The 127,013-nt window shown below is 48.1% G+C and overlaps 1 protein-coding gene across 4 annotated transcripts; it reads right to left on the reverse strand.

The window, feature by feature from the left end:
- Window positions 1-12,858: 12,858 nt before the first annotated feature.
- On the reverse strand, window positions 12,859-74,443 carry LOC135911433 (uncharacterized transporter YutK-like). Of its 4 annotated transcripts, none has more exons than XM_065443721.2 (12): window positions 74,281-74,443; window positions 71,454-71,830; window positions 62,277-62,424; window positions 60,842-61,108; window positions 57,159-57,320; window positions 47,318-47,443; window positions 44,654-44,781; window positions 32,855-33,023; window positions 30,589-30,735; window positions 21,942-22,122; window positions 16,450-16,512; window positions 12,862-12,932 (listed from the first exon to the last, which is right to left on the reverse strand). In XM_065443721.2, the coding sequence occupies exons 1-11, from the start codon at window positions 74,410-74,412 to the stop codon at window positions 16,493-16,495; spliced, it is 1,857 nt and encodes a 618-aa protein (XP_065299793.1). In that variant the 5' UTR covers window positions 74,413-74,443; the 3' UTR covers window positions 12,862-12,932; window positions 16,450-16,492. The 4 variants fall into 4 exon arrangements, with proteins under 4 accessions (XP_065299794.1, XP_065299793.1, XP_065299792.1 ...); XM_065443720.2 differs by having other exon boundaries at window positions 12,863-12,932; window positions 71,454-71,833; XM_065443722.2 differs by lacking the exon at window positions 60,842-61,108 and having other exon boundaries at window positions 12,859-12,932; window positions 71,454-71,833.
- Window positions 74,444-127,013: the final 52,570 nt, after the last annotated feature.

Raw genomic sequence — 127,013 nt, forward strand, 5'->3', positions numbered from 1 at the left:
AACTGGCGGAGTAATATTGCTACATGGGTGTGGTATTTGTTTGAATGAGGCGCGTGGGTGCCATCACTCCAGAAAAGAGGAGGAAGAACGAACTGGGCTCGCGCGGTGAATCTAACCGGTCAGCGCTGCAAGCGTTGTTGTAAATATAACCTATAAATAGTTTCTCGTCTTACTGACTAGTCTTTCGCGTAAGAATATCTACAGAGGCTCTACAGCTACCTTAATTCTACACAAGAAAAGCAGGGAGATACCTATAGAGAAAGGGGTCAGACAGGGAGACACAATTTCTCCAAAGCTATTGACTGCTTGCTTAGAAGAATTCAAGCTATTAAGCTGGCAAGGCTTAGGAGTAAAGATCGACGGCGAATATCTCAGCAACCTTCGGTTTGCCGATGACATTGTTCTATTCAACAACAATTCAGACGAGTTACAACAAATCATTGGAGACCTTAACAGAGAGAGTGTAAGAGTGGGGTTGAATATTAATATGCAGAAGATAAAGATAATGATAAGCAGCCGGGCAAAGGAACAAGAGATCAGGATCACCAGTGGCCCTCTAGAGACTGTGAAGGAGCACGCTTACCTAGGTCAATTAATCTCGGGGAACCCTGATTATGAGAAGGAAATTCACAGAAGAATAAAAATGGGTTGGATCGCATACGGCAGACATTGCCAGCTCCTGACTGGAAGCTTGCCATTATCATAGAAAAGTAAGATGTGCAATCAGTGCATTTCACCAATGCTGACATATGGGGCAGAGAGTCGGAGACTGACAAAGATGTTTGAGAGCAAGGACCACGCAAAGAGCGATGAAACGAAGATTGCTAGGCATAACATTAAGATACAGAAAGACAGTTGTTTGGATGAGAGAGCAAACGGGTATAGACGATATTCTAATTGACATCAAGAGGAAAACATGGAGCTGGGCAGGTCATGTAATGCGCTGGTTAGATAACCGTTGGACCATTAGGGTTGCAGAATGGGTACCAAGAGAAGGAAAACGCAATCGAGGATGACAAAAGACTAGGTGGAGCGATGAAATTAGGAAATTCGCGGGCGCTAGTTGGAATCGGTTGGCGCAGGACAGGGGTAATTGGAGATCGCAGGGAGAGGCCTTCGTTCTGCAGTGGACTTAAAACAGGCTGATGATGATGATGATGATGATGATGATGATGATGATGATGATGATGATGATGAAGGTGGTGGGCCCCCCCCGAAAAAAAATCCTGGGTACGTGCCTGCATTGGTTGGTTATTTTGTGCTAACACCAGTTTATTGCGCTTCGATATCTCGCGTTATTTAACTTGGGGTGTAAGCCTTCAAGCTAGGTTTCAGTCGTGAGCCATGTGGAACATGTCTGCATCGAAATGGGAGCCGGGTCCTGCTGCGACTGGGGACAGCAATACCGGTGAGTCGTTTAACATCACTGCTTCAATCGCTATGTAATTTATTCGTCTCGTTAACTTACAGGCGGAGGTTAGTTAACGAACTAGATGCTGCATTACATAAGGGCAGTCAGGACCCTACGTTGCTGTTTCCGAAATAAACTTTCAGTTGCGAGGCCATCATTATGCACACATTCACGAAAGAGAAAGGATATCGGAATGCGCGTCACATTTTTCATCTCGTTGTAGCCGTAGCCATAAGTGACTGAGTTGCCTTATCAATATATATTTTTTTCGAGTCAGCCGGCAACTTCTTTCGTTCACAGATACGAATAACCTTTTGATAAACTGACGCTAAAGTACTGAATTTAATGTATTAAACAGTTGCACACATGATAATTCACCCATATTTCGTACCTGTTGGTTCCAAATGTTCTTGATGTTCAGTTTGGCTTACCTCAGGACATCTATTTTTGCAGTAGTGAAGCGGTGCATCACGTTCATGCACAAAAAGAATGTATCAATTCGAATAGCTTCATGTCTTTCATCTATTTGCTTGTGAAATCAGCAGTGTGATCTCTTCTAGTGTATAAACGAGCGCACAAATGTTCTTATTTGTGATCTGAATAATACTTAAGCTGTTGACATGCATTGCAGTCACGCAGACATCAATTTTACGGAGAGTAACCATATTTATTTACCACCGCTGCTTAAGCACCCTAGAACAAACAGTGTACATTTGCATGTGTTCTGTAGTCACAAACCATTGCAATGTATGTCGCACCTTTTCGCGTTTTATATTGCAAAATTGTGCCTATTCAATTTCTGACGCAGTCAAAATTTCTGTTCCAGACATGCAGTAATGAGGATGGCACCAGTATAAAGCAACACACTCCATGCACTAAACAGAAGCTGCTGCCTGCTACAACGAGGTCATTGTGTGGACTTTGGCTGCTACTACAAGGTAAACAACACCTGGTTCAGAAATAAATATGCTTGATATATGCTGTATTGGCTTGCTAGTCTTGAGATACATGTCATTTGTTTGTAGCAGATGATATGAACATTTGTTCATGTTTACAGTTCAGCATAATTAGTTCGAACATAAAAGAAAACACTACATGAGTTTGGATAATCTCTGCTGTATCTCATGTGCCATTGTTCTGCCCCAACAGAGTCTGTGCCAAGTACATCTTGGTCATCACGAGAGCTCCCATCTACACCAACAGGAAGGGGCTGGAGCTGAATTCGCAAGACCACGAACAAAGAAGCCATTCCAGAATTATTTGAGTGAGATATCAAGTCTACGGACGACTGTTTCAAGAGTGAAAAGAGCCTACGCCATCATTCCACCAGCACGGATATTGGCCGAGTCATCCAGGTACCTCAACAACAAAAATTATTTGTCTTCAGATGTACCTGCAACCTCTGAACAAGCACAGACGACGCTGGCTAAGAGTGTTCTGTCAGCTTGCCCTTCCTTAGTGAGCTTCCTGGCCTTGCCAATTCTTGCAAGTATAATTTTGTTTCAATGAATGCAAGCTTCTTCATTCCACACTTTTGTTAGAGATCATTCCTATTCCTCATACAAACAATAAAGGTCAACCGATTCTTTGCTCATACTTTATGCCAGTCACTGTCTAGTAGCATAACATATGTGTAGCAGTTCTTTCTAGTGTATGTTGCCATGTGCAATTCCTCTCCTGAAATAGCTGATGCGGCATTGGCGTGTGTCTTGCATTAACCTTTACACTGTGGGCTATGTAGCATTTAACTTCTGTTAATGTTTTTGGCTTTCAGTGCTTGCAAGGTAGAGTGGCTTCTTTCTTGAATGCAAGCTTTCTCAGTCCCATATTGAATTCCTAGTCTCATTCAGGATTGCTATTCTTCCTCGACAGCCTGTGTTTTTGTGCAAGCTACATTGAAGAGATTGATTGCAGAATCTGGTTTCTGCGCTGTGCGACTTGGTACTTGTCACCGTGTTACGTTTCTCATATGTAGGAGCCTGGTCAGTTGCATTGGGAAACAGTCTCTCGAGGCGTGCACCTGCTCCTACAGTCTGCACAGTGACATAGACTGCGAATTTACACGCACCGTGGTTGGTGCTCCCCGTTCCGTCCTTTCCTGCTGCTGCCGTGTGCAAATTTTGCTTGTGGCCTTCCTCAGCCATGATTTGGCGTCAATGGAGACTCTCATACATAATTACATGGTTCTAAGTGTATGAAGTTGATATCCACATGTGTGGAAAGGCCTGCAAAAGTGACTGCAAAATAGTGATGTCCACAAAACCGACCATGTCCATATATAGAGAATGTGGCGGACCAAGTGCGAGTTACATATTAGTGACATGCAAAAGAACAAAAAGAAACATGCAGGTTGGAAAGGCGGTAACGCTAAAATGCCGAGCACTCCATGTCGCTGTTGGCTGTGGCAGCAGGTGCTTGCGTCACCCGATTGCTTCGCAATGCAAGGTGCTCATATTCAACGCCGACTGTCGGTGCAAACACGTGGGACACACTGTCCAATCTGCTTGCGCTGCTGGTTGTTGCTTGTTACCAGACTGCAGTGTGCGACGAAGGCAAGCGCTATGCCTACAGTCGGACGGTTGAATGTGCCGCAAGCAACCCGCGTGCGTGTATGCTCACTGTTGTCATGTAGATCGTAGCCAATGCATAGTGCCAATGTATAGATTGAGCGTTACGTTAGAGTATGCTGAAGTGATTTGATTGCATAATCTTGTTTCAATGTTTTCCCACTTGGTCATGGTTGCCGTGTTACATTTCTGGGATGTGGCAGCCTGTTCAGTTGTATTGGCCAACGGCCTCTCGAGGTAAACACCTGCTCCTGCAGTCCACACAGTGACACAAACTCTCTGTTTACATGTACTGTGATTGGTGCTCCCTGTTTGTCCTTTCCTGCTGCAGCCGTGGGTAAAGTGTGTTTGTGGCCTTCTTTGGCCATGATTTGGAGTGAACAGAGACTATCATACATGATTACATGGTTTGAAGTGTATGAAGTTGATATCCACATGGGTGGAAAGGCCTGTAAAAGTGCCTGCGAATTGGCGATTCCCACAAAACAGACCACATCCATATGGAGAGCAGGTGGGGCACCAAGTGTGAGCGACACATTAATGGCCACCGAAAGAACAAAAAGAAACGTGCATGTAGGAAAGGAGGTAACACTAGGTTGCCGGGTAGTTCATGTCACCGTGTTGGCTATAGCAGCAGGTGCCTGCGTCTCCCGATTGATTAGCAGTGCAAGTTACGGTGACTGTCAGTGCAAACAGGTGGGGCACTGTCCAATCTGCTTGCGTTGCTGGTTGTCACTCGTTACTAGACCACCATGTGTGACGTAGGCAAGCACTGTGCCTGAAGTCGGATAGCTGAATGTGCTGTATGCAACTTGTAGTGTGTGAATGCCCACTGTTGTCATGTGGATCTTAGCCAATGTACAGTGTATTGTCTGAACCTCATGTGGTCATTGAATGCAGTCTAATTTGATAATGGTCGCCGTGTTATGTTTCTTCGATGTGGCGACCTGGTAAGCTGAATGGGCAACAGTCTCCTGAGGTAACCATCTGCTCCTGCAGTCCACACAGCGACAAAGACTCCCAATTTACATGCACCGTAATAGGTGCTCTCCCCATTCGAAATTTCTTGCTGCAGCCGCCGGCAAATTATGCTTGTGGGCCTTCTTCGGCCGTGATGTGGTGTGAGCGGAGACAGCACACGTTATTACATGGTCAGAAGTTGATAGCCACATGGGTGGAAAGGCCTGCAAAAGTGGATGCAAAATGGTGATGCCCACATTGAGAATGTGGGGCACCAACTATGAGTTACACATCAGCGGCCCCCGAAAGAACAAAAAGAAACGTGCAGGTTGGAAAGGCTGGAACGCTAAAATGCCGTTTAGTCCATGTCGCTGTGTTGGTTGCGGCAGCAGATGCCTTGCGTCACCGGATTGCTTCGCAATGCAAGTTACGGCGACTGTCAATGCAAACAGGTGGTGCACCGTCCAATTTGCTTGCGCTACTGGTTGTCGCTCGTTACCAGATCGCCATATGCGGCGACGAAAGTGAGCAGTTTCCGAGCTCGCGTTAATGGTTTCAGCGCATCTCGACATGCAAATTTTATTTCTGATCTTGTATGAGAAGGTGCACTGGTTTTCTTCTGCCAATAAAGTCGCACGTCCTGTTCACTCACTTGTGGCTTGTTTGTATGGGCGTCAGTAGAGGCTCTTTAGTCACCTGGCCATTAAAACGCGGCAGCTGGGGCATGCCGCAAAGCCAGCGAGGCGAGCAGGGTGCGTACGCCACCGGTATAAAGCGGCCATATTGAATAGTGTATTTAAAAAAAAAACATTTCCGCTTCCTGTTCAAGTAGCGCCATCTGTCGGGTCCCCCACTAAGTTCCATGCGCTGCCACTTCTTATTTTCGAACCACTGTGGAAGGTACAGTTTCCCTTCTCTAAAGTTGTTCTTTATTCTATGAGGGTATGGCCACAAGTTCAGTTCATCCGAAGTTTCCTCCCAGTTAGAAGGACTGTCTTGCTGCTATTTCGTCGTGTCGCAGCAGGTAATTAATGTGAACTCATGCCTTGGTCCTATCATTGTGAAAAACGCACACGGGACTTGAACATGAACGGGTGGATTCTGTGGCCGACATCAGCTTCTCACTGCTTTGTCTTGGTGCAGCTCGGTTCGCGACTCATGGTGCCAGTCCAGCCTTAGCGACTCCTTACCGTTTAGTATGCCGTACGGAAAGTCATGACATACAGTAACGTTCGCGCATGCGCACTCCTCGACCGGTACGGTATTACGCACTTACAGCGCCGTATACCGTACTTTCCGTAGCACCGCTAAAGGCCGATCCACACGACGGACCAAATTGCGCTTTTGGACCGCGGTCCGCGCATCACGTGATGGGACGTCACCAGTTCGTGCGTACCGCCGTTGGCCCGCGCAAGACCGCGGCCCTCGCGGTCCAACAAATCGCCGAGGCTTTTCCCGCTTCCGTTTTGGCGGCGGATCGCATGCACACCGCAGCGATTTTGGCGTAGCCAACGAATGTTGTCCGGCAACAGAGTATCTTCAGCCAAATCCAATCTAGTTTTCGGCTCAGCAAAAGCCAGTCAAGCCAGTCATTTCATGTCCACCGTTCCGCCTACACGTGCCTGCAGCAGATATATTTTTTAAACACCGTGTCCTCTTGGAGTGACGAGGAGGTTTTTTTTTTTTTCATTTTGTATACCTCGTTGAGCAGTTCCCGGCTTTGTGGTACTCGATCCGGAATGATAACAATGATAACACTCTGGCCGAGAGTGTAGCTGGTTGGTCTGCTCTGCCGTCTGCTATGGCGGTGCGCCGTGTGGATGTGCTCTGCGCCGGGCCGGACCGCGCCGGGCCGTGACGTCGCATCACGTGACCGAGCGGCCCGCGGACTTGGTCCGTCGTGTGGATCGGCCTTAAAGGATCCTAATCTCGGAGTTCACGTAGCGGCGTGCCCGTTTCCTTGAAACACTTCCAGATTGCACTCGCCTCCGCCGCATCGCGGCCCACGCAACGGGCCGCGTCTCTACCAGAAAGCGCGCCTTCGTGCATAGCGTTCGCCGCGAGCGTTTCCTGGTAAACATTACGGTTACACACGCTGCAGTTGCCGGGGAGCAGCCGGGGATCTTTGAAGGCTATCGCGTTCTGCTCTTAAAGGTGAAGCTTAAGCGGCCTCGAAATTTTTGTTTGACCCTCTAAAATCACGCGCAGCAGACGCTCACCTTGCTTCGTGTTCCCGCAAAGTATACTGCGTTGGACGCTTTCTGGAAAACGGCACTCTAGTCAGCGCATTGCCATTTACCAAGCAGCCCACGCAGTAACGTTCAACATACAGCGCGAGCGCCACCAGTAATGAGAGAGCAACATAGAGCACGCAGCCGCTATGTGATGAAAGCGCCGAAAAAGTGCCGTGTGCGACAGCCGAGGTGATTTTATTTGTAACATTTTTTTTCCTTTTAGCCACAGAGCTTCTCGCAATATCGCCTAGGCAAAAATCTGGCGCCAACATTTATAGGAGTTTCCCAATGGGGGCCGGGCCGTCATGGGAGTGACGGTACATGGGTGTGCGCGGCTTGTGTTGGCTGGTGTTGTCCGAGGCTTCGTCTAAAACGTGGGCACAGATAACGCTTTCTTAAAACGAAATCTTCATACAAGGTTTTCCTTCAGCGGTATTACAACTTTACTAACCTGCAGTGGCTGCTCAAGCGATGAAAAGCAAGTAACAGGCGACAAACTGTATAGTAGGGCGAACGCGGACATTGTCGTCTGTCCTCTAACTTTAGAGGCACGCCAATACCTTCTACGTAGAATAAATTTGTGCTTCCAAGCACAGGTTCTCATGATTGAATAAAACACGTTATTGCGTGACATCTATGTTTGAACTGCTTTTGAGGTGCTGTTTTAACAGATAGCTAACTATAGTGACAGACGGAATGTTGCTATAGCCATGCTCGCCTTCAATGTGCCTTGGCTCTACGAGAACGGTGCCGAATCCAAGCTACCATATTACAGTTTTCGCTTGCATAAAACAGCGCCAGTTCTCCCTCTATAATGTGCGAAAACCTCTACGCTCTTAGCTATAGATTTTCCTGCAATAAACCCGCCGTGGTTGCTCAGTGGCTATGGTGTTGGGCTGCTGAACACGAGGTCGCGGGATCGAATCCCGGCCACGGCGCTCGCATTTCGATGGGGGCGAAACGCGAAAACACCCGTGTGCTTAGATTTAGGTGCACGTTAAAGAACCCCAGGTGGTCAAAATTTCCGGAGTCCTCCATTACGGCGTGCCTCATAATCAGAAAGTGGTTTTGGCACGTAAAACCCCAAATATTATTATTTCCTGCAATAACTACCAGAGGTAACTCGGGCGCTGTAATCTTTCTACCACCATGGGAGTGATGGGTAGTATATGAATTTGTTCGATCTTCGTGCTTGTGGATTCAGATGGTCCTGTGTATTTGTTTATTATGCTTAGCCGGTCTTCAGTGCCTTAAATTTCAAAGCAATCTATATAATTGTATGTGCAGAAGACTGTGTCAACACGCACAATCGCTGCTAATTGTTGTGGTTTAGCCTGTCGAGGTGGCCAAATCGAAACGCGCCAAGCTTCTCAACGCGGCTGGCTTCCCACGAAAAATTCATTAAGGGCGTTGTAGGCCACTTGTTGATACATCCGTCTGCGGGACGTTAGTTTTTAATTCGGGCTGCATTCAGTCTAGCGTAGTCTGTTGGCATATAGACAATACTATGCTAAAGGCCAATCTGTGTGTCACTACTTTGTGGAAATTGTTGTGAAAGTGCGTGATATGTTTAAAACGATTGACTGCGATGAAGATGTGATGTCAGTGTTCGATGCTTTAATCCATATAAAACGAGCGTGATCTGTGATCACAAATACCTATTTTGGTTTGTAGCCAAGCTGCAAATGATGAAGAAAAAGAGTCCGTGACGTAATGGGTACAATATTGTGCTTCTTTGCTAGAAGTGCTGTGTTTGAATGCTGCCGTGGGGCAATTTTAATGTCTATATAATTATTTATTACACTGCATGTTCATGAAAATGACAGATTTACAATCTCAGGAAGTCATTGGAAGCCAAAAGGGTGAAGTTTAAGCAAATCCATCCACTACCCATCATTCTCATGCAGCTGGACCACCTCGCTTATATAGCTGCCGTGTAAATAGCGACAGAGTTATTTTATTAGCACCAGAGTGTACTTACTGCATGTGTACTCATTACTCTTTTATCAAGGCACAGCAGCGTCGCCTGACCGAAGTTGTCTAGTCTACGGCGAAAGGCTAGGCGCCTGAGTTAAGATGCCGCCTTCTTTTACGTGGGGCGCTATACGTAAAGCACCTTTATGCGTTCTCGCTTGCGCAGAGATAGAGTAGGAGCAAAGCAAGTCTTTGGCACGGAATACCGCGCTACAGATGCGCAAAGTGGCTTCTCAATGCATGGATAGGTGTGCTAAATATTCCGCAAATTCGTTAAGGCCGGACACAGGACCGTCACCAGAGTAACGACGTACCGGAAGGCGTAAAAAGTGCTTCAGAGAGGAGGATTCACAAGAAACACCGTTAACTGGAGCACAATCGCGCGAGTGCGTATCCCAGTAGCCGTTGCAGGTGTGACGACGAGAAAACTGAGATAGCATGTCGTAATAGCTCGTTTCCTTCGATTCACTGCCTCGTCAACCACCCTTTCGAGAGATTGACCGCAATAGCAGTCACATGTCCTCGTGACGATCGAGAGGTCGAGTCAGCAGCCTACACCGCTAACCCCATATTTCCGAACCATCCTCCACTCGAAGTTCTTCCTCCACTTTACCGAGGTGGGCGCCGTGCCACTCTCGGCAGCGGAAGACGCTGCACGGCTCAACAACTGGCGCGGAGCGTCATTGAAGTGCAGTGACACTTCCGAAGCTGGGCGGCGGTGCCATCAACTTTCGTGGGTCGAGGTGGAGTGTTGAGTGGAGGGACGTTCTAGAATACGGGATTCATTGAGGCTTACGGAAGTGGTCCTCCCGAGGCACTTGCAATACCAGAAACACACGAGGAGAAGCAGCCCATGCGTTCAGCAGCGCGTCTTCTGCACGTCTGTTCTATTGGTAGACGCACATCTGCTGGTGGTGATCGAGGAGGCATGCAGAAGACGCGCGATCGAACGCATCTGCTGCTTCTCCGTACGGTTCTCGAAAGGAACACTCCCGCCAATAATGTAGTGATTTAGGGGGGCATACAACACGTGCATGCCGTTTTATAAACATTGTTTTAAACATTCATAATTTTCTTTTCACGATCTGCCGTCCAAATAAACTCTTCGGGATTTCTGCCTGCGGAACATCTGTCGAGAAGGCGACGCTAAGGGTCGCCAGTGGCAGCCAAGCACCAAGGCGGTCGTGTGCATGCTCACTTCATCTTACAAGGGACTAGATAGTTGGAATGAAAGTTAAGATCCTGTTACCGGATGAAGTGCGGTCCTGGTTTCTACTGAAGCCGGCTTACAAGCAACGAACCAAAACACCATAGAAGGATTTTTCTTACCCTGCTTGACGATTTTATATGCCCATTGAGGGGCACTGTGCATGAAAGGTCAGCAGATGTAACGAACGAGATGAGCATTTCTGGAAAACGCGACCTTGCAAAAGAAGAGTATGCAAACAGGTGTTGCGAAGGTGAACCGCATATAAAGGGAAATGCAGCTGGTAAATTGACGAATGCAGCCGGACTGCCAATATTGTTCAATAAATTAAGAAGAGTGTGGGTGTAATCCAGTTGGTGAATAATGATTTGGTAAGTTACCACAAATAACATATGGGACGAAGAAGGAGACAATACGAAGCGGTGCTGACATCTGTTGTCAGTAGCGCTTACCGTTGTCTATTTATTCGTCGCGCGTGTTTTTTGCGGTGACTTACTAGTTCAAAACGTCATTCGACTTGGCCCGATTTATAGAAAATGCTAGGAGGCGCTCACGCGGCATTCAATCCCAAGGTAGGAGGCTCAGCAAGGAAATGCAAAGGCTGCAACTAAGCTGCGTCGAACTGTAAGACGGATTACAGAATTATCAAGTTGACAGGGCCAGTGTGGGAAAAGGCAGGGAACGCCTTTGATGATGATTTCTATATCAGCTGCGGAAGGTAAAAAGAACGGCAAGTTCATATTGCAACAAATCGATAATTTGTAAGGCAAATCCTATTTCTCGAGAGTAAATGCCAAGGGAATGTGTACTATAAAAGCGACGTGCTACAGATGAATGATAGACAGGCACCCAGGCGCCAGCACAGGCACCCGTAGCATTGCAGCTAGAGCTTCTTGCTTCTGTGAAATGCCTAGGGAATACTACTGACTAGTGGATAAAACACCGCTCAACTTAAGCGGAATACTCGGCCATGCAATAAAGGTCGTTTGAACTGAAAAGACTGACAATGGTCACCTTGAAGTGCTACCACGCTACAATATATATATACACACTACCTTCGCCACTTTTCTGCTGTATGGAAAAAATCAGTGCCCTTCCACTCTGTGAAGGAGGAGCAGCGAAGCTGTGTACGTGGGCATTCTAATAGGAACTGCACCTACGCCGCGGGTCGGCCCGGCATTGCACTATCTTCGGGATCGGCACACGTATAGGGAGTGCTTAACGCCTGCTTCACGTCCACCGCGGGGCGGCCCTGCATTGCATTATCTTCGGGATTGGCCCACGTATAGGGAGTGCACAAAGGGCCCCTCACCAGGTCTGGCCATTTTGAGCTGACAAGCGCAGAGCATACATTTCGCGATAACGATCGTTCCTGCAAAGTGTTACATCGCTACGCTGCGCGGGAAGATCTGAAATTTCAAACCGAATGCCATTTTTCCTTCTCCTCGCGGCCGCCGCACTCCACGCTGGAGGATGACGTACTCGTGTACCCGCGCCTACATAGTCGTGTCAGCAGTGTGACGTCACTCGTGCGGACACGTGACTTCGATAATTATTCAAGGCATCTGTTATCTGTGCGATCTGTTGCTTGAATTGACGAATCGAAGTTTAGACAAACAATAAAAATCAAACTGAATCTGAAGTTGCCTCATCTGACGCTGTTTTCTATCCACGCCTAGTAAGACCTTGCAGAAATGTGCTAAAACATTTCGTACTGTACTTTTTCGTTGCACGATATGTTGAAACAGGGCATTAATTCATTATTTCAGCAAAACGAAAGCCGTATGTATTTCATAATACTTCTAATTTCAAGAACATTCTGTATCTGCCACTTGGCGAACATAGGCACTTCTGCAGCTGTTCTATGTACAGACGTCTGTTCCACATCGTAACCATTGGGCGAAACGCGGGTGATGTGTTCGTGTGAAGATCTGATACGCGATACACGATGAGCAGTTAGGCGGAAATGAAATTGAGTATGTTCAGCGGGACCTTTATATTCGTTGCTCATAAGTTCTACATAAAAAAGAATATTGAAACCCCAAAAGACTGTCATAAGAATTACTGCAACTTAATTCGCTTTCTCCTATGCATAGATAAATAATAATAATATTTGGGGTTTTACGTGCCAAAACCACTTTCTGATTATGAGGCACGCCGTAGTGGAGGACTCCGGAAATTTTGACCACCTGGGGTTCTTTAACGTGCACCTAAATCTAAGCACACGGGTGTTTTCGCATTTCGCCCCCATCGAAATGCGGCCGCCGTGGCCGGGATTCGATCCCGCGACCTCGTGCTCAGCAGCCCAACACCATAGCCACCATAGATAAATACGGCAACGTCCGCCCGTATAAAACAGCGAGAGAAATCAAGGTGATTTGTTCGAAGTAACGAGTGATAATGTGAATTGCTTTTTCGTACAGAGCACGCAAGAAACAAAGCCTGGGCTAGTTCTTTTATGTTAAGGACAGTGCCTAGTAAAATTCGCAATTAGAAAAAAGAAATGCTCTGGTTGATAATGGTTCAGGATGCAAACGCGGGTTTACTCGTCTCCTTTCCACAATGTAAGGATGGAACATCTGAAAAGAAGAGAAAGAAACATTGAGATATACTGACATTTATTTGCTCTGTCTCTAAGCAGCAACTTCATTTCCTCCAAGCACTCATCCATTCAAAGTTTGGGCTGCTAGACTACAGAAAACGTACCGATACGTTTGTGAATAGGTGTTCTGTTTCCCGTAATAAGTCAGGCTAGAATACAGTTTTACCTAAAAGGTCGCAGTAGTTTCAAAAAAAGAAAGATTAGCTGGCTCTCCAGTAATCCTGAGTTGATGTAAGCATCAAATGGTTACAATATATATGAAGTATTTTGCTGCCTGTGGTGCCGCCGCCTTCAACCACTTTTCATCTTCCAACTGTGCAGCGTGCTCAGCGTCTGTCACTACTTTTTCATGTCGCGTCGAAGGGGTCGGCTGCAAACATGCGGCCTCAGGTGGGTGCCCGCAGAGCGCCGGACGCTACCGGCTTGGTCACGCAGCGTGGCGCCATCTCTCGAGGCGCCGCAGCACCCGCGCCGTGGAACTCGCGGACCACTGGCGTTAAAGAGAGCGCAGACAACCCTGTCTCAGCGCCAAAAGATGACAATCAAGTGTATGGTGCCCTATACCTGCATTTTGAATGCCGCTATGGCAAATGACAGATAAACATTCAGCGTACTGGAAGTTACAGCTTGAGTATTATTTTGAACAAGCATTACGAAGAAATCGGAATCAGCATTTTTCATAACTCGTTTGGGAAGCAAATAGCATGTGCAATGCGGCCGTATACAGAGGTTCGGGGGCCAGAGAACCACATATTCTCAAGTTTTGACTGGTTCCCCGGAAGCTCTCGCTTTGTTCTCCCAACGATGCCGGGATGTTCTCGTTTCGCTCTCGTTTTGAGTGCCCGTATAATGGCTATGGCTTTCGGCTCAATGTCTCTTGAAGGTTGCCGACAACAGGAGCTAAAAGAATTTCATGCTTAAAAGAAAAAAAATGAAACTGGCTGCTACAAAGCCTCGACGCGGTTTGCAGCGATGCAGAGGCCTGTCAATATGCAAGAGCAAGAAAATACCTGCTGAAACCAAACTTCGCACTATCAAAACTGCAGCTGCGAGTTCTATGTGTCTTTTTACTGCAGTAATATGGACTCGGAAACTGGGTAGTTCAGTTTCATGAACGTTTGCAATCTTTGTAAGTTTTAGAAGGAAAACAAATTCGAAGCCTTAAATAATTGATGAACGTCTGAGAGGCAATGTACCTTGACTCCTTCTAAATGCAACAAACTATTAAAATTGTTCCGTCGAATGCTGTATTTCTTTTGCATGTCAACTTAGCTGGCGACTAGCTGACGCTACTTTTTCAAAGGAACCTTTTTTAGTCCTCGTTGGAGATTTCTGTTAGGTAATGAACGTTTGAATACGCCTTCTTGAAGTGCAAAGGTGTTTAAAATTTATTCTCTCAATAAATTATATGGTGATTTTACAAGCGAAAACAAATTAGAACATTACAGTAGAGGAAAGGCGGTTACCACTACAGGCTCGAGGACGGAAAATGGCGCCATCAACCAGAAGCGCCCCGTTGCCGTAGTATGGGAAATAAGGCAAAATAAGACGTTGTGATCCGCATTATTTGGCTGGCGGCACCCAATCGAAACAACGTACGCTTGCCCTCTGTGGCGTTTCTGTAATGGACTTATTTTAGGTTATTTTCCCGACAAATCAAAATTTATACGTTGGTTTCCAAAAGTATTCACTAATAATGCATTTAAAATATTCACTTAATGAATCTGGAAAATCGAAACCGAGAACTGTCGAACTCAATATTGCTAAGCAGGAAACCTGACTCTAGATATTTTGAGTACTCGCGCCCAATGCGTGTTAATGTATGCATTCGCGCCGCAGTAATATTTGAAGACTGCTAATAAAGAAATATTTTAAAGAAAATCTTAGCAGAAGAACCAATACACTTTATACCACGTTTCGAGGATTCATACGATGGAAGCGGCCCTAGTCCTGGAATTTCTGCTAGGCAGACATGGATAAACTTCAGCTCAATTTCTCGATTCCAGCCTGTAGTGTAATGTGGTAAATAAAAGGTAAATTAACGAATATTTTTAGTTGTCTAAATCTACATTTCTATTTTTATCTCAAGTTCGTAATGCCCCCTTCGTCAGATAATCCACCTAGACAGGCTGAGTTAAGCTTTCACAGGCGGTTCTCAATATATATATATATATATATATATATATATATATATATATATATATATATATATATATATATATATATATATATATATATATATATATATATATATATATATATATATATATATATCGAACCAGCAACGCAACCCTAGTACAGCGTCGGCGCGCGCACAGCCAGGCACTGGCTTTGGTTGAACTGGTGCAGCATGCATGAAATTACGTCGGCTATAACGGCAAACAGCAGTCGCATAGGAGCGTAAACAAGCATTTTACAATTTAGTGTTATTTATAGCAGAGCCGTGTGATGTGAAATTTCGTATTCCACATGGTAACTTTGTCTGTAGAATGTCCTTATTGCGTAAGCATTATGTGGCGAATACCCCGGCAAAATGTGTTTGTCAGGCGAAAAGTGTAATGTCTTTTATTTGCAAAAAAAATGCGTAATTTCCAAACGGAAGACATTTAACCGTTACAGTAGTGTACGTGTAGATGACTGGTAGATTTAGAACCGATAATTAACAATTGCAAAAAAAGGATACAATTTGACAGACAGAATACCCATATGATAACATTTATCCATACCCATAGAGATACACAGGACCCCATAGAAAGTGCATGGGCAAGCTTATATATAGTAGGCGTGGGCCAGTTGAAATTTGGGGACGGGCCAAGGCCAACTTCGAATTTGGGGCCGGGCGACTGTACCAGCTAATGTCTGCCGTTCTAAAAAGATATTGAAGAAACCATTATCCCATCGGATAAATCATACTGAACTAAAAAACGTTTCCAGTAGATGTATCACCGGCATAAAACAACGTCAATTTTCTTGAAAAGAATGGCCCGACAAGCCGTAAGATGTCGGCAGACAGGAAAGGACAGCTTATCCACACGTTTATTCAGTTAGTATTTCCTTGTATGTTGCGTAAAATGAGTCTTTCGCATCGGCTACGCCTAGAAAGGCTGCGTTATGTTTATATACTGAGCTGTGGCTTCTCTGAACGGAAAGGCTACTGTTCCTGCTTGCTCAGCTGTTTAAGATGCAGCGCAAAAACTATAGTTCCTTCATAAAAGAACTTTTTTATGTGTGGATATTGAACATCGATTCCCCTTACGTGATTTCAATACAATTGTTTTCGGAGCAAATTTTATGACAGCGAGAAAACTTTGATTTCTGGTAAATTACGCGGTTGGCTATCACAAAGAAAGGCATGTCGTATGAAGCTGGTTGTCGTATGAAGCTCGTATAAAGCACATGAAACGGAAAACGAGGCATGATGAAAAAGTCGGATGTTGGCAACTTCCTTTTTTACGGTGGATTGCAAGAACTATAAAGAACACAGATTTTATTACCTTGCTCAAAAAAGCTCCAAGAAAGGTGATCCGTTTCCTTGCATTACATATTGGTCAGGCTACCTACCACGAGAGAAAGAGAAAAATAAAGGTTTTTCAGATATAACGCAGATGTTAGTGCAAATGCCACGGTAAAATTCAGTCAAGTTAATTATTAAAAGCTGCACAACTGAAAGCGATGTGCACAGTTGTCTTTTTTTTTCATTCTACACAACGTAAAACGTTATGCAATTTTAACTTTTATACATTGGACGATTCACAAGCTATGCTCGGAAGCAAACACCCAGTCCAGCATATGGACGGCGTTGCCGTACATATTTAGGCATCTTTAACGCGGCAGATCAACGCTTCTATGTTGCAGGCCACAGAAAGGACCACGCTTCATTTTTTTATATCTGTGCGGTAAGTGAAACTGCAGTCCATTTTTACCGCGACTTTGACGGCCGCACAATTTTATTCAAGTGGATATGCCTTAAGTCTCTCCCGCTAAAATTCGCAAACTGCAAAATGTGCCATAAGGTTATTGGTTAAAAACTTAATTGTTTATTTTTTTTTAATTAGAACATTATGCATTCAATTTTTTTGCTCTAGTATGTAATATCCGCCTCTGCAAGTAGACCAGCTCATAGACTAGAATTGTGCTATCTGCCACAGTCAATTCTTAAATATTGTTGCTAGACTTCGCTACAACATCTCATATATATAAATGTAGAAAAAAGAGTATGACGTACGTTGAATAAGCATAGTATATTGCACTTACGTTTCGGCTGGTGGACCAGCCTTTGTAAAAGACTTTGACAAAGGCTGGTCCAGCAGCCGAAACGTCAGTACAATATACTGTGCTTATTCAGCATATTTATACGTCGTACTCTTTTTTCTTCATTTTGCTACCGGGGCTAGCGTGATTTCCTCAAGCCATATAGAAGAAAACAAAGGCACCAAGGACAACATAGAGGAAATAACTTGTACTTACTAATTTAATTGAACACATGATAGGTTATTGGAAATGAAAGTGGATGAAAGAACTGGCCTCAGGTGCAATACGAACCCACGTCTTCGCATTAGGCGTGTGATGTTCTTACCAAACGAGCTACCGTGGCACTGTTTTGCCATCTACTTTCTGAGGTATTTATTTTTTACTACTGGAACTAACCCTGGGAGTGTTCGCCAGCGCCACCACTCATAAACCTAGGCGACGGATGTAGAACGTCCTTTCTATCGCAGGCGTCATGGATACGCGATCTGTTTAGGCGACGGCAACTGGTCAACAAACCCACACATGCTACCTGAAGACATCAATGATGCCAGATTCGAGATCCGTTTTATGTAATGAACTAAAAGAAAGGGAACCGAGGGGCCCGATTTTTATTCATCATATCATCAGAAGCGAGCAGACAAAGACACCAAGGACAGCTTAGGGGAAATTCTGTGCGGGCCCTATTTTGGCAGCCATCTGCGATGAGGACTGAGCCTATAGGCGTCTAGGCGCACCGACGGCCGATAGCGTCGTGTGCGCTACGTTCTCGCCGCTTTGTTCGCGTTGAAACGAGAGGCAGCACGAGGGTCAATTCGCTCGCTCCTGCTGCCGTGCTTCCTCACCCGAGCGTTTTGTCGTTGAGTTTCCGCCGTCATCGAGTTTCCGCGATTATCGAGTTAGATGTGTCCATGTTTGATCTTGCGCGCGTGATATCATGTTTTTCAATTTAGTTATTAAGCGAACGTATGCAAGATAATACGGACGATAAAGCTACTACCCTTACTTCGTATAGCTGTCTACTAATTTGCTATCGCAATCGCCGTTTCCGTTTTCGGGCGAAATGGCGACTCTGGTTGAAAGGTTACCAACTATCCTGGTTTCACACACTCTCTATGTAGGGTCATTGACCCTACAGTGACATGGACGCGGTGTTTCCGGCCTCAGCGATGGCGAGTGCGCATGCCTGCAAGAGTCTGGAATTCGCGACACGACGCTCATGGTGTCTTACTGTCATTGTGCGTAGCCACACCCACACTCCTGCGATGGCCCGCACAAAGTTAAGCAATGGGGTCGAGCAACGTGGGGGAGCCAGCAATCGATTGTGTCCGCACTCCAGCTACACCTCTGATTGCCCGAGCAGGGAAGAACAACCGATCATACTACGAATATCGTCTTTTACAAATATTTTATTTTGCAAGGAAAGAATGGAGAGATTTTCTTACATCACTAGCGACCTTGCAGCACCATGACATACCTGTGCATTTCAGAAATCCTGAGCCTTGGCTTGTACCGTGCTTTCGCACCGAGTATAAGTTACAATCTATTAAACACAATTTGCCGAAAATTCTAAATAATCATGTTGACGCGAATAAATTCTCTCGGAAAGAGTTTAAGATGTATTTCGTTAACCTATAACATATATATTCATGTATAACCATGCATATAAATCACCAAGTTTTTCTTTTTTGCCTTTTTGTTTTACTTGTACAAAAATGTCTTGTTGTTTCTTACATATCCTTTCATAAGCATGTAACTGAGTTTTCAATTTTATGTTTAGTTTATGTTTAGTAAGCTTCTGCTTAAGTTTTTTGTGCCAAAAAGGTTACTGTTATCGCGCTGCCATGTATAACGCCTCCTGGGTCCAGTCAAGCTGCTGACGGCAGCTTTTAGCCCGGGAGGACGTTTCTAGTCTGTACTAAAAGAAGAATAAAACTTGAACTTCAACTTGAGTCGAGCAGCATATGGAGAAGCCGAACCTTGACGTCGAGGCCCATCAAAAGGCCGCGCTTATCTTTGATGACCTCTGTCAAATATCCCCGTCACATCATGATGAAACTCCCCTTGGACCGCCTTGGTGATCGACCATACTACGCAAGGGACTCTGTTTAAATCCGCGAAGGTCTGTTAGAGCAGGATGACTGGATACTCTGAGTTGCCCTTACCGTGGAAATAACATGTGAACTTAATTTTTTTGGGTTAGTTGGTTCTTACTTTAGGAATGATGTGTGGCGCAAGGATAAAATTACCGGAAGGAAAAGGAGGAGACGGAAAAAGCGCCCAATTTCCTTTTTTCTGTTTTCATGATACCCGCTTTGATCGTCGTATACTGGATCCAGCGGTGAAACACATCTGAGTCTGTCGTGGTCGCAGTACATCATTGCCCTTGAGAATTCACTGCAATTGCCGTATATTGGAGTTTCATTATTCTTAATGCGGCTGCCGAGAGAATTAAGTAATTTAAACTCAAGTTAATATTTTTTTATAACAAGGAGGGAGCATGCTTATATATGCTTCTATTCCGAGCAGCTCGCGATTTTCACAGAAGTGGACAGTTGTCAACGCTAAGCGTAATGAACCAGTGACTTTGATTCCCACAGCAGAACTCCCTAGAGCGCAGATCTTGGGCGCCCGTTGCTGAGGCGAGCGTCGGCATAGGCGTAACCGAGCGAACATGCACTGCGAAAGATGAAAGCGCACGCGGAGCGGAGAGGGGGATGGCAAGACGCGAGGAGAAAAGTGGAGGAGAAGGGTATGGCGAAAGGGTGAGAACAAAAGTGTAGTGCGGCGACAATGGCTACGAGATGGCGCCAGAGTAGCGCGCATCGTCTGAAAAGGTCTGTCGGCGGCGGCGGCTGCTGTGAATCACGCCCACGCGTCACCCACGCGCTGACTCTCACGATATCGAGATTAGCGAGGCAGTCGCGCCACACTTCACTCCGTTTGCAACGTGCCGCACGAGACAGCCAATATATCGCGATATGAAAACACGTATAGCGTTGCGCTCAAATTTCGCATTAGGGAGTATCGTAATCGTGGGTGAATTATTTTCTTGGCGAATGTTCTGCTTGGCACATAAACGGTGCGCCACGCAAATTAGGCCAGCGCCTTTTGATGTACCACGCGGGTGTGATAATTCTTGTCTGAGTCGCTGTTGGCTGGCACAAATCTAATTATTTTTGTGGCCCGCATATGTGCATAACTGTATTTAATTATTTGTATACATACTCAAGATAATTTCGGTAGCATGTAGACCTTAAAAATTATAGGCATGCTCTAACATTGAACTGAACGGCATTGGAGACGCATTTTTACAGTGAATTTTTTTAGTATATTAGAAAGAACAATGTTTAAAAATTGTTACATATAGGCGATTACTGCAACTATTCAATATTGCATAAATTAAAGATGCAACAGCTGTTTTACGACGCAAAAATACCAGCAGGCCGTTTTGGTGACATGCTTTGTGTGCAAGGCTCAATGTGCTTAAGACGTTTTCTTCCTAAAATCTTCGAGATCCGCAACTGTATATACGCTTGCGAGGAAACCACGGAACTAACATCCCGCAACTCACATTGTGCTATTACGATAACAGGCTTTATGCGTCATTTCGTAGCTCGATAGATAGACAATAATAATTGGTGGTCTGATGTCTGTGACATTCTGTTGTTGAGCGACAGGCCACCGTGTCGGTTTTCCCGGCCGCGCCGACCACCTTGCGATTACACAGCGTTTCAGCAATTCGAGACGGGCACCTCGAGAAGGATATCGGCAATTTAGGCCGAATTCACACGACGAGATGGTTACATACAACCGCATACAACCGTGACATGGCGGAGCTGCAACGAATTGCGCAGCTACAGCAGATCGTATGCTAACAAAATATTTGTTGTTGGGCTAGTTGGTTCATGCTTTTAAGAACTAAATAATGGTAAGCGCAATTCAAAGACGGGACAGAATATAGATACACAAGCGTCTTGTCCTGTTCTCATGTGTCTATCTGGAATTATGTCCCGTCTTGGAATTGCGCTTACCATTATTCAGTTCTTAAGATCATTGCGTCGTCTTTGTGTGCGGCGTGGTTCGGCGGCGCTGATCAACGTCATGCTCATCCGCTTGCTGAATCAGCAATCGGTCATGTCGTGTGAATACTGCTTAGGAGCATATTGCTCTTGCGACGAGGGTCTGGAGCAGCCGCAGACAGACAGATTCAGATTGTCGCCGCTTTTGCTGGAGGACGAGACGCGCCAAACCAGAAGATTTCCCACGTGGATGTTGGCAGCGGCTCTCGCTGTGGGTACGATTATCAACGAACGCGTGCTGCACGCCTGCCTTGGCACCGGTGAATTTGGTGAAACTGAAGGCTGGTCACCGCAAAAGCGCCAAACGCGTTTCGCATGCCCCCCAGTACGGAAGGAATGAAAATGAAGTACTCCTGTAATTAGCGTAAACCGTGCGTAACCACTAAATGATTGACCAAAATCGAAACGAACCTCCAACATCCGCGTGCCTTATTGAAGAAAATACGTCTAATAAACATCAGTTGCAGCGGCCGCGTCAGTGATTCCCTTATACATTACCGGCATGCCGGTATGGGTACGTTATGCGCCGTATGCAGGAGACACGGATGCCTCATAGACGATCGCTGGCAATAACGTTGCCGCGCGGGAGGCGTGCATGGTTGGCGTTCATTTCTTCAGTATACACTCGCCCGTCGTCGTCGTCGAGCCGAACTCACCGGCGACGCAGGCGCTGAGGATGCTCGCCGAGCAGCCAGCCCACAGCGTGCGGAAGGCGATGCTCGAGGCCTCGGCCAGTCTTGTGGGGCACAGGGCAGCCAGGCTGCCCAGCATTACGCCCACCGAGCAGAGGTTGCCGAAGCCCGACAGCGCGTACGTAGCCAGCATCACCGAGCGGGCCTGCGCGAGACCAGCGTCAGTCGAGTTCGAGTGGCTTCGGCATCGCGTCAGTTATTCTTCGTTCGTCTCAAAAAGCCGGCACATTGCAGGCGAAGCTGTGGGATGAGCTGAACATATATAAGGTACACCACGGTTCCGCGTGGGGTATAGAAAAAAACGGTTTCGTTCGGGAGAAACAAGCGGCACGGTGCATATAAATGTGTTACACTAGGTGACGTACACAACGTACGTCGCCACAACGTACACAGCATACATGTCAGATTCCAATCGGAAGCAAAGGTGGCTTGCTAAGAAATGGACGCTACTTTGCCTGACATACTTTGGCGGATGAACGAAGCTCGGTGTTTGCCAGAAGCCTACTGGGCGTCGTGATTGCAATGGCCGAGTCCACGAAACAAGGCCGTCTTTTCCTTTTTTTTTTAAGGAATTCCAAACGAGAGCGCTTTCGGCTAGCGGTAGTGAAATTCTAAAACTAGTTTACATGCATTGCAAGGATGTGCGATCTATTTTAATTCCGCTGATTTGAAAATTTTTTATACATGTTTCTATTTCTATTTATTTCCTTGTGGTCTACATATTCTTCATGATCGAACCAACATGCGACATGCTACCGCGTGAAAACTAAAGCACCGCGAAAGAAGAATCGTTTGCACCATTGGAGAAATCACAACTTGGACAAAAACAATTTTTGCAGAGGAAAGAGAAAAAAGGAAACGCCGCAAGCTGCCTTTTAAGTTCGACGAGCTTCGCTTCTATCTTTCATTTCTTTTGTGTTAAGGTTGGCGACCTTGGCTTGTACCTCTTATTCGTGTACATGTACACGGCCATAGGGAGGCCTTGCAGCAATATTTCCATATGTGTACGGGCCCGGGAAGTGGGTGCGCTATCAGCTAGCAGGATAGGTCGTTTGGAGGTAGTGGCGGGCTTCGCCGAGCCGATGGTTATTGACCACACGTGTGGGATGTTCCGAGCAGGCAAACGAGACAAGTGGGTGCCGACAAACGCTTTACTTGCCGGTGGTCACCGCTGTCACCCCCACAGTGTCGGGGAAGCTGGACAAAGGACAAAAGGGAGCGCGCCGGCGGTGCACTTTGTGAAGCCAATGGACAAATGGGAGTCGCGTGTCCCAGGCGTTCTTCGTCACACAGAGGAGACAAGCGCCCGTCTTCAGGCGATTACACGGCGCGTTTTCCAGTGTGCAGCTTGCTCGAGTGCATGGGCCGGGTAACGAGCGGATTCATAAATGGAAGGGAAATGCTTTTCTGGCTTTTGGTGTTTGTTCCTGTTTCTTTTTGCTGGTTTGTTTGTGTGCGCTTTGAAGTGAGGCCACAATGTAGTGAGTGATCAGAGGAAAACAGGAAAGAGCGAAAGGAACCAATAGAGGTGGCCGAAAGCAACTTTGGGCTGACTTGGGCTAATCATTGGTTCATGACTAGTGTGTGCTTTTAAGACCGCTTGTGATTGGTGGAGTGCGCCGGCCCTACGCTGCCGAGGGCCGGAGAAGTGGAATTCTTGTGTTATTTGAATTGCTTAAAACGGGGAATTCGGATCTTTTTTTGGCGAAAGCGATGGGAGAGCTGGAGTCGATGACTCTGTAAGCTGTTAGTGGAATGTATATACGTAAATAAGCTTGTTCATACGGAGGTGTAGTTGCGAGCCTTGTTTGCAACGTGTGGCCTTATACGAACGGAAATTTGAGTGTACCCGCCGTGGTTGCTCAGTGGCTATGGTGTTAGGCTGCTGAACACAAGGTCGCGGGATCGAATCCCGGCCACGGCGGCCGCATTTCGATGGGGGCGAAATGCGGAAACACCCGTTAAAGAACTCCAGGTGGTTGAAATTTCCGGAATCCACCACTACGGTGTGCCTCATAATTAGAAAAAGGTATTGGCATGTAAAACCTCATAATTTATTTAATCAACTTTTCGAAATTTGGGTGCCAGGAGCCCCGACAAATAAGGGTGCCATCGGGAGCGACGGACAAGCAATGACCTGAACTCGGCGGTGCCAAACTTAGCTCGTCCTCATTTCGTTTTAGTGATAAAGAGGCTCGGAGTGGTCTTTATTCTCTTGTACATTGCTGAGTGAGAAGTACATTCGGCAAATCATGGAAGCTTCACTGCATTGTGTGCCGAGCGAAGCGAAGACTATAATAACGAAGGTGGCCATAGTGTTAAAAAGTTGTTACGAAAGAAAGTATGTGTGTTCAATTGCGAGGTTCGCATCTACAGAACAGTTATTTTGCTACAGAGCTTCGGCAACCTATGTGGAGTGTAAATTCTCGAAAGAAAAGCACCATGGCTTGATTCCATGATTGAGTAGCTCGTATTTAGCACTGTATCAATGTAGAGACAGTTGCACCTAGTGGCTGAACCTACTAGCGGAATTGCTTCATTCACACATTTTTACTCCATTCACCGTTGACCTTGCAATTGCAGCACCTACAGCCTGCATCAGAAGACAATTTCATTCGTTTGTCAACGTAATTTACGTTGCTCCCGGAACTGTTACTCACAATGTGACCTCCAGAAACATCAACACTAAGCCTCACGTGTAGAATACGATAAGGAAACATGGCATCCAAGAATGTTCGCCGCGACCTCATGTGTGTTAGACGATTTCGGATGATACGAAGAAAGCAATTACACATAAAATTAACTGAAGGAATGCAACACTGTAGTCGCACAATGTGAACCGTGGGTAGTAAATCGATTTGCGATTGAGGATTGATTCGTTAATAAGGAGAACTGACTTTTTTTGTCGTCCATTGAAGTTGAGTTGCGACGCGCGCTAACCGCACTACCTTTTTTATTGCTGTTTTGTTTCCGACTGGCCTCTTGAAGCACGCACTTTTCACTACATCAATACGCTCTACATGGGCAATTACACTGCAATCTCACACTTTTAACGCGACAGCGTTAACGAGCTCATGTCGCAGAAAAGCCGGTGTCGTCGGCATCGGCGTTCGCGGCGTTGACCGTGAGCGATAAATCCCGGCAGGCACTTCATGAATAAAAAACAACTTGCAAGATAGGCTGGGCGGGAATCGAACCAGGGTCTCCGGAGTGTGAAACGGACTCTACCACTCAGCCACGACTTCCATGCTTCAAAGCGGTGCAAAAGCGCCTCTAGTGAATGCGGTGTTGCTTTAGAAACGAGCCGTAGAAAGTTATACTGCGGTCTATATATATCGGTAATTATGAACATGTAACTTACAGAAGTTGCAGTTACACGAGTAGGGAAGTACGTTTCCGCTACATTTCTTCAGGGCTTTCTGCACACGCGTAGCCATCTTGCGGCAAACACAGAAGATTCCCTCCTCTCAATGTACGGTGCTGCCCCGACAGGTGGCGCGTCACGCGCGCGTTGGGGTTGTGCGAGGATGGGTGCGAGGCGCGTCGCGTCCCGGACTCCCTCTCCCCTGACGACGTTTCTCCTTGCTTCCACACGGGTTGCAGAATCAAGCGTCCTTCCATTCTTTAGATCACTATCTCTCTATCTCTCTGCCCGTGCCGATCACGACGTTTGGCTGGCGTGCGTTGTTTCCCCGGGGCTCCGAGACACAGAGTTGCTTGGTTCGTTCCGCTTGCTCAGGCGCACGTTTCATTGACACGCCGAACGCTCCGTTGCTCGACGCTCACCGCGTCCGATGCGAGGCGCCTCGTAAGTGATCGCTGCGCCGTAGCCCATTGTCTTACACCCCTTGGCGGGTCGACGGGAACGCTGTCGCATTCCACTCTTGAAGGTGAAGCTTAAGCGTCCTCCAATTTTTATTTGTGTTCGTAATAGAGCGGAAAATGTGTGATAGGAAAAATTAAAGCTAAATAAAGCGAATCATTGTTAAGCGGGGTTGAAGCTGAGGAGACAGCTGAAGCGAGGCAGCGCATGTTATCCTAACCTTAGATCACTTTTGCGTGAAGGGTTGACGATGCTGCTGTTGCTTGCGTTCGTCTTAATATTACAATCACCCACGTCATCCACGAAAAGAAAAAGAAGCCATCCTGGTGACTCAACCAGTTGTGTGAACAATCGGCTCACGATGATACTGGAGGCCATCTATGTGAACAATGTCGCTGCCTTGACAACGTAGGCCAGAAGGTTCGAGGAAGCAATTCGCCTGCGCTTGACAAATTGACAACACATATCGAAACTAGTAAAAATTTCGGAGAGAGGAAAGCATAGTGGTCTGGAACTGACAACCACAATATATCGACGGGTGAGAGAAGAGGTGATACAGCATGGGCGTCATGAAGGCTTTTATGGCAATGTTGCTCAGTGGTTGTGAAAGGATCGCGCTAACTTTCGACATTCTTCGACCTGGCACGCTGATGTAGAAGTGGACACATGTACACTCTGAAAGAACGGGGCGTTGTGTCGTATGGCGTCCACAGTATGAAATGGGTGACGGCCGCAGAGCAGGGACTAAGGGAGAAAACCCGTGGTTGTCTGAGTGACATTGTACGTGAATTGTAAGAAATCGCTGAGTGAGGTGTAATCGGGTGCAATGTACATGGCGGGGATGCCACTTAGGATCCGACTGAAACGCTAAGTCATGACATCGTACTGAGGGTTGTGTGCGATGGTGGTTCGATGAACAGCGCGGCACTGGTCGAGAAGTGCTTCGACAGTCTCATACAAAACCATGATCTTCGAGAGCCTCAGAATACAACTGTTGAAGCCAATTGGCCCCTGGGGCAAGGTCCCAGAGTAGGTCTTTTAAATTCGACACCCAATAGAAGATGTGATGAACCGGGACGACGTCGGAAGGGTGGGCGTACAGCAAAAGGCGAAACTTGTTAGGTGCCCAGATGATGTCAAAGCAGTCTTTCTCAGTTGCACTGTAGTTGACTTTTTTGCTTTGAAAAGTGTACGCTGGCACACGCAACAGCCTATTAAGGATAGCCAGGCTTTCTTCTCGCTATAGGACGGCACCAAAACCGATGCCGCTGGCGTCTATGTGCACCTCCGTAGTAGCTGCATAATCAAAGTTCTAAGATTGAATACGAGGCGAGAATACGTCGATAAGTTGCGTACGCCTGGTCGCAGGCTGAAGGCCATGACGGCATGTCGCCGGAATAGTTGAAAAGCTATGTCGAGGGCGTACAACATAACTTAGAAAAGGGTGGTAGTTTGCGTTAGCTGGTAATCCATAGTCTAGAAGTTTAAAGCGCGAACGAAGATGGAACGACAGGAAGCACAGACAAGCGCTTCCAACAGGTGCTAATTTCTGAATGAAACGTCAACAGTACGAAAATTGAACAGCGAGATTACGAATTTCTTTTCTGTCTGTTTGTCTTGGCAAGTAAGAAACAGCATGTGATGTCGCAAACTCGGGTTATGCTTAAATCGAAATTGGTCGGGGATAGTCAACTGCTGGGTGGCCAAGTGACATTTCCGAAGTTGACCTTCGGCGATGGTTAGACACATGAATACGTGCCTGAGGCGGCTAAGATCCGTCGCAAGAACTGGAGCAAGGATGACGATATCTTCAAAGTAACACAGCCACGTTTCCCAGTTGAATCCACGTGAAACATAGTCCATTCGCTTAACTGCTGAGGGTGCACTAAAGAGCCCAAAACGCATTACATTGAACTCCAAGTTTATCAAGAGTAACAAGCGCAGTATTGGGCCCATAAGCGTCGGTAATAGATCTCTGCCCCTATCCTTAGCGTAAGTCAAATAAAGGGAAGAATTAATCCTGCCGTCAACATTCTCACTAACGACACGGCGCTCCGTGGGAGAAACACGGTATCGCCGTGGCGGCAACAGTGAATGATCGCCAGTGTCCATGTGGTGCCCCAGTTCGTTCAAGAGAGGGCTGAATTGCGACGAAAGAATAACTAAAATTACCCAGGTTGGCGAGAAGCTGAGAATTTCGATGTGCTGTAAAGCCGTCAGTGATGGAAGGGCTAAATATCTCGGCGGGAAATGCGTCGGACGCTGAAAAGGTGCTGATGTCATCAAGGTCGTCGATAGAAGGGTTCCCTGGCCCATCGACGATCTACAGAGATTGAATGACTTCGACACGGCTGAGACATCGGCCCCGCACCTATATGTGAGCGGGGAGAACAGCAACTAGCCTACCAAAATGGTGCTGTAGCCAGCCAGGAGCTCCGGGGCCGCAAAGAGCAGCACTACAGTGTTCCTGTCGAGAAACGTCTGGGAAGGGGCGAAGAACAACGTGGCGTCGAAGAGAGTGCCTCAAGACAGATGTAAAATAACACGTATGGAGGAACGTCAGTCTCTTGCGCTGTGTCCATATATCTATGGAAGGACTAGGGAGAATTGTCAAAAAACAAGTCGCATGAAAGGGAGTGTTGGACGTCTAGACGCGCGCAGTTGGCGACCGCGTTATGCCATGAGAGGAAACTCGGTTCAAGAATGACGTCGTGACAGGAGGATGGCAGTACAATAAACTTAACGAAGTACAAAACGTCCTGAATTGCAATCCGAAGCGTGCAAACTGTCAACGGCTGAACATGCTTAACTGTTCCATGTGCCACAAACTGGCGCCGTCATTATCCGGGATAAACGGACAATTTATTTCATTCGTATGACAAACAGTGGCTCCAGTGAATACAAGTGCAAGATTTGAGGCTCGATCGACAAAACTCGTAGCGACGGAGGAAAGATGACTTGGGCGTTGTGACGGTCACGCAGCTGTTGCCTCAAACTGCGCCTTTCAGTTTTCCGCTTTTGTAGGCATAGGATGGTGGTGCACTGGTGGAGAGATCGGTGATGTGGCGTTGACGAGCGATGACTGAAGAGGGGAGGGCGATCGGAAGGGCTTGTTGATGAAGTTGAAGTGCAGCGGAGCAGCTGCTGATCGGCATAGCAAATCATCGGTAGAGGGGCAGGTGAGACGCGACTATCGAAATGCAGCGGCATCAGTATAGTGGTTGATATGCCCGGGGGGTCACTGGCGAAACAAAATGGTTTGTCATCCAGCGTACGCTAAGCGTTCGCGACAATAGGACCAGCTCACGTGGCGTGTGAAAAAGTCGGTGCTTTTTACATTGGTTGATGGAGTGTGAAAACGGGTTGCATTCGAAGTTTTGCGACGACGTCGGCGGAGGTGAAGTCAGTGTATGCATGATGCGGCTAACATGGCACAGGCGCGGGACAATTGCCTCTTCAATCGATTTGCGAATAGTGGGTGGTAGGTAAGAAGCTGTTCGTGGCCGGGGTTGTGCTTCTGAGCGAAATGCACCAGTGAGGACTGCCGAGCTGCTTCCTCGTATACTGTGTCATAGCTAACGTTAGCCAAGCTGCTCAACCAACAAAATAATTTAGGAAACACAGTGCAAGATGGTTATAAGACGTAAGGTCTTCGGTAGTCAAGCATTGCGACAACTGAACACCGTAGGCCTTAAAATTGCATCTTGTGCCATGTTCCTTTAACCATTATTTCTTCCATTGAGCAACTTGGCTAATGTTAACTGGGACTGCTGCCACGGATGGTCCGAGATGACAGCCAAGTCTACGTATTTCTCATAGTTTGCAATAATATGACTAGTCAAGGCCTGCTGTTTCCGAATCTCGTCGTAGCTCTGACACAGCTTCAGGATCCCTGTGACGCTGCTCGTATTTTTTTATTTTATTTTTCGGATTCTGTAACACGTCAACGTCGACGCATTTCATCAGATTCGGCCATGACAGCTCTAACACACCTGAGAGGTTGAGAACGTTCTCAATATAACGTGTGATTGACTCGTCAGGGTGCTATGCACGCTTGCGTTAACACTGTTCGGTGCGCAACTGCCGCACTGCGGTACGCCGTAACAGTCTTACGAACGCGGCCTTGAATGCGGGCCAGGTTATTATAAAATCATCCTCGTCGTTTTTAAATGAAAGGTTGGCAATCGCCGAGAGAATAAAGATGACATTGTTCAGTTTAATGGCGTCATGCTATCGGTTGTGGACGCTTACTCCCTCGTATGACAAGAGTCAGTCCTCGACATCACAGTGGTCTGTACCATTGAAGAGATACCAGGTCCCGCTCGCGAGGCACCCCGGAGCAGATGACGCATGGCGAGAGAGTCCGGGGCGTGGTTGCGTCCTCGGGCACTGCTGGCCGTAGCGTACACGTGCGGAGTTCAAGGATGGAAGCTTCGCAGTTGACCCCACACCTCCACCAATCTAAAGGAGTTCTATTTACAAAAAATAGACTGCTAGAACTGTCACTTAGTTGCAGCGCGCCGTGTCCTAACTTCAGGGTCATTCATGCAGTTGTTTGTATTCACCTTCATCACAATTACCATAACGAATTTGCGATGAAAAATAACGTTTAAGAAAGAAACTACCGGGCTGTTCTAAGAAAGGTGGTATAGATGTTGAGACTTAAATTCGTGTAATGCTCATCATTCGTATTAGGATGGCGCGCATCTGCTAATGGCGCGCCGATAGGCAAGGCCAATTGTTCATCCAGTATTTCTCGTACGAAATCGTGTAAAACGAAGTACGTACATCCAGCGACTTTGCGAGCAGCGAATGGTAAGCGATGAACTCGTTCGCCACGACCTTGACGCCGATCACCTCACCCACGGCTGCACAGTCCTCCCACGGGACGCCCATGCTCAGCGCCAGAGGAGTGAACGCTCGGCCCAGCATGCTCTGCGGCGTTTCAGTGGAAGACCGCTTGCGCGGATGCAGCGTGGACAAACCTCGCGTTTGTGAAAGAACGTTTCGCGCAAAAATCACTGTCTGGCGTTTTAAATATTTATGCTTGGATAGCGCCGTTATTGCGGGAATTACGCGTGATATATATGCTCGCTTGCGCACGCACTGCCAACCAGACCCGCCGTGGTTGCTCAGTGGCTATGGTGTTGGGCTGCTGAGCACGAGGTCGCGGGATCGAATCCCGGCCACGGCGGCCGCATTTCGATGGGGGCGAAATGCGAAAACACCCGTGTGCTTAGATTTAGGTGCACGTTAAAGAACCCCAGGTGGTCAAAATTTCCGGAGTCCTCCACTACGGCGTGCCTCATAATCAGAAAGTGGTTTTGGCGCGTAAAACCCCAAATATTATAATATATTATTACTGCCAACCAGGAAAGGTGCTGGAAATCTCACCTAAAAAGACAGTGAACAGACTTGTGCCATAGTGTAAAAACACAACAATTTGTGCGCTAGCACACCCAAGAGCGGACTAAACGTTTTCTTTTTTTAACACACACGGCTTCATGTAAGACCTTTGGGCTGCGTGAAGGAAAGATAATAGGAGATAAAGAAGGAAAAAAACAATAGAAATAGCAAGTTTACCTTCTCCTTTTGAATAGCTGAAGGATGCAAGACTACGGAGATGTTTGATGTCCAATTAAATAGGAACAATAATTGCTGCAACATTTGGTTCAAAGTGGATCATAAAATACGGGAATTGACTACAAGTACCTGGTACATTCCAGGTGGGAATGCAAGTTCCTAAGACATTTGCGCGTCCTGGAACTCTATTTGAGCAAATGAAGGACCGGCTAGCTTCCGCTTGAGAAATCGGCTGCAGGCTCTCCGAGGTCTTCCATAACACTTCACTACAGACCAAGCTTTATAGAACTGGCAAGCTGGAATATATATATATCAGGGCTGCATTCCCAATTAGCAACTCGTACTGTGGATAGTTTCTCATGAACAGACACTGCCGAGGAGGGAAGACGGGTGTTAATTCGTGTAGGCGGACCTATAGCGCTGGAAACGTTGGCGGCAATCGCTCCGCCTGAATACGGTCTGACAGACTTCGCAATCCAGTTAACAGCAGCAGGTGTCGAAAACAAGTTGACGCCGAGCCCAATACGTTACGCATTTTCCAAACCACGTCGACCCAACACGGCTAACCATTAACTTTCTAACCCTGTATCACGGAGGAACTTAAGGAGGAGCCCAAGCACCTTCCTAAAAATGCGATGCCTTAGCGGGAACAAAATATTACTTGCATTTGAGTGTGGCGCTGTACCGTTGATGTAGACGTTAACGAAGGAGGCCAGCCAACAGGAAACTTTCTTTTGCTTTGTTGAGTTGGTTTGTTTCAATGTTTGAGACACGTCTTTTGGAGTTACAGGCTTTTTTTGAATTCAGCTATTGAATTCCTTTTGCAGAGAACGCCAGGCTTCGTTGTTCTTTTCACTGCAATCACCCTCTATGCTGTGTTACGTTAAAGGTCAAGGAGGTGAGACAGGTGGTTGGACGTAAATTGATGTTTTGAGTACAATAAACGCAGCAGTGAATTAGTAAACCGGTTTATTATCGGTGTCGCTTGTATTAGCAATAATAATAACGTCTAAGAGGGATATATACGCTGCCTGCATTACACGTATGAAATATCAGTTGAGGGATACGGCGGACAAGCCGGCGTTCAAACCAGAGATGAAATGTTTATTTATTTAGTTTTTTTGGCCTCTAGTTCAAATCGTTACCGAAGGAAGTTACTGCGAGTCAACAGAAACAACTTTATAGCTTGGCGGTAAAAGAGCCTGATAGAAGATGGAAAACATCCTGAGACAATTGCAGGATAACTTTCGTATAGAACAGGGTGCTGGCAATGAAGGCATGAATAGAGTATTTTAATATTAATCGGCCAAACTTTCTTTATCAGTTGCGAACTACGTATCTAAACTTGCACCTTTTGGTCACGGCTACCATGCATAAACTTCGCCTAGTCAGAGCTTGGTCAAAAGTAACATCGCGGTTTAATAGGGCTTCTCAGAAAGCTATTGTTGGAATTCGAGGGAAAGTATCGCACCTCAAAAGTGACGCCCTTGAACATCAGGACATCGGCTGTCCACTCGCACACGCCGTTCAGGAAGTGTATGAACGCCGTGAAGGCGATGATGTTGGCCATGATGCCTCCGACCAGGGCCAGGCACGCCATGGCTCCTTTGGCGCCCGCCTCCAGCGCGCTGCTGTCGGTGCTGGTTAGTGTACAGCAGGCCAAGAGACACCAAGGCGAAGATTATTTTGCATCCTTCGGAGTCACGAGCACAGAGGGTACAATAGACCGAAGTACTGCCGGTGGGACTGATGACGTAGTCTAATTAATGCCCGGCCAAGTGGCTTCCGAAATCTGTCGGCGTTCGCGCCGACCGATTTCGGAGGCCATACCCAGCAGTTTTGGTTTCATGGAGCAATACGCAAGTTACCTAGGAATCTACCATGCCCACTCCTCCGCGCATGGTGTCGGCTCCGTTCTGTCGGCACGCCGAGAATGTCGGGGCCTCGCAATTTGGGCAATGGGCTTATCGACCTTTTTTTTGAAATACTGGTAACGTGTGAAGAACACACTACAGTAACACGCGTTTAATGCCAAGCTCATGCCGCGTTTCGCGATAATGGCATAGCTCAACGTGGGCACCGTTTCCTTTGACTCGGTGGTCATTTTTACTTCCTCAATATTCCACACTGTGGCGCGCACGTTCAGTGCGAACAGCTATGAAGATAACAAACGGCGGGAAGCCCATTACAAATCCACCAGGAAGCGATGAGGTTTGCGGAGCAACAAAACAGTCTGGAAAGCTAGAGGCGATGAGCCGGCTATACACAACACGAAGTTCGAGAAGCCGGGTCCCCAAGGGGCTCAGCGTACACAAAAACTCGAGCTACCGATAGCGGGATTTCATACTCCCTTTGGGTTATTTTCTACGACAGGGTGAAGACGTCCTCAATAACATTTCGTCTTTCCTTTTTCAGGCATCCCATTAGTTAGAGGCATCAAATGCATTGCAGGATAGGCGAGTTGGCGCTCCTGTTAATCATTTATTATGGCCAGATGCAACCCTACCGGCTCCCTTAACGAAATCGACGCCATATTATTTCCGGTAACAGATCAGAATAGTACGAAGCCGTTAACATGCGCTAAGGCCTCATAGGAAACTATTGAACGAAAATTACTTGAGGAATGTCTGTCAACTGCTCTCGTTCAACCACTATAGATGTGATGGGTTTAGTACATCGATTTGGCACGGTTCAGTCCGAAAGGTAGAAGTTAGTGTGTAAATGATGCTGATCATTACCATGTGGTAGGTGTGACATTGTAACTCGGGTAAAAACGAGAAACCAGAACATTTTTCATAGTTAAAGATGTGAAAATAGCACGTCTTCGTATGTACTAAACGCATCACCTGTGAGCGAAATTAAGCGCTTTACTGGCGCCGCAAGTGCACACTAGCACCAGATTTCATTGATGCATTTTAATATTGATATTGTTGTGAGGAGCCAGTTGTCTTCAGGATGTAAAAGAACACATTGAAGTCTGTAGCTAGTAGACAAGAGGAGGTCGAAGGGATGCCTATCGTCCGCGCTCTTCGTCGTTGCGACCATCTTTTAGCCTCCTTGTAAATAGTGTAAATAAACCACCTTTAGTAAAGATCCCCCTGTAACAGCTTCATAGAGGTGCGCGGTAGATCACGAGAATATCACGGAACTTCGCAGCGGACGTCGTGTGGGCCATTCAACCACATTGACTGAGAGGCCGGCTGTTTCGGCTTTGGCTACCACAACGCCGATTGTCTTGACCTAACACCGAGACCCTGGCACCTTCTGCACGGACACCATGGACGCCGAAGACTAGCTAATCGAATACGAACCAGCCAGCAAGAATAACCGGTGGGACCCGATTATCGTGCTGGCTAACGCCATCTATTACCTCAAGGGAACGGCTCGCGTTTGGTTTCAAACAGACGAGAAGCAGTTGACCAATTTGGGACACCTGCAGGCAATACCTCCAGCAATTCTTTGGAAAGCCAGTCGAGCGCCAGCGAGCCTCCAGAAGGAACTTTCGTGCCGGGCCCAAACATGTATACCGAAGCGTACGTTGTGTGCATTCAAGATGTATTAGTAGTCTGCCGGCGGGTCGACGACAAGATGTCCGAAGCTGATGAAGTACACACATTCTTAAAGGTATCACCGATGAAGCCTTTGATTTACTCGTGTAGTAGGGCTGCTCGACCATCAACGGCATCATATACGAGTACGGACGCTTTGAAGAAGCGAAGAGCCGTCGTCACACAATTCGTTCGGCTCCACACCCCGCCGCTATATCTCAACGTAGCAGGCTGCGTCTCCATGTGTTCCCCAGGCCCGTTCTTACGACGAGTCCCACCCGGCAGTATCTTTCATTCAAGATGTCGTGCGCTAAGAATTGGCGAACACAGGCACTCGTCCCATCTGTGCTGCAAGTCGCCCTGCGGTCGGCAATAGTTAGCGACCTCCCCGGCCACAATCTACCTATCGCGGGAACCACGACCCAGATGGATTCAGTCATATCCCGCGTGCACATAAGGCCCGCAAGCCTCGCGGTCCTCGCGGTTTCCCGCCTGCAATGACCCGTCGCATTTTGATGTTCCTGCTACGACTCCACGCTACGACCGCTCACCGTCCCCACAGAATCGACGTTTTCGCTCAGCGATGGCCTGTCAATTGTAGCGCCCACTGACGCCGCAATGCGGGGACGATATATGTTCGCAAAAAAAAAGGAAAAAATAAAGAATGGGCAGCGCGTGCTCGAGGCCCAAGCCTGGCACGTTCGGTGCTGTTCTATAGAAGCCGGCTGCGCTGTTCCTCTTGTGCTGGCGCTCCACTGCGGCACCTCGGTTCCCGACAGTGCACAGTGCCCCGGGAGAACGCGCCTTTCACGGGGAGACACGCTGCCACGGTTAACTTTCAGAGCACCGCACAGTGACCATAAACAGTGATACCATATATAAGCACACTATACGCTAGGGCATGTATGACACATCTGCGGACAGAAAAAAACATAAAATATCTAATGTTTTATAGCACACAAGATACGGCACGAAGTCTTCGGCATGCAAAAGAAAGGTGCAAGTTGCAGGAACGATCACAATCTAAGATCAGGCCAAAATATTCAACCGATTGCGCATGATCCCCTGGCTCACAGTTGCACTGAAAACAAGCGGAAGTATGCAAATAAATAGGGTGACTCAATTCAACTTGTTTTAAAGGGTTATGAAAGCGTATAAGCTGCGTTTTATACATATTAATATTAATAAAGTTAAACTTAAACGAGTCCATGGCTTTAATAGCTGCCTTCGGGAATGCTGTAAGTGCATCTATGTAATTGGTTGCGCGTGAAACACTAACAGTGTCGTCAGCATACTGGAATAATGAAACAGGCACAGCGCTAGGAAGATCATGAACATAAAAGTTAAATACCAAAGGACTCCATATAGAACCTGTGGGACACCAGATTTAATTACAGTGAAATCACAATGAAATCCTGAAATCGGCACATACTGACGCCTATCATGTAAAACGTTACCAAGAAATTGCAAAAATAAACCGCGAAACCCCAGTGCTGCAAGTAGAATAATGTGGCAGATGCCATCAAAGGCCTTGCTTACGTCAAGAAAATGTGAGAACACGACTTGGTTATTATCAAAAGCTAAATTTAGCATATCGGAGAGTTCTTCAAGATGGTCTGTTGTTCCTTTTTCTGGCATGAAGCGTTGCTGACAAAGTGATAACACGCTGTGAATATTTAGAGAAAAGTGTTGTAGTAAGCAGCAAATGCTTTTCGAAAGTTTGACCAATGCATGGCAAGATTGTGATTGGTCCATAGTTAGTCATAGCGTTTCTGGAGCCTCCCGTATATACAAGTGTAACGTTAGCTGTTTTTAGTTATAGTCTCCCTTTTTCCTCTTCTACGCCCCAACCCTATATTACCCATAGACACCCTGGTGCCTTATCAGTGTCCACCCACTGATACGCCAGAGAGACTTGCCCGTGCCGACCATGCACGCCGAGTTGATTGCAATTGGTTTTTAGAGTCCCAGATTCATTAGCAGTCTCGCTAAAACAACCACCACAGGACCACCGAATTCGTCCCTGAATCGCTGGTCCTCCGGTACTCCCCAGCTCGACGTGTCGGGCTTTCCGAAAAACTGCTCTCCCAATGGACCGGCCCATATCGTGTGTGCCGCTAGGTGACTGACATTTCTTATGAAATTGCTCGACTGCTGCCTTCGTAATCACCTGCTAATCCTCACCCGGAAATTTTACATTGTCCATCTCAAGCCGTATTGTGTCCCAGACACCCTTTGATAACTTGTGTGCAACTTTTTTTCGTGTAGCCTCTATTAGCCTGCACCGAGTCGGTGCTTTCACCGCCGGAGGGTGTTATGAGCCAGTTATCATTAGGGTGTAGAATAAGATGCTCAAGTGGATAGCTATAGGGGACAAGAGGAGGACGAAGTGGTGTCCATCGTCCGCCATCTTCATTGTGGCGGCTCCGCTTTTATATAGCCTCCTTGTAAGTAGTGTTAATAAACCCCCTTCACTGCAGATCTCACGGTGAGAATATAACACGGCCGCTGAGTTCGGGTGGTGTGCGCGCCAATCTCCGAGGTAATGATCTTTAACTCTGGAGTCATGACAGGCTTTTCAGACGTATTTTAGGCTTCGGCGTGCGCATTTACCTGCTTATATTAGGGTGCTCCAGTCACGAATAGCTGTTGAGTGAAGTGGAGACGCGGAGAAGTTTGCCAGCGACAGCTAACCGACTTTGCGTTGCAAATTCGTTCTGCGCAGTTATTCCTTTGAACTGGCTTTGTTGGCATGTACACATTTCCCCGCGGATTTGAAGTGTTGTTAGATAATATGTTTGAAACCTTAGGTCCGTGTGTTCAGGCACGTCATGTAAGTGTAGAATGATAGTGTTGGCTCTTTTATTAATGTTGGCGCACTGCATTATCATGTGCTCTGTAGCGTCAGGCATAGTATATGTCTGTATTGCTATGTGCTGCACATGCGCTTTTTTCAAAGGACCTGCAGTGCCGTGAGTATGAGTGCTCATCAGAAAGCAATAATAACGTAGAATGACGTACCTTTTCAACTCGACCACGCTTCAAACAGCGGTTGTGGCGCAGCATGGACCTATTATTGTAATTGGCATTGTCATAATATATGGTACGCGGGAGTGCAAACATAAACATAAGAAGATAGTGCGCCGTGCGGTGGCGAAATGGACCATCATCATCATCGACACCGATTTGGGAGCGCCGGCAGTGGCGCCTCAAAAAGCGTGGCGCGAGAGTGTGGCCCGTGGCTCGTGGCGTGAGCAGTGCGCGAGGCTCGGCGGTCGACGGAAAGCAGCTTCCTCGCTGGGCGTCTGGCCCATAGGAGCTATCGCCGACCGCGCCAATACGCCACGCCCGGCTGTCGCCCGCTGTCGCCCGCTGGGAGGTTACCTCGCCCCACTCTTCCGCTGGGCACTGGTCTAGGAGGGCTGGCGGTCCGAAACCAGGGCACTCGAGCGTTCGGGTGAGCGGCCACAGGGCTACCCCGCCAGCTGTGGACGCGACCCGGTAACTGCGGCCGACTACCTGAGCGCCGCGAGGTGGTCCGACCCGGCCGTCCAACCCTGGGCCGTCCGACCCAGCTGTCCGACCCGGCCGTCCAACCCGGCTGTCCGACCCAGCCGATCGTCCCGGCCGTCCGACCCAGCCGTCCGACCCGGCCGTCCAACCCGGCTGTCCGACCCAGCTGTCCGACCCGACCGTCCTACACTGTTGTCCGACCCCGCTGGCCGGCATCGGTTCAACGAGGTCTAAGACACGGCGACAAAAGCTACCGCCGGAACTGTATGCCTGTCGTAATCCACCGATATATATAGTGCATGTCGCCTATGAGGCATTTTGGGACATTGTGACGCGTGTGTGCCATTATCCGTGTTATGTATGTAAATACATGTCTGATGTGTGTTTTTGCTTTGGCGTACTGCTTCTCCCTTTTTCTGGAGTGATCCGGCCCAATAACATCACAAACTGGCGAGCCTGCCAGGATTCACTCGTGAATACAGTGAAAGGGGGCAGTTTCGCTTGAGCGCAGACACACATTAGTAGACGGCACCATGGATTTAGAGAAAATCACGGCTATAGGACTCCAAATAGGATTGTCAGGCGCAGAACTTCGCGGATGGATTGAGGCCGAACAGGCAAAACAAAGGGACGAGAGAGCTGCGGAGCGAGAGGCAGCGAAAGAAGCTGCTGAATTAGCGCGCTTAGCTGACGAGAGGCAGCGTGAGATCCTCCAGCTGAAGCTGCAGCTTCAGGAAGGAGCTCGCAATGTGCCGGCAGCTGCTTCTGAAATTTTGACTGCGCCCAGCACCTCCTCGTCATCCCTCAACCCACAGAAGTTACTCCCTATGTTCGACGAGAAACGCGATGACTTACACGCGTATATACAGCGATTTGAACGCGTAGCGACAGGGCAGGACTGGCCACAAGAAAAATGGGCTCTTGCTTTGAGCATGTGTCTGTCTGGGGAGGCGCTAACTGTGATTGGTCGGATGACTGCCACCGATTCATTAGATTACCCAAAGGTAAAGAAAGCTTTGCTACAAAGGTTTCAATTCACGGCTCAAGGCTACCAAGAGAAGTTTCGTAAAGCACGAGCAGTAGAGGGCGAAACTGGAAGACAGTTAGCAGCAAGAATTTCAGCCTATTTTGACCACTGGATTGAGATGGCTAATGTGCCTAAAACATATGAAGGTCTACGAGATCACATGATCTCTGAACAGTTTCTGCGTTGTTGTGAGCCAAAGCTAGTCATTTTCTTGAAAGAGCGAGAGTGCAAATCCCTTGACGAATTTGCTAGCTTGACGGATCGCTTTCTTGAAGCACAGAACTGGACAAACCTAGGAAAGGGTCCCGATAACGCAAAGGATTTTGATGGAAAAAACATTGAAGCTCCCAGGAAACCGCAACTTATGTGCACCCTTTGTCATCGGTTTGGACATTTGGCTCCTGACTGCCGTGCCCCACCTAAGCGTATGCTGAAGTGTGAATTGTGCGACAGAACGGGACACACAGCTGAAAATTGCCGAACTGGGTACGGGGACAACAAACCAAGTTCAGCGTGTGCACTCGCCAAATCTCAACCAGTCCCAACTCGTCCAGTGAATGGATCAAAGCGTCCAGGAAAGAAGACTCGCCGATCAAGCGACAGCGATGACAAGAACCCTGGGACTGCTATAACTTTCCTCATTGACGGGATGCCAGTGGTTGAAGGCCGGCTGCTAGGAAGAAGTGTTCGTGTATTACGAGACACCGGTTGTAATACCGCAATTGTAAGACGAGAACTCGTTCCAGAGGTGTATATGACGGCAAGAACGAGCAAAGTTGTTCTTCTGGACGGCTCAACAAGCCACCTACCTGAAGCTGTCGTACAAATGAACACGCCGTACTTTACAGGAGAATTAACCGTGGCATGTATGGACGAGCCCCTCTACGACGTAATTCTGGGAAATCTTCCAGGCGTCAGAGGACCATACGATCCAGACTCTGACTGGAAGCACCCCGCTGCTCCCAACGCTGAGTCGTCGTCGATAGGGATGAAGCGTAATAAGGCGCCTAGGAAGCCTCACCATGTATCGAGCGTGGCTGAAGCAAATATTGAAGAACAAGAACAAGGCAAGATTCGTCCCTTGTGCGTTCCAACGATTGTCTTACGTGACGTAACAAAAGACCAACTCATTGAAGAACAGCGGAAAGACCCGACGCTGAAGCATAGTTTCGCCAAAGTGAGCAAGTCGTTTAATTCTGGGAAGGGGCACAGCTACGAGTTCGTGGAAGAGAAAGGATTGCTATATCGCCTTTACCGCCTGGCCACTGGCAGAACCTTTAAGCAGGTGGTCATACCAAAAGCATTTAGATCTGGCATATTAGAAGGGGCACATGAAAACATCATAGGAGGGCATAAAGGTATCAGGAGAACAACCAATCGTATCCTACAAGAATATTATTGGCCAGATGTACACAGAGACGTAAAACGCTTTGTGAAGTCGTGCGACAAGTGCCAAAAGACAACCGCTAAAGAGAAAGTACAGGCCGCTCCACATCCTCGTCAGTGTGTGCTTGTGTGTGCGTGCAAGAATACAAGTTCGTTCGGTCCTGAAGTCTTAGAAGCGCCGACACAAGACCCTCCGAAGTCGAGAAAGCGCCGAGGACCAGGCCAGCGGAAACAAGCCCACAGAGGAGCACGCCAGGCACGTCAACAGAGTGTTGCCTTGGAGTCTCCTTTTCCAGGAGTATTCTTTTACTGTTAACTACATCAAAGATTGTGACAATGTGGGAGCCGACTACTTGAGTCGAGTCGCGCGTAATCACCTGTTTATATATATCAAAATGTGATTAGACATTGCGACATCTCAAGTGCTTAGTATTTAGTTGAAAGCGAACAGACTTGTGCGTTCGTTCTTTGACTGGGTGCAATGCCATGTGAGCAAGATGTGTCGTGTACCCATATGAACAATCGGACAGACGTACATGACAATTTTCCTTTTTTTTCTGTTCTCATCCCGCGTCCATGTGTTAGAATAGTTGTAAACAACTTTCTCGAAAAGGGGGGTATTGTCATAATATATGGTACGCGGGAGTGCAAACATAAACATAAGAAGATAGTGCGCCGTGCGGTGGCGAAATGGACCATCATCATCATCGACACCGATTTGGGAGCGCCGGCAGTGGCGCCTCAAAAAGCGTGGCGCGAGAGTGTGGCCCGTGGCTCGTGGCGTGAGCAGTGCGCGAGGCTCGGCGGTCGACGGAAAGCAGCTTCCTCGCTGGGCGTCTGGCCCATAGGAGCTATCGCCGACCGCGCCAATACGCCACGCCCGGCTGTCGCCCGCTGTCGCCCGCTGGGAGGTTACCTCGCCCCACTCTTCCGCTGGGCACTGGTCTAGGAGGGCTGGCGGTCCGAAACCAGGGCACTCGAGCGTTCGGGTGAGCGGCCACAGGGCTACCCCGCCAGCTGTGGACGCGACCCGGTAACTGCGGCCGGCTACCTGAGCGCCGCGAGGTGGTCCGACCCGGCCGTCCAACCCTGGGCCGTCCGACCCAGCTGTCCGACCCGGCCGTCCAACCCGGCTGTCCGACCCAGCCGATCGTCCCGGCCGTCCGACCCAGCCGTCCGACCCGGCCGTCCAACCCGGCTGTCCGACCCAGCTGTCCGACCCGACCGTCCTACACTGTTGTCCGACCCCGCTGGCCGGCATCGGTTCAACGAGGTCTAAGACACGGCGACAAAAGCTACCGCCGGAACTGTATGCCTGTCGTAATCCACCGATATATATAGTGCATGTCGCCTATGAGGCATTTTGGGACATTGTGACGCGTGTGTGCCATTATCCGTGTTATGTATGTAAATACATGTCTGATGTGTGTTTTTGCTTTGGCGTACTGCTTCTCCCTTTTTCTGGAGTGATCCGGCCCAATAACATCACAGGCATTCATTGCCTGCTTTAGGCACTTTGAGTATATCTATCCAGCTAGCCCCTACGCCGTCGAGATATGCCGCCACGGTCGCTTCTTTAACTGGATATGCAGGGTGTCCCACGCAACTTGTGACTAAATTTTAAAACTGTATATAGATGCGCGAGTACCACGTAGTTGAACAGTACCAAGCTAATGCTGCTTGCCATTGCTTGGAACAAGTGGTACTATATCTTGTAATTCGTGTAATTACATAATTAACTATATTTATTTAAGAACATCTCAAATGTTATAATATGAGCAAAATTGCCAATCAGAAAATTGTAGGCCATCGTCAAACATTCCCGATCCATCTTTCTGCTGCTTAATACGTGCTACAAAATATTTTTTGCAAGTTAAAGAAAGCCCGCGAAAGCCCGCGATTAATTGCCGCGCAATTAATTGCGCAGAACTTTTTTGTGTTTTGGGGTCTTTCTTGTGTCAACGAGTAGTATAGATCGAGATAATAATGTGTCATGTCATGAGATAACGCGCGTTTCGCCATTGGCAATATGGCGTGTCGATACATTGATTCAATGCTAAATCGATGTACCTCTCTATGGTCAGCGCTGTCTTTGTGGTCTCTTGCATTTTCTTCCGCCGTTTTCCAATCACAGAAGCGCTTGCTTCTACTACCGAACCCTTTTATTATTTTTTGTAATAGAACCCTCCCTGGATTGTGTGTAAGAGCTTCTAGTGCATAACTTAAAGTTCCGACTGGACCCTAGTGAGGGACTCTTTAAAATTACTGACGGGACTGTAAAGCAAACCTTTTTTTTATGAGGCCTCATGGACGTCGAAGGCCCGGGTCTGCAACCCCTTTAGCCCATTCGTTAATCTTGTCTAGAAGATCGACGTGGCATGAATGGCATTGGTGCCTTGACATGTACGACATGAATGATTGGCATACATGATGACATGACAATAATCACACGCATTCATGACATGCATGTTTGACAAGGATGTCATGACAAGAAGACAGGTATTCGTGACATACGTGACATAAGATGCGTTACAGGACGCAAATGACATGACGTGTCATGCCATGAGATAACACGCGTTTCGCCATTGGCAATATGGCGTGTCGATACATTGATTCAATGCTAAATCGCACTAATGTCGATACACTTCATGAAATGGATTCTGCCAGATTTTTTTGAAATATGTGTTGCTTGTTCACATCGCTAAGGAGATCACACTAGAAACAGTTCGAGCACTGCTAAGTTGGGCTTTTTCCGAGGGGTGGCACTGCGGTCAAGCAGTGTGTTGTATTCTCCCTGTCTTCACAGAAGGAATTTTGACACAATTTATAAAAACGTCATATCTTTCTGTGAAGATTACCGATAAACTGTAGGCCATCCTGGTGACCTAAAATTCATTGACTAATGTCTATGACTTTTCTTTATCTAAACTATTCAGCACTTTGTGGGCCACAAATAGAAGTACTTGATGACATTTCCCCATCGATAGTGCGTACGGACACATGAGAAGGCGAAGCAGCCTATGAGAAGTCTGTTGAGACTGTATCAAACTTTAAAAATTTGTTTGTTCGGAGGCTGTGTTGCAAAAAGCGGCCTTAATCAAAAGGGAACCAACGCCAGTACCAAAAAAATAAATGAATCATGCTTAGTTTTGTATGGCTAGATTGGTATTTATCTCAGACTGGAATGTTCTCGCGTCCACTTCTTCGGCTCCGCCTAAGCTCCACTTGTAACATATGAAGTTAAATTGCATATATGTTCTCTACAGACATCTTATATATAGCCTCGCCTTCTTGTAGACTTTGATAGCGTTTCTGCAGATTAAAGCCTCTTACAAATTTCGATCATTTCAATGGCGCACTTCCTAGCACGTTGCTTTTAGTAACTCTGAACAATGCGCGAAAGACCCGCCGTGGTTGCTCATTGGCTATGGTGTTAGGCTGCTGAGCACGAGGTCGCGGGATCGAATCCCGGCCACGGCGGCCGCATTTCAATGGGGGCGAAATACGAAAACACCCGTGTACTTAGATTTAGGTGCACGTTAAAGAATCCCAGGTAGTCGAAATTTCCGGAGTCCTCCACTACGGCGTGCCTCATAATCAGAAAGTGGTTCTGGCACGTAAAACCCCATAATTTAACTTTTTAATGCGCGAAAGAAAGAGTAAGGCCGCAAGTCTGAAGGCTGTTCATAGACTATCTGCATACTTCGCAGCAGAATGTCCCGCAGGGATCCTGCAGGGTGCATTAGTAATTCGTTGTGAGGGATGTCAGGTGGCGGTGATGATGGCGGGTGCGTACCTGCTGTGTTTGTATAGCCGCACTGTGACGATGCGCAGCTCCTCAGTCTCGGGGAAGAGCAGCTTGGAGCAGAGCAGGGACGATGGAGCGGCCAGCACCGCTGCCGTGACCAAGTGTTGAGTCTCCACCTACAAGGGCCACGTGGGCTTCGTGATGAGAATGCCGACAGAAAACTCACGGTAATAGCAAAACTGGGACCAATTAAGTACTAACAGTAAGAGAGAATTATTATTAGCGCGTAAAATTACTGTGGTAAATAAATATCAATATTCTGGACAAACTTATTGTGGCGCACCAGTGTTACTAAAAGGACTGAAGCTAGTCAGTTCTCGAAGCTACGTTAATTCTGATGTTACACCACTTAAAGGTTGGCCGGCGCGAAAGGCGCGCAAATGTCATGCCGCCAAGTTTATTGTTTTCCCTAAAAGAATCCCTTAAGTACGAATGCACAGGGGACGCCGAGGTATTTCGCGGCCCATTGTGGAGTGCTCATCTTAAAAATTGTGTTTTTCTAGCGACGGAAACGGACGTTTCTCGAGCACACCATTACAATTGCAACATGCGCCTTAAACAGATAAATTATTAGATAATTTGTAGAATTTGGCAATTTGCTAATTGCACATAGATATGTTCTTTGTACGCAATATGTGCATTTACATGGATCCTGGGGTTTTGCGTGCCAGAACTGCGATTTGATTATGAGGCACGTCGAAGTGAGGGCCTCCGGATTAATTTTCGCCTCCAAGGGATCTTTAACGTGCCCCCAATGCACCCCCAATGCAGACGACACAGGGCCTTTTTGTATTTCGTCGCATCAAATTGCAGCCGCCGCGGCCGGGAGCTGACCCCACGTGCATTTTCACGACCTCCGGCTTATAAGGAAAGGAATTTGCCTATTTGCTGCATACAGGCGAATATAGGATGCCCCGGTTAACTTTAGCCAGACTGTTCAACGATAAAATAGAAGCTAAAAAACATGGCGAAAGATACGATGTAAAAGACTTACAGTCGTCGGAAGTTTGACGACCAAGTACCGTCGGTCTAGAGGGTCCCTCACTAAGCCACATAGTAAATTTTTTTATACTCTGGAAGTTCTCACATGCCGCCTGAAGAGTGTTATAGCGTACGGATTTTTAAACTTGGCTGATTAACAGCAGAGATAGAAATATTTGAAGAGTCATGAATCCATGATTTCGGGATGCGAGCGTCACCGTCAACATAGGCAGCCTCTCCACGTGCCCCGTCTAGCTTCCCGCATGCGAATTTTCCTTCCCTGCGTTCTCTCACACCAGAACCGGAGGATCGAGAGACGAATACGTCACGGGCCCCACCTGCTTGTTTGTTTGTTTTTTCTCTGTCGCGTTTTTGCTGAGTCGCGGACTTCGGGTGACGGTCTTGTGACGCGCGAGCTGTTTCGTGTGTCTCGTTCCGCGCAGCGGACGATTTCGCACGCTCTGCAAGAGAACACCTGATGAGCGGCACAAGTCAGTGCCACAATCACGAGCACCGAGGCAGACGCTAGAGGATGAAAGAACATGATAGCGACTCTTGAACACAGTAGTTTTGTTCTCTGCCCGCGTGACTGCACGACGTGGGACCAAGCGGACTAAGTGGAAGTGCATACATCTCTATTGCTACGGTAACAAGTAAAACGCACAGACATTCGGTGTGTATATCTTATTTCTATAAAGTTTAATTTGTCTGTTGATGCAAGACATTAAACAAATAATTGATTTTGCTTTGAATAATCCTCGATGTGACGTGTCACTGTGGATGATGTCACAGCACTGCCACGTTCGTAGGCGAACCTCTGCGATTGACGTCGACTCTCGGGCTGGAAGCGCGGCGCCCGCGAGCCGAAGGACAAACGGCGATCGGTTTGAAATTTCAGCTCTTTCCTCGGCACGTGGGGATGTGACACTAGGCAGACACGATCGTCAGCGCGCATCGTATGCCCTGCATTTGTCAGCTCAAGATGGCCAGACCTGGTGAGGGTGCGCTTTAAGGTACAATCTTTCACCGTGTTTTCTCAATCTTTTTTTTATTGAATAGCTTGGCTAACGTTAGCTGGGGCACACAGTATATTGCCAAATATATGTGTATTACTTTTGTGAGATTCGACAAAAATATTCGGCCGTATAGCATTGCAGTCGTTGTTAGAAGCACGCAGATATGCGGGAAACTGTGGCCGTTTTCCCAGAAAGCCAGTTTTGTAGTTGAAGAAAAATTTGTCTTGGCCCGGGGGGATCTAATCTGTGATCTAGTCTCTCCGACGTGGTCTCTCTACCATCTGAGCTGATCCAGTTGATCGCAGAGCGAAGACGAATCAATCTAGAACTCGATGCCCAAGAACATACCTCCGCATTATCGAACGGTTCCCGACTCGAAGCGCTTAAGTTTTTCACTCCACCAATCTCAGCCCAGCGCTACCCGGCTCGATTGAAAAAGGCACTATGTTTCTTAAAAATTTCCGTGGAGAGGGAATAAAGCGCAGTGAGCGCTCTTGTTAGCCGCCATCCACATTATTGAAAAGGAATGCGTAGTGAAGGAACTTTCTAGAATACGGGGGACCGAATAGGGCAAGTCAGTTCTGTGGAAATCCCCGAGGTGGAGTATATGCGTCGTGAAATACATTGCAGTGCTCCAGAAACGATGGACACATACGCCGAGGGCGATGTACGATCCCATCATGACTGCAGACATGCTGGCGAAGCCTGACGTCATGAAGCAGTGCAGCTCGGCTTTGGTCACGTGCTGAAGGTACGGGTGCAGCATCAGTGCAGACTGCTCCTGCGTGGTGAAGTGACAGGGCACTGGTTGTAAAGGAAGCGCTAAAGAGTAGAATTAAAGGAGTGGTAAACTGGCCGAGTTGGTACTGGTTCATGATTAACAGCGCAAAAAACAGGCATACGGAGAAAGGCGACAACGCGGCATCGTGTTCCTGCAGTTCTTGCGTCCTTCTATGTCCAAGACTGTCCTAAATTAGGAACATTAGGCCAAGTGATGTATATGGAAACTGCGGTTCTGCAAAACTTCAGTGGCAATGCTTATCGCGTGAGGGCGCGCTTAGCAAGCAAGACGGAATGGCGAAAGACAGCTGATTGATGGAATTCCTAAGTTCCCGCACCAGCCCACCTCGAACGCCATGAATTTTCACACCTACTCAGGACGACTCTGCATTCAAAAGGAACCGAAGACTTGGCGCGGCAAGTTTCGAGAAGCTGGCCTGCCCCAAAGTAGTCGAAAATACTCTAACATCTGGGACGTCACCGTGACGCATCTGAGCTGAGGTTGAGGGGCGAAATTGAATAAATTGAATTTGGACGTCCATTTTCCCAGTAATAAACATTTCACTAGCAATTCAACAAATACAGGTTTCTATAAAAAAATACTTTCCTCGTATAAAATGATTTACTATTGCTGTTTATTGCGCCATCACGCCTATGAGTACTCGCCAGTACGTCTTACGTAATACCGAACAATGGCGTGCACTGTTGCGATCGGAACGCGCTGGCACACGCTATTTAAGTCTCCGGAAGGCATGCCGTATGGATTTCCGGCGGAATAGAGGTGGTTCTACACATACATTATCCTCCATTATATTGTTACGCGAACGAAGAATTAAGAACTAGAGACTATGTACAAAGTATATTTACAAAGGATACCTGCAGCGCTGGCCAGTTCAGCCGACAGCTCGAGAGCCAGAGAGCGTTCGTCGTCTTCGTCGGGGCGCCCACGTTCATCATCCACAAGAAGCACGCAATATGCATGTATCTTTATCCCCGGTGGCAGAAGCACCGTCCCGGTGCGTCTAAATATCGGTGATAACAGGAGAGTTGTATGGCTTGAGGTGTGCGACATGCACAATGTCAGTGGAATTGGAATTACGGGCAGATGAGGCGCCGGTACTGACTGGGGCGATGTCGTACGTAACTGGAGTCATTGCACGCAGCACTCGATATGGGCCTGTGTACCGAAACAGGAGTTTTTCTGATAGGCCAAAGTGACGAGTCGGGGACCACAGGAGTACCAGAGATCAAGGCGAAAAGTGGACGTCTTTGCATTGGCACTCGTACAAACGCCGTTGCTTCTCTTGCCAGGTCAGGAGGCGAGCGCGGGCAATTTCACGTGCTTTGGTTGCCCTAGTGATGGCGTCAAGTCCATATTCTCTGGTCTCTGCTGCAGCGGATGGAGGGAATGCGTCCAGTGGAAATGTGGGTTCACGGCCAAACAACAGAAAGAACAGGGAATAAGCGATAGTGTCGTAACACAAAGAATTATATGCAAAAGTGACGTAGGGTTGAGCAAGATCCCAATCGGTATGGCCGGACGTGACATACTTCACAAGCATGTCTGTTAGGGTACGATTCAGACGCTCCGTGAGACTATTAGTCTGTGGATGGAAGACGTAGTCAGCTTGTGCTTGGGTAAGCAAGACTGCAGGATGTCGGCGATGACTTTCGAAAGAAATGTCACGGTCAGTGAGCAGTTGGTGTGGAGCGCCATGCTGCAGAATCACGTCACGTAAAAGAAAATCGGCGACATCTGTAGCGCAGCTCGTTGGAAGAGCTCTGGTGATCGTATAGCGCGTGGCATAATCTGTCGCCACAGCAACACACTTGTTGTCAGAAGTGAATAGAGGGAAAGGGGCAAGTAAGTCCAAACCAACGCGACGGCTCTGAAGGAACATCGAGCGGTGCAAGGCACCCGGCAGGGAGCGTCGATGTTGTTCTTCGGCACTGACATTTCTCACACGCCGCAACGTATTTCCGGACGGAGCGGGCAAGGCTTGGCCAAAAGAAACGTCGGAGAATCCGGTCGTAGGTGCGGGAGACGCTAAGGTGACCTGCCGTTGGTAAATCATGAAGTTCTTGGAGAACAACTGAGTGGAGGTGCTTAGGAATAGCGAGGAGTAGGGCAGGACCCTCGGGGCGCACATTGTGGTGGTATAATACACCATCCCAGAGAACAAACAGATGAAGGAACGAATCCGAAGACGAAGATTCCAAGCCATCAATGATGGTGCGCAAGGTGGCATCGCGGCGTTGCTCGTCGGCAACGTGTAGCAGCTGAGAAACGGAGAAAACGCAAGCGTCGGCATCGGGGTCAGGGTCGGCGGGTGGTTCGTCCACTGGATAGCGTGATTAAACAGTCTGCGTCTTGATGCAATCGGCCCGACTTGTACACTACTGCATAAGAATATTCTTGGAGCCGCAGAGCCCAGCGACCAAGCCGGTTGGTAGGATCATTGAGTGAGGAAAGCCAGCAAAGCGCGTGGTGGTCCATGATTACAGAGAAGTGCGTGCCATACAAGTACGAGCGGAATATGGAAACCGCCCCGACGAGAGCCAGGCATTCACGATCTGTAATGGAATAGTTGCGCTCCGCTGCTGTGAGGAGGCGGCTAGCGTAGGCGATAGCACGATCTTGACCCTGTTGGCGATGGGCTAAGACGGCTTGGATAACTTGACCACTGGCATCGGTACGCACCTCTGTAGGAGAGGACGGGTCAAAATGGGTCAGTATAGGTGGTGCGGTTAGAATGTTGGTGAGGTGGGCAAACGCGGCAGTTTGAGCGGGGCGCCACATAAGCGCCACGTCCTTCATCAGAAGATCAGTAAGAGATTGGACAATCGCTGCGAAGTCTTTAACGAAGCGTCGGAAGTAGGAGCAGAGTCCTACAAAACCTCGGACGTCTTTGACAGACTGAGGTACACGGAAAGACGTGACAGCACGAATTTTCTCCGAGTCTGGTAGAATACCGGAAGCGCCAACGAGGTGACTCAGCACTGCAATCTACCGACGACCGAAGTGACACTTCGATTAATTTTGTTGCAGCCCAGCCTCGCGGAAGACTTGAAGAACAGCTGATAAGCGCTCAAGGTGAGTCTCGAATGTTGGTAAAAATATGAGAATGTCGTCTAGGTAGCAGAAGCATGTTGAACAGTTGAACCTTTGAAGCAAAGAGTCCATCATACGCTCGAACGTTGGTGTGGCGTTGCATAGACCGAATGGCGTAACTTTGAATTGATATAGACCATCAGGGGTGACGAACGCGGTCGTCTTTTCTTGGTCCTTTTCATCCACAGAAATTTGCCAATAACCAGACCGAAGGTCTATTGATGAAAAATATTTGGCAGCGTGGAGACAATCGAGGGCGTCGTCAATGCGAGGCAAGGGGTAGACGTCTTTCTTGATAATGCGGTTTAGATTACAATAATCTGCGCAGAAACGCCATGTGCCATCTTTCTTTTTAACAAGTACCACGGGCGACACCCAAGGGCTCGCCGAAGGTTCAACAATGCCTTTGGCAAACATCTTGTTCACTTCACCTTGAATAATCTCATGCTCTGAAGCAGAAACTCGATATGGCCGGTGATCAGTAGGACTGGCACCACCAGTATTTATGTGATGCTTAACAGCTGAAGTCTGGCCCAGTTGGCGATTGTTGAGGTCGAAGATGTCGTGGTTGGAAACCAAAAGGCGACACAGAGCTGCTGCTTCTTCAGGCAATAGGTACGCAGCAATCATAGGACGACATGCTGCGTCTGGGCAAATAGCATCCTGTGGATATGGTGAAGAATCTGAGCAGATGACTACTGAAAATATCGTGACGCGGTCATCTCCCATACCACGCAGCGTTGCAACCGATATGCCTTGGGGTAGAACTGCCTTTGTCAGGCCAAAATTGCCGACGGGGAGGCATGTCCGGTTATCGGCAACGGTGACGACGAAGTGGGGCACAGTGATATTGCGCATCAAAACGACATCAGGAACAGGTGTGGCGGCGTAATCACCATCGGGGACAGGAAAACATTATAGCAAATCGACGAAAGTCAAGGCTTTAGGCGGCAGGCGGTCGTACTAAAGTTGTTCGGCAGTTCGGTACGGATATGCGCGAGTAGAGGAAGTTCGAGGCAAAGGGTACCGCCAGAACAGATGATCAAAGCTGAATGTGCCGTAAGAAAGTCGAGTCTGAGGACTAGGTCATGGGGACAATTGGTCAGCCCTGTACAAAGAACGGGAGCGTGGCGGTTGGCAATACTTATACGGGAAGTACACATTCCAGTGACGTCAACAGTGCTGCCATCTTCCATGCGTGCGGCTCGTGTAGTAGCAGGCCTGAGGACCTTTTTCAGTCGACAACGGAGGTTACAACTGCTTATGGACACCTGGGCTCCAGTATCTATTAATGCCGTCAAGGGGACACCGTCTACGCGAACATCAAGTGAGTTCTGGTTCGTTGGGAGCGTCAATGGAGGATTTCGACACGACGAAGATAATGCAGCACAACTCCCAGGAACTGCATGGTCTAGCTTTCCGTCCGGGAGGGTCCATAATTGGTCGGCGACGAATAGCGACGCGGCTGGGGCGATGGGGACCGACGGCGCTGAGGTGACAGTGAGCGAGCAGGACGACCGTCATTGACGGATACGCCTGGGGTAGGAGGCACATGGCGAGGCGAGTAACGGTGCAGGTGGGCACATGGGCGAGGAGACGAGGAAAAGGAGCTGGAATACGGCGACGTCCTGGAGGTGTGGCAGTGGCGAGCGATAGAAGGCTGAACTCGGGTAGCAAGCTCTTTTCTAGCAGCCAGCTGCCGACCGGTGGGATTTCCAAAGGGTCGCTGAGCTTCTTCTTGAAAGCATCCCAACTAGCGACCTCAACCTCGTGTGTCCGGAATCAGACACGAGGAGTTCCGACCAAGTAGAATAGGACATTCGCTAGCCTAATGGTAGGGTCCCAGTGGTGGTTTTGGCTAACACGCTCATACAGGCTGAGCCAGTCCTCAACGTCGGTATTATCTTGGCCGGAGAATATTCCAGGATCGCGGGGATTGGTAACCGTAATGTACGTTGTTGGCGGGGTCACAGGAGTGCAAGCAGACAAGGTGTCATCGCTGGGAGCCATAGCGGAAAGCAGGATGGTGCGGCCGCTGCGGAGCTCCGTGGCGAGGACGGGGAACGGCACGCTCCACCAAAATGTTACGCGAACAAAGGATTCAAAAGATTAAGAACTGAAGACTATTTACAAAGTATATTTCCAAAGGATAATGCAGCGCTGGCCAGTGCAGCCGACAGCTCGAGAGCCGCAGAGCGTTCGTTGTCTTCGTCGGAGCGCCCGCGTTTATCGTCCACAAGAAACACGCAACATGCATGTATCAATATATTAGATAAGGCCACACCTAGATTGTTGCCTTTAAGAGCAAGAATATTAGGGATACCAAGGAATGTGAGATTCTGGAGGTGTTTTACACCGTGTTTTACAGACGTATATATTAAAAACACGCATGACACGCATATAGTAATGATTTATAAACATGAACCTGTCCCTTATACATAATTTTTGGAGAGCGAGATGAATTTGTTAGCACATTCATTGGTTTGTGTATTTTTTTTTAAGACAACTTATTTTACCTCCGCGAAAAGGGAAGCCGGTACTAAAAGCAATAGCTTAGGCTCGTCTGGGGTCTCGACCCCTTGTTACTTTGCAACACTGCAGCGCGAATACAAATAAGTTGCAGCGGTTGTGTGTGAAATAACTAATGGTAAGTTCAATCAGGCTAAATAATGCTCATAGTAATCCGAACACCTCCGAATGAAAAACGCGAAGTAGATATTGTTTTCACGATAGCACAAAATACTTGCCAGGTGTTTTAAAAGGTCCCTGAAACGATTTTGTCTATTTTGAACGAACGTACAAGACACGTCGCTGATTTGCTTGACTTCCCTTGTCCTAAGGAATTGGAAGCGGTGCACATGAACCAAGGTGCGGGTTACACGGCGAAATTCCTCGCGTTGCCCGTTGGGGTTGGGGGCTGTGCGTCCAGCTCTGAGTTGGTAGTTTTTGTGAGCCCAGAGTTCAAACGATGTGCATTAAGATGCAAAAACGTATTGCATACTGAGTCTTCAGGGTAAGTCCTTCTCATCATTAAGTGACACATTTCGTGATCATCAAGTGGCAAGCATATAATTTATTATGTTTTTAATAATGCGCATCGCTACCTACCGCAGCGGTGCCGCTCCCCGAGTTTTCAGCCAGTCCCTCATAATTGACGCAGTTAACCCCAAGTGACGACAGTTGGGTAAGCTGTCCCAGTTACTATACAGGTGGCGTCATCAATAATTTTTTTTCAATTTTATAATGAACAAATGTGGTTCGTACTATTTGGAATGTTGGTTAACTTGTTTTTATAAAAAAGTCGCAGTTTGGCCAGAAAGGCGAAACATCGGCGGCGACAGCAAATTAGTAGACAGCTATACGAAGTAAGGATAATAGTTCTATCGGTCGTATAATCTTGTAAACATTCGCTTACCAACTAAATTAACACGCCTGCTGTCCCGTGCGCACAATCAATAATGAACACGTACTCGATGACCGCGCGCACTCGCTGTCAAAACGCTGGAGTGGGGTACTGCGGCAGCAGCAGCAAGTGAATTGACCGTCGTGCTGCCTCTCGCTTCAACGCGAACAAATCGGCGAGAACACAGTGCATACAAAGCTATAAGCACTGCGGGCACTGTGTCCTCGCCGCAAATCGCTTTCAAGGCAGGGCCCGCGCGGCCGCGCCATACGCAGCCGCCACCAGAGTAAAACCCCCTCCCCCCCCCCCCAATTGCTTTGTGTGCGGCGGAAGACGGCGCGCTTCCTCTCCGCTTTCCGTCCTTACGCACGGGAGATTGAACCACAACAGTCGGCTCACCTTCGCACTCTTTAACTCGAACATGCAGCATACGGCGCTCGGCGATGATGTTATCACCCTTGGACTTCCTACAAAACATCATGGCGAAGCTGACGGCGTATGCAGAAATGCGCCTGCATTGTCCACTCGCAATAAAAATTAACAGAAAGGGAATACACAAAGACAATTGATCACCGCACTCAAGCGCTTCCGTCGCAGAGCAAGTGTCGTCTGCTTGTGTTACAACGTTCTCCGTGTAAACGCGAGCTACGCGGTCACTATTGGTGTCGAGCTTTCATTTCGCGAGCACTATGGATAGCCCTTGTTACATGATAGGGCTGCAAATACAGTGATCGGGGACATGTCAAGGTGCGACATTGTGTCCCTCTGCACGGCAGCATGCGAGCGGAGTGGATGCAGCGCATCGGCCTGTTGCTATCCGATCGGCGCCAGCATCTACGCGTTTGCAGCCTTCTCTTTACACCAAAGGATTACGACCACACTGTAGCGGAGAGTTTTACGCGTGTCTGTTATTCGGTTAAACGCTACCTCAAGCTGACTAGGCGTTCGGCCGCTTGATTGGAGGCACCAGCGAGAAGTGCCTTCACGGTGCAGAACCTGGTAGCGCCGAGCTCAACCAGAAAAAACACTGCTATATATAGCAGTAACCAAATGTATTCTACATTGCTGCGGGCGTAAATTTTCAGCAGGAGTGTAATCGTGAACACGTTGTCTTTTTAAGTGTTTAAAAGGCTTTACACTTGGTTGCAGCAACAGCAACTCTTTGTTTGGCTGGTTAACCTCTGCGCCACCAGCTGGCTGCACATTGAAAGCCGCTCAGGCCACGTACTCACGCCTTCGCTAATGCCCCTTCATCACAGTCGTAGTAGTATGGGGGGGCTCTAATTTGCGCTAACGCCAATCCGTCAGAATGTCCAGCTCGCCTGAAGTTAGCCGAATACCGGACACGCTCGGCAGAACGCTCGCAGCGCACGCTGATTGGATAGTTCTCGCATCGACGGCCAGTCGGATAGCAGAGAGGTTGGGGAGCCTTCGCGCGCTGGGTCCAAAGACAATTGCAAGTTGACGACACGACGTAACACCATGACGCAGAGCCAATGAAGGTGGAGATTAGCCCCGGTCACTGGACGAACGAGTTAAGGAGAAAAAAATGGCTGTGGCTTAGGTAAGGTTAAGCCCAGGATGCGAAGCATACTAGCCTTTATTTTAGTTGTTGAACCACTGTTTAGCCTGGTGAACTGCTGTTGCTTGGCTATATTTGGTTCGGCTAGACGAAGAAACAACTCATGCATTACTGCTTCGCCTTCAAGAGTGGAACGCGACAGCGTTCCCGTCGACCCGCCAAGGGGTGTAAGACAATGGGCTACGGCGCAGCGACTACGCGCCCCGCATTGGACGCGGTGAGCGTCTCGCAAAGCAGCGTTCGGCGAGGCAACGAAATGTGCGCCTGAGCAAGAGACGCACGCCTTAGAAACAGCTCGTTTCTAAGGCAACACCGCATTCACTAGAGGCGCTTTTGTACCGCTTTGAAGCATCGTACTCGTGGCTCAGTGGTAGCGTCTCCGTCCCACACTCCGGAGACCCTGGTTCGATTCCCACCCAGCCCGTCTTGCAAGAGTTGAGCCAAAGCCACTTCTCCTCTGTCGTGACGTCATGGTGTCACGTGGTTTCATGGCGACACCGCCGCGCCTGAGGAGCTGGGTTGAGCTCTCGTAATATGCTTCGCATAAAAACATCGCTAGAGAGGAGGGTAACTTCTAATCATCCTTAGCTCTGCTAATATGAAAAGCTTCGCATAAATAGTGGTGCTGATGCTTTACTGTAGGTGTACCCTTCGCATCTATACAAACTTTGTTCGAACCGTTTCAGGGAACCCTTAAAGTGCCGTTTCCTTTGCCAATTCCCGCTGCTCGGAGTGGATCGTCGGTTTCTAGCTCGCCGGATATATTTGTGCAGACACATACGTAGCATATAGATGCGCGGAATGCAAGTACCAGTAAATGCGCGTATGTACCACCATACTAGCGAAAGTAAGCAGACCTCCGTTCTACTTAAGTGAATAAACGAATTCCGACATAAAACATGCTCATTCATAATGCCGGCTCATGAGCCACTCTAAAGCCCACCGACCTCTTAATGGAAGGGCGCATTATATTCGACTGCTTCATTGATTTGCTAAATTCCCACTGCTCTAGGCATTCGGCTTGTCCCACTGGGTGTTGCTCCTTCTTGGCTAATCTAGAATGGGTCATGTGCCCCTGCTACACAGGGGCCAGAAAAGTGTTGCAGCGACAGTGCGAACCCGCAGGTCTCAACAGGCCTCCGGAAAGAGTAGACAGGACAGGTCAGTGGTGTCCCGGACTATATCCTTTAATACATGCCGAGCACTAGCCGGTGCTTGTGCGTACCACTAGAGCGTTAAATGTATTGCATACGACAGTATGACACAAGGGATGCAGCAGTTGTGACTGTCGCGGTGTATCAGCGTAACCACTGCACGCAACTACAGGTTGAATATACAGGATGAACGTAGGCACTACCGGAGGCATCGTTGTTAGTTGTGTAGGATACAGCATCTATGTAACTGCTTTATTAAAGGTTAACTTCACATAGACTCCAACATTACCTTAGATGAGCATATCTTTTTGTATTTATTTTTTGTGAGTTCATTTAGTGTGTTGCATTGTTATTGAGCGCTTTTCTTGTGTCAGTCTCTGCTTACGTTAGCGTCGATTTTTTTCTGCTGCAAATAATTGTTTTTTTTCTTTTACGCTACAGTTATTACAGACAGTGCTCCCGTACCAATCCGAACAGCATGTTGCCGGCAGCGCACGTGGACTCGTAGGCGGTGGAGCCAACTACATGGTTGAGGAAGCCTCCGAGACTAGCGACGACGGATTGCATGATGCCCCAGTAGTAGAGCATGTTCACGCAGAAGCCGACGTAGAAGATCACCGGCATAGCCTGCACACAGATTGGGGATATGGAAAGAGAGTGTTCCAGTGAACACCTTCAAAAATTCTTTACAGTTGCCTTACCCACCTATATATACTTTGCCGAGGGGCCACGGCGGCCACATTTCGATGGAGGCGAAATGCGAAAACACCCGTGTATTTAGATTTAGGTGCACGTTAAAGAACCCCAGGTGGTCGAAATTTCCGGAGTCCTCTACTACGGCGTGCCTCATAATCAGAAAGTGGTTTTGGCACGTAAAACCCCATAATATTTTATGTGTACTTTGTCGAGGAAAGCGTATGTCGCCTTGAAAAAAAAAAAAAACTCCGCTTGTCGAAACGTTGGCTCCCGCTTCTACCTTGTTCTAGTTTTGCTCATCATCTTAGATTTCCATTTCCCGCCTTCCCCGTGTTTACCTTAAAGGTTGCCTGTGGCAGAGAGCAAATTCTAGTTCAAAAGGGGGTCTACTACTCGAAGCGGCGGACACTGCTTGCACAAGAAATTGAAACACATAACCGACTAATTCATAAAAAAGCACTAATTAAGTTTTTAACTGATTGCCTTATGGTCCATAGCGCAATTCACAAATTTCAGCGGCGGAGTTCGCAAGGCGGACTCACTTAGAACAAATTCTCAGGATGACACCAGTTTCCAGATCCTAATTCCCGAACTTTGCGGAGAAATGCATTGGTGTTCCAGTTCCTTTTGTGCTTCAATGCACAAAACGACGTTTTGTTAAAAAAGTAACTGGAACACTACCACGTTTCTCCGCAAAGTTCGGGAACTAACATCTCGAAACTGGTGCCATCCTGAGAATTCGTTCCAAGTGGATCCGCCTTGGGAATTCCACGGCTATAATTTGTAAATTGCAATATGCGCCATAAGTTATTAGCTTAAACATTATTAGATACTTTTTGTTAATTAGCCGATTGTGCATTTAAATGTTTCGTTCAAGTAATGCCCACCTCTTCGAGTAGACCAGCTCATGAACAAGATTCGTGCTATCTGTCATAGGTGACCTTTAAAAAATTTTGTAAGTGTTCGCTGAAACACCCGGTATATAACTTAGCAGCCTGTTCAAGAAGTCGTAGTACTTCCGTCCCACATCAAAACCATCCCTATTGCATGGTGTGGCTAACGTACACGCGGGCCCATAGAAGCAGAATTATTAGTTAGTCAAATGCCATCATTTGCAGGTCGCATTCTTACCATCGTTATACTCAGGATTTAGAAGTGCCGGAAACGAACAATTCAAATGCATGTTCTACTAGAAAACGCAACTGGTCGTCTGCCTGCGTGCAGAGAAATGACAGATATTGTCATAGTTGAGTGAAATTTCTAGCACATTCTAACCACAGCACCTGAAGCACCCGTGGGTGTCCTCTATTAGGTGGCAGCCATGCGCTGTCTCTCACCACATTCGTCTTCGACGTGGACCCCACCTTGTGACTTGAGTGAAAGTGAATGTGTCACTCAAGTGCTAGCTAGCTCCTCGAAAAAAAAGGAAAGTAAATGCCGCACCACCGATAAGCTTTATTAGATAGATTTAGATTAGGGGACGGAAGCAGCTTGCGTACGCGAGAACTTGGGGCCACAGTACTGCGCAAGCGCAGACACCTATGTCTGGGTCAGCCCATGCGCAGTACTGTCGCCCTTAGTCCTTGCTCACTCAAGCCGCTTGCGTCCCATAACCTAACAGCAGCACTGCTGCTGCTTCTTCTTCTTGCGGTTCAGAACGTGTACGTTAGGAGTGGGGCAGAGAGGACAGGCAACGTGAGAAACTCGTTTGGACGTTTGGCGATTTGCACCACGCCGAATGGGCACAATACCTCCGCAGCTCCCTGGGCGTCACCACAATACCCTCGCGACGGCTGTAGTTATCCGTGACTCCCCGTAAAAGCATTGCAGAAACTGCAGCGCTTACCCTTCTACTAAGGAGCAACAGTCCAGAGGGGAGGTATATAGAATGGCTAAGAGGAGGAGGGAGAGCAGGCAGATAATGGGTACAACCAACGCAACCACGACCAACGACCAACCAACGCAACCAACGCAACCATTTTTTAAAGCGCACTGCCCATTAGTAAAGACTGCTTATGAGATTGCGGATTATACTAATGGAATCCAAAACGAATATTAGAAATATCCTGCCTTCGAATATCCAATCAAATAACAAACATTTCTTTGCCTCCAATTATGTAAAAGAAGTATATAATATTGTTACGTAGGAAGACGCAGACGAAAAGCTATGTACAAATATATTTACAAGGAAAATACGCTGCGCTTGGCCAAGAGGCGACAGCCCGCGCAAGCTTCTAACCGTCGTCGTCGTCTTCACACTGCTGGCCTTTCGTGATCGCACATATTGTGCCGTAGCACTATCATTGAAAGGCATTTTATTCAGTAGAGATACTAACAGGCATGGAGGTACTGCGTAATCAAGGAGTGCAAGAGTCAAACGAGAATACCTTGCGAAATATCTACAGAGAATACCTTGGTTCTCCAAAAGAAAAGTAGAAATTTGCATATCAAGATAGGGGTCAAGGAAGGAGGCACAATTTCTCAAATGTTATTACCTGCATACTTGGAAGAAATATTCAAGCTATTATACCGGGAAGGCTTAGGAATAAGGATCAACGGCGAATATCTCAGCAGCCTTAGGTTTGCAAATGACGTAGCCTGTTCCGCAACACTAGAGACGAATTGCAACAAATGATTGAGGACCTTCATCGATAAAGTATGACAGTGGGGTCTCGCAAAGGCCTCGCAAAGGAACTAGAATCCATAATCGCCAGTCAGCCTATAGAGTCTGTACAGGTGTACAGTTATCAAAGTCAATTAATCACAGGGGGCCTCGATCATGGAAAGGAAATTCACCGAAGAATAAAAATGATTGAAGTACATAGGAGAGTCATTACCGAATCCTGACAGGGAGTTCACCACTGTCATTGAAAGGAAAAGTGTACAATTATTGCATTCTACCAGTGCTAACATATAGGGTAGAAATTTAGAGTTTAACGAAGGGTCTCCAGAACAAATAAAGGGCCGCGCGAGTTTGATGGGACGAAAAATGTTAGGCGTAACTTTAAGAGACAGGAAAAGAGTGGTGTGGACTAGAGAGTGAACGGGGACAGCCGATATTCTGTTTGACATTAATAGTAAAAAATGGAGTTGTGCAAGCCGTGTAATGCGTAAGGTAGATAACCAGTGAACCATTAGAGTTACAGAATGGGTGTTTAGAGAAGGCAAGCGCAGTCGAGGACGGCAGAAAATTGGTGGGGTGATGAAATTTAAAAAATGTGCAAGCGTAACTTGAATTCAGCTAGCGTAAAACAGTGGTAATTGGAGACCCGCCTGGAGTGTGCCCTTCCTCCGGTGCCAAGTGCGGTGGCGGCGGCAGCAGCAGCAGCAGCAACATGGAATTGACTGCGCGTGCGCGCAGTCAATACCATGCAATACATGACGCCAATGGCGCTAACAAGCCATAAAAACGCTATCGCAGTAAAATAACACTAAACGTTCGGCGGGCTCACGCTGAAGGCCAGTATGGGCAAAAAGGTCATGGAGCTGTTTCGCCCTTCCGGCAGCATTGTCACGCGGGCTCCACTAGGGAAGGAAATGCTGGAGCCGTCGGCCAGGTGCCCGAAGAGGAAACGACTCCCTTCTTGCGCGTGGTCGAAGAAGTGCGCGATGTGCTGGGACAAGCACACGACCACGGTGCGTCCCGCCTGCCAGCGCAGCATCAGCGCACCCGCGGCGTACTGAAGGGTTAGGGCACGTGCCACCACCATCCACTGAACCTGCACGCGCAAGCCGAACTGGTAAACGTGTGCGCCCGTAAACAAATAAAGGCACACTATTTTAACGTTTACGAATTCGGGCTCATTTTGCGATATCGCGGATGTTTTCTCAATTATTACGAAAGACAAATTCTCGTTGCGGAAACATTCTCGTGCTTTCATTTTCTCTGATGAATCTTCTAACGGGAAAGGTCGACATAGGGCACATGCTTTGGGGAAGCTTATGCGGACAAGTGCATGAAGCAGCAAAGTCGGCAGCATAGAAGTCGCAGAAAAAAAGCCGCTTTGACTAAAAATCTTTTCGCGTGTAAGTTTCTGGTGTTGAATGTTTGCGGCTGATTTAGTGCGTATGGACCCCATGAGAACCTCAGGGCAAAATGGAAAACAAAAGGATGCCACTGCCCTCTGTCCCGTGTGGGGTCCTGTCAGCGGGAACTTTACTAATGTAAAGGACACAAGATGGTACGCCTTACGTTCTGTTTCGAATCAAGAAGGTGTCAATGGCAAGAAGACCTTTCAGCACCAAATTATCTGAACCTTTATTTGGCACTGTAGCCAATCTAATGTTGGCGCTGAGCGCGCCTCCAAAGTGCTGATAAAATTATCCCTATAGTCACATTTTTCAAGGTACAGTCGTCTCCAATATAGAACGGAACAACTAATTTTTTTCAAACGCCCTTAGGGGCTAAACACACATGCCCTCCATAAAAGTGTTCAATCAAACCAAAAGTTCAACAAAGAAACGTATTGTTATGCGACCAAATGCCTAGATTTGAACCATGGACCACGAGTTATTGTAGTGCTTTAAAAAAAACGCTGTTCCTTTCACATTTATGATGACTGCACATTCCCAAAATCCAGCCCACGTGTAGTTTTAGGACGACTCGCGCAAAGAAATAGGCCAAGTGTATTGGTCTCGCAGGTGTGCTCCTGCAATAAGGCGAACTTGCTCTGCGGATACGCATGCCCCCGCTCGTCACGTGGGTATAACCCGGAGGTCTTTTGAACTAGCGTGAAGCAAGTTCCCTTTAATTGTTACTGTGCAAAACAAACAACTGTAGTTCCTTCTTTTATTCTTTGCACGCGCAGTATCGAGCTATTTTTTCTGAGCATGGAGAGGCCATAGAGCGTGCTTGCACGCATGAAGCTTTGAGCGTGTGGGACTCACATTCGACCTGTTGCGCGAGAGGAGGTAGTTGATGGCGAGCAGCACCGCGATGCCACACAAGGACGCCAGCCGGGACAGGTGATCACGCGCGTCGTACACTAGCAAGCACAGGCCGACCACTAGAACGCACACCCGTACGGCGGGCATCCTGCGCGCGAGGAAATGACTCGGAATCACCACCCGATCCGCAACTGTTGCAGGCAATAAGAAAGTCGCACAAGACTCTTCGCTTTTGTGAACCAACGACGGACCGAATTCCCGAAACGTTACGTTCGTAACACTGTTTTTCTTGTGCGCTGCCGCCTTCACTGACCTATCTTTCCCCCATGTAAATAGTTGTAAATACATTTCTCCATCCGGCTTCCTCTTCGTAACAATATGTCAAACGTAACAATTGATTGGCAGCTGGTTTTGGAAGCCAGTACATGAGAAGACTCGTTTCCTCTTATAACTACTTTTACACGTAGTACATACAACAAATCTAAACTACATTGCAGTGCGTAGAAACTATACTCAACCACTGACATTTTCTCAGAACTGCCCGGCGCTTATTATTTGTTGCCCAAAGTGCGTGGCTTCATACAGGAAGAAATCAGCATTCTTTATTGTCGCACCAAGTGCTTTCGTGTTTCTAAAGCCAGGCTCAATTCTTTAGCGAAGCTCTGGCAACCTGGCGTGCCTAATATTGTCAGTACAAGATCATCCTGGCGTATGAAATGCTCCTACTCTTTCGTCCCTGCAAAGGAACTGCTGTGGTGCAGTGATTTAAACACCGGCCTCGCAGAAATCCTAAAAAGCAGACCAAGCATTCTGCTTAGTTCAGAAGCAAGTTTTGAGATATATACAGACCAAGAAAGATTTTCATTAAACCACACGCCGACAATTTTTTGTGAAGAACCCTGACTTATTTTAATATTACCATAATGAATCGGTATAAAGTAACATTCCACGGTGTTGATCGGCTTGGAAAGAATATATTTTGTTTTATTTATACTTAAACAAAGCTTATTTGCGTGTAACCAATGAGGAAGCTTCAGTAAATAAGTGTCAACCATACTTTGGAGGGCGGGTAATGAGCGCGACGAAAAGATTTGTGTCGACAGCGTACATTACCAGATCTGGAGAATTATATATATCGGCTAAGTGCAATACGAAACTTATTTTATTTGCCATTATTTCCATACAATTTATGGGGGATTTAAGGAAAAAGTTGCTCGCAGCAACTTGACGGGCCTTAAACCCGGTCTGAGGGCAGCAGCAGAAGGCACAGGCACTGATTCAGGACCGACAAAAAAATACAAGCAAAAAAGATGACAAGTTGGCTTAGACATTATGCCAGCAAACAGAAATGCAATGTAAAAAAAAATTACAAGCCATAAGAAAAGCTGAGCAATTCACAATGTACACTAGAGCAACAAAAGCAGTGATAGAACCATTAACCAAGTAAACATTGTAAGCAAAGAAATAAGACATGATTCAGCCGTTGACAAAGTCTAATATCAAACGGAGATGTCTAACGACAGTCCACCTCAGAAACAGTCACAAACAACAAATTAAGTCGTGTTCAAAAATCACTGAAATACTCATAGAAACGCGGTATAGGACAACAAGTGACATCTATGTTATTACGTTTAATCGTGTTTAACAGGCGTGGCAAGCGATGGTGTAACATTTGAAGAGCATAGTGAGTGCGAGGATGCGGCACATACCAGTGTTCAGGTGACCGTGTACTCTATTCTGTTCTGTTTAAAATTAATTACGTTAACGACGTTATGTATGACTGGCTTTGTTTTGCTTCTTTACGATAGGCTAGTAACAGCGTGAACTCTAACAGAGAATGCAGTGTGAGCAATTTCAACTGTTTGAACAGAGGTGCAGTGTGAGCGTCTACTGGAGCATTACAGATGCTACGTATTACATTTTTTTGAAGCAAGAATAACCGGTTAATATTTGTATCAACCATCGTACTCCACACGAGCCAGCAGTAGTGTACGTGACTCAGGAAGAGAGCGTTGTACAAAATAAGTTTGACCTTGCGTGGCAGCGGTCTCAAACTGAAGAGCGCCCCAGCGACTTGCGCAAGTTTTCCTCCAAGGAAGTCGACGTGATGAGTCCATAACATATGGCTGTCAAAAAACATACCTAGCCTCATCGCAGACCAAACAAGCTCAATTCTCAATGGGTGAAATTGCTGAAGCGAGACAAAGTATGCAAATACTTCATTGCGTACTTGTTTTTCATAGCACAGTTTAGTAGCCCAATGATTGTTTACCAGCTGACCTTTCGAGTTTTCTGTTGAAAATAAGAGCTTTTGTAATATTGCGAGATTAATTTCAAAAGATACTATGAAAGAAAACAGAAAAGAATAGCTTCGCGTCAAGTTCCGCATAAATTGCTACCCAAGGTAGTTCGTTAAGCTATCTATCCGTCATAATTTTAGACTCTGCACGTATAGTGACAGATAGCTGTATGTGCGCTCCTACAGCGATCACTACGATCATCACAACTTTGCTTTGGGCGGGAAGTAGTTCAAGTGCGAGATTTCGGCACAAATGGCGCTTTCTTCTTGCCTCTCACACAACACATCAAGGCGTGAAGCGAACGCTCACTGACAATGGGTGAAACCACTGGAAAGGATGCTTCTCCCTAAGCCGCTGCAATAGAAAGATGCTAAATTAGGGGCTTTTTACTGACCATCAAAGTATATACCATTATTTATGTGGGCTAGCAAAGTAGCTTGTCCCACCTTACATGAACCATAGAAACGGAAGGTTATGCTTATTGGCGTCGCCATATTCGTAATTATTGTCCCACGTTAATTCTATTTTGGAGAAATTTTCAGTCATACTTGTGGCAATTACTAAGCTAACTTGTTGATTCCCCGTACACAAGGACAGACAAAGACGCCAGCCAATGACTGGTCACACTTACTCCAAGAAATCGTCGCCTGAAAGAGTCTCAGTAAATTTCGAGAAATATTATGTTTCAGGGATTACCAGAGTCACCATTTATGGTCTCATCAGGCTTCAAGTCTTGCGTTAGCATCAATCGTCCGACTTGGTTGGCTCAAAAAATAATTATAGTACATTATTTTCATGAAATATTGTCGAATGCTACATTGACACACTTGTCTCTGTAGTGAAAAAAAAAACCCTGAGGTAATCACTTAGCTGCCACATCTTCGTTATCCTTGAGGAATTGAACACGGATTTCGCGAGACACGCTGTATATACACACAGCAAGAACCGGCCGGACAGCTAGAGGATGTCTCCGGTCGTCAACCTTTAATTCAGAAAGCAATAATTGGCTGCAAAGAAAGAAAGAAAGAAAGAAAGAAAGAAAGAAAGAAAGAAAGAAAGAAAGAAAGAAAGAAAGAAAGAAAGAAAGAAAGAAAGAAAGAAAGAAAGAAAGAAAGAAAGAAAGAAAGAAAGAAAGCTATCATCAGATGCGGTACGGCTATCAAGCTATCAGATGCGGTACGGCGCCGCATCTGGGATGGGTGACTTACGTCCACTGCTGTTACAGGCTGCGGTCACCTGGGCCGTTTGCTCCTGGGTCCCCGGATCCTGCGAGCTGACCAACCCTGATCGCCTGCCTCTTCCCTGGCCTACTGCAACCGTTCTGAGACCAAACTTGGATGAAATCGGCGCTTCAATCTGGCAACATGGAACTTCGACATCGACACGTGGCTTCAGCTGCTGTACATATAATCGCCAGCCATCATCCGCCTGCTTTGGGTACGGCGCCGCATCTGGGATGGGTGACTTACGTCCACTGCTGTTACAGGCTGCGGTCACCTGGGCCGTTTGCTCCTGGGTCCCCGGATCCTGCGAGCTGACCAACCCTGATCGCCTGCCTCTTCCCTGGCCTACTGCAACCGTTCTGAGACCAAACTTGGATGAAATCGGCGCTTCAATCTGGCAACATGGAACTTCGACATCGACACGTGGCTTCAGCTGCTGTACATATAATCGCCAGCCATCATCCGCCTGCTTTGGGTACGGCGCCGCATCTGGGATGGGTGACTTACGTCCACTGCTGTTACAGGCTGCGGTCACCTGGGCCGTTTGCTCCTGGGTCCCCGGATCCTGCGAGCTGACCAACCCTGATCGCCTGCCTCTTCCCTGGCCTACTGCAACCGTTCTGAGACCAAACTTGGATGAAATCGGCGCTTCAATCTGGCAACATGGAACTTCGACATCGACACGTGGCTTCAGCTGCTGTACATATAATCGCCAGCCATCATCCGCCTGCTTTGGGTACGGCGCCGCATCTGGGATGGGTGACTTACGTCCACTGCTGTTACAGGTTAGTTATATGAGGGGTGCCTCCTGTACCAAGTGCAGTAATTCCTGTCTTATTGCGGTGTCGTGCCCACCAGAGTTTTACGATGAATTGAGGCGATTGTTGTGTGTTCCGTACAACCTGTGTTCTGACGTCCTAAACATATTGCTTATGCTGTCGGGCGATGTTGAATCGAACCCGGGCCCCATGAGTAAAGCGGAAGCTGATGCCTTTGCTTCGGCCCTAAAAAGCATCGACAAACTAGTAGCTGATCATACCACAATGTTAGCTCATCTGAAAAAAGTAAGTGACGAGCAAGAAACGGCTAAAAATCAGATCAAGTTACTTAACGCTAAAGTCGCTGCCCTCGAGGCAACGATTGCATTGCAGCGAAACACCGAAGGTTCTACTGACGACGGCCTGCGCAAGGTTTCACATCAGTTGGCAGAAATTACGTCTCGTTGCGATGATGCCGAAAACAGGCAACGACGATCAAATCTTCTCTTTTTTGGAATTGAGGATAATGTGGATGAAGAATGGGCCAAGGCCGAGGAAAAAATAATAAGCTTTTGCTCTCAACGATTAGAAATAACGACTACTAGTTCACAATTTGAGCGTGTTCACAGGCTCGGCAAGTTCACCGAAGGAAAGAACAGACCAATTATCGCAAAACTAACCTTCTTCAAAGACAAGCAGCAGATTTTGTCTTCGGCACGAAAATTAAAAGGAACGACCTTTTCCATCAGCGAAGATTTTTCACCAGCGACACGACAAGCAAGGCGAAAATTAGTGGGCTTTGCCAAAGCCCAAAACAAGCCTTTCAAAGTATCAGTCGACCGTCTGCATATAAACAAAAACACCTACATATATGATATCAACACTGACTCAGTTGTTCTAGCTAGCAGATAGCTAAAGTTTAACACGTGCATGCAAGATCTGAATAAAGCTGAGTCATATCAAGCCACTTGCTCATTATCGATATCATCTTGTAATATCCGCAGCCTACTACCGAAACGCGATTTGGTCTGTTCTTTCCTTGACGACAGTGACTGCGACATACTTGCCCTTACCGAAACGTGGCTATACCCTGACATCACCGATAGCGAAATTCTGCCTGATCGTAACAATTTTAATATATACCGAAATGACCGTAAAAATAGGCGAGGCGGAGGTGTTCTTCTCGCAATAAAAAATACTCTACAGTCATACGTAATCAATGCACACTCTAACATAGAAATTATCTGGGTAGCCTGCAAAACCAAGTTTTCCACTCTGCTCATCGGCAATTGTTACCGACCTCCTGACTGTAGCCATTCATTTGTGAACGAACTGCGCAGTAGCATCACTGAGGCTGTCCAGATATGTCGCACCGACGCCATTTACATTTTTGGTGACTTTAATTTTCCTACAATAGACTGGAACCGATTGTCTTCCCCCTGCCGCATGTCCACAGAATTTATCTACCTAACCTTAGATTTTAACTTATTTCAAATAGTGAAACAACCCACACGCGGTTCAAATATCCTCGACCTAATCCTTACGACGGCTCCTGAAAGAGTAGGTGCCCTAGTACACATAGATGGTTTTAGTGATCACAAGCTCCTTCAAGTTTCCCTTATCATTCCGCCACCATTCTCCGGCACCGACAGCAAAAAAATTAGCGATTACAGTAAAGCCAACTATATCAAAATCAACGCCGAACTCGAAACCTTCTACACTGACACATTCCTACCATCCTTCGACAGTCGTCCCATCGAAGACAACTGGGTACTTTACCGAGACAAATTGTGTGCGCTAGCAAATCAGTACGTCCCGCTAATAACAGTCAAAAATGATAAATCAAACCCCTGGTTTACAAAATCCCTCCGGAATCTTAGAAACAAAAAGAAACGTTTATACCGCACAGCTAAACGACATAGCACGCCTTCCGCGTGGAAGGCATACCAAGTATTTTATGATAACTTACTGTTCCGCAGTAGAATCTGCTAAGCATAAATATTTTTCTAGTGATTTACCTTCCCTTCTGAAATCTAACTCAAAGAAGTTTTGGAAACTTGTATCCCCCGAACACGATCCGCAACAGATATCTTTGCTAGACGACAATCATGTTCCACTTTCGGACAGTCATTGCACCTCGGCATTTAACACATTCTTTTCATCTGTTTTCACCCGGGAAGACCACTTTGACGTTCCATACGTACCCGATTTTGATTTCCCATATATGGAACCGATCGAAATAACTGCAGAGGGCATAGTACTTCTAATTAAAAACCTTAAATTATCCACTTCAGCCGGAATTGACAATATTAACTCTAAAATTCTTAAGAACACTGTCTCCGTTTCTGCTAACATTTTATACCACCTTTTCAGGCAATCTTTAGCGACAGGTCAACTTCCCTCCGATTGGAAAATTGGTAAAATAGTGCCTGTGTTCAAAGCCGGTGATAAACATACTCCCGAAAGCTACCGTCCAATTTCTTTAACTTGCATCTGCTGCAAACTTCTCGAACACATAATCGCTTCTCATGTTTACCGACACTTAGAATCTAACAATTTCTTTTTTAACAACCAACACGGATTCAGGAAAGGTTTCTCTTGCGAAACCCAGCTTCTAGAATTAAGTACAGAACTACACTTCAACATGAACAATAACCTCCAGACTGACTGTATTTTTCTTGATTTCTCGAAAGCCTTTGACCGGGTCGCCCATTGCCGTCTGATTTCTAAATTATCTGCCCTTCGATTAGACTCGCTAACCTTATCTTGGCTCCGTAACTTCCTTTCACTCCGCCAGCAGTTCACGGTTATTAACAATTTCCAATCCTCCCTTTCTCACGTAACTTCGGGCGTACCACAGGGGTGCGTTCTCGGCCCCCTATTGTTTTTAATCTACATTAACGACTTGCCAGAAAACATTTCTTCCTGCATGCGAATCTTCGCTGACGATTGCATCATATATCGTCCAATAACCTGTGCCGATGACCACTTAACGCTGCAAAACGACCTTTACCGCATTAACAACTGGTGTAAAAAATGGCTTATGTCGCTGAATACAGAAAAATGCAAAATAATCTCCTTCACACGCAAGCAAAACATTTCCAACTACTACTACACCATTAACAACTACCAACTGTCGCAGGCATCATCTTATAAGTACCTTGGTATTCATTTCACACGCAACCTGTCCTGGTCTCACCATATTACCACCATAAGCGCAAAAGCTTCAAAAACTTTAGGATATTTACGTCGAAATTTACATAACTGTCCCACTCACGTTCGTCATCTAGCTTATCAGACCTTCGTTCGCCCACAGCTTGAATACGCCGCATCTATCTGGTCCCCCTACCAAAATTATTTAATTAACATGCTTGAAGCAGTTCAGAATAGGGCTGCCCGTTTCATTTCACGCAATTATGACAACCATAACAGCATAACGCAAATTAAGCTCAATCTTTCACTTGAACCCCTTAGTGCTCGTCGCGACATTGCCCTTTTATGCCTTTTTCACAAATACGCATGTAGCAACAGACCATTCCCATTTCACCTTGATGCTCCTTCCATCACATCACGTCGGTTGCATAATCACTTAAGTTTCACGCGATTATATGGGTCAACTCACACCTTCAACGCATCTGCTCTTCCACGCGCCATACGTTTGTGGAATGATCTTCCAGACAACATTGCATCCGAACCAGACCACGATCATTTCCGTCAACTCCTGCACTCTTTCTTTTCGCAATAAAAACTTGCCACTAGTATTTCCAGTTTTATTTTACTTCCGGTGCCATGTTCTGTATACTACCCATGTATTTATTTATTTGTTATTTTGACAGCTTTAAGACCAAAGACATCCGTCATTTTTTTGTACCACTGCACGTGTTTTTTTTTTTCTTCAGTATCCCACTTTGTGCCCGACTGCATTCCTTATATTGATAAGTGTTTTTACTGTGCACGCCATTAGTTCCTGCGTTTTTATCATGCCCTACCATTGTGCGTATTTTAAACTTTGCCAACTGCTCATGCGCCTAGATTCCGCATATTTGTCAGTATATCTTTGTTTGTAGTTTCTTTTCTTGTTACTGTTGTCATTGTTATCGGTATACTTTTTAGTTCTTGTATCCAGTTTTTTCATATGTATAATGCCAGCCAATATTTTTTTTTCTCTCTTCGTGTTATCCTTTTTCCCGCCCGACCTTGTACTTGCCGCCATACCACATTATCATCGATTCCTCTCCTTTATGTTAACCTGCAAATTTGAGCCAACGTTGTACACCGACAAGTTACTTTGTACTTTCTTTTTTACCCCCCTTACTCAATGCCCTGTAAAGGGGCCTGTAAGGTATGTTCAATAAATAAATAAATAAATAAATCAGTTGCATGCGAGAGGTGATGTCATGCGGAATGTTCTAATAAGGGAGAAGAGCGAGGGCAACGTAGGAGCTCGATTTCTATTAGCAACCTTGTAAAACTAAGGAGGTTAAATTTACGATAAGCTTTGTATTCTTAATAAAGAATAGGTTCGAGAAAATTTTCATTTTCACAGTGCCAACCATCACTGATCATCCATAATTCATGCTTCGTTTCAATGAAACACTCGGTATCCCCTGTGGAGGAGCCAATAGTGTCCGCCCCCGATGTCGGCTTACGAAGATGGTGACCGGCCGGGTGCGTGCTTATAAGGAAACAACAAGCTGCCAGCGTCAGGAGGACGGCAGGCTGCACCGCTGGCCAGCCGGCAATGGACATAGACGCTCGCGACAAACGTAGACGGCCCGCAACTACACCGGCAGCCTACACACCAATGCTTTCATTGGCCTTCGTTGTTTATTGGCTTCGAGCAGGGTCACAATGGTAGGCAGTCCGTTAGGACAGGCGCCCCGTGGCGCCGCCTACCTTTTGTCGTAGCGCAGCGCGTCCGCTGTGGTGGCCCACATCGTGGGCGCGAAGCGTCGCGCCAGAGCGCGCCCCGCCAAGAAGGCGTGCACGACGAACGTGACGAGCGCCAGGATCCACACGAGGCGGCAAAAGTCGGGACCCCCGTCGGCGTTCCAGTGGCGGACGAGGGCGAACAGCAGGTACGCGTGGTAGAGCACGGCGCACACCGCGGTCGTGTACACCCGGCTCTGGGCCCCCTCGAGCAGCGGCGCGAACAGGGCCGACGCCGTGGTCGGGAACCGTTCCTCGACGACTACCGCATCGCTCCCGCGCGTCGTCGTACCTCCGCTGGGACGGGACGCGTCGACAAGGCCCTGTGCCGCCGCGGTATGCGGCTGCTGGAGAAGAATTTGCGCAGTCGGTCACGAAAGATGGGGGGAGCACAGGGGGCTCCGCGACAAATAGTCGGTTAATTGGCGGCGCTTTAAGTTTAAGTGATCGCAGTGTAGGTGGCGAGATTAGCCACAGGCTGAAACTTCAATTTCGTGGGTATGTTCCAGGCTGCGCGATAAATCAGTTTTTTTTTTTTTTACATCTCGAGTCCCGCTAGCTGTTTTAGGTCATTGTTGTGGTCACACGTGTCATTGCGATGGACCAGCCAATATGGGCAGGTAGCCGTCAAGCAGGTTACTGAAACATTATCGCAGTTCTCAATGGAACAGAAGGACTACAATGTTTCTGCCGAAACATTCTATACTCGTGAAGTGCTCTTCCGAAAATCTAACTAAAAACCTTTTCTGCAGAATCTTTGGTTATTGGCGGTGGAAATGAATACTGAACTTCTTGCAGTAGACTTTTTACGAAAACGCACCGCTCCCAAGGCATTGTGACATTGCGCACTTTCTGCTCACATATGTTGTCATATCTAAGCCCTGTGTGGATCGAACCTACAACGTAGTGTCTGCCATGTGGCTTGCTGCTTCCAGACCTTGTTCACCTCAAAAGTCCCCTTCAAGCGGAAGTGATGCCTGCCTGCCCTCATCGACAATGAGCGTGACGGCTGTAACTGCGAAGGAACTTCAGAGAAATAGGGCATAGGAAGAGATACTTATTTGAGCTCCGGAATCAATCTTAGCCATCACTGATACGCTGTTTATCGTCATTTGCACAAATACTGCCTTTTAATCACTGAACATGCCAACAGAACAACTTTCTTGCTCTGAATTTAGTGCAGAAATTTTTGCCTCATGGTTTTGGGGGCTGTTCCCGCAAACCGCAGCGAAATGTCCTTTCGGTTAGAACTATTACACCGCACTGCCAGAGCAGGCCACTTGGACACCTAGGTTGGTACGAACGGCCACAAAAGTGCCACTGCTGCAAGTCGTTGATTTCCTTGCGCCACGTGTCTAAGAGGTTGGCGAACGTTGTTGTCGCTATAGGTCGAAGCCCTAGGTGTAGTCCGTTGAGCTGCAGCCCCGACTTCCTCTTACGTCATCGGGGGTGAAACGTTGATTCCTCCGTTACTGAACAATCCCCTTCAGTCGAGCCTTCGCCAGCGCTGTTTCTAGGTTGACTCTAATCCATTTGGAGCGACTCCGACAGCGCGGCATCTGTAAGTCTCACGACGAATTTGCTCCGCATAAACCATGTGCGAAACTGACCCGACGTGGTTGCTCAATGGCTTTGGTGTTAGGCTGCTGAGAACGAGGTCGCGGGATCGAATCTCGGCCACGGCAGCCGCATTTCGATGGGGCGAAATGTGAAAACACCTATGTACTTAGATTTAGGTGCTCGTTAAAGAACCCCAGGTGGTGGAAATTTCCAGAGTCCTCCGCTAGGACGTGCCTCATAATCAGAAAGCGGTTTTGGCATGTAAAACCCCATAAATTAATTTTTAAATGTGCGGAACGCAGCACGATTGCAGCAGTCTGCCAGGGCAAGTAGAAGGGTTAGGACGACCGTCTCACCGGGCTCCTATTGCCTGCAGTGGAAACAGGCGCTTTCGTACACCACGTTCTTTGTGGCCACGAAGTGAACAGAGAACTTATTGCAGACAGTATCATAGATATTTTGTATTCTTCTTTCGAGAGACCCAACGTTTGAAAGATATTCCTGGCTTGTCTGCCCATGGCATAAAGCAGCGTCCGGACTGGGACTTATTCTGTTCTTTCGTTGAGGCCTGTGGCGTATCGGTAATCATCGAACTCCTGAGCACATTCAGGCTCCTCCAACGTTCGGTCGAATTTGAAGTTCCCCGGTGGTGGAGTTGCCATTACGGCGGAAAGACGGGCGGGTACTGAGGAGGAGAGTGTCTGTCGTACAAATCACCGTAAATCATGCGCAAGGAGATTAAGCGCCAGAACTAACGCCCCAAAGAGACGCGGACAACGAACACTATCCCACTGCTGACACCATGTCATGTCTAGGATGTGCCACGACCGAGGAGCTGACTGAGACGCGCCATTTGACAGATGCAGGGAAAATAACCCCCGTGTTTATACACATGCTCCTTGCATGTGCTGCGTTACCACGGTTGCGCAAAGCCGCGTGCGCGCAAGTTGGAGGGCCACCACAGTAATCTAACCTTCTATAACTTGGGACAACAGCTGCATGTGTTTCACTAAGGAGGAAAGCATCACCAAGAGCCCGAACTTCATCCCGCATTACGTCCTGTTCTCTGACGGCTCATCTTACGAGATCGTACTCGGCCGAGGCTGCAACGTATGTCGACGGTCCGCAGCGACTCTTACCGTGCATGGCGTCCCAATTTTTCTGTCCCCCCTCCCCCAACCTAAATGGCTGGTGAGGCAGTCCTATGTGGGAAAGACGACAGGACAGAACTCACCGTCGCCTGCTCGCCATGAACTTTGTTTGCCCGAAGTCTCGGAGACGTCGTCAAACCGTGATCGTCCCTCTTTTGTGGTTTGGGATCGTCCTTAGAGGTTACAGCCGCCGGTTGTTCCTTACGGTCCTGCATCGCCGTTCTTGTTCTTGTTCTGGGCGATGACACTTACCCACTACCGTATATTCGCCACGATGTAGCTGAAAGCAACAGAAAACAAGAAAAGGCAGCGAGGTTAACCAGACGTACTTCTGGTTTGCTGCGCTGCACCGAGAAGGCGCATGAGAGAATGAATGAAAGAAAGGAGGAAGAAATTATGCAGACGTAACGCAGCGTTGGCATCAGAAGAAAGCGAAGCTTTTCTTAACGAAAAATGTCGGGTATCAGGACCGTGACGGCGGCCTGGCTATTTTTTTTTTGCCGAATAGGCGAAGCAATCACAACGGAGTTCGCGCTCCGCCCTCGCCTCTGGGCTCCTTGCACTACCTGCAAATGACGCTGGCCTCCCCGCATCAGCAACAGTGTCGGCGGCAGCCGTGTTGGGGAACAAAAAGAAAGAACCAGAAAGCTTGCCTTTGCGCATACGTGGCTGCACTGTAGGGAGGTAGTAAACGCTCCTTGCGGATAGAATGGATTCGAATTGCGGTACGTACGTTAGCGCATGCTGCCTCTAGAACCATAATGCATTGAAGGCGTCCGTCGTACTCGCTATTATCAAACTCCGCTTAACAAAAGTATCCGTTTAATTTGTGTGCGCCCGCGCTAGCGCACGCGAGTTTTGTGTGGGTGCATGTGTGCGTGCGTGCATGCGTGTACTCGTGTTGCGAGTCTCAATGCACTCAAACAAAACTTCTCTCTATATAGATTCCAACTAGTTTAATCTGCTGCATTTTTCTCTTTTTATTTGGGTGGACTTGCCGCACGGTACACGTGCAAAAAAGATTAGCAAAATACGTCAAATAAATGCATGCATCCACTTTTGTGCAGTTACTGCAGCAATGAATTCGCGCAATTGTTCGATATAAACATGTAGTGTCCTCCGGGATATTCAACTTTAGTTTGGCCTCCCTAAGCATCTTTGGCCTAATGTGTTCCATTCCTCATGCAGTGCCGTGCATGAGGAGTGCATGTGCCGTGGTGCATGCCGTGGTGCATGTGCCGTGGTGGTACCAACGCGAGGAATGACACTGCGCTTCAAGACATCGCATGTCACGACCTCAACGGCGGCAGAACTAACGGCCCTGCGTCGAGCACTAGAATTCATCGAATCTGAAAGAGCTAGAAAATGGGCTGTGTTCTGTGATTCAAAACCGGCATTACAGTGCACGCAGTCAGTTCTCCGACACGGACGCCATGACCAACTGACATACGAAATCGCGAAACTTTACCATCATGTCCAACAAAAAGGTCACGAGGTCGTTTTTCAGTGGGTACCTGGCCATTGTGGAATCAGTGGCAATGATTCCGCCGATAACTCTGCTCGTACAGCACATCATGAAGAGAGCGTTCCAATTCCGCTTTCGAGGACAGACGCCGCTAGGCAGCTTCGGCACCTGGCACGCAGTCTCACACTGACCGAGTGGAACTCGCCAAACTTACGACTTAAACGACTGCATCGACTAAACCCCTCCCTGCAACTCCGGCCTCCACTCGGACTTCCTCGGCGTGAAGCTACGCTTCTCTGTCGCCTTTGGTTAGGAGTTGCCTTCACAAAGGCATACTCTACATTAATTGGAGTGACTGACAGTGGAGCATGCGAGGTCTGTGACACGGAAGAAAACATCGACCACCTGCTGTGCCACTGTCCACGATACACCCCTGAGAGAGAAGAACTTGCCAAAGCTTTTCAAAAACTGTACAATCGGCCGCTTTCTGTGCAGGTGCTGCTGGAACACCGCCCCAATCGCCCGTCGGCCCATAAAGTGGTGAAGACACTTTTGTGCTTCTTAAGGACGACGGGCTTGTGCGACCATTTGTGACTCCTAATGCAATTTCTGTAAGGCCACACACGTCATCGAACTCACTGCAATTTCCTTCCCTCCTCTCTCTCCCTGTTATCTTTGTTTTCCCCCTTTCCCATTCCCCCGGTGTAGGGTAGCCAACCGGACGTGATTCTGGTTAACCTCCCTGCCTTCTTCTTATCTCTTCCCCCCTCCTCCCTCATGCACTACTTAGTATTATGAGAAATCAAAAACTAACAAATGCTGGACTAGACAATATTAGTCCAATTCACGTTAAAATGGTAGTGCGTGGAATCTGTGACGTTGTATTCTTCATACTAATTTGTATGTTGAGAACTGGTGCCTTCTCGGAAACTAATGCGTAGAAAAATTTAACTTGTTTTAAATATAGGTGATAGTGCTTTATTATATAACTATCGGCTCATTTGCACACTTCTATCTTTCAGTAATGTAACTGAAAAAAATAATAGAAGGATACATAAGGAAATATTTAACTAAATTTGACATTCTTTATACCCCTTAGTTTCCCGCTAGACCATTCGGCAAACTTAGCGCTGATTTTCACCTCGGAGCAACTTTCTCCTCACGGAGCCACGGACTAGGTGACAGCGACTTCTCATGTCGTGTTGCCAACATGGTAGTGCGATTTGCCGAGGCACGAACATCGGAATCAACAGTGTTGGGATTAGCCCGAAGCTCACTTCGACGGCGCTCTGTCTACACATTGAGTAGCTGTATAATGGGTGTCGGTTGATCTTCATTCACAGTTAAAGATATCGTGTTGTTTGCGAGAACACACTTTAGAGCATGTATTATGTTGGTCGCGAGATGTTTTCGTGCCTTTTTACTTAAGGTCATGCAAGGTCACTTGGGAGGTTGCACGCAGCACCCATGAAGGTTTGAAAATGCATGATCTTCACTGAAAGCAGAAACCATGACTTGAAAGTCAATGTACGCGTTTATATTGTCTTCTGTTTTTTTTTTTACGCAAGTTGGTCTATAAAGAAAGGAGTACACCGTGATATCTTCAAATATAGTATAAGGTGTGTCTTTGTTACAGTTCATGTCAGTGAAATATTTACACATGTAGTATGTCCTCTGGGTACGGAGTTTCTACTCTAGGGGGTGCACCTTCGAAGAAACAGGCGCAGTGGAGGGTGTGATAAAACGACGAATAAACAGCGTACAAACCCTGCATAATTTCCTCCTCGTCTTCGGGCAAAAACGTGTGCGCAGATGGTGGCAAAAAGCTGTAGATGCGCTCGTGCGTCTAGTAGTACGAGAGGTACAAGTTTCAGTTAGCCATAACACGAACAAAGACGTGGTCGACTGCGGGATGACTGCGAGAGGCATAGCAAACTAATTTTAGGAGTGTTAACGAGCAGACATCAACCTGAGGCCGTAAGTGGCCCTCATTAAACTGAGGATGCACCTCTTTTAGGGTTTGTGAAAAACGGCGGCAAAGTCCCCGCTCATCATCACGGCATCTTGTCTTCGTCGTAGCCCTGTTTACACTTACGGCGGGAAGCTAGGCTAAACGTAGAGTCCACTTCGTCATGAGTCTACCTTCGCAGACGACGTAAAGACCGCCTTCGCAGACCACGTAAAGTCTCCATTCGCAGAAAGAAGACCTTTAAAAGGCCTCCACTGCTTCTAAACCAAGCCATCATATGTCACTTTCGGGTCTTCGTGGTCAAGACCTGACAAGTCCTGCGTGCGTGACGAAGGAGCTGCGAACGCCGGAAGCCACCCTGCTGTATCGTCTTCTCCGCGCAGGGCCAGGGCGTGCGACCGCATACTTAAATAAGATCGGGGGTGTTTTGCCGCTCTTATGTGTGGCCTGCAAGACTCAAGGAGATGTTAAACATTAATTATTTGTTTCAGTGTCGCATACCCTCTTCGATTAAAGAGATTCAGTGTAGAGTCGCGCCACATACTAGTGTAGATATGTTTTGGGAAAGGATACCCGACATTCAGATGGTTCGGTTCAGATTTCTATAGCGATTTCGCCGTCGTCATCATCGTCGGCGTCACCGTCGGGCTCGGCATATATTTCGGTATATGTATGCTATATACTTATCTATGCCGTATATGCCAGTTATATTCTTACATATAGCCGTTAAACTTGACCATGCCAGGTCTTCCGTTCTTGACTTTCCCTCGGAATTTTAGAATGGTAGCTGACAAATAAGTGCTATAAAAGACAACGTTCACAACGCACGTTTTTTTTTTATTTTAAAACTTCTGGGACTAAACGAATATTAAATGTCCAAAACAATACCAGTCTTCAAATCTGAAAGCGACTTAACCCTTTGAAAGTTTTCGCCGTACATGTACGGCGGCGGTTTTCTGTCCCGCAAGGTCTTTTCCGTACGGGTACGGTTCCGACCCTCCGTTTGAAATTTCGCGCCATAACGACGATGAGTGCTCATCGGGAGGTGCTGCCACCTCTTAGCACTTACAAGATGCGTGTGAAATTGGTGCTACCTTCTTGGGGACATAAACAGAGCTGATTGCTAGCTTCAGCGCGTCGCTCAGACTGCGGCAACGCCCCCTTGGCGGTTTCGGTTTCGCCGCGTGACCGCAACGGAGGCGCGCGAAACGTCATTTTTTTCTTTGTCGGCACTCTCTTGCAGGGCGGTGGAAGTTGATTTCTATCTTGATTGGCGCTGCTCTTAGCTTGCTTATCAGCGCCGTTCACGAGGTATTCTCGCTCTCAGTGGCAACGCGCTTTCGCGGTTTCGGTTCCGCCGCGTGATCGCAATGGAGGCGCGGGAAACGTGATTTTTCTTTTGGTCGGCACGCTCTCGCTGGGGCGGCGGAAGTTGATTTCTATCTTTATTGGCACTGCTCTTAGCTTGTTTATCACCACTTGCTTATCAGCGCCGTTCGCGAGGTATTCTCGCTCTCCGCGGCAACGCGCTTACGCGAGAGGGTGCCTCAGACCTCTGCCCAAGGCAGCCGCACGCAGAGATGTCATGCGTGCGCCAACACAACTCCTCGCTTCAAGAGAACAGACACGCATTTTAGGTGCGCAGACTGCGATAAGGCGCTGTGCGTAGACCCGTGTTTCAAGGAGTACCACGCCCGGAAATACTATTGAACATTTTGCACTTCTGAATGATGCCGACCCCAAAATACTATTCCTAATTATTTTTTTACTATTTATTCCCGACTTAATACATTTTGTACATTCAAGATCCGCGATAAAGTAATTTGACTACCTGGGAAAGTTTTTTTTCAAAATAATTCCACCCTCAAAGGGTTAACTTCACTGGCGTGACTCTTCACGGACAGCATAGTAGCGCCTGCGTGATGTCACTTCGTGGCCTACACGGCATGTTAAATCCTCAATGCTTGCCAGAATTTTTGCCGCACCGGTGTATATCGCGCCTGTGTTAGTCGGACACGCGTAAGGTTCGAACACCGCCTGAGAAATTCAAGCGCAACGCTAAATATTGCTGTCGCAGTCAGTGATACGTCCTTCGGGCAAAAGAGTAAATCTTTTAAGGGATGTGGACTTATAGTGTGATTGGTTTAGTGCATTCACTGCGGGCGTTGTATCGCGGGGCCGAGCGCGGCGGCTGAACATCGTGCGCTGTATGACTCACAATGTACGGCTCGAGTTCTGTTCCGCATCGCTATACGTGCTGCCTTTTTCGCATGTTTCACGATGCGCTTTGAATGAGGGCGCACCTAATGACTTAGCGATAAGCTCGAGGCACGGTGTCAAGCCGATAAAGATACCGGTTCGGTTTGGGTTCGACCCGCTCCGATATAGTTCCGGTTCAGTCCCTGTTCAGAAAAACAAAACGGCGAAAAAAATTTACCCACGATTACGATACTCCATAATGCGAATTTTGAGCGCAGCTGTAAGGGTGTTTTGAATTGCGATATGCTGTGGCAAAGAATTTTATTCTGAACGACAGGGTCCTATCGGCGGCGGTGCTAGGTCTCTGCTCGAGCAACTCGTTTAGCAGCTGGGGCAGACGAAGCGCTTCCATCGGTTGCATCGTTCATTGTACAGAAAGAAATGGCTCACACTATTCTGTATTGTGATTATAGTGTCATGTCGTAGTGGCAATGAAGAGCGACAGTGTCGCAACTTTGAGTTAAAAATTTAACTCTTTATTGAACGAACTTGTGCCCAGCAAAGCAAGTAACCCTCAAGCACAGCGACAGCGGCGAGCGGAGTCGGCGACCGTTGAAAATCTTATCAGTGTGCCAAGCGCGTCGGCTTTCTTATACATGACTCGTCGGAGGTTTCGGTGTAATCGCTGGTGCCCCCGTGGCTTCCAGAAAGTAATACACAATTTGCGTCGCGCGTACAATCAGATTACAAAAAGCTTTGGTGACAACAGCCAATGAATAGAACTGTCTACAACATTCGAGAAACTTTTCATGCAGGCAGGTGGGTCAAGCGTCGAGTGATAACGTTTGATGTTCGTTAGCTGGTCGAAAGCAGTGTCAGAATAAAGATAAAGGAGTGGACAGACGACACATGGTATTCTGCTTCCAGCTCGTAGCGATCGTTGCAGAACGCGTCTTGCGCGGTACTACGCTTTTTTTGTCACGCTTTCGCCATGCTCTCCTCCTCCGCTTTCCGCATAATGATTCCGCTACGTGCACCTCCTCCGCTTTTTGCCTCGCGCTCTTTGCTATGACCACCTTTCTTTCCCTGCTGCGCTCCACGTTGCTCTTTCATTCTTCGCTATTCTGCTCGTTCGCTTAGTTACGCCAACGCTCGCCGCAGGAACGAGCGCCTAAAAAAAATTAAATTATGGGGTTTTACGTGCCAAAACCACTTTCTGATTATGAGGCACGCCGTAGTGGGGGACTCCGGAAATTTAGACCACCTGGGGTTCTTTAACGTGCACCTAAATCTAAGTACACGGGTGTTTTCGCATTTCACCCCCATCGAAATGCGGCCGCCGTGGCCGGGATACGATCCTGCGACCTCGTGCTCAGCAGCCCAACACCATAGCCACTGAGACACCATGGCGGGTAGGAACGAGCGCCTAAGAGCTGTGCTTTAATATTTATATGGTTCGCTGACCTGTTCGGCTTAATCCATGTTATCTTGTCCCATGGCGATAGGTGCATAGTACTATCGACAAGACGATCCTTTATACTTCACGCTGTACCCACTGTCATGAATAACTAACAAAGCCAACTTTCTACACTTTTGGCACGTGATATCTGGTGCCCCGAAGACAGCGCGAATTCACCTTCCATTACGTAATTTACAGCTACGAGCTTTCATTCTTTAGCAAAGGAAGATGCCAGTATTTAACATTTTGCTCAGTTCTTACAGCGCAGCTGTTTATGACTAGGTTCTGGCGGATCTCGTCTCCGTGGAGATAGACCAACAATTTTTCATACGTGGTCCGATCCCGGTGATAGTGAAATCGCGGGCCGACCCACGGCGGAGGCGAACCAGGTGTTACGCACTCCCCATACGTGGGCCGATCCGGAAAATAGCGCAAAGCCGGGCCTACCCACGGCCGAGGTTGAGCAGGCTTTAAGCACTCCCAATACGTGGGCAGATCCCAAAGATAGTGCAATACCGGGCCGACCCGCGGCGGAGGTTCATGTTCTCCATTAAGGGGCCCACATTCACAGCTCCGCTGGTCATCCGCCTTCACAGTGACTCGGGCACTGAATTTTTTTATAAACAGGTGAGAACATTGATGCATCTGAACGATGAAGCAGGAAGGTTTGTGCTGAATGGCACGTCACTCTTTCTTGCACATCCGCACGCGGCGCGCAGTCTTCCGCTGATTTTGGGCGGACGAAGGAGTCAAAAGCATGCACATTGTGCCCCAATAATAGTTTCTAGAATTCGAAGAGCATTGTACTCCACTTGGAAAAGCAGCAAAACGTGCTTTTTGCAATGGCACGTAACAAAACCCGATTTCTCGTGCCATTTGCAGCTGGGCTTACCACTCACTGAAAAGGCGATGGCTTTCATTAGCAACCTCAGTGTATATGGTTACAATAAATCATGCAGCTCAATTCGCTTATATCCTTCCTCGGTGACATCGTCTCTTCTCCCCGTGTATACCTCGCTTTAGTAACAGATTGACCCAATGGCCGAATTGGGAGTGTCGTCAGAAATGCTGATCCCGCGGAGTCCCTGAAATAACCTGTGGGAGCCGTCTGTCACTTCGCCGTGCCTCGCCGTGGAGGTCGTTGCCTCCTGCTCTTTCTTGAAACTGAAGCGGCTGCCCGACTGGGGCGCCACCACAGACACCAGCAAAACGACCCCGAGCATGTACCAATTGCGGGAAAAAGGCTAGTCGCTCCACGTTGCGGAAGTGCCACTTCCCTACACAATAACATTGGTCACGTGCGACACATCGCAGGCAGCTCCTCGCCCATTTGTGCCCCATCAGTATCGGCGGCCAATATTAGATTCATTACACGGGCTAAGCCATGCCGGCATCGGAGCGACACAGAGGCTTATTACAGACCGCTTCGTCTGGCCAAGGATCAAAAAAGATCTTCGAAGCTGGGCAAGAAGCTGCCAAGCCTGTCAAGCCATGGCAGTGACCCGACACACGCGTTCAGCGGTGCAGCCCTTTCGACCATCAGCGAGCTGTTTCTAGCAAGTGCATTTGGACTTGGTGGGGCCCCTTCCACCCTGCCAAGGTTTCAGCTACCTCTTCACATGTGTCGACTGGCACTCAAAGTGACTTGAGGCGACGCCTCTACAAGACATCACGGCCGAAACAGCGGCGGAAGCATTTGTTGCTACATAAGTGTCGCAGTACGGCTGTCGTTTGCGAATACCTTCTTACCGAAGTCGACAATTCCAAAGCTCGCTTTTTTCTGCCCTGGTGAAACTGCTCGGAACGCGCCTTCATAACACCACGGCTTACCACCCGCAGTGCAAAGGCATGTTCGAGCGTCCACATCGACAAATGGAGACGTCATTATTCACCACGCTCGACAGACAGCACTGGGTTAAAAGGCTATATCTAGTGCTACTGGGGCTGCGAACAACAATCAAGGATGACCTCGGAGTCAGCGTGGCCGAGATGCTCTATAGGTCAGCAATCCGTGTTCCAGGCCAGTTTTTCGTCACCCAGCAACGCACTCTGCCTTGCTGGGTGACGGCAATGTTTCCCGGCAATGGACACAACTGCGCACGTCTTTTTGTGACGCGGCTCTATCAAGCCACCATTGAATCCTTCCTATGAAGGCCACTTTCGTGTGGTTTCGCGTTCAGAGAAAACCTTGCAGATTGACTACGCAGCAAAGAAGAGACAGTGTCGTGCGATCGCGTGAAACCAGCCTATCTTGAACATTAACTCTCCATACCTCCCGCCGTTCACACCTAAGCCTCCGGCATTCTAGGGAGGAATCCCGGTAGTAACCGTCCATCACAATACGTTGTCCTCACTTCCGGTAAATCCATTTTACATCGCCCTGCCTCCATGTGGGGTTCATTGTCTTCTGCTCTTTCTCGGAAGTTAGGTGGCTGCCCGACTAAGGCGCCACCACAGCCACTCGGCAAGGCTGCTTTTACTTAAGTATATAGCTAGTCGACTCTCCGTTCTCCACCTGTTAAAATGTGTATTACTGGCATCCGCTAAACCGAGCTTCCAACACGAGAAAACACAATTCTGTTGCGCCGAAATTCACACACAAACCCCTTTTTGCTTGCGATGGGTCACTGCTTGAAACTTCTGCCTTACGGTGGTATGAGCCATTGCTCTACCCTACACTGCCGCCGGGATCGGCCCACCAGTGTTTTCTCTCGACGTTACGCCACAAAGAAATGCCGGGACCATAGACATCGATAACTACGCTGTAAAAAGAAATAAACTGGACAGGCCACGTAATCGTAATCCGTAGGACAGATAAGCTGTGGACTATTAGAGTTACAGAATGGATGCCAAGGAAAGGGTAGCACAGTCGAGGACGGCAGAAAGCTGGATGAGGGGAGGACATGAGGTAATTTGCAAGCACAAGTTGGAATCAGCTAGCGCAAGACTATGGCACTCCACTCTTAAAAGCGAAGCTCAAGCATCCTGCCAGTATAGTTTTTCGCATTTGAACACTAGAATTAAGTTTTTTAGCTTACGTATGGCAGGACATCACACGTCTTGTGTTCGACGTCGACGTTCATTGCTAGTGCGTTGCATACTGTTTTATTCAGTCGCTCAGTAAGTCGATTCATCTGTGGATGGTGAGCGGTTGTCCTGCGGTGCCTTGCCTGGCTGTATTTCAGAATGGCTTGGGTGGGCTCCGCTGTAAAAACCGTTCCTCTATCGGTGATCAGGACTTCTAGGGCACCATGTCGTAACAGGATGTTCTTGAAGAAAAGTTTTCGACTACAGTGGCAGTACCTTTGGACAAGGCTATCATTTCAGCGTTGCAGAAGAGCCAGCCGATAGCCGCGATGTTGACGCCGCAGACGGCCCCGAGAAGTCCATCTCGATCCGCTGGAATGGTCTGTAATGTTATTCAAGTGATTGTAGCAATGCTGCTTGGCTATGATGGGACGGTTCTATGTCGCTGACAGTGTTCGGCGTGTCTAGAGGTAATGAGCTAGGCTGGCGGTCAGGCGCCGCCAGTAATGGGCCGCAACTCTGACAGCACCAGATTCGGCATTCTGCTTCTGGAGCTAAACGCTTTCGCTCACACTGCAGTGATACAGGGTACGGCCATTATCGGCGTAATCTTCCATGAGGATTTGTCTTCTTGCAACTACCACCAGAGCTTCCTGCGTTAACTGAGTCCACGTCCGAGTGCGTGGTCCGAGTCCGACCCCATGGACTACAGAATTCCTGGCGCGCTTAAATATGTATTTCACCCTGGCGCTACATCACTTGACAGCAGCAGCTTCGGCATTCCGTTTCGGTAGCTAGACGTTTTTTTTGTTTGTTTTTCACCTTGCAGGTTAGTATATTTCCATTTCCTTGTTCACGGATTCGGGGATCTAGTTTTGTCGGGACTGCTACTACAAGTGGTGCATTTCGAAATGTGGATAATATGTCACCGTGCTTACTGTGCTGAAATGAAGAAAAGGATTGCCCAGCTGAAAGCACGGTTCGAAAGCAGGCTAGAGGAGCTTGCAGACAACCTTGATGAAAGGTGCAAGATGAAATTGAACGATTCAGCTTCTGAAGTGCTGGAACTGAAGGCTGACATAGGTGACCTAGCTCAGGTGTCGATGCGTTGAATGCCATTGTGAATGCCGAGTAGAAAATGTAAGTCTGACTTCTACCAACAAGGCTTTCACACAAGAAAAGATTCTCTCACAAAGCGCGTTTCCGAGACGGAACAATACTCCCGGATCAATTACTTAAAACTGAAAGGAGTACCATGCTTGCAAGGTAAAATTTGCACTTTCATTGTGAAAACCGTACCTACTAAAGTAGGATGTCATGTAAGCGATACTGGTTTTGACACCATTATCGGTGTCCGAAGTAAGCAGGAGAGCTGAACCACATAATCTCTCGTTTCTGCTCGCGTCAATAATAATAATAATAATAATAATAATAATAATAATAATAATAATAATAATAATAATAATAATAATAATAATAATAATAATAATAATAATAATAATAATAATAATAATAATAATAATAATAATAATAATAATGTTTATTGTCACACAATATACAAAACAACACAAGCAGGCCTAGCAATAATAATAATAATAATAATACTTTATTGACACAGAAATTCCACCAGCACTAATATATAATGAGACTGCCAAAGCCGCATTGGGCTTGAAGGTCAGAGCCGACAGACAGCGTTTAACACAATGTAATATCGCGGATAATACAAGATATGCAGAAACAATGTTAGCAGGAACGGACACAGAAGAGAAACACAAAGAGCAATGAGGAGACAAAAATAAAACAAACCACGTACCCTACGCTGAAAAGTAGCATAACCCTGCATTCTTAATACAGAGCAAGAAAACATATATCAGACGTTTGTATATTACTTAAAAGCCATAAATTATCCTACTGACAACAGCCAACAAAAAACAATCGAAATAGAAACCAAAAAAAGAGACAGGAATATACATATGAGATCTGCAGGGAGCAGGGCACTGAAATAAAACAAAAGTACTCTTTTCACGTTCTATTCACACACATAAGTAGGTGTATAATGAAACAAATAAATTGATGTATTTGCTCCATTACCATAAAGTCATGTAGGGATTCAATATACATGAAAGAACCAACCGTGTAAGGGATTAGAGGTTAATGCGACGAAGAAGTTGTTTTAATTTATACTTTGATTTCGCGCAAAGGGCACTTGCTCGTAGTTTATTGGGAGCGGAAGGGATGAAGTAATTGTGAGTGCACTGACCGTAGTTGGTAAAGTAGCCAGGCACCCGAAAACGGTCTTTCGGCCGGAGACAACGAGCAGGAACATATTCAACCTTGTATTTGTGCGACCAGAAATGCCTCAGGATGGCCGTTTTCATTAGAAGGGCGTTAAAATCTGGCAACCTTAAGGCTTTAAAAGGGCAATGCCAGTGGTTAAACCTAAATCATAACCAATAATTTTCATAATAGATCGAAGAATAGAGTTGACTCTATTTTTCCATCGAATCGCGCAGTGACCGCTGTTACGACTTTGCACCGCTGCACCACGATTACGACTTTGTGGTCCCGTAGCGCTCGTCACCCGTTTCGTGACAGAGCGTTGGTAGCGAAGACTCCGAGCCAGGCGTCGATGAGAATAACAAAAGGGACTTTATACACTATATACAGGTCATTATACAGGACATGAACGGGTCGGCACTGGGGCCGAGATCTCACAGCAAACGCGACTGTTCCCGCACGGCGACGTCCGGCGAAAACGCGTAACACATCTCACCCCAGTCGGGAGCGACACTGTCTCCCGGTGGGTCGCCGGATCCTGTTTTTCAGGCGGCGTGTCGCGTCTTTTATAATCCCCGAGGAACCATTGTCACTCAAACGGCCCAATACAAAGTCAGCACACGACGGTCGTCCGAGGGGTCCAACCAGCGACCGCGCTGGCCACCCGGTTCAAAGTTCGCGCGCGCGGTGACCTCCAGGCAAAGGGAGGTGCGGCGCCGGGCTGTCTGGCACACGCTGACACGTCCGAACACGCTGCTCGCCGAGGCTTCTCCCGCAGGAGACCGCTGCCTGACGGCTCAGCATCTTGCCTTTTCAAGGGAGAATTTGGGCGCTCGCAGGATAAATTCTGCATCTTGCAGATTCGGAATCCGGGCTTGTGGTAATGGCACAGCACCGCACACCGTAATCCCATAGCGAAGCATACCATAACCCAAAGCTTGTAAAACCATTTTACGAACGGAGAGTGGCATGTAATATCTGATATTGTATAATGTACCTGAAACTGCACGTAATCTTGAGCATATATGGGCCAGATGCGAATTCCATATGAAGTCACTGTCGAGGAAAACGCCGATGTATTTCACTGTTGAAACATATGGAACGGGTGAGCAGGTGCAGGGGGAGCAAGATGAAGAGTGTGCCAGTAATGGAAGGTTTAAACTGATTTTCTTCAAAGGATTATAAAAACATATAAGCTGTGTTTTCGAGGCGTTTACTTTAATAACGTTGTTAGTGAACCAGTTCATAACGCTAATCGTTGCATCTTGTAAAAGGGAGATTGCATCTGAAAAACGGGGAGCTTGAGACAAGATAACTGTGTCGTCTGCGTACTGAAATGTAAAAGTAGGGATAGCAGTGGCGAGGTCATTCACATATAGACTGAAAAGAAGTGGACTTAATATAGATCCCTGAGGTACTTCGGCTTTTATTGAAGTTGTATTACTCCGGTACTGTCCAATAGAGACTAACTGCGTTCTATCCTCCAAAAAGTTAGAGTAGTTTTAGGAAAAGCCCACGAAATCCCATCAAGAAAATATATACAGTAAAAGCTCGTTAATTCGAACCGCAAGGGGAAGCCGCTTGAATTCGAGTTAACGAAAGTTCAAACTAACGAAAGTGAAGGAAAGCAACAGTACACTGCGATTTGGAAGCAGTAGGGCATGTCAGAAAGTGATGGCGTTTGCTGCGGGCACATGCCATCTTCAAGTTGAAGCTCTGGGTCCGACTGTGCCCCACCACCGATGTCCACCGAAACGAACGTTAGCCGAGGCTTAACACCATCACAATGAATCGCGATGGCCGATACCTCCTAATCTGAAAACAGAGGTGCACAACCGATGAAGACTGCCAAGACAAAGACGCTGAACATGTGAAGGTGGCGAAAGCCCTGATTCATTGGTTCTTTACTGCAAGCGCAGCGACGTACTTGATTCGCTCTGTTTTGGCGCTGGCCGTGCCATCTCCGCACAACATTAACAGCTGTACAAGATTTGTAAAGCCTCCGAGATTCGCAACGGGCAAGACGTCTCGGAGGTTACGTAGAACGGAGACGCGGCAGCCGCCGCTGGCTTCTGGCTGACCCCGCGCAGGTTAGATTTTAACGCGATAGCGTTAAGGAGCTCGTGTCGCAGAAAAGCCGGTGTCGTCGGCGTCGGTGTCGGCGTCGGGTGTCGGCGTTTGCGGCGTTGACCGTGAGCGATAAATCACGGCAGGCGCTTCATAAATAAAAAGCAACTTCCAAGATTGGCCCGGTGGGAATCGAACCAGGGTCTCCGGAGTGTGAGACGGAGACGCTACCACTCAGCCACGAGTTCGATGCTTCCAAGCGGTGCAAACGCGCCTCTAGTGAATGCGGTGTTGCCTTCGAAACGAGCCGTGGAAAGTTATACTGCGGTGTATATCGGTAATTATGAACATGTAACGAACAGAAGTCACAATTACACGAGTTGCGAAGTGCGTTTCCGCTGCATTTCTTCTGCGCTTTCCGCACACGCAGAGCCATCTTGCGGCAAACACAGAAGACCCCCTCCTCTCAATGTACGGCGCTGCCCCGACAGGAGGCGCGCCGCGCGCGCATTGGGACCGCTGCCAGGCGCGTCGCGGGACTCCCTCTCCCCTGACGACGCTTCGCCGTGCTCCCGGTCCTTTCTTTAGATTACTATCTATCTCTCTGCCCGTGCCGATCGCGACGTTTGGCTGGCGTAGATCGTTTCCCCTCCGAGACACCGAGTTCTTTGGTTCGTTCCGTTCGCTCAGGCGCACGTTTCGTTGCCGCGCCGAACGCTGCGTTGCTCGACGCTCACCGCGTGATAGGTGGGCGCTAAGTCCGATGCGGGGCGCATCGTAAGTGATCGCTGTGCCGTAGCGCATTGTCTTATACCCCTTGGCGGGTCGACGGGAACGCTGTCGCGTCCCGCTCTTGAAGGCGAAGCTTAAGCGTCCTCCAATTTTTTTTCTGATTTTGCCTTCTCTCGCCGTTCTCTCCGTTTCGGAGGCAATACAGCCTAGTGTGTAGGCAGTAAGCGTGTTTCTCTGGCCATGTGCCAGGCGAGCGTAGTTCGAATTATCCGTGAGGGAACCTTCTCGCGTTCGAATTAACGGACTTTTTTATACATAGACTTTTGTGGAGCTTGGCCGGACCAAATCGTACAGTTCGAATTATCCATAAATTCGAATTATTGAAGTTCGAATTAACGAGCTTTCACTGTATAACAAAAGACTATGGCAAACACTGTCGAAAGCTTTGCTAACATCAAGAAAAAGAGCACATACGACCTGGTTAGCATCAAAAGCTGAATTTATAATGTCTGAAATATCCTCAAGGAGAGCCTGTGTGCCTCTGCCTGGGACAAAACCATACTGCTTACTTGAAATAATGCTACTGGCATCGAAGTACTTCGACATGACTTGCAGCAGGTGTTTTTCTAATATTTGAGAGATATACGGCAGAACTGAAATTGGGCGACAATTTTCGTGCATATTTCGTGCACCACTCTTGAAGAGCGGTATGACTGTGGTCTTTTTCATTTCTGTAGGTATAATACCACTGGTTAAAATGTGATTCAGCAGTGACAACCGCACATACTTAACAGCATCGAAATTTCTGCGTAACTCGTCCACAGAAATGCCATCAACGCCCGGTGATTTACCAGCTTTTAAGTTAAAAAGAATTGATATGAGATCAAGTTCTGATATAGAAGGAAGGTGCGCAGATTTGTATACGATATTTCTTAAAGGACAGTGATCAGGGTGTGGTTTAGCAGTACCGGAAACGTGCGAGAAGTATATAATAAATTCGTTTGAAACAATTGCCCCGTCTGCAGAAAAATGGGACTCAAGCGGTAACAGGCGGCCACCACGTTTGGATATACCTTTAAATTCATTTGCAAGAGACCACGTCTTTTTCACCTCCGAACGAGCTTCTTTGAATTTTTGGCGCATATGATTTCGCTTTGCTAGCCGAATCATGGAATTCACTCGATTTCTACATGTCATAAATTTCAGTAGTAGCTCCGGACAATTTGGAGCTCGGTTAGCTTGGGCAGCCCACATAAGGCCTTTTTCCTTAATTGCCGTTAATATTTGTGGCGATAGCCATTTGTTCTGTTCGTGACGTAATCTGACTTTTACAAACCGGGTGCATTTGTTTCTATAACTGTGGAGAATCTCAACAAAGCGGTTGTATAAATCAGCTGGAGAGCGTGTCATGCCAGTCATGTTTTGTGACGCATTCGTCAAAGAGCTCAGGATCAACAATGCGAATTTCCTTTTTCGTGCTATTGACTTTCGAAGGTTTGGCATTTTATACAAGACGACAACAGACGAAATAATGATCAGCGACCTTGGTTTCTACAACAGCTACCTGCATCGCAAAAGGGGAGCACCGAACATTAATATGGTCAATGCAGGATTTAACCAACTTTCCACACAGAAATTCTTCACGCGTTGCTTGATGTATAACGCCTTCTAATGTTCATTTGGATAATAGATCGAGATAGTCGGCGACCGGTGGCAGAGTGGGGTGGAGGGTGTCGATGTTAATATCGCCTAGCACACAATCGTTCTCGTCAAGAGGTAGGGATGATAGGGCTGTGTCAAGTTCTGATAAGAATAAGCGAACATTGCAACAAGGCGGCCGGAACACAGACAAAACAGCCAATCAAGTCTCAGGTGAGCATAGTCGCAGAGCAACAACTTGAGCTAGCGAAAAGGAAAGCGGTATTTCTGATACAGACCACTTGTCTTTCGCAAATACGGCCACGCCCCCTTCTTTACGCAACGTGCGAATGTATGAAAACAACTTATAACCTGGTATTGGCCTCGAGCTCCACCACTGGAAAAGCTGGCGCCACCGTCGGCGTGACGTGCTAGGAGGGATCACATGGACATAGTGGCCGCGTCGGCTGCTTCGGGCGCGCCGAAGCGAGCTGAAAACGGGTTTAAATTCCCTCGTACGCTGCGGTCCTAATTTAGTGCCGAAATTTTCCCGCTTCGAGTGTCTCCTTTAGAACGCTTGAAAGCACTACGATAGGTAGTGGCTGCCTTTGAAGGCGCGCAACATTGTAGGCTACTGCTCGGTGCCGCAGGGCTGGACGCACGTAACGGAGGCCGGTGTCAGCCTTATTCACACGTAGCCGCAGGACAAGAAGCTGCGTGAAGCTTTGCTCGCGAAACATAAAACCGGCAAACAGTCATCGGCTACAACTCGGGTATGCAGCAAGCACAGACGCGAGGAAGAATTCTGCTACGGCGCCCGGTCTGCGATGTTCTGAAAACGCGCACTGAGACGCTCGCCCGAGTCCGCTGCCCGACTAATGTCATGATGGTTTGGTCTATGAACTTGTCGATGCTATAGATACTGGCAAGTTCAGTGGAGTGGAAAGGCAGCGGTAAGAAGAACACTTAAATAAAGCATGGCATATGGTCATGTTTGTGTTATGAATTAATGCACTGGATTGCAAAAAAAGGAGCAGCGCGAAATTGCACGCTGAGAACACCGATAAACATACAGTACGACGCAACTCGAGAAATAATATTGCAAGGTCGAAGAATGTAGAAGAAAAAAAAGATTGAATCATCGCGACGGCACATCCCCGTAGGCGTCGAAGTCTCTACAATGAAATTATTTTTGAACAGCTCTGATAGCGCCCACGCAACAATGGTTGCTTGTATACTGTGAAATGCTCATATTCTGCGGCCTAAAGCTCATGGCATGGTGCGAAAACGCGCGCGCGGAGAAAGCGAAACAGTGCGCGCACAAGCATGCAGACGCGCAGTCGGTCGCTGCGAATCTGCGCGATCGCTGCATTGAGGCTTCGTTCTATTACGCTCCATTTAGTTATACAAACACTATAAAACATATTTCACATAGTTTGCTCTCAGCGTTTACTTAACTTTCACGCAAGAAGACGGTTCGGGAGAATCCATCGCGGCGACCGCGCGCAGTGGCGTTCACTGTACTTATTCGGTAAAGACATAGTGTCTGTAAACAATTCTGTGCTATCAGTTTTCCCAAGATTATTATTTAGACAGTAAAAAACTTCTATCGTTTCGAAAGTACTTACAGAAATGTCCGGGAGAGCTCGCGAGTGGTGTTTTCAGTGAGCGCTGACAGCAAAACCTATAAGGAGCGTGCCACGTGATCCCTCATACTACGCCAGCGAGGCGCTTCCGATAGATGGCGACTCCGTAACTCCTCGCCGCCAATAGAACAAGAAGACATGGCGTCAGCAGAAACATTAATTTTTGTCAAAACAAAGACGTCACAGATAGACAGGAAAGGCGAAGTTAAAGCGCAAAAATGATTCCAGTGTTTACGGGTGCTGCGGATATTAACATGGGTGGCAGTGAAGGCATTACCGGTGTTAGCAATAAAAAAGTTATGAACTTCTGAGAAGGTATGAAACGAGAGTGATCTGGCTACATTTATATTTACACGAGTTTTTGGAGGTCAATTGAAGTATCAATGCGAGCAGGAGGAGCACCCTCAGCTTTTCTGGCCAGCACCCTTCCGTTGCGTGTCCAAATCAACTTGTAGTCCTTTTCCTTCCCTCTTAGGCGAGCCTGACAACATAATTCTCAGTTAGCGCGTGTCAGATTGTCGTTGAAATATAACCGAGGATTTGGAGCCATTCCATTAAAAACAATACTTCGGAGACAACTGCGGGAATCGAGCCACTTTTGCTTGATCGCTACAGTTTGGGTTTGCACAAGAATAGCCGGGATGGAACCCTTGCGAGCTGGTACCCTGTGTGCAACAGAAACATCTAAGGACTGAAACTCATTATCAAGCTTTTCCGCCACTTGACCCAGTATAGATATCAGGTCCTCGTTATGCTGAACGGGGAAACCGTGTAACTTAATATTACACCTTCTGGTGTACTGCTCAAGGGCATTGATTTCAGTGGTCATGCTGTGGAGGGCTGCAGCCTGAGAAGAAACTGTCAATGACAGCGTGTCGCACTGGGCACGAAGCTGACCAAGTTCAGCTTGGCTATCCGACACCGCCGAAAGTACGGAATCGTATTTTGAGGACAGAAGCTCAATAGACTTCTGTATTTCCGCAACAGTCTCTGTCAGCTTTTCTCCCGTGGTTTTAAATTCCAGAAGTTCTTCCATCTTAACTACAAGTGCTTCTACAATTGTTGTAAGCTGATCCAGCTTGTTCTTGGCTTCTGTTAACTGATGTGAGAACGGGGAAAAAAAACAGGAATTCCTGAGTAACGCCCATAAGGTTGAACTGAGCACGAATGACATCGGTTTCGCTTGACCACGCACTTATCCAACGTTCGTCAACCATCACTTGACACCTGCAAGCAAAACGCTCTTTTCTAAGGCCCTGTGTTTAAAGAAAGAAAAAAAACTGGCAAAATATTTGGATAGATCACTGCCACATCAAAGCGAAGCCGTCGAGTGACCGCCAAGTCTATTGTATTTCTTCTGACGAGGACGTGTCGGTGTTCCATTAGGCCTTTCTTCTTCCTAACACGCCAATTTTTTCAACTATCTCAAACTCAAACCGTAGTGTACTATTTCTTTTCAGAGCAACTAAAAATATCATGCTTGTACCTTGCAAATCGGGGATTCATTTAAACATCCGCCGTCTTAGGAAAAGCTTTGATAGCATCGAGTCTCTCTTGCATTCTTTGAACCATCACTGAACTTTAATCGACATTTCGGAAACATGGTTATCATCAATTGAGAACAACTTGTATTGCTTTCTTTCCTACATTCCAGGGCACCACGCACGTCTTTCGAATAACCATGGGAGAACGGCCGCGGTTATTTCGTCTGGTGTTGCGTACAAGAGAAGAGACGACCTAAGTATCGACGCAAATCTTTGTGGATAGAGCTTACAAATCCATCACTCATTCTTGGTTGCACTTATCTTTCACCATCATCTTCATTAAATGGCTTTTGTAATGAATTCAATTCTATTCTTTCAACCTTGTCTTATTGAAAGAAGTATGTAGTAATAATGCGTGGTATGGACGTAAAAATGTCAGAATGTACGCATCCACATTGCATCCAGTACGCCATCTGTTTTCTTGGATTTGGTTATTGAGAACTGAATAATATGCCTATCAGATACGTACCTGGATCTCCTAGCACAAATATAGACTAAGTTCTGCCTAACTTTATTATTCCTGAAAAGTGAGGTGTTTCAAAACCCGCATTTACAAACCACCACCCGATTTTCTTTCACTTTGAACGTTGTGCACTTGACTCAGGCGACGCATACAAACAAGCTATCCTTAACAGGGAGCATTTCGTTTATCGCGTTGGTAATCTAAACTCGTCACCAATAGAGCAAGAAAATGCTGCTGAGCAAGAGACTAACACCCTTTCTTCGACGATAAAAGATAACATAAATGAGTGTACTATTGATGTACCATTTCAAAAATGAACCTCTGCTCCCAGAAGCCCCTGGTTGACTAACTCGATCCTTACTGAGAAGCGCACTCAAAAAACGCTAACCTGTATAAACATGTAAAAAAGCCCCTTTAACGCCCCATTAAAGTCTCTTTACATCGTTTACAGTAATATACTTAATAAATTCTTAAAGAAGCAAAAGGAGAATACCATGAGTGCAAAATAAATCAAGGTGACAAAGACTCCAAGAAGCAATACAAAATAATTAGGGCATTTCGGAATAAAAGAAGTAATGCGACAACTAATAAAGAAATAGTAACTTCAGGGCCTCAGCAAGCAAGCGTCTAATGACACAGCAAGCACCTTCAACAACGTTTTTTTTTTTATTCCATAACACAAGCCCTCGAGTGACCCTTCTTCAGTCGCTACAACGCTCTCCACAGTCACCCTATCTTTTCCACGCCGATGCGGGAAGTGTTGGCAGTTATAGAACAGTCAACACTAACTTGAACAGAACTTGATGAAATACATCCAGGCTCTGTTAATTTAATACCTATGCTTATAGCTGTTCATATTTCGCATAATATTAACCTAATCTTTAAGACAGGAACATTTACAAGTGCACTGAAATCATCCCAGGTAATCCCAGTGTACAAGCAAGGAGACACATCTTTCGAAACTAACTCTCGCCCCATCGCAATATCGCCATATTTGAGTGAAATTATTGAACAACCTTTTTTAATAGCTTCTTTTGTTCTCTGCACTGTGAATTCCTAGAACTGATCTTGTATTTTTTTTAATTCTTGCACCGTATTCTCTCCCTTCCCCTCTGCAATGTACAACTATCTACTTTAAGGGCCTCACAAATAAATAAATGAATGCATTGAAAAACGTCTAACAAAATATTTAACTAAATTTAATATTTTTTTCATCCCCTCAACCTGTATTTTAAACTAGGTGTGCTCTTCGGACCTAGTACTTATCTCATTTACAGAACAAAATAAAAGCTCCATAGACACGGGGACCTTAGCTGGCGCTGCATTCGTGTACTTATTAAAAGCATTTGATTGAATAATTTGTTGCCTTTCATTTACGAAACTCATTGCGATAGGCCTTACTGGTACGCGTTACATTGAATTACAAGTTCTCTGTCGATAATAGACAATATATATACGCACAACATTATCGGATTACTTCCCTATACACAAGAGTGTGATTCAAAAAATGCATTCTAAGACATATTTTCTTTTTAATTAGCATCAGTCATCTTCATTATTGTCTCAATAACACAGAGACATATTTATAGGCAGATGATAGCGCCAAACTAGCTACTGACCATTCACTGTCTGTTCGAACAGGTAAACTTAACTCTGACCTCAACAACGCAATGAACTGGTGTCGGCATAATAGCCTTAGGTTTATTTTTGTAAAACAACATTCATGACAAACCACCCCAGTCACAAATGCTTTCATTTAACCTTGTAAAAACACTCGGTAATAACTTAATGCGAATGCATTATACGCCTGATTACGCGAAAATCCGGTGTTCTTGTCGCCGGCGTTACCGAATTCTGGCAAAAAAATGGCCCACGGCAAAGAGTAAAACCACGTAAAAAATACTCGAATCGACGTTAAATTTCTCAGGGAGATTCCTGAGAACGGGAGCCTAAGAGCGCAGCTCTTGAGCCGAGACCACACGTAGTACGCTTGCGGACGCGCGTAAGCTCGCGTCCGCACGCCCACGCATGCGCAGACAGCTCGTACGCGTCGAAACGCGGCGTGATCTCGGGGAACAGCTCCTGTTAGCACGCCCTCGGCCTGCCTCGCGTCGGCGCGCCTGGCCAGCCTGGCTACGCAGCTACGGCGTGGTACAAGCAAATCTCAGTGAGGAAGATTTATGTCATGCGAGAAAGTGCTTTTTTTTTAAGCGAAAGCTTTACTGGCCGCGAACTTGCGATTTCGCCGTGGCGGTGCTCCGAGGAGGCACATGACGTCACAACGCGCGCCTCGCCGCGGATATTTTCTCTCTCTCTCTCTCTCTCGCTCCCTTGTCACTACTGCGCATGCGCCACTAGTAGCACCGAGCCACACACGGAGGAAGGGAGCCACAGATGTTCCGCCGCTACCCAGCGCCGCGCCTTTCATCCGCCGCGGTTTCGTACGACGTCACACCGCGTTCCTAGTCGTTGCGCTCGCGTTCGCTCGCTTCGCCAGCTGCAGCGCATGCCTGATAAATGTCGGAGGATTGAAAAGGAGAGCTTGCGAACCAAAGGGCTTCGGATCTCAACAGTGAGGAGGACTGGAGTTGGCGCATATCCAGCGAAGTACTCCAAGATCAACTCCTGGCCGTCCGGAGAGCTCACGACATCGGGAAAGCCTTTGGCCTACCGGTGCCTACGTGGGCGGAGCCACCGACTTAGCCTGGGGTCTTGTGCCCTAGGACCCTAGTTTCTCTGGACTAAAATGAAGTTCTTGCCATGCCATGCCATGCGTGCGCCGCAACCACAGTTGAGGTGGCAGTATGGACGGCGACAATTCTGATAAGCAGGAGGAGGCCTGGAATCGACATCGGAACGAGATGAAGAGGAAACGAATCGCCCAGGAAACAGACGAATGGTGTGCCGAACGACTGGCTAAACGCCGCAACATGGCTCAATCAAGATTACCCGAGGCTAACCATACAATGCGTTAGCTTTCGCTACGTATATCCTGGCACAGCCGAGCTAAGCCACTGCCAATTTTCGATTTCGCAATGATTTAACAGCTCTGAGAATAAAACGCTTACGTTTTCGAATATTGAAGCTATGGCGTGGTACAGAAAGACTTCCTGAGCGGAGCGGGAGCCGAGGAAGAGAGCAAATGCTCATTGCCCTTCTTCGAGCTCCTAATTTTTCTCCGCGACACAGTGGAAACGAGAGCGTAAGTTCAATGCCGTATTATTTTCTTGCTGAAAGGAAAACTCGTACATCGCCTCGCTATGTTGAACTCTCCTATTGGACTGCCGTTGGTGCGAGATTCACAATTTCATAAAAATTACCAGGATTATAATCGACGAGGTTTTGTTCGATCCGCAAAACTCAGACGAATTTCTTGCTCGCGTGTACTTTATAAGCATATGGGGAACCATGCATTTCACTGATTGCCAAGAAATTCAAAACACCATCCATTGGGCCTTTACTTCTAACATGAATTGTTCCCTATGGTGTTTCTCACTTACGGCCTAGTGGCTCTAGCGAGAGCTCACATTCATTCCACTGGTGCTAAAGCTGCAAAATTGTAAGCACGCCACAAGGGCATCTGCGTCAGCAGGTATTTGATGTGTTGCCACACCACGTACCCGATCACACGAGGGTTAGATCCTCCCGCGTGTAGCCGTGCGCGGCTTAGCCGTGTCTAGGGAAAGGGGGATTCAGGGGTGGAGCCAATGCCGGATGTTTGAAACTTTAAGGCCCCTCAGTGGAGGCAGCACACGTCTTTGGCATCGGCTTCACATAGACGGCACCTCCAGAATGACCCGCGCGGAGGAAATCGGCGGTCGCCTTTTCCTGTCTTCCTCTTCAATATTCGTCTTTCTCTCTCACTTTTATTCTTTCCTGTCCTCTCTTCACTTATTATCCCTTCCGAGCCTCCCGGTGGCAATTGTTATACTTGTGTGGCTAGCCAGTCTTGGTCATGCTGTATTTGGTTATAGCAGCGATTTACTGCTGGCGTAGGCAGGGCTTACTTTGAAGAAACTTCTGTCACGTCCTTCTGTTGGGCTCCATGGTGAGTGGGTGGAAACTTATGGAAACTGCTTTCCCTAAACTTTCTGATCGCCCGAAGAAACGAGGGTGCACCGAAGATGTCTTTCAATTTTTCGGACGCCAACTCCACAACTTCCTCCGTTTCCATGTAATTCACTCGGAAAATCTGATAAACCAGTGCGAACCATGTCACCGTTCCTTGTGAAAAAGTATTTGACTGATGTTCTTGGTCCAGGTTATAAGCCGTCGAGGATGGCAAGTGGCGATCTCCTCTTGGAGCTCCGCGATCAGTAGCAATTATGAGAAACTGCCGAAACTAGTGTCATTAGGGGACGTCCAAGTAACAGTAACCCCGCACCGTACTATGAATACCAGCCGTGGCGTAATCGCAGACTATAGTCTCTTGGAGCTGACTGAAGTGGAACTCCTGGAGGGCTTCATGAGCAGAACGTCATCAACGTTAAACAAATTAAGGTGAAGCCTGACACTAAGGAAATCCAGACCAAGCACCTAATACTTACTTTCGGCACAAGTGTTTTGCCCGAATCCATCGATGCCGGTTACATCAATCTTCGTGTTCGGCCATGCATGTCGAATCCTCTGCGATGTTTCAAATGCCAGCGTTTTGATCACAGTTCACAGAGCTGCCGATGCCGCCAAACCTGCGCGAAATGCAGTGCCCACGAACATACCTCTGAATCTTGTCAGAACCCTCACATTATGTAAACTGTGATGGGGAGCACGCTGCATACTCGCGGGCGTGCCCATCTTGGAAAAAATAAAAGAAAATTGTAACAAACTAAAAGAAAACATAAGTTTTAAGGAGGCACGCAGGCGAGTATTCTACCTGTCAAAGAACACCTCTCCCGATGTTACGAGTCAGGGGGCAGCGACACAACGGCTTCCGGCGGCTGTTCGGCCCACACGCAGTGAGTCGGCAGTGGCGCCATCTACGCGCCCCCCCTCCCCCCCCCCCTCGACTCGGCGGTTGCAGCTAGCGCTGCTCCGCCACCCCAGCAGAAGGGGCCATCGACTTCCGGGCAGGTGGCCTCAAAGGTCTCGTCCAACGTGTCGAGGCCTTCACGTCAAACTCGGCGCTCGGAAGAGCGCGTGTCCAGCGCTTCGCAAGAGGCGATGGACACCACTAATAGCAGCCAGGTGGCGCCGTCAGCGCCTAGGAGCCGCGAGATTCTCACGATCACTCCAAAAAAGACAAACCGCGCGTCACGGCGCCTGGAAAGGATCCATGAGCTAATTCTCGTCTCTTAAACGCACAGCACGCCACACATTTATCACAATGCAAACACAGATACTACAGTTGAATGTCAGAGGACTTCTTCATAACCTCGACGACATTACAGAACTACTGCACAAACACAACACAAAGTCGCTGTGTGTTCAATAGACACATCTGAAACCTACTAATGCTGATTTTCTTCGTAGTTACACTATCTGCCGGAAAGACCGCGACGAGGCTACCACCTCTGGCGGTGTCGCGATAGTAGCCGTCAAGTCTGTCGCTTGCCGACCCGTCGCCCTTAACACGCCCCTTGAGACAGTGTCAGTTCGGGCCATTCTGTTTAACGAATTAGTAACTGCGTCTTCTATCTATATACCCCTGAACCAGCATCACGAAAAAACACTTTAATAACCTCATTTATCAGCTTCCCGAGCCCTAAATACCCATGGGAGATTGTAACGCTCATAACACGATGTGGGGTGACTCACGATGCGACGCGAGAGGTCGACTTAGTGAAAATTTCATTTTAACCACCAGTGCGTACCTCTTCAATAAGGAAGAACTGACATATTATATTCCACATCATGATTCACACTCTTCAATACACGTGTCTATCGGCTCTTCATCTATCTTGTCTGATTTAGAATGGTGTGCAACTAAAAATCCATTTGGACGCGATCACTTTCCAGTAACTCTAAACCTAGTTACACAACATGACTCCCCTCTGCTTGTGCTTCACTTGAAACTAGCCGAGTATAATTGGCAATCCTTTAAGGAATCCACCTACATGTCACAAGATTTTATAATTTTAGTATAAATCATGCCGTATCATATTTTACTACTTTAATCATTGACGAAGCAGAAAAGTTCATGCCTCAAACGGGTGGCACTTCATTGAAAAGAGGAGTCCCCTGATGGAATGACGATTGTAGAGAGGCACGGGAGAGACAAAATAAAGCTTGGGGCAAACTACGTGAATGTCCTAAGCCAAAAATTTATTAGAATTAATAAAGTTAAATCCCAGGGAAGAAGAACGCGACAAAAGACAAAGAGGGCAAGCTGGCAAAGGTTTCTTTCAGCTGTAAATTCATGTGCTCAAGAAGCCAATGTACGAGACGGGCTTAGAATGCTAAAGGGACTAGAAATTCATCCGTCGCTCCTAGTAAACGATGAAGAGAACAGCTTGGAGGATTAATCTGATGCTCTTGGGGAACATTTTGAGCGTGTTTCCCGTTCGAATCATTATTCCGAGGCATTCCTGAAGCACAAACAAATAGCAGAACGCGAGGCTATCAACCGCAAATGCCGACAGAACGAATCCTATAACCTGCCTTTTAACATTCCCTAGTTGACAGCCTCCTTGGCTGCATGTCAGAACTTTGTACCTGGACCTGACATGATCAGGTACGACATGCTTAAACATCTCCGCAGCGATACTCAAACAACGCTACTCTCACGTTTCAATGCTATATGGGCTGCATGAGATGCAGGATACCTTCCTGCTGCATGGAAAGAGTACCTTGTCCTTCCGATTCTGAAACAAGGCAATGACCCCACATTAGTACAAGCTACCACCCAATCACCTTCACAAGTTGCATACGCAAACGTATTGCAAAAAATGATAAACCATCGCATTTTACACTTCCTTGATTCAAACAAACTTCTTGATCTATATCAGTACGGTTTTAGAGAAGGACGGTCTACAACCGACCATTTGGTGCGCATTGAAGCAAACGTTTGCGATGCCTTCATACATAACCAATCCTTCTTATCCGTGCTTCTCGATATGGAAAAGGTGTAGGATACAACTTGGCGTTACGGAATCGTGCGCGACCTGTCCGCGCTGGGCATCCGCGCCAATATATGTTAAAGATTATAGAAAATCTGAGCTCGGCATGCAAGTTCTTTCTGCGCAGCACGACGGCGTCCGACGGGCTGGCCGGACAGATCGATGAGCTTTTGCTCACATACCTCCCAGCTCGTAAGTTCCTGTTCGTGGTTCAGAAACCACACTTGTGCCGTGCCCGCAGGTAAAATATGATGCTCTCTGGCATCAGAATCTGGTCCCAGTTGTGCTCACCAGTTCGTACAGTTGAAGTCAATCTTCGGCGTCGGTGTCGCCAGAGCCGGAAAACGTACCTGGGTCACGCCATTGTGTGAAGACGACGGGGCGGGTGGCGGCGGTTGATTGAGGCACGGTTGGTGACCTGCTCGAAGCATCCTCGTCCCCGCCGTGCGCTGGCATTGCAGATGCCGCCAAGGAGCGTCCGCTGCGTAGATCCCTCTTGTAACTTCAAAAACCTGCACCTCCACCAAAAGGTTACGATGAGAAAAAAACGCTTGAGAATACATTGTTACGGTGGCAAAGGAAGACAAGGTCATCGACGTTGAAGACGACGAGGTGGCAACAGCCTCTCAGCGTCCTCGGCTGCTGTCTATATTCACCCTGTAAATACACTGTGTAAATAGTTTCATACCTGTGACATTTTGGTGGACGTGCGGGGTACGCCTCTTCCCCACGGAGCTCCGCAGCGGACGTCTCACCCAGCCTGCGACCATGCTTCCAGTGGAAGGCGCCACATCTACAGCAGTAATGCCAACTACGCACACCCAGTACGTTGCTCTTCCTCAGCCGCAAGACCCCGGCAGGTTCAACGGCCTCGATGGTGTTGACGTAGAATAATGGTTGAGGATGTATGAGCGCGTCAGCAAGGTGAGCAGGTGGGATCCGACCATAATGCTGGCCAATGTCGTGTTCTACCTCGACGGAACACCGCGAACATGGTTTTACACATACGAGGAAGATCTTACCAGCTGGGACTTGTTCAAAGAAAAGCTGTCCGACGTTCTTGGTAATCCAACCGGTCGACAACTACCTGCCAAGCAACAACTCGCCATGCGTGCCCAAACTGCTACCGAGTCGTATGTCTCCTACATTCAGGACGTCCTAGCCCTCTGTCATAAAATCGACACGTCCATGCCAGAGGCGGACAAGGTTGGACACACTATCAAAGGCATTGCGAACGACGCATTCAACCTTCTGGTCTTCAGAAACTTATCGACTGCCGACGCCATCATGAAGGAATGCCGCCGTTTCGAGCAGGTGAAGAGTCGCCGTATATACAATCATTTTACACGGCTTCCAAATACTTCAGCGACCTCTTCCTGCGACCTCTTCCTGCGACCTCTTCCTTGGTCTTCCGACCAAACTAGCTCGCCACCATCAAGCGAAAACGTGACCCGAATTGTACGCCGCGAACTCGAAGCAGCGTTTCCTGCCTCGCCTCAACAGGCGCCCTGGAACAACACTGCTGAGACGATATCGCTGATCCAGTCCGTCGTTCACCAGGAAATCGCTAATATGGGTCTTCCCAGGAAGCGCCTGCTCCTTGAGTCGCCCTGACGCCCGCCCTGCTCCTATGGCTTGGTCCTACCGTAGTCCACCTCACAGTGTCCGTTATCCCTACACTAACAGGAATCTCACGGACTGGCGTACACCCGACGACAGGCCGATCTGTTTCTGCTGCGGCCGAATCGGTCACGTTTCCCATCACTGCCGGAGCCGTTGGCCGTCCCCTCCTCGAAACACCTTCAGGAATTCAAGTTCGCCCCGAAGTTCCTCACCCCGTCGCTTCTACGACGCTTCCAACGCCACTACCTCGACTCGCCGCTACGCTCACTCGCCGTCGCCACAACGTCGCCAGTTACGTACGCCCCAACTTCACCGCTCGCCGTCGCCGACCTACCCGGAACCATCCCAGCAGGAAAACTAGGCAATGCTGCACCTCGAGGTGGTGCTGCATTGTCGAATTCGCCCCAATATCCTCCTTTGACGCTATTTACAAGACGTAACCTTTTTGACGTTCAAGTTGGTGGTAAACCCGTCACAGCCTTCATAGATACCGGAGCACACATATCGATTATGACCAGCCGCCTACGCCACCATTTAAAGAAAATTGTTACGCCTGCCATTACTCGGTTCGTACGAATCACTGATGGTAGCATGGTGACCGTGGTCGGAATGTGTACTGCACGTGCGAGCATTTCCGGCCGGCATACTGCCGTCCTTTTCACCGTGCTTGACCAGCGCCCCCATGACCTCATCCTAGGCCTAGACTTCCTCTCCGCTCATTCAGCACTCATCGATTGTTCCTCAAGTACTGTGCGTCTTGATCTGCCCCTACTGGACGTTCCTCCAACACCACAGAAAATTCGACTGAGACCTACAGATTTTGTTCACATTCCACCACAGGTCTTGACATACATCGAAATGTCGCCTTCTACTCCACTTCCCGATGGTGATTACATCTCCGCTCCCATAACTGCCATCGTTCTCACCCGCAGCGTTACTGTCCCGCATACAATACTGAGGGTCACAGACGATCGAACGTACCTCCCTGTGGTGAATTTCGGGCTCGCTAAACAAATTCTGCCTAAAGATATCAGCCTAGCTACAATCACTGCCTTGGAAGCTAGTTGCGTTGAGACTTTTGCCGTCGACGCTTCCTGTGAGCCTTTCCGGTCCGCCGAATGTACTGACAACGACATTAGGAAAATGATCGCCCCGAATCTCACTCCTACGGAGACTGAACAGCTGTGCATCCTATTACTTTCCTACAAGGATATATTCGACCTGAACAACCGACCCTTAGGCCAGACGTTACTTGTCAAACATCGTATACATACAGGCGATAATCCACCCATCCATCGGCAACCCTACCGAGTTTCAGCTTCGGAGCGTCACGTCATCAAGACGGAAGTAGACAAGATGCTAGCGAAAGACATCACTGAGCCATCGTCAAGTCCCTGGGCGTCCCCTGTCATGCTGGTCAAAAAGAAGGACGGCTCATGGAGATTCTGCGTTGTACCACCACCTCAACCGCATCACGAAGAAGGACGTCTACCCACTACCTCGTATCGATGACGCCCTCGATTTCCTATATGGGGCACAGTATTTTTCGTCCATCGACTTACGGTCCGGATATTGGCAAATCACTGTCGATTATCTAGATCGTGAAAAGACCGCTTTTATAACGCCTGATGGTCTTTACCACTTCAAAGTTATGCCTTTTGGGCTATGCAGCGCTCCGGCTACCTTTGAGCGTATGATGGACTCATTACCCCAAGGATTCAAGTGGTCGACTTGTCTCTGCTACCTAGATGATGCTATTGTGTTCTCGCCCTCATTCAGTACACACATTGAGCGCCTTTCAGCTGTACTTGCCGTCTTTCGCAAGGCCGGTCTACAGCTCAACTCCAAGAAATGTAACTTCGGCTGTTCTTGGACATGTCGTCAATGCGACTGGCATCCGACCGGACCCGGAGAAAATTCGCGCCGTGAAAGAGTTCGGTTCCACGGTCCCAAAAATATGTCCGAAGTTTCGTGGGCCTTTGCTCTTACTTCCGCCGCTTTGTTAAACATTTTGCCACCATCGCACGCCCTCTCAAAGATCTCCTGAAGAAAAGTGTGCCGTTTTCATGGGAATCCTGTCAGGCCACTGCCTTTTCGCGCCTTACCACAATGCTCACCACCCCACCGATTCTAGGACACTTCGATACTGCAGCCCCTACAGAGGTGCGCACCGATGCCAGTGGCTACGGAATCGGTGCCGTTTTGGCGCAAGTTCAACACGGCCACGAACGTGTCCTCGCGTACGCTAGCCATCTTTTGTCACCTGCGGCGCGCAACTACTCTATTACCGATCGCGAATGTTTGGCAGTTGTCTGGGCAGGGGCGAAATTTCGCCCCTATATATAAGGCAGGCCCTTTTCCATTGTAACAGATCACCACGCTCTCTGCTGGCTTTCGTCTTTAAAAGATCCCACAGGGAGGCTTGGACGAAGGGCTTTGCGGCTACAAGAGTATTCCTATTCGGTGGTGTATATGTCTGGTCACCTACACAAGGACGCCGACTGCGTGTCCCGTTACCCTGTGCACACGCCAGCTAACGCCGACGTGGACGCCTCCGCAATAGTTCTTTCCATTTCCCAGCTTTTGGTCATGGCCAACGAGCAACGCCATGAAGCTACTTTGAGGACCCTCATTGACCGCATGGAATATGTTCCTACTAATCCATCGTTACGGTGGTTCGTTACCAATGACGGCATATTGTACCGACGTAGTTATCATCCGGACAGTCCTCCCCTTCTCCTTGTCGTCCCTCAACACCTACGCTCAACCGTGCTTCAGGAGCTTCATGACGCTCCAACTGCCGGACTCCTTTGGGTTTACTCGCACTTACGACCGCGTGCGCCGCCGCTTCTACTGGCCCGGCCTCGCGCGTTCCGTACGGCGCTATGTAGCTGCTTGCAAGCCCTGTCAACTTCGCAAAAAGCCAGGGACGCTTCCTGCCGGGTACTTACAGTCGATCGACATTCCACCTGAGCCATTCTTTCGCGTGTGTTTTGACCTCCTTGGCCCTTTCCCCGAGTCCAGCTCCGGCAACAGGTGGATCGCTGTCGCTACTGAATATGCGACGCGTTATGCCATCACTCGGGCACTTCCCACGAGCTGCGCAACCGACGTCGCAGACTCCGGGATATCATTTTAGTACACGGCGCCCCGTGACAGCCCCTTACTGACCGCGACCGCACATTCCTCTCCCAAATCATCACCGATATCCTACGCTTATGTTCTACGAAGCAGAAACTGGCTACCTCATATCATCCCCAGACCAACGGCCTTACTGAGCGACTTAATCGGTCCATTACTGACATGTTATCAAAGTACGTTTTACCCGACCACAAGGACTGGGATGCGGCCCTCCCTTATGTCACGTTCGCCTATACTTCATCAAGCCACGATACTGCTGGGTATTCCCCCTTTCCCTTACTCTTCGGTCGTGACCCTGTCTTACCATTGGACGCTTCACGCCCTTTGACAGAGGATTCAAGGACCGAGTATGCCCTCGACGCCATCGCCCACGCTGACCATGCACGCCAGCTTGCCCGTACTCGTCTGTTGGCATCGCAGGAATCTCAACGGCACGCTTACAATCGTCGCCATCGTGACACATATTTTTCACCAGCCTCACTCGTGCTCCTTTGGTCCCCTTGCCGCCGAGTGGGGCTCTCCGAGAAACTCCTTCCGTGGTACAAAGGCCCTTGCCGTGTTCTACGTCAAGTGACCAATGTCACTTACGAGATAATATACGAGACCTCCGTCATACCACCCGGTTCCACATGACGTGACGTCGTACATATGTCTCTCGGCTTAAGCCTTACTATGCCCTCACCGACGGCCCCATCTGAAGCACCGGGACGGCGCTTTTTCTGTTTTTCTGCCGGGGGTCGTGTTACGGTGGCAAAAAAAGACAAGGTCGTTGAAGTTGAAGACGACAAGGTGGCAACAGCCTCTCGGTATCCTCGGCTGTCGTCTATATTCACCCTGTAAATACACTGTGTAAATAGTTTTATACCTGGGAAAATATTTACACAATATATACAACGGGCAGAAGACAGGCATACAAAATCGAGCACGTGCGCATGACTGTCGACGATCGCTACCCAGTCCCGCATCACTGTTGATGCGGGACCAGGTATGTGCCACTCTTCAGTGAAGCTCTTTCGCCCGAAATTGGAGCACTTACAGGGGCGTAGCCAGGGGGGAAGGGGGGAGGGGAGGGGCTTATAGGGCTTCAGCCCCCACCCCCTAAATTTTTTCGTACTGTCCATGCACCGCCGACCAAAGCAACCCCCGGCGCAGGAAATCACTCTCGATTTTGTCTACAATGTCTTTTCACGCTCGAAAAATCATTTCACCGCGAACATTGCGAACTTCGGCTGGATTTCGCGGCAACGCCCATGCACCAGGAGTCACATAACGCAAGCAGCCCCATCCGAGCACAAAATTTCAAGGGCGTGTTGATGGCGAACGGGCTCGCCGCGGCATCTAGCGGAGGCCGCAGAATCTATGGAGTGCATGGATGTCAATTCCGAAACTTATGGGTATAAAGTTCTCATAAACTTTTGCTGTGAAAGGTTAATCGGCATCTCCAAAGCTGTGCTTTAGATCTTCAATTGCAGAACTTTGTGCGTTTAATATAGTTATAAACATTTTATGCCAACGGTGCCTTGACTTTTCTAACGTCGTACATCGAAACTTACAACGAGACAAGCCAAATCAACACACTGTCACACAAGTTGACAAAGCACGCAGCGAGGTCCGATGAGACGAAGCGTTGTGGTGGTTCATTTGTGCTGACATGTCACAAAAAAAAATATCAACATTTTTTTTTCACTTACGCCAAAGAATTTATGTCAAGACAGTAAAGCCAGCAAAGGTAACTACGTTCTTATTTATTGTTTCTATTTTGACTTTTATTCGCGAGGACCCATTGAGCCTCTTCAATTTTTTTGTTCTCGTTACCCCACCCGCGGGCTGAACGACCCAGCCAGAGCGCATGCGCTTTTCTGGTGTTGCCCCGACCACCGCGAGGCGCACTTCGGTGCGCGTTCGGTTTTCTCTGGCCGAGTAGATTTTCGCCTGGCAGAGTTTTGGACGCTTTCTATCTAGCAGACCAGAAAAAGAAACAATGGTCACTCGCCGCCATCGCTGTGGGGACTCGACGGATTGCACCGCGTTCGCTTGAGCGCAACTTCTCTGGAAAATCTTGTCTCGCCGGTGTAGGATACAGAGCAGTATGCGTATATGGTTCTCGGTGGACCAAGCGTCTCACGTTTTTTTCGATATTCCTTCGGTAGCCACACTAGGTGCCCAAAGTAGGCATTCGATTATGGCCAACATGCTTCCCTTCGCGTTTTTTTTTTCCAATTCCGTGTTGCCGCTCCACAAAAGAAAGAAAGACATTGTCGCGGCGCAGCAAATTGTCGCATGGTGAAAGATCGACTTTGTTACTTTTTTTTGCAGGAAGTAATGGGCCACGGGACACTTCAGTTACCGGATACTCTTACTATATTATTGCGATAGCAGTTATATGGACACTCCAGGCGCATACCTGCCGTCGCCGTTGTCCTCATGTTTCGTATAAAGTCCGAGGGCGATAACATCGTGACCGCGCGCCGCATGCTGTATGTGCGACTGAAAGCGTAGCGGGGGGGGAGGGGGGGGAGGGTGGCATGAGTGAGCCGACGATGGCGGCTCAATCTTGTGTGCGCAAAGTAAAAAAGCGGGGAGGAAGCGTGCCGCCATCTGTCGAGCGCGATACATCGAGGATGGAATGGGGGCGGGACCCAGGATTCTGTGAATTTGCGATTGCTCAACATGTTTGTTTGCCTTGTTTGACGCATTGTATACAGTGGTTTTTTTAGATATGTAAATTTATTGGATACTTATGCATATATTTAAATATCTTTTGGCGAGGTTTTGTGTATACGTGAAGTGAGCTTTGTTTCCAGTGACACTTTTTGCCTTATATCAAGCTGTATCTCCGCATTTGTATATTCCATTGTATCTTCGCATTTATGATGTTCCAAGGCCAGTCAAATTAAAGTGAGCCAACCCACCGTGCGCAATAGTGGTTCGGTTCATTATCTGCGAGGCATGCACGTGACACAGAGGCATCTCTCTGTTACAAAATTGACACGCAGGTGTGAGTATCAAGGTTGTTTAATGCTCTCATACACTGGGTTGAACATGGTTGCGTGACGTAATGGACGCTCCAGCAGTTGAGCAGCATGGTGCCGTGAGGTTTGGACAGCTGAAGGTGTTTCCTAAAGAGAAATTAGTGGCCGTACGGCTGTCGTGTTCGTTGAACATTGCATTTCATTGGCCACTGTGAAGCGTTTGAACAAACGGTTCAAAGAAGGACCTGAAAGTTGCAAAGGCGATCCAAGACCGGGCCAAAGCCATCGTGCAATCACCCCCAACAAAATTGCAAAGGTTGATGAGTTGATAAGACAAGAACGGAGGATAAGCATCGATGAACTGGCAGAGCGTGTCAGCATCAATCACGGTTCGGTGCACGCCATAAGTCATGAGCATCTCGGTTATCGGCTCTTGTGTGCGCAATGGATGCCCAAGATTTTGAGCCACCGCCATAAGCCGGAGAAGTTTGACGCTGTCTTGACTCATCTGATCCGGTATCGCAGTCAGGGTGACGACTTCTTGTCTGCAATTGTGATTGGGGACGAACCATGGTGCCTCTACTTCGAGCATGATGCACGACGGCAAAGCTTACAGTGGAAACATTCGTATTCACCACCCCCCAAGAAAGCAAAGGCCATCGTGTCCGCCGGAAAGGTGTTGACTTATTTTTTTGATCGTCAGGGGCCACAAATGATACAGTTTGCTAAATCTTGAGACTGTCAATTGTTTCCGATATCGCGAAACGCCAGATCGGCTGCGTGTCGCAATGAAGAACAAACGACTTGGAAAATTGACGAATGAGGTCATCTTGTTCCACGACAATGCCCGTCCCCACGTCGCTAATGTGGTTAATACAAAACTGGCAAAGTTCAAGCGGAAACACTGCAACATCCACCATACATCTCAGACCTGTCGCCTTGCGACTTCGACATGTTGGGGCAACCGAAAAAACAACTCAAGGGAACCAGATTTGTGCCGCACGATGACATGAAAGAGTCAGTTGCAGACCTTTTGAAGCAGCAACCCAGAAAGCTTTATGAGACGGGAATCACGCGACTCATTTGTCAAAGGGACCAATGTCTAAATGTTCATGGAGACTACTCTTAAATAAAGTACCCCGTTTGTTATATATTCGCACTGGCTCACTTTCATTTGCATCATCCTTGTATATTTTGCAGAACTCCTGCTTTTTCTACATGCTCTCTGTTACGACTACAATTTCGGTGCAATTACTCACGATACACGACTGTTGATAGCTAGCTGCTCCTGCATAATACATTGGAACGAATGACAGCGTTATTGAGATTTTTCACTGGTCGTTGTATGTGTTGTTACGTTTCGCCTACGACGCGCGGTAAAGCCAGCGCGGATGCAACGTACGCCGGAGCTTCGTTCCAAGCGGCGGACATTTTGGCCCGTTCGGAGCGGCCGCGAGCGCGCCCCGCCGAGCGCGTCCCGGCATGTTCAGTGCCACGTGTCTTTGTGTGTGCGTGTGTGTGTGTGTGCCCACGCTTGTCAAAGCGCGGCAGCCGGGGAGAGGAGCTCCCCCAGTGTGAAGCGAGGAGGTCTGTCCGGCGCCGGCCCGGCTGATGCGTCACCTCCTTGTCCCAACGTGTCTATCAGTCCGTCCGTCGCCGCTGTCACGTGGTGTCGTCCCATGACCTTCCCTCTTGCTCTCAACTCCGAGAGTATAAGAGCAGCTGCCCCCGGACGCCAGGAGAGAGGCTCCGATTTCATCTGTTGAGTAACGTGCTCTCCCGTCTCTCCACTTCGGTCGACCTGACCGCCCGCTCTTTGCGATGCTAGAATAAACAAGTTGTTCTGTTAGCAGTCGCCTCATGCTTTGCTGGGACCTTCGGATGCTTCCAGTGTGCCTCAGGCCGCCAGGCCAACGCTACCCTTGGGGCTTGCGACCCAGTTGCAATAACGGGCGTCAGCACTGAGGTTCCAACAGCTGGTGGCCGCGCTGAGATTCCAACAGCCGGTGCCATCGGTGCGGATAAAACATCTGGTTGCCAGCGGTGAGATCGCGACAACGGAGGCCAGCAGCGAAGATATGCGGTTGACTGTATGCTGAGCAGCACAACGACCATCCGGGAGCAGTGCAACGAGCCCTGTGTGATGACTGGTTGCCTGCAGCGGAACGACTGCGCTGAATTGTTGGTTGCGAGGTTTGGTGAGTGCGGGACTTTCTTCTTCTGAGTTTTGCCAGGCTTTTGTTAGTGTCAGAAACAGAGCTGGTAATTGTGGTTGTCGTTGCTGCCGGGTTAGTTTGCGGCAAGACAATAGTAGGCAGTAGAGAAAGCAGCATTCAGAGCAGCCATGGATTTGAAGTCGTTGCGCAAACCGAAATTGTTGGAGCTTGCAAGAGAGTTGGGTCTGGATGTCTCAAACTCAGAAAACCAGATCTGCTAAGGGCTATTCTTGAGTTAGGAGCTGAGGATGACGAGCTGTCGGAATGCCTTGAGACCATTGAGGAGAGGGAGACGGCAAAAAGACAGGAGCGCGAACTTAGAGAGCAACAAGAAAAAGATGAGCTTGAACGAAAAGAACGAAAAGAGAAAGAAAAAGAAGAGCGCGAACACGCTTTGGAAATGAAGCGTCTCGAGGTGGAGATGGAACGCGCTCGTAATGGAAGTCAGGCACACGGTGCAGGAGAACGAGTATTGTTCAAAATGACTGACCTGATGCGGCCGTTTAAGCTTGGAGAGGACATTGGTTTGTTCCTGGTTAACTTTGAGCGAACGTGCGAGAAGCAGGGGTTCTCTCGGGAAACGTGGCCACAGCGCTTGCTCACTTTGTTACCCGGCGAGGCGGCCGACGTAGTCGCTCGCTTGGAGAGAGAGGAGGCAGAGGATTGCGACAAAGTGAAATCGAGTCTGCTAAAAAAGTACAGGCTGTCCGCGGAGGCGTTCCGTCGGAAGTTTCGAGAAAATGAGAAAGGCAAAAGTGAGTCATATACAGAGTTTGCCTACAGGCTAATGTCAAACATGCAGGAGTGGCTCAAAGAAGAGAAAGCGTTTGGTGACCACGAGAAAGTTCTGCAGTGTTTCGGGCTAGAACAGTTTTATAGTCGGTTACCTGAGAACGTGCGCTACTGGGTCTTGGATAGGCCAGACGTTAGTACGGTGGCTAGAGCCGCTGAGCTAGCCGAAGAGTTTGTGACGCGTCGGGCTCGCGGAGCTAAGGACGGTCAAAAGGGTGAATTTGGCTCTAAGTTCGAGAGGCCGAAGTTCACGCCCATGAGAGCAAAGGGGGACACACGTACTGCGGATGCGAGTGAAAGCAGTCCGACCGAACGTAAGGAGACGGCGGCAGCCGAAGCCGAACGCAGAAAGCGGTTCGAGACGAGGCAAGCGCGCGTGTGTTATACGTGCCAGAAGCCGGGTCACTTTTCGGCGCAGTGTCCGGAAACAAAAGCAAAAGTAGTGTTTTTGTCATTATGCAGCACTGACGAGAACATGAAGCTTCTCGAGCCTTACATGCGAGACCTCCTCGTAAACGGGAAAGAGTGCCGAGTGCTTCGCGATTCCGCAGCTACGATGGATGTAGTTCACCCCTCTTACGTAGAACCCGATATGTTCACGGGCGAGTGCGCATGGATCAAGCAAGCCGTTGAAGCTCACAGCGTGTGTCTGCCCGTAGCAAAAGTGCTTATTGAAGGACCTTTCGGAGCACTTGAGACGGAGGCGGCGGTGTCATCTATGCTGCCCCCCCAGTACCCGTACCTATTTTCGAACAGGTCCGATCACCTCCTGCGCGAGAAGGGGCTTTTGTTTGGTGAGGCTAGCGTTCAGGCCTTAACCAGATCGAAGGTTCGGGAGCTCGCTGCAAAGGCGGTAGTTGCGGGGCCGACGTTGTCGAACGATGAGAAAGGGTCAGAGGCGCAGCAAGCTGATATTCAGAGCACGCCCGAACTGAATAAAATTGAGCCTGTAGCGTTAAAGGCACCAGATACTGGAGAGGAAATTCCCGATGCGGGAAAGTTAGAAGAGCTATCTGCAGATTTGCTCATCGCGCCTACGTCAGACGGACTTAATAGGTTGCTAAAAGTCAGCCGGTCGGCTTTGATAGCCGAGCAAAAGAAGGATGGCAGCCTAGAAAACATACGCTGCATTGTCAAGGAAGGTATCGCCAAGAAAAATGCTCGCTTTGTGGAAAGAGGTGGGGTCCTGTACCGGAAGTATGTAGACCGCAGGGGAGTGGAGTTCAATCAGCTGATCGTGCCTCAGTGCTATCGTCAGGATCTGTTGCGCTTGTCGCATGGGGGTTCGTGGTCCGGACACCTAGGAGTTAAGAAAACTAAGGACCGTCTCTTGCAAGAGTACTATTGGCCAGGGTGTTTTCGGGACGCAGACCACTTTGTGAAGACATGCGACACCTGTCAGCGGGTGGGCAAACCAGGGGACAAATCGAGGGCGCCGTTGAAGTTGGTACCTATCATTACGGAGCCTTTTAGACGGCTCGTTATTGATACAGTGGGACCTCTGCCGGTAACAGCCACGGGGTACAGACACATTTTGACTGTGATCTGCCCAGCGACAAAGTTCCCTGAAGCAGTGCCGCTTAAAGAACTCAGCTCAGTTGAGATAGTCAATGCACTACTGTCCATATTTGCGCGAGTTGGTTTTCCTGCGGAAATCCAATCAGATCAGGGCACAGTGTTTACTAGCGCTTTGACGACGGCCTTTCTCGAAGGGTGCGGGGTAAAGCTGTTACACAGCTCAGTGTACCACCCACAGTCGAATCCCGTTGAGAAGCTCCACTCCGTCATGAAGCGCGTGTTGAGAGCATTGTGTTTTGAACATCAAACTGACTGGGAGCTGTGTCTGCCTGGGGCGATGTTTGCATTACGGACCGCGCCGCATGCGGCTACGGGGTTTTCGCCAGCTGAGCTGGTGTACGGTCGCTCGCTTCGGTCTCCGCTTCGCATGCTTCGAGAATCGTGGGAAGGCAGGGGCGACGACCCAGTCGTGGTGGAGTACGTGCTTAAGCTCCTCGAACGCTTAAGAAGGGCACAGGAGTTGTCAGGTGAAGCAATGGCAAAGGCCCAGCAGAAGGCCAAAGTTTATTATGATCGGACAGCCAGGGCCCGTCGTTTTGAGGTGGGCGATGAGGTCATGATATTGCGCACATCGCTAAAAAACAAACTCGACGTGCAGTGGGAGGGCCCAGCACGAATTGTTCAAAAACTGTCGGACGTTAACTACGTGGTGAGTCTGCCAGGAAAACGGAAAGCACAGCAAGTTTACCACTGTAATCTGCTCAAACCCTATAAGCAACGGGAAGCAGTAGTGTGTATGATGGTAAACGCTCCCGAAGAGCTTCCGGTCGAGCTTCCGGGACTAGGCTCAGTGACGAACAGGGAAGACACCGATCAAGTCATTAGTGACTTAATCACTAAAGCACCGCTGTCGCCTGAGCAGAAAACCGAACTGCGCCAGCTCTTACAAGAGTTTCAAGGTCAGTTCTCTGAGAGGCCTGGTAGGACTTCTGTCCTCACCCATGATATAGAACTTACCTCCCCAGAGCCAGTACGATCCAAGGCGTACCGGGTGTCACCCCGCCAGCACGATATTATGGAGGCTGAGGTAAAGAAGATGCTACAGCTCGGTGTTATTGAGGCGGGTGAGAGTGATTATACCTCCCCTTTGATTTTAGTTGAGGTACCGGGCAAGGAACCTCGTCCTTGCGTCGACTACCGCAAGCTAAATTCCATAACTAAGGATCAAATTTATCCGATCCCTAACATCGAGGAGCGCCTTGAGAAAGTTAGTAGCGCTCAGTTTATTTCCACCCTAGATCTTGTCAGGGGTTATTGGCAGGTTCCACTTACAGAAGAGGCTAGTAGGTATGCGGCGTTCATTTCACCAATGGGAACATTCCGTCCTAAAGTGTTGAGTTTTGGTTTGAAGAACGCGCCATACTGTTTTTCAAGCCTCATGGATAAAGTGTTGCGGGGACAGCAAGAATTCGCTTTACCGTATTTAGACGACGTAGCGATATTCTCCGCATCTTGGTCTGAGCATTTGGCACACTTGCGGGCAGTGCTAACCCGCCTGCGCGAAGCGGGCTTGACAGTCAAGGCTCCCAAGTGCCAGTTAGCACAGGCCGAGGTTGTCTACCTCGGTCACGTGATTGGTCGAGGTCGTCGCCGCCCCTCTGAAATAAAGGTGGCCGCTGTGCGAGACTTCCCGCAACCGCGCACGAAGACCGATATTCGGTCGTTCTTAGGTGTCGCCGGCTATTATCAGAGGTACATACCCAGGTACTCTGATATCGCGGCTCCCCTGACGGATGCTCTAAGAAAGACAGAGCCGCAAACAGTCGTCTGGGACGAGACAAAGGAAAGAGCTTTTAGCGCCCTAAAGAGCGCCCTAACAAGCCAGCCCGTGCTACGATCGCCCGACTACACAAAAGGGTTCGTTGTTCAGTGCGATGCTAGTGAGCGAGGCATGGGCGTTGTACTGTGCCAACGGGAAAATGGAGAAGTAGAACACCCCGTCCTGTATGCTAGTCGTAAGCTGACCAGTCGTGAGCAGGCGTACAGCGCCACCGAGAAAGAGTGTGCGTGTCTCGTGTGGGCTGTTCAGAAATTGTCATGCTACCTAGCCGGCTCGAGGTTTATCATTGAGACGGATCACTGCCCTCTCCAATGGCTGCAGACCATCTCTCCCAAAAATGGCCGCCTCCTGCGCTGGAGCCTCGCTTTGCAACAATATTCTTTTGAGGTGCGTTACAAAAAGGGGAGTCTCAACGGTAACGCCGATGGCTTAAGTCGAAGCCCCTAACGTGGGAATCAGCCTCAAAATTGTTTGTTATTGATGTTTTTCTTCCTGAGGCAGGATTTTTAACATATTGCTTTTGTGTAGTGTTTCAAAGTGATGTGCTTTGTAGTGCAATTTTCCGATTTGTGGACGCGTTCTGAGTGCTGCTAGACTACTGTAAGGAACTAGGCAGTAGTATTAAAGGGGAAAGAGCCTGGCATGGCTTAGTGAGGGTTGTGCCGTGCTTGCTGACTGAGCGGCTGAGTTTCGGCGTAGTTCTAACGCTTGCTGGGAACGAGAGAAAAATGAGAACTCTCCCGAAGTCACTTTGCAGTGTCCTCTGTGAACCTGAACGTGAGAACGAGGCCTTCTCGGTGCGCTGCGCTCAAGAAACGCCGAGGGACGACCGACTTCGGTTATGAGCATCATCGAGCGACATCCCTCCGGACAGCGGATGCAGTCCCCTGACCATCGGGATCTCCCTCCCCCGGCGGGGCGGTCTGTTACGTTTCGCCTACGACGCGCGGTAAAGCCAGCGCGGATGCAACGTACGCCGGAGCTTCGTTCCAAGCGGCGGACATTTTGGCCCGTTCGGAGCGGCCGCGAGCGCGCCCCGCCGAGCGCGTCCCGGCATGTTCAGTGCCACGTGTCTTTGTGTGTGCGTGTGTGTGTGTGTGCCCACGCTTGTCAAAGCGCGGCAGCCGGGGAGAGGAGCTCCCCCAGTGTGAAGCGAGGAGGTCTGTCCGGCGCCGGCCCGGCTGATGCGTCACCTCCTTGTCCCAACGTGTCTATCAGTCCGTCCGTCGCCGCTGTCACGTGGTGTCGTCCCATGACCTTCCCTCTTGCTCTCAACTCCGAGAGTATAAGAGCAGCTGCCCCCGGACGCCAGGAGAGAGGCTCCGATTTCATCTGTTGAGTAACGTGCTCTCCCGTCTCTCCACTTCGGTCGACCTGACCGCCCGCTCTTTGCGATGCTAGAATAAACAAGTTGTTCTGTTAGCAGTCGCCTCATGCTTTGCTGGGACCTTCGGATGCTTCCAGTGTGCCTCAGGCCGCCAGGCCAACGCTACCCTTGGGGCTTGCGACCCAGTTGCAATAACGGGCGTCAGCACTGAGGTTCCAACAGCTGGTGGCCGCGCTGAGATTCCAACAGCCGGTGCCATCGGTGCGGATAAAACAGTGTACAAAAATGTAAACAAGGTTCTTGAACGATGGAGTTCCATTAACATGTTTGTCATCGACTTGTTCATTTCATGGCCTTTACATTTTTCATATCAGCGGCATGCAATGCTTTCCTGGTTTTGAACTGATATAGTTCTAATGTTCATGTGACATTTTCTTTACTTATTAAATAGACAAAAAAACATGGAAGCATTGATATCAGTTATGTTGGGCGCAACTTTTGGCACATACGAGTGTATTCTTTTATTAAAAAGTACATGACTGACTTGTTTTGACGGTGCGTAGCGTTCAAAAATTTGTTTGCAGCATCTTTAGCAATGACAATGTAGTTATTATTCATGTATTTGATCGTTCGACAAATTGTTTAAGAGGAAGCTTTAGCGCGGGCCCAACCCCAACGCGGCCCATTCAAGTACATGTAAAACGCAGAAACGTTTTTATAAGATAACTCCTGGATAGCTTTTAATGAAAATTGTTGCATTTGAGAGGGAAAATTGAATTCTAGTGCCTGTTGAAACCGGAATTTCGACTTAGGGCCTGAATTTTGTTTAAAATATTTTGAAAAAATCGAAAGTTCGAAAAAAAATAGAACGACGTTTACAAACTAATAGCTCTGCATCAAGAAAAGTTATCGCGGTTGTGTAAACGGCATCTACTGTAACAGTCAAAGCGGACAAATTTGGTGTGTCAATTTGTATCTTACGTGGATTGGTTACGTTGTGTACAAGGGTTCTGCAAAAGCCGCAATTACATACTAAATTTTTTGACATTCATGTGTAACATATCAATTTTGTCCGCTGTAGATGTACCGTTAGATGCAATTCACCGAATTGTGATATCGTTTTTCATTGCTGAGTTACAGAGTTTTAAACTTGATAGTTTCGTTTTCTGAAATTGTGATTTTTGCCAATTTTCAATATTGAATTGACAACCTAAATGAAAAATTCGAAATAAACAGTCACTAGAATATAAGTTTTTTTTTCTTTAAATGCAACACACCTCGTCAAATTTCATGAAGCGGTTGCAGATAAAACGAATTCTCCTTCTACATGTATTTAGATTGGAGCACCCCAGCTAAAGCTTCCATTCAAGGAGGAGGCCGAGCTGCTCGGCGTGGTGCGTTTCTGAGCGTTCGCACGCATGGGATGCGCCATTCATTTCGCATCATACGCACAGGCTTCGCGGCGGCGGCACCAGATGGCACCGAGTGCTCTTAGGGAAGTACGTCAGAGGAGTACTTATGAAGCAACCGGAGCTTGATTTGGGCGAGTTGGTGCAGCATACTTGAAGAGAAAAGCTCTGAAGAGACGAGGACGAAAAGACGTGAACGACGGACAGGCGCCGACTGCCATGCTCCTTCTTTTCGTCCTCGTCTCTTAGCGCTTTTTTTCTTCGAGTACTGATGAAGTACACGCCACATACGTACCTCGTTTCGACAGTGCCAATATGCTGTGTCACTATATTGGTTCAACGCCAAAGCATATCTTTGACGATCATCGAGGGGTGCTTTCTTCGGCAAATTTTGTCATTGCCAGATGGCCGTTGATAGTCCTTCCACGCAGAATTGTATTATTGTAGAAACTCCACCATACATTTCTCACCCGAAGAGGTATCACGCACTGAAGTATAAAAGCTGGCAAGCACCAGAACTAGTTCGAAGACGCGTATAGTACCACAAGCAATTATTTAGGGTGCTGTAACATTTGCCAATTCTTTTCTTCTACTAGATCGTTTAGTATTTATTTCTGAACTTCGCTTTACGCAAAAAGTGCAAGAAGAATATGTCATGTCTGTGCTAACTTAGCTTCCAATCGCAGTAAAGGAACCTACAGCTTCTGCTGCGAAGTGCGTTAGTGTTAATGGGCCTGTGTTGCGGACGCCTTCAGTGCCGGCATTTCTTCAAAAACCACATTCCCGCCATTGGACACCGCCTTTACAAATGACGTGAGAGCTCTCGTTCGACCGACGCGGTCATTGCGGGAACGAGAATGACAGAGTGTGAACTTTTTTATACCAACATAGAATTCAGCTACGTTTAGGGTTACAGGCAGCTGCAGTGTACCACCAGTGAAAGTAAACCTGAATCGCAGCGACGGAGAAACTCGGCGAAGACGCTATCGGAGTTCCCGCGAGAACTCCCGCATATGTTTACTTTGCCGTCACATCCTTCCGTTCAACAGATCGCATCCCTGGCCGTTTCCTCGCGGGTGACCAGGCCAACCCGGGCACAATGTCCATCGGCAGTAAAGGAGCTCACCGCCTCCGAATTGACACAGTCAGAGTCAAATTACTCGGCCACGCTTTGGTAGCCTAACGAGGCTATAATGGTACTTATATACCTACCGGAAACAGTGAGTGTTTCAATCTACGCCGACGACATCTGCATCTGGACATCAGCGGTCACTCGCCTGTAGGTTTGGGCACGGCTACAGAAAGCAGCAACACAGGCATCTGACTACCTTCACACACAAGGCCTTACCATCTCAACAGAAAAATGTGCTTTAGTCGCTTTTACGCAAAAAGCGATGACTCCTTATCCAGTATGCATCAATGATCAGCCTATCTCCTACAAGAGAAATCATGGATTTTCGGGCGTCATTGTAGACCGGGACCTCACTTGGAGCTTTCATGTTGCCCACTTAAAGAAGAAGCTCACATCTATTGTTCACGTCTTCAAGTTCATCGCCTGCAAAACATGGGGATCATCAGTGGGATCCATGCTACAGTTATATCGAGCACTGTTCGTCCGATTCATACGCTATAGCTCCCCCGTGCTTGCTAAAACATGCAAGTCAAATCTTCGAGAACTTCAGAGCGTGCAGGCCCAGGCACTACGTGTTTGCCTAGGCCGTCCGCGCAGCGCCTCAACAGCTGGAACCATTATAATGGCTCAAGACCATCCGATCACGACTTACATCAGCACGGAAACGCTTAGAGCCAATGTTCGTCATGTTTCACGGACGCAGTCAAGCTCTCTTGCGTGCCTGCCAGAACGACGACTACAGGCGTCCTTCTCCAACAAGGTCAGCATCTATAGTGCCTCCTTACCATAGGGTTTCACACCCTCAGCACGTTCAACCTCAGCTTTGTGGTGTTTAAAACAACCTCAAGTGCTTACGGTTCCAGGGATAAGAAGGAAGACCGACCTGCCTACCTTGACCTTGAAGCAAGCAGCTCTGGATAGTTTGCACACTTTCTACTTTGATCGAGTCCACATATATACGGATGGCTCTTCACTCAGACCAGCTCCACCAGCGCAGTGGTTATACCATCACGATCACTAAGCATCCAATACAAGATTTCTCACTTGACAACATCGACCGGTTCGGAGCTTGTTGACCTCCGAGGTGCCGTTGATCATACTAATAACCAACCGGCTAATCGGTGGGCTATATTCTGCGATTCGAAGGCGGCCTTACAATGTCTTCTGGCATCTCTTCGTCGCGGGTCATGTGAACAACTCGTGTCGGAGATACGAGAAATGCACCATCACATGATCGCGAAAGGACACGACGTCGTGTTTTAGTGGCTGCCTGGTCATTGCGGTATCTCCGGCAACGACCTCGCTGACGAAGCTGCTAGAAAAGCACACGAAGGAGCAATACTTTTATCGCGGACCGACGCAGCCCAACACTTAGGCAAGCTAGCGCACTCTTTGACATTGGAGAAGTGGCACACACCTGAAATCACTCAACATCGCTTGCATTCCCTCGATCCCTCTATGCAAGTGCGGCTGTTACCAGGTCTTCCACGAAATGAGGAAACAGTGCTGTGCCGCTTACGTTTGGGCGTCGCATTCACCAATGCTTATGCATTTCTAATTGGAATGGCTGATAGCGCCGAGTACAATGCCTGCGGAGTCGAGGAAACCATAGAACACCTACTGTGCTACTGTCCATCTTTTGAATATGAAAGGCAAGACCTCTGCACAGCTCTCAATCAGCTAGATGGAAAGCCGTTCACCTTGAACAAGATCTTGCATGGGACCATGGTCTCGCATATCGCAGCTGCAAAAGGCCACAAAAGCGCTGCTGCGATATTTGAAAGCGACCGGACTGAGTCAGCGTCTGTGATCCGGACTGAGTGACCGACTGATATCTCCAGTGGACCTTCTATTCTTTTAATCTTTCCGTCCCCCTTTCCCCAGTGTAGGGTAGCCAACCGGGCTCAGTCCTGGTTAACCTCCCTACCTTCCATTTATCATTTCCCCTTTCTCTCTCTCTCTCTCTCTCGCTCTCTCGGTTTGTTTTTTACCATACAGACTTTTCTCAAAAAAATAGGCTGTGGTCAATAGCATAATTTTAGTTATTGCGCTGTGATACCCAAAAAATTACTTATATTTTACTACCTTGCCCTTCTTCGGGTACCTTACGTACTTTCTGCGTTATATCTGTCAACCTAACCGTTTTCCCGCCAACCTATGTCATTGCGTGGTTCATGGTCGAATGGTTAGCGCATCGGGCGGCTGTGCTAAGGGAACAGGGTTCGAGACCAAACCGGTGGCACAGCTTGAGTTATTGAGCACGTGGCAATGTGTATACGCTGTGCTCTTCAACGAACCTATTCAACGTCGGCAGGTGTCACTGTAGATGCAGGTCCATATGTACCGCTCTTCAATAAAACTCTTTGATGCCGACTTCGAGCACTATGTGCCAGTCGGCCTGTGCTGGTCTCCAGTGAACGTCCTTGATGTCGATATGGGTCACCGGGTCTTTGTCAGTAGCTGCGTTCATCTCTTCAATGAACGTATGTGACGCCAACATGGCTAATTGGATAGGTGCCGCTGCGAATTCGCCGCTTTACAATGACGAAAAACGTCCATCATGCACGTTTTTCATCATGGACGTTGGCAGTGCAAAGGCTTGCAGCGACACTAAACAAAGAACCAAACACCACAAGCACTAACTTCAAGTGAAATTTAACACAGAAAGCGCATTCCTATGTGCCATGAAGATGTAGGAAAGAGGTTATACAAAACAAAGTCATCACACGTCGTGCCAAGCACGCCACTCACCCTACACTATCGTTCACACATGCTAGATATCTCACTCCTTTTTTTTTCTTTTTTTGCGAGTAAAACTGACAGTGCGCTGTTGCCATTCCGGATACGAAAACCACAATCAAATTCAAACTGTCTCACACGACAACATCAACAGCGGCAGAGCTTGCTGTCCTTCGGGCTGCTGTCAAATATCTCCTGCAAGAGACACCTCAGAAATGGGTCATTTTTTGCCACTCCAAGGCAGCACTTCAGAGTCTGCATTTTGCCATATATATCATAGGATTCATGAGCAGCTGGCATATGAAATAAGAGAAGATCATCATCAAGCTATCGCTAAATGGCATGAAATTATATTCCAGTGGTTACCTGTGCATACCGGCATTGCTGGTAACGACCTCGCCGACGAAGCCGCCCGGTCTGCCCATCTGGATGCCCGACCAGTTCCAATCCCCTCATCAAGAACCGACGCTGCAAGAAAGCTTCATATTGTGGCTAAAGCTATGACACACAAATACTGGTCTGCTCCCAACCTCCCGAAGTGTGATCTTCATAGGCTGGATCCATCCTTAAAGCTACAAGTGCCATCGAAAATTTTCCGCTCTCAGGCGACAGTGTACTGTGCCGCCTCTGGCTCGGGGTGGCATTTACGAAAGCCTACTCGTTCCGCATTGGAATGGGGGATACGCCCATGTGCGACTTTTGCGGAACCACAGCAACGATTGAACACGTCCTATCTCCCCAATACGACGTCGAGCGCGAAGTTCTTCGGACAGCACTGAACCAGTTGGACTCCAGACCATTTTCCGTAAAGAAGATCCTCCTTGTACCCTGTCCGTACCCGTCGTTGGCACAGAAAGCCCACGAAAGCGCTCTTGAAATAACTCAAGTCGACAGGTCTTGGTAACCGTGTGTAGACTTGGTGCGAACCTTCCACTGCGCGCGAAACTGTGCTCTCTCTCTCCTCCGTCTCTCTTCATCCCAATACCTCCTTTCCCCAGCGCAGGGTAGCAAACCGGACGTGCGTCTGGTTAACCTCCCTGCCTTTCCTGTCTTCCATTTCTCTCTCTCTCTCTTTAATCAACCTTTCGCCAACTTGGGTCACTGTGTGTGTTCAACTGGGTGTGCGCCATTGGGCAAGGGAGCAATTCTAAACGTTCACAGACACCGGCGCGCCACACTTCTATCTCGGAGGCCACGCGAGGACTTCGCGACAGCGCTACCAGATGGCGTAGCCTGTCTCGAAAGAAGATCGATAGAGGAATCCGCCTGCCGCATGACGCGCTTAGGTGCGTTCGCACGCATCGCTGCGCCATCCATTTCGCATCATATACGCAAAGGCTTCGCGGTGTTGGCACTAGATGGCACCAAGTGTTCTTAGAGAAATGCGAAACGGGTGTATCAATGCAGTACGCGCCTCATACATACCTCGTTTCGACAGTGACAGTATGTTGTGCCACTATGCTGATTCAATGCTAAACGCATTTCTGTCGACAGCCATCGCGAGATTGATTCGGGTGCAATTTAGGTCATTGCCGAATGTTCGTTCAAAGACGTCCTTTCACGAACGTGTGCATTGTAGAAATCCTACCATGCGTTTCTCGCAAAAAAGAGGTAGCGCGGACATGTAACCTAGACGAAGAAGAAGCGAGGAAGGTGCCCCTGAAGGCGAAGAAGTGTGGGACTTTTTGAAAACCAATCAGGCATTGCTATAAACGTTAAAAACATTCTCTCCTTTGAGACAACTACATTGGGTTTTAGCCGAAGGAACGTATGCAGGGCCGTATGCGATTCCCTCGGTGACACAAATACCTTGTTAAATTACTTATTTATTGTGTATTACTTTACGAAATTCCTATTTACGTTAATTTACTTATTTATTAATTTACGAAATCCCAATTAAATTGTTTAACATTTATCACCTTCTAGCTTACTCTCCTTTCAAAACCACGCGTTTTCCTATAACCATTTTCCGTTTAAGCGCCCGCTTCTTGGCCAATCCCCCTTAGTGGGTAAGCGCCATGGTATACGAAGCAAGCAAATAGTGATGGTCGCCTTGCTGGCGTAGTCGCTTGTTCTTTTAAGGCTCATTTACACAAGGCCAACACGACGCCGACGCCGATCTCGAGCAGATAACGACTAGACGCCGACCATCGGCCGACTAGACAGTGTGTCGCTGAGAAGCACTCTGTCACACTAGGCCGATAACGCCGCCGACGCGACTGACGGCAGCGTGTGGTCGCAGTTGGACAGGCTTTCGTGACGCCGACAAAACCAGTCTGCCGATCGTCGCCCGCGGCAAGTCGTCGTGAGAGCGGTTGCAGGGCGAAAACGTCGCACTGACAACGCGATTGCCTAAGCAGCTACGCTTGTATAAATGCTTAATCGTGATCAAAATGAATGGAAACTTGCTTCAGTTGAAATGCATGATCGCCAGTATGCGTAAGCTGACACTGTGCGCATTCGGAGTGAACGCAGGCAAAAGCGGACGGCGTCTGCAGTAACTCGAGTGTGTCATCTTTCAGTGCGTTGCCTCGTCGGTGCTGCTACAATTTCTTGCAGTGAATATGCAAATAATCAGAGCATCTAGACACGACGTATTCCTATCTATCGTCTGTGGGCTTTAGCGCCTTCGAGAACAAACTCCCGCGTAAGGTTTTAATGCGATATCGAGTTAGGGGCCCTGTGTCGCAAAATATCCGGCGCCGGTGTCCCGCGTCGGACGTTGCTTCGGCAAAAAGAATTTCGAACCACATTCTGAATCACGCATACCCAACCACTCTTCTACCACCAAAGTTGCTCATACCTTGACTTTCATTCTTTACAAAGCTATTCCTCGGCATTTTCAGAACGGCAGCCCACAAACAAATGTATAAAAAAAAGCCGGCAGCGCCTATTTTTTATTCTCATACTGAAATATTAATAGGAGATCGACCCACGCAAACGGCCGCGTTTCTACCAGAAAGCATGCCTTCGTGCGTAGCATTCGCCGCCAGTGTTTCCCGCTAAACGTTACGGTTACATAAGCTGCATTTGCTGGGAAGCATGAAAAGCAGTCAGGTGTCTTTGAATGCTATAGTGTTCCACTCTTAAAGGCGAAACTTAAGCACCCTCCAAATTTGTTTCGTATGCTCCCTGCGTCTTCTTTTGTTGCAACTTCAGTGCAACACGCTAGTCGGGTGCTCCTTCTCAATCCTCCGCTTCCGCCGACTCTGCAACCCTCCTTCTCCTCTGTATTCAGTCTATCTCGAATAAGCACGCCTTTCTGGTATCAGAGCGAATATGGAGCGAATTTTCTACCTTTGCTATCACGACAGCTGATCTCGCTGCGCAGTTGCAGTCGTAGTAGATGCTGCAGCGGTCGGCGCTAGCAGACGACAGTACTGTTGTGCCATTACCACAAGCCCGGATTCCGAATCTGCAAGATGCGGAATCTATCCTGCGAGCGCCCTAATTCTCCCTTCACAAGTCAAGATGCTGAGCCGTCAGGCAGCGGTGTCCTGCTGCGGGAGAAGCCTCGGCGAGCCGCATGTTTGGACGTGTCAGCGTATGCCAGACAGCCCGGCGCCGCACCTCCCTTTGCCTGGAGGTCACCGCGCGCGCGAACTTTGAACCGGGTGGCCAGCGCGGTCGCTGCTTGGACCCCTCGGACGACCGTCGTGTGCTGACTTTGTATTGGGCCGTTTGAGTGACAATGGTTCTCGGGGATTATAAAGCGGCGAGGAGGCCGCCTCGAAAACAGGATCCGCCGACCCACCGGGAGACAGTGTCGCTCCCGACTGGGTTGAGATGTGTCACGCGTTTTCGCCGGACGCCGTCGTGCGGGAACAGTCGCGTTTGTGTGAGCTCTCGGCCCCAGTGCCGATCCGACCTTGTCCTGTACAATGACCTGTATATAATGTATAAAATCCCTTTCGTTATTCTCATCGACGCCTGGCTCGGAGTCTTCGCTACCAACGCTCTGTCACGAAACGGGTGACGAGCGCTACGGGACCACAAAGCCGTAATCGTGGTGCAGCGGTGCAAAGTTCGTAACACTGGTGGCACCGGTTGGGTGTCATAACACTGGTGGCAGCGGTGCAAAGTTCGTAACACTGGTGGCACCGGTTGGGTGTCGTAACACTGGATGGCAGCTACGGGATTGACCGGCATCAGCTACCTCGGCGCGGTGAGTGCCTGAAGTTTACCTCAAACACCAGACTTTCTCTGACACAGGTTATAGTAGCTTAGGGAAGGATTTGGTGTTGCATTGTGATAACCTTGTGTGTTTCAAGCCTAGTAAGAGTGTTTTGAAAACCAGGGGATGCTGAGGGGGTAAACAGGGCAGTGTGTGAAATACTTGCATATGTCTTACTAGTAGTGTTATAGTAGCGTACGGCAGGTATATTCAAAAAGGGTAAACAGCAGGAGGACAGTGTGAACGATGGAGAAGTACAAGGTGAAGGAACTTCTCGAAATTTGTGAGGAGTTGGGCATTGAGTTGGGCTCAACTAAAAGAAAGAATGCGATCCTTGAGGTCATGAGGACTGGGGACGTAACGGCGGAGGAAGCCGCAGAGGCCTGGGCGGA

The sequence above is a fragment of the Dermacentor albipictus genome, chromosome 4 (genome assembly GCF_038994185.2).
Source record: "Dermacentor albipictus isolate Rhodes 1998 colony chromosome 4, USDA_Dalb.pri_finalv2, whole genome shotgun sequence".
Classification (NCBI taxonomy): domain Eukaryota; kingdom Metazoa; phylum Arthropoda; class Arachnida; order Ixodida; family Ixodidae; genus Dermacentor; species Dermacentor albipictus.

Coding starts and splice junctions, on each gene's coding strand:
- LOC135911433 (XM_065443720.2), bottom strand. CDS start 74,412: ATGCAGGACCGTAAGGAACAACCGGCGGCTGTAACCTCTAAGGACGAT. Junction 33,024..44,653: donor CGGCTATACAAACACAGCAG/GTACGCACCCGC, acceptor TACACTAACCAG/CACCGACAGCAGCGCGCTGG. Junction 16,513..21,941: donor CCTCAGCGCCTGCGTCGCCG/GTGAGTTCGGCT, acceptor CTCTCGTGGTAG/GTAGCCTGACCAATATGTAA.